Below are 144,179 nucleotides of genomic sequence, written 5' to 3' on the forward strand. Positions count from 1 at the left end.
GTAGCAGGATAATTTGAGGAAAGGTAGTGAGGAACAATACAATATGCGTTTTTCCTCCCATCCCTGCTGCCCTCTCACCTCCACAATACAAGAAATTCTGCTTACAAACACACAATTATCCTTAGAAATTGGTTATGGTCCTATCAAACCATGCTCCTACCCTCTGCCATACATCTGGATCTCACAGGCAAAACAAAGAAATAACAGTTATCTCATAGAGACTAAAACAATTCTATGATTTTGGAGTTTCTATGTTCTAAGATGATGACACCTGATTTTCCTGAGAGGTAGGGACAAGACCTCATATTTGTGGGGTTCTCCTAAATGCTGTGGACTGTGACTAGAACCTCCAACCTGCCACTTCGCACCACTCATTTGGAACCAGTGCCAAAAGTCTAATATCCAAAGAGGATAATTTTTTATTTTTATTTTTTAATTGGGAGGAGAGGCCTCTGTGAACCCATATGAATCTTGGCTCTTTCCCCATAAAAAAATGTGATTGAACTATTCCTATTGCCCTTTCAGAATTCCATTGTTCTCAAATATAACCAACCCGCTATTATATAGGCTTCATTCAACCATGATATTATCTGGATAACAGCAAGAATTGTCATATAAACTCAGCTTTTTTTTCTGTAGGGGACATAAATCATTTATTTGTATTTACCCCAATCTCCAAAGCTTTCCTGTAGATCTCTCACATTCTAACCTCCCTGGTTGACCTGATCCAGATTTTCCTTAAATTGGCTGGTTGTCTTGAGGAAATGTGACAGAGTGGTTATGCTGAAAGCCAGATTGCTGGCCGGGCGCGGTGGCTCACGCCTGTAATCTCAGCACTTTGGGAGGCCAAGGTGGGCATATCACCTGAGGTCAGGATTTCAAGACTAGCCTGGCCAACATGGCGAAACCCCGTCTCTACTAAAAATACAAAAATTAGTCGGGCATGGTGGTGGGTGCCTGTAATCCCAGCTACTTGGGAGGCTGAGACTGGAGAATCGCTTGAACCCAAGAGGCAGAGGTTGCAGTGAACCAAGATTGTGCCATTGCACTCCAGCCTGGGCAACAAGAGTGAAACTCTGTCTCAAAAATAAATAAATAAATACATACATACATAAATAAGCAAGCCAGATTGCTGGGGATGGGATCCTGGCTGGTGACTATAGGCAAGTTACTTAACCTCTTGGCTTCAGCGTCCACATCTGCAAAATGAAGATAAGAATGGTATCTGTTTCATCAGGTTGTTGGACTGTTAAGTGAATTAATACATATAAAGCATTCCATTTGGTGCCTTGCATATAGTAAGAACTTCAGATGTTAGCTAGTATATTGCCCCATACATGGGTCATACTTGCAGATGATGTGCAAGTGAACTCTGGGCTACTTTTCATTACTCTGCATTAAATAACTCCACAGAAAATAAAGACATTTGCCTCATGGTATGAAAGATGACCTGCACATCTGAAAGGGGGCAGTGATCTCTGGTCATCAGTGTGTACTTTTATCTTGCTTCCCAGAGATGCATATAAAATATAAAACCCCAATTCATTCATTTCTGTACCCATAAATTCAACTCCCCAAGGCACTGGGAAATTACCATCCTGTTGGGTGGAGAAGTCAGAACTTGACCTTTCTTTTCTACTCTGTGATTGACCTTGTGTGTTAGAGCATAAGTTGAAAGAAGAGGAGGGTGTGTCTCCTAGATGCTGGAGGTACTCTTGCACTCTTCCAAGAGTGTCTTACTCATTCAAAAATATTCATTGAGAACCTACTGTTTGCCAGGTACTGCTGTGGGTCCTGAAAATACAGCAGTAAACAAGGCAGATGAGGTCTTTGTTCTCTTGGAGCTTGCATTATCAAGATCCAACAAACTCCAGCATCCTACAAGAGTTTATTATTAATTGCCTCTTCTTCTTCAGTACAACATATTCAAATGATGACCATCAATGGCTGCAAGAGTCTAAACAGCCTTGTGAACCACCAAAGAAAAACAACATCATGGCCACTATAGTTTTGATGATATGCATATTTCGTTGTATTATAATACCTTTTTTTCTTTTCTCTTTTTTTTTGAGACTGAATCTTGTTCTGTCGCCCAGGCTGGAGTGCAGTGGTGCAATCTTGGCTCACTGCAACCTCCGCCTCCTGGGTTCAAGTGATTCTCCTGCCTCAGCCTCCCAAGTAGCTGGGATTACAGGTGTGTGCCACCATGCCTGGCTAACTTTGTATTTTCAGTAGAGATGGTGTTTCACCACATTGGCCAGGCTGGTCTTGAACTCCTAGCCTCAAATGATCTGCCCACCTTGGCCTCCGAAAGTGCTGGGATTATGGGCATAAGCCACTGCGCCCAGCCTTTTTTTCTTTTTGGAATTGGGGTCTTGCTATGTTGCCCAGGCTGGCCTCAAACTCCTGGGCTCAAGTGATTTTCCTGCCTCAGCCTCCCAAGTAGCTAGGACTAAAGCACGTGCCACTGCAACCCACTCTGTAATACTTTTTTGAAAACAGATAGTCCGTATAACACATCTATAGCCTCCATAAATGTTTAATTAAACTGAAAGGCCTGTTCCCAGACCATACTGAAAAATAAACATGCTTCCTCTACATGGTTTATTTGCACAGTGTGATTGGTTTTCATTTGTTTGTATGTTTTCCTTGTATGTGTCCTTCAGTCTCTCTCCAAGTGTGTCTTTCTTAACTCTCTGGATTTTGAGCTTCATCAGGGAGGAACCTTTCTAAGCCTATGCACACCCCACTGATGTCATTGCCTGACCCACAGCCAGCCCCAGGGTGGGAGGGCCAGATTAAGTTGAAGGAAAAAAAGATCTTGTCTGCTGCCTCATAATATGTCCAAGCCTTCTCATGAGGCCTTAATGTGGGTGCTGTCCTCTGATAGTCAAAGGACACTGTCAGGGCAATGAGGTCTTAACACCCCTCTCCTGTGTGTGGCTTTCCCAGCCTCTGTGAAATGACCAGATGAAGTGGAGCTCTCCAAACTGCCCCAGCACCCATTGTCTCTGCTTCTAGGATTCCTGGGCAGAATCCTTGGGAGAGCCTGGGGCCTGAAGGACTCTGTCTGCTAGGATGCCAAGAAGAGGCCAGGAGTTTACTGCAGATTCACACACAGGCACACAGAAGGGAACTTCCCTGCCTGCCCTGCCCCATCCGTGCCCTCAAAGGAGAAATGAAAACGTGCTTGATTTCTTGTGATGGGGGAGAATCTAGGGATGGAGCAGACACAGGGAGAAAGAAGGCTGTTTACACCACAGAGGGAGGATAGGGAAGAGGAAGAAAAACTCGCATATGGAAAGGGACACTAATGGTAGGGAAAGAAGTTTTATTTTCAAGCTTTTAAGAGAATATTACAAACAACAGAGAGTTTTAAAAAACCCTAAAAACTAGTTTAAAAAAGTACTTGACAGTGTCCTTTTAATACCCATGGATGACGCGGCCATTGTGCAGTGACAACCAGAAACTTTGCAGGTGAACACCCAGTGGCCTTCCCTGGCAGGGTCTCCAGAGTGAGCAGAAGGGGTCCAGGGGTAGTGCTCCCTGCCAGTGCACCCTTGGGCCCACCTGGCTGCACGGGAAGGAGCAGGGAGCACGAAGCACTGAGCATCAGCCTGACTGCCTCTTTGGGGAGGGTTCCAAGCAGCAAGGAATACTTAGATTGGGCTCTACTCCACTCCTTGGGGCACGCTGGCCAAGCTCCTCCCAACCACTGCAGCTGCTCACTTGGAAGCCCCTATGTCGGGGGTGCCCTACCGTGAGGGGACTGGGTCTGTGCATGTGCCAAGACAAGAAGGGGCTGGCATTGCACATGTCCTGGCCATGGTGGGGTTGGGTAGTTGGGAAAGTTGCTCCGGGATTGACAGCTTCCAAAGCTGAAGCCACAGCAGCAGAACTGTGCTTGAAATATCCACTGGAATCTGTACTTTTCTCTAGGGGTGTGTGTGTGTGTGTGTGTGTGTGTGTGTGTGTGTGTGTGTGTGTCCTGTAAACATCTTTGAACCAAATCACTATAAAATAAATTAACAAGGGCACAGAAAGACACCCTTTTCCAAACCTAAGCCCTCTTTTAGCCCACCGGAAATCGGGAGTTCCATTTGGAAGTCCCTTCAGGAAGGAGACACACCTCTCCCTCTGGCTGCTCACACCAGCATCTCCCTCCCTGCGCATCCCTCCCTGACCATCCACCCCACCATCCCCACAGCCATTTGTCGCGAATCTTGCCCATCCAAATGAGCCCAGGAGCCCCAAAGGCAGTGTGACCCTGCCAGCTCACCCGTGCCTCCCCCTTTCCTGGCTGCCTGCAGAACACAGCCCCAGGAGAAACAAAACCAAAGAGGGCGAGAGCAGAGCAGACCACAGATGCTTTTCCTCTTGGCCCCCTTGGCCTCCAGCACTGCCACCAGTCACACAGGCTTTGCCTGCCCTCAGCCTCTGCTTCTTCATGTACCTTGCCTGCAGGCGCATTGGGGCAGGGTTTTTCTGTTGGGCCAGGTTCAGCCTGTATTGCACTTTGTTGTTGAGTTGGTGTTGGTTTTCACTGCTGTTGTGGAGAGTGGCATTGACTGATTGGAAATAGCAGAACTGCTCCTGCACCAGCCTCACTCCCGCTCTGACCCTACCCCAGGGCTCCTGCCAGGCCCCCCACCCTCTGCTTGCTCCCTCTGTTGGCTCCGGGGGTGCCACTGCACCTCCCCACCCTGCTCCGGGCTCTCAGTGGTGGTCATGGCCTTCCTCCCGGACCTCTGCTCTCACACTGTCGTGACTCTCATGACCAGCTCTCGGCTGCTGCCTGGGGGACTTCGCTGTTCATGAGGTCTCAAGTGACTCAGGATGTGCAGGATGGTATAAGCACAGTGGTGATGGGACAGAGGGCCTGAGGGGTGGCCGGCAGCCTGGGCAGGGCCCTGCTCAGGGGCAGGGGTTCCTGCGGTCTCCTCTTCCGAGGAGGGGATATTGGCCTGGGTGGATGAGGAGGTCCGGGGGTTGGTCCTGCCTCCTGCCTTTTGATCCTCCAGGTCTTTTGTCTTGTCATAGTTCAGCACTTTCCACTGCTGGTTGACGGCCTGCCACCGTTTAAAGATGCGGTACACCGAGGGTCCTTCATGGATGATGAGACCTGAGGCAGCAGGGAGAGGAGAAACAGAGACCAAATGAGAGGAAGTGGGTCACTGCCAGGAGACCACAGTCTCTCTGAATCTATGCAAGGTATGGGCAATGGCTCCAGTGCTGAGCCATGGGAGGACCATCCCTAGATTCCCAAGCTCAGCGAGTTCCAGTAGGCAGAAGGTGGAGGGGCCACCAGGCCGAGTCCATGAAATAGTTGAGCACCTTCAGGCAGTGCCTTTGCCCACTTCTACTCCACCCCACCCCCTTCCTGCCTCGACAAAATCCAAATTCATCCACTAAGGCATAATATAAATATCTTTTCCTCCCTCTATTATGTATCCATGGCACCCAGTCCTTAGCAGATGTTGAATGAATTGTGTGCTTTTAAAGCACCACAAAAGAAAACCCATGGTTTCTCCACACCTGCTAAAGGTTGCTAGAAACCCCACTAGTTAACTCTTTGCATGGATACCCCAGTACTACTGAGATACAAACAGCCCTTTGATGAAGTTATAGCTGCCAGAGGCAGTGATAGAGTTGGAAACAAGCTACACCAGGCAGTAAGGCAAATAAATAATCATTGTGTGCCTACTGTGTGCCAAGCACTGGGATACTGCAGTCAGCAGGACAACCTCTGAGAGCTTACATCTTTACGGAGACACACAATAGACGTGTAAACAAACCAATGCGACAATTTCAGGTGCTGACAATTGCCTTAAGGAAGATAGCTGGGGTTAAATAGCCACTGGCTGCAGGCACTGAGATCCTGTTGTAGCAAGGGTGGTGGGAAAGGCCTTTTGGAGGAGATCATATCTGAGTTGAGACTTAAGTGATGAACAGGAGAGATCCATGCAAAAATCTGGAGAGAGAGCACTCCGGTGGTAGGAACTCCAAGTGCAAAGGCCAGGAGGTGGGAATGGAATGAACAAGGTCAGAGGGAAGGTCAGTGTGACCAATACAGTGCAGCAGTGAGGAAGTGGAGGGAGGTAAGTTGAGCAGAAGCCAATGGATGGTAGAGCCTTATAGGCCATGGCTAGGGATTTGCATTGTATCCTGAGTATAATGGGAAGCCATTGATGGTTTCAGTAGGGGGAATGACATGATCTGATTCACCCTTCATAAAGCCACCTGTGGCACCTGTGAAGAGGGCCGAGAGAAGGAGTGGAAAGCCAAGCAGGGAGCAGTGATGTCATGCTGGTTGGAAATGGTGATAGCATTGACTAGGGTCATGGCAGTGGAGCAGTGAGAAACTGCTGGAGTCAGGCCGTGTGCTGGAAGTAGAGCTGAAGACTTGCTGACTGGCAAGGTGGGAGTGAAGAGAAAGATCTGGACAACTGCGAAGCTCTTGGCCTCAGCAGCTGCATGAATGGGGAGCCATTTCCTGAGAAGTGGAGGGCACCAGGGGCAGGCTATGGGTTTGTGTGGTGGCTGCGGTGACCGGATTCATTTCCTATTGCTGCAGTGACAAAATACCACACATCTGGTAGCTTAAAATGGGACGCATGTTTCTCTTACAGTTCTGGAGATCAGAAGTCTAAAATCAGTCCCACTGGGCTGACGTGAAAGTGTCAGCAGGGCACCTTCTGGTTCTTTCTGGAGGCTTTGAGGGGGAAGAATCTGTCTCCTTGCCTTTTTTCAGCTTCTAGAAATTGCAATTTCTGCCTCGTTCTTGCATCGCTCCAACCTCTTTCTTCTGTTCTCACCTCTCCTACTACTCTTCTGTCATCAGATCTCCCTCTCCTTCTTGTAAGAACACTTGTGGCTACATTTAGGGCCCACCTGAATAATCCAGGATACTGTCCCCATTTAAATATCCTTAAATTAATCACATTGGCAAAGTCCTTTTCCATATAAGGTAACATTGACAGGTTCAGGGATTAGGACCTGGATGTCTTTGGGGCCCATGATTCAAGCCTATCAGAATGATTACTAGCTACATTTTGGTCATGGTTAGTTTAAGGTGTCTGATAGAAATCTAACTAGAAGGGTCAGATGGGCAACTGGACATATGAGTCTGAAGCTTAGGGAGAGGTCTGGCCTGGAGATAGACGCCATCATTGTAGAGGTAGAACTTGAAGACTTGGAAATGGCTGAGACCTCTTAGGGGAGAGAAGAAGGCCAAAGACAGAGCCCTGGGCTTCAGGTGTTTAGAGGCTTGGTGGAGGCTTTGGTGGAGATAGGGCCAATGAATGAGGCTCAAAAGAAGCAACCAATGGGGTAGAAGCAAGACCAGCAAGTGTGGAGACCCAAAAGCCTAGGGAAGGATTCAGAAAGAGTGCAGTGACTCTTTACAATGTTATCAAGAGGTCAGCTTGAGTAAAATGAGAAATGACCACCAGTCCCATGGGCACAGAAGGAGGGAGAATGATAGAAATGACAGCAAGAAAATCAGGTAGTTCTCATCCAAGTACACATATTTTTTTTTTCCCCATGAAGTCATCAGCTAAGATAGAAAAGATAAGAGAGGAAGTGTTAAAGATTTGTGGAGAGAGGAGAAGGTGGGAAATAATTATCTTGGAAAGTAGGAGTGTGAATTTACAAGGGAGATGTGGTAGAATTAGCTCACTGTGTTAAGTGTCCATTTGAGATTTGTAGCCACAAATCTGAAGTGAATCTAGTTACCGGTTGTGTGATTTTCTCCACCCCTTCAAACTGCTTGCTCAGGTGCACATGTGGAAGAAGAAGAAGCCTGGGTTTAACCAGGGTAAACAGTTTCCCTGGGCAAGCAGACATGAGAATTATATGTACTTGCAAGACAGTGGTTATTATGCTGGACCATGGAGCCCAGGCTGGGGATGAGAATATGAAAGGTATAAGGAATAATGAAAAGTGAAAAGTGAGAGAGTCAAGGCCAAGTCTTTATGAGGTTAGAGGATTATTGGAGTCAGTGAATGGGGGGTGATGGTCGGAGAGTGGGATGTTTAAATCCAGATTTTGGAAGTGGTGTGGTTACTAGCAATTATGAATCTAGGATGTGACTATTTGATTGGGGCTGGAGTGCGCTGGAGAAAAAGATCTTTGGAGCAGGGAATTGGAAAGACTATCTGCATCAGCCATCCTCAATGCTATCACACCAAACATCCCGTTTTTATAACAAATATATTTTAACATCACCATTCCTATTCTGAAATGAAATTCATAGCTACTATGTCTTTTAAATTAATATAATGCCCTAACAGATAATATAAAATAAAAATAATAAAGGGAAATCTTTTATAACAAAACAATATATATTTCAGTGCAAATGCTACAGTACAACAAGTGCGTGAGGGTATCTGAGGACTGAGTAGGTGGCCAGCAGCCAACAGCATCCAGAAGGGAAAATGGGTGGTAAAGAAAGATGCACTTTGGCTAGGTGCAGTGGCTCATGCCTGAAATCCCAGCACTTTGGGAGGCTGCAGCAGGTGGATCACCTGAGGTCAGGAATTCAAGACCAGTCAGGCCAACATGGTGAAACCCCATCTCTACTAAAAATTCAAAAATTAGCCAGGTATGATGACACACGCCTGTAATCCCAACTATTCAGGAGGCTGAGACAGGAAAGTTGCTTGAACCCAGGAGGTGAAGGTTGCAGTGAGCCGAGATCATGCCACTGCACTCCAGCCTGGGTGACAAAAGCAGGACTCTGCCTGAAAGAGAAAGAGAGAGAGAGAGAGAGAGACAGAAAGAGAAAGAAAGAAGGAAGAAAGAAAGAAAGAAAGAAAGAAAGAGAAAGAAAGAAAGAAAGAAAGAAAGAAAGAAAGAAAGAAAGACTTCGAAGGGGCTGAGGCTTCTGAAGCATGAAGGAAGAGAAGTAGTTGCGAGTGGTGATGGAAATCAAGGACATGGGCCCCACCTCCAGACCCCACAAGACACAGTGTATGGGGGAAAGAACAGCCGCCATCAGTGTGAGGGAAACAGTGTTCTCAGGACACAGCCATGCTTCAGGTAGGAAAGATGGAGGGAACACACAGAGAGGAGGTTGCTAATGATGGAACATGAAGTTCAGGGGGACACGGTGAAGGGCTGGGAAGACGGGCTCAGATGTAGGGATGAGCTGAGCAGGAAAGGGATGCTGGTGCAGACAGTGAGGCTGCCAGGAGCTGGGCCCTGTGATGGTGGGTAAGATGATCACTTGGTGGGCTTCATCCCACAGCTACTGAGGATCCAGGGGAGCAGCCGGCTTAGAGCAAACAGCAATGAGTCACCCCAGCCTCCTGGTGCAAAACCTCAGAGCCTCTTCAGTCTCCAACAGGTTGCAATTCTCGGAGACCAGAGCCACCCACAAGGCCACTTTCTCCTCCAGTGTTCAAACTGTGTCTGAAATCATGCCTCGCTCAACAAGTCTTCAAGGTTCATCGAAAAAGAGGTAATCTCAGGGGTTTCTAGCCCTTTGTTTGGATCACACCCCTTTGAGGAGCTAATGAAGGGAAGGACCATCTCTCTGGAGGGGAAAGAAAACAGACACTCAAATTGTCCCTGTACTAAATCTCCTGAAGATCACTGGTGGACCCTCTGCTCTGGCCTGATAGATGCTCAACAAAGAGATTTCCTTGCTGTCCCACTCTCTCACCCTCTCCCAATTGTACCAACTCCCATCATCTCTGCCAATCTTTTGAATGTGTACTTACGCACCCTTGGCACTGAAGCCATTCATCTGTCCATTTATCCCACAAATCTTGTTTGAACATTGCTATGCTCTTTTCTCCAGACTGTAAGCCCCTTGAGGACAGAGCCAGGTCTGGTTAATCTCTGGCAGCTAACACAGCACCAGGAGTGTAATGGTACAGTGGAAGAGATGGGGTCTAGAGAGAGAGAAGTGGGATCTTCTGAAGCCCCAAATTCACTCTTTCCAGTAAGGGACAGTACATTTGATTCTTAATTAGCTTCTTGATCAGACAATTTTGTCCTGATTGAAGAGTGTGACTTAAATTTCTGGTGTGAATGCTGCCTTCCAATTATCTAACTGTCTAGTGTTCAGGAAGTAGTTAAACCATTTTAATGGATAGTTGGCTGAAGGTGAGGAAGGTGGACCTGTTTTTCTAGATAATGCTCGTTTGGCAAAAGAGGGAAAAGCACAAACTACCTCATTCAAATCCACTCTTCACAGCCCTTCCTCTGCTCCCTGCTCTACAAATTTCTTATTGATTTCTTGGGTGGCAGCGTACCGAAGAAACAGGGGAAGATGACTGGGGCTCATCTGATAGGAGCAGGTGACGTGGCCAAGGTTGAAGAGGTGGGAAAAAGGGAAGGGGGATGGGAAATGGCAGTGGATAGAGAAATAAACTGGATTCGATTAGGAAGAAAGGCTGCTGGTGAACAGACGCAGAAAAGTCATAGGAGGAGAAAATGGGAAATGAGGGGGCATAGTAACATCAGAAACCCAACAAGTTTTGATTAAGTCCTTTCTGGTTTTTAAATACTTAATTTAATGGTTTTCTAGTGATCACCTACAATGTACCCAACCCTGGGCTGTATCTGTGGGAAATCCAGTTCTAGAAGAATTGTCTCCTTCATCTTTCCAATGTCTCTCCACCTTCCGGGGCTCCTCTTCCTCATAAAGCTGCAAGCTCCACGGGTCATCAGAATCCCACCCCTACTCCACGTCCTGCTAGTGGCCTGGGTTAAGTGACATGAAAGTTACTGACAACTCTAGAACAGTGCTTTTCACACTATTTTTTTTTTTTTTTTTTGACAGGATCTCTCTCTGTTGCCCAGGCTGGAGTGCAGTGGTGTGATCATGGCTCACTACAGCCTCGACCTCCTGGTTCAAGCGATTCTCCCGCCTCAGCCTCCCAAGTAGCTGGGACTTCAGGCACACACCACCATGCCTGGCTAATTTCTGTATTTTTTATAGATACAGGGTTTTGCCATGTTGCAGACTGGTCTCAACTCCTGAACTCAAGCGATCCTCTTGCCTCAGCTTCCCAAACTGCTGGGATTACAGGAATGAGCCACTGAGCCCAGCTGCCTTTCACACTCTACTGTGCATCAGAATCACCCAAAGAGCTTGTTAAGACAGATTCCCAGGCTGCAATCTTGGAGGCCTACTGGCTTAGTAGCTCTGGGCTGAGGCCTGAGAATATGCATTCCTAAGAAACCTCAGGTGAGGCTGATGCTGCCTGTGTGTGGACTGCTAGGCTAGGACATGGTTTTTATCCCTCACAGAAGGTTCTAAATTTTGATCACAAAAATTGTTATAAGTAATTTTAAAAAGTAATCTACTTCCAGATGTCATAGACATGGAAATGGGAAGATACTGAAGAAATAAATGCTTCCTCTCCTAGACCCAAAGACCTTTGTGCCCCACAACTAAGAGTTGACTTACCAGTGAGTATGTATTAATATTAAGCTTTCAGAGTGTTTGCCACTTACTCACCTTGCGGCTTTAGGTAAGGGACTTCCTCTCTCTGAGACTCAGTTTTCTCATCAGTAAACCCTTCCTCATAGGGTTGTTATGAGATTAAATAAAGTAGTAAGTCCTGCGTGCCAATACCTGGTACTGTGCCTGGGACACATGTAACACTCAATGCCACATGATATTGATTATTGTGGGGGAGATTACAGGACACAAGAAAAGCCCACTCATCTCTCCTTCTTCTTCTTCATTGGCAACCTTGTCCCCAACACAAGTACCTGCTCTCTCATCTCCTGACTCTCCAACCCTCAGTCAAGTCATTGTTTGTATATGAATGACATGCCAGAGGTAAAAAGCACTCTAGAGACCAACTGATTCTCATACCGGTGCCTCCTCTCCAACCACAGAGAGGCACTCTCCTTCCCCGCAGAATTCCCCACTGTCAGACAGCTAAGGGGTGAGGCTTAGTAGCGTCTCACTCTGAAGCCCTACCATTGCCAACCACCCATCTTCCAGATTCCACTCTTCTGGTGCCCAGCCCTGTTAAGAACCTGTACCAAAGCACATATCAGGCAAGGGTTGAAAGAAATGAATATAACCAGCTATTTTGGGTGAGTTCAGGGGGTACTGCTGGGAGAGGCCAGGTTGACAACATCACTGCCTGCCCAGTATTCTCCAGGGTGCAGCTTTATACTGGACACAGGTATGGCCAGGCTACACGTCACATGAGCTATTATAAAATTACAAAACTTATTATAAAGTTACCATAAAGTTACAAAAGTAGTTTATTTAAGTAAACATGCCAACATCTTTCTATATCGAATCAGAGTTTTGTCTTTTAAAATCCCAAGGATTGCCCTTTGGAAATAGGGTATTTACTCCTATTGGGCTATCCCAGTTCAGAACATTTCTGGAAATTGCTCAGTGGGGTTGGTCTTCTGTGACAGAGATGGCTAATGGTCCACTAAAATCCACACTCCCTTTCCTTGGTATAAAGTTGCCACTGAGAAGTTACATTTTCTAGCTTTTTGCACCAAGGTGAGACCAGGTGACTAGTACTGAATGTGACCACAAGCCAGGCCAGCATTTAAGAAATGGGTCTAGGGAACACTCATTCCATTTGATTTTATAGAATGAGGTTTGCCCAATAAAAATAAAAACAAAGAAAAAAGAAATGGCTACTGAGGGAAAACGTGTGCAAGGCTGGGGCAGAAGATGACTTACTCATGTTCTCTTTAATTTTCTATTAGCTGGAGGCAAAAGACTCAGCAGCCCAAGGGGCCTGTGGAGCCCAGAGATGGAAGGAGCTTGGGACTCCAGATTGCTGTGTGGAAGAGAATCTCCTACTGCTCAGGGACTTCTATTGGGTTAAACCACTGACACATAGGGGCTTATTTTTTTGTATCTGCTGAAGGTACTCTAACTAACATACCTACAGCTCTAGGTTAGGGGCCACACAAGAAAAGAAGTTTGTGGCTTGATGGCATGTTTCATATTGTCCCCAAAATGTATTAGCTGGCTTGAGCATCCACCTTATGTATCAAATTGGGGCTATTTCTAGTCACAAACCCACTGCCAACAGACAGGCCACTCCTGAATCTGTTCTGTGCCAAAGACAGTTCCCAAGAGATATTCCTAAAATATGTTGAGCTTTGTCAGCACAACTGGGATAAATGAAGTGCCTCTCGAGGGGTCTCCTTCGAAAAGGACAGTGCATCTGCTTCTAAATCACTCATCTTCATCTCTAAGCAACCAGCCACTTGGCTGTGGAGATTGGTGGCCATCACAGGAGGCCCCAGGAGGGTGGGAAGGAATTAACACGGAATCTAGAAAACCAGATAAGCTACATGCAAGTAACAGAATGTGGATGGGCATCATCTCACCAGTTTCTACAGCTGCTGCTTCTCATGTCAGTTTTGTGGCCCAGCCCAACAGTGCTGGGGATGCCCCATGGCCACAAGTGTCAGCCTTTGCAAGCCCTGGCATCTCAGTGTGGAGGTGACATCAAAATCCTGGGATGTCAGACCTGGAAGGAACCTGGAAGTTGTCGGGTTCACCCCTCTCATTTTATAGATGAGGAACTAGTTGTAGAGAGAGGGAGTAACTTGTCCAAGGCCATAGAGGTGATTAGTAGCTGATATGGTTTGGCTCTGTGTTCCCACCCAAGTCTCATCTTGAATTGTAATCCCCATGTGTCAAGAAAGGGACCTGTAATCCCTACATGTCAAGGGAGGGAGGTGATTGGATCATGGAAGTGGTTTCCCCCATGCTGTTCTTGTGATAGTGAGTGAATTCTCACAAGATCTGTAAGTGTTTGGAAGTTCCTCCTTCATTCTTCTCTCTCCTGCTGCCTTGTGAAGAAGGTGCCTCCTTCCACTTCCGCCATGATTGTAAGTTTCCTGGGGCCTCCCAAGCCATGTGGAACTGAGTCAATTAAATCTCTTTCCTTTATAAATTACCCAGTATCAGGGAAGTTCTTTATAGAAGTGTGAAAATGGACTAATATAGTGGCTATTCTGCTCTTCAGGCCTAGATCTGCTTCCTAGTTTCTTGTACTGCACTGGGCTGCCTCCAACAAATGTTCCAAGTTTCCTAATCAGGAAATTAAAAGGTTTTACAGGTAGAGTCATTTCTAGCTAGGAGGAGAGGAAGTAATTTTTGTGGCATATATATGTTTTGTAGTTAACGTGGATTAAAATTAGGTTTAAAAGAAAAATGTTTGTACAATCCTGCTGCCCCCATCCTCTGCCTATTTGCTATAAAGTGAGATTTAAATTCCTTCATCTCAGAGGACAGGGGCCAGGCATCTTTAAATCACTGAAAAGAACCTTAGGGGACCACACACAGAGGAAGCTTAAAAAAAACAAAACTTTCTATAATTTTGCTGATTACCATATTCTACTGTTTTAAAGCTTTGGAAATAATCTCAGGAACATTCCTTTCCTTCCTTCCCCTGACCCCATTTCAATCACAAGTTAAAAACAAACATGATGAAGAAGAGAGCCTCATTTTTGCAGAGTTGACTATTTGATGTCCAATCTTTTACGTTTGTAGAGTTAAAAAAAAATGTTTTTTTGGTGCCAAAGCCCTTAATTAATTTGCTCTTGTTAAATCCTAATAACTTGACCCACTGGAGCAGAGAATGCCCAATTTGTTTGCTGGGAGGCTCTGTCAGCTTCTCCGCAGCAGAGGACAGCGTCATTAGAGATGACAGAAGAAGAAGCAGGTGGAACGAGGACATTAGATGTAATCAGATCTTCTCATTGAGGGGACATGGGCGAGGGAATCAAGAACCTTCAAGAAAAAGCACTACTCCAAATAAGAGCAGACTTTTAATGACGTGAGGACGCAGGTTCAGGCGATCTCTATATCTAGGCTGTGGCTGCATTCTGATTATAACAGTTTTGGCAAAACTTTCTTGAGTGTTCCCTCTGAGGGGAATCCACCCTGATCAAGCGCTTCCTACCTGGTCCCTGATAATTACAAGGACACACTCCTTTACATTTGCCATAGCGCTCAAACCTCTGAACCGCCCTCTGATGATGGTGTTATTATCCTATTTCATAGACAAGGAAAGGGAAGCAGAGAGAAGTGCCAATTCCTCAAGGTCACAAGGTTAGTAAGAAGCTGAGCCCTGGGCCATTCTGTAGTATGGCTGCCACTTGGGAAACCCACCACTGTGGCCTTTGTGACTCAGTCCTTCCTATTATTTTCTCATTCTCTATCTTCAACCGTCCCTTACTTGGTTAGTGTCCCCTAGTCCTCTGTCCTCAGCCACCTACTCTCTGAACACTGCATTTTCTCATCAAAACCCACAGCTTCAAACACCTTTTACTGTTCACTTCCAAATCTGTCTTCAAGCCTCATTATCCAATTGCCTACAGAAACCTAGGCATCCACCAGAAATTTTTTTTTTTGAGACAGATTTCACTTTGTCACCCAGGCTGGAGTGCAGTGGCATAATCATAGCTCACTATAACCTCAAACTCCTGGGCTCAAGTGATCCTCCTTCTCAGCCTCCTGAGTAACTGGGATTGCAGGTGTGCACCACCGTGCCTGGCTAATTTTTTAAATTTTTGTAGAGATGAGGACTCGCTATGTTGCCTAGGCTGGTCTTGAACTCCTTGTTTCAAGTGATCCTCCTGCCTTAGCCTCCCAAAATGCTGGGATTATAGGCGTTAGCCACCATGTCTGGCCTACCAGAGATTTTTAACCCTCTTTTATCACCAGCCCCAACCCCATCAGTCACCAACCCTTGTCAGAACAGGACCAAGGCCCTCAACATCTTCCTCTATGTCACAGGAGGGGACCACCTGTGTGCTATAAAAGGCCTCTCCCTCTTTCTACCCTGACAAAGAAACCTCTTCTTGGTACTGCCTTCTCCTCCTTGTATTCCATAATGTACTCCATGTGTCTTGTTTATCTTCTACTACAAACTTGGCTTAGAGAGGCTCTTGCCTCTCTGCCTGGATTTTAGGCTTAAGATAGTCCTTTTGTTTTGGTGCCTTTGCCAAGGACATACCCTTTTGTTGTCCTTTGTTTTATCCATTGCTCATCCCATTCTCAGGCTCCACTATGGTGCCCATTCCCCACTCAAGCCACACCCTGGGACTCTCACTCTCCTGAGAGGGACCCAAACAACCCTATCAAATCTACATCCTAAGTACCTCTCAAGGTCATCCCTACACTTCTTCCCTACTGCCACTGTGTTGAATCTCTTTATTTCTTGCTTAGCCTATTATAAGCATTTTCCAACGAAGTCCTTACCTTCCCTATTCTGTCCACCTCTGACCCATTCTCTCCATAGTTGCTAGAGTTCAATTTAAAATGCACATCTGTTCATATTTCCCCATTTGAACTAGAGTTCAATTTAAAATGCAAATCTGATCATATTTCCCCATTTGAAATTTTATCAATGCCTCTCCACCATGAGTGGGGTCAAATCTGAGTGGCTTAGCACATGACCCATGACTCTGTGGGATTTGGCTTGGCCAACTTCTCCAAGCCCCTTGCCCATCACCGACCTCCCAGCCTGACTATTTGCATTGAGCCATACAGACTCCCCAATATTTCCTAAGCATACCTGGCTCACTCATGTCTCTGCACCTCCATACGATGCTAGTTCCTTTGCCTGAAATACTCTTTCCCCCTCTTCTGGATGAACTTTGATTTGTCTTTGGAAACTAGCTCAAGGATAGGGTTCCTTCCTTCAACAAGCCTTCCTGGACTCCCCCAAGAGAGTCAATTGCTGTCTGCTCTGCTCTACCTTCCTCTGTACCATGTACAGCCCATCCTGGATTGTGACTTACTTGTAGACTATGAGCTCCTTGAGGGCAAGGAATTGTGTCTTATTCATCTCTTTGTGAATGTTCCCTAGTTTTGGGAACAAAACAAGGCAGCCAACAAAAGCTACTGAAGGAATGGATGTGACCCGCTCTGACTCAAGTTCCTCTTTCCTGGGCTCACACTGATTCTTATGTTCAGACCTCAGTCCCAGCTCTTATTATATGGGGTTCAGTGATTACCTTGTCTGCCTCCCCGACTAGAAGAAAGATTCTTGAAAGCAGGTGACTCTCTCATTTGAGTGTATATACCCAGGTTCCTCTGAATATTTCTTTCTTTTTTTTTTTTTGAGACATGGTCTTACCATGTCACCCAGACTGGAGTACAGTGGCACCATCATAACTCACTGCAGCCTTGACCTCCTGTGCTCAAGTGATCCTCCTATCTAAGCCTCCCAAGTAGCTGGGACTACAGGTGCACACCACCACACCTGGCTAATTTTTTTTTTTTTTTTTTTTAGACATCTCTGGTAGGCCAGACATGGTGGCTAATGCCTGTAATCCCAGCATTTTGGGAGGCTTAGAGATCTCAAATAAAACTCCCTGTGTTGCCTAGGCTGTATCAAGCAATCCTCCCAGTTTGGCCTCCCAAAGTGCCAAGATTACAGGTGTGAGCTACTGTGTCTGGCCTGAATAAATATTTTTAAATTAATGAATAAATGGATTCCCAAGTTCATGTTAACTAGATTTAGCTTCTCTCACCTGAAGAAACTTTCACCAGAGTATCTTATAGGGAGATACACCATAAAATTTCATCTCAATTTCTCAGGCTTCTCTCTCAATTGATGTCAAAATAGCACAATCAAAAAGGAGATGCAACAATGGCTAACCTCCCAAACCCTGAATATAGGACAGGAGCAGCTGGGGCTCACTGAATTTCTGATTATTACCAGCAGTTATCATAAGGGTCAAAATATTACTGGACTAATTTCCCCTACAACGTGTCTCCCCAACCAAGCTCTGCATTTGCAATTTTGCAGAGCAATCAGAGAAGAAATAGATAGTAGAAAGAGCCCTGGAATTAGAGCCAGAGGTTCTTGGTCCAATCCTCCGCTCCACCATTTTCTTAGCTGTGTGACTTGGAGCACAGTTGCTTTAAGCCTTTCCTCACCTGTTAAATATGCATCCTAATACTTATCCTGCTTATCTTTTGTGGCTAATCAGTTTCTCTCTGTTCTTGCAGGGATGTCACAGTTTGTTCCATCCAAAGCAACTTACGTTTGGCTTTCACAGTGGCATGTATTAGTCTAGAAAGTTAGGACCCTAAGCTAAGAGATGCTTCGTCTGTCGAGGCAGCTTGTGTCAGTAATTGTACAACCCTCTGGTATAACCAAGTCTAAAGACATCATCCTCAACTCTGGAGCTGTGCTGTATCAAATAGGGAGCTCAGACTTTCCTGGCAGTCATTTCAGGCAAAATCCTTTGGTAAGCACTGAGGCATTCTCTGAGAGTCACTGATCTGGAGTCTTCTCATTGACCACTAAAAGCCAGTTGGATGGATACAGCTGTGGATGGGGTTGAAGCAGCTCCATGAGCAGCAAGCAGGCAGTGTCCTACACAGCATCCTCCTGGGTTCCTGGCAGGGCATATCTGCAGAGCTTCTGTTGGCTTTCGTGAAGTTTCTCCTTGGAGTCCCTCCCACTTTCATGAGCTGTCCTTCAGCACACCGCTCCAAAAGGAAAGGTAAATACATTGTTAACGATTTGTTAAAACCATCCATTTTATGTTTACTCATATTCTTTACTATCTGTGGCCATTTAACAGTCTTAGGGAATAAACAAATTGTCCTTGGTATCTGAAATACAAAGAAAGTCTAGAGACTCATCGTAGCAGATGGTTTTGTTCCTCTTCTCTTACTTGGCTTTTTGAGCCAACACAGGGCCAGACTCATTTTCTTTTCTCCTGATGATAACATTTTTATCTCAGGTGCTGAATTGCTCCACCCATCCAAGGAGCTTGGGCCTATGGATATTGATGCTTTTTTGTCAACGTTTTCCTCAACCAGCATTTCTTGAGAAGATGCCCCTCTGCTGAAATCCCTTCCACCCACTCTCTGCCAGGGAGCCTCCTCTTCCTCTTCCCATTCACATTATCTTCTTCCACTCTCTCAGGACTTCTGGAAGGGAAGCTTCCCCCTTTTTCATGGAAGCAAACTAACTTATCAGGTTTTGAAACTGTCGAAGCCTCAAATGGAAGATAGATGCCTCCCGTGGCTCCTGCCTTTGTTTCCGCCTTCGTGCAGCAAGAAGACCACGCTGTGCCTCCTTCTGACAGTCCCAGCCAGGTCTCTGTTCCCTGTTCTAGCTTCTCTGTCTCTCATTGGTTCAGTAAATCAGGTTTGGGTGGCCAGAGGTCCAGGTTCATGGGTGGAGGCAGGAGGTGGTGGGAGAGGGGCGATGGGGACATTTTCTCCTTCTCTCAAAGCAAACTGCACCCTGGGTTGGCATTCTGGAAATTTGGTGAAGTTGGAGTGTCGGTTGTGTTACAGCATCACTTGAGTTGGGGGCAACCCCTGGTTGATGGGTGCTTTACTGGGAATGCCTGCTGGGAGCCTGTGGCTTTGGACTTCCCCGAGCACAGTGACCTGAACTGAGTATGACTTCTGCGGGAACCCTGGAAATGATGCTCAGGTGGACCCTATACCCATGGTTGTGGGTCTCATCTTCTTGCTCCTGAGCTACTGTTTGGGAGCCAAGAGAATAACCGGGGACTAGGATGTAGAGTGCGGTCAGGACTCCCTGCAGAGGTAAGCCCGACTTGCCATCCCAGAGGCTGTGGTTCCTGTCCTACATTGCCCTGAGTGAATCTAATGCCAAGTGTGCTCTCTGGAAGTCCCCATGAGTCAGAATGTCTAGTTGAGCCTAAAAATAAAGATATCCCTGGCAGGCATTGCAGGCTCTACCCGATTCTCCCTCCAGAGAGCCCTTAAAAAGCAGATATTTTTGCACCAAATTGTGCAGTGTGATGCGTTTTCCCTCTACTGGACAAAATACTGCACAGAAGGAGAAGTTGAATTTTACCCTCAAACCACCATTATCACTACTGGTTATCATCATTTTACCATCATTAAAATCCCCATCATTGCAACCCCAAGAATCTGTTTGTGGATTCCCACAATTGCCTTGCACCTCCCACTCTCTTGCAAGATCACATATTACTCCTTTTTATTTCTTCTCCTAGCATTTTCCCCTGTGGACAACCTCTCCTATGAAAACACTGAACTGAGAGTTCTACTCTGCTGTGGGAGTCAGCCTAAGACAAATGCTTCTGTCTCAGAATTTCACAATCTGAAAAATGGGAAGACGAATCCTTGCCCCTGCAGTCATGCTCTGAAATGGTATAGGTTCTTATTATAATCAATACAATGATAGAGCTGTCTGAACTCCTTAAAGGTGAGATGGTCTAAATGTCAATAGATCTCCACTTTTGGACGACACTGAAAGCAATTAGGGTCCCTCTGCATTCCCTCTCCCACCCCATAGCTGTCTCCAAGCAGTCACTGGCTTGTCAGCATAGAATGGAGAAATTATGGTGTGCTTTTGCATCTTGGGCTATTATGTTTTCCGAAGAAAGGAAAACAATGAAAACTGTCAATATTCAGCCCACTCTGCTTCTCCCAATAAATTGAAGGATTGAGTGCCACATGTGTATAAGAAAAAGAATTAGAGAGATAGAAGTGTGCCAGGGAAAAGGCAGGCAGCTAGAAAAAAGCCAAGAAACAGGAGGAGGAGGAGAGATGGCACAGAGCCCTACTCAGAGAGAAACACCATGAGAAGGAGAGACCAGAGCACCAGGCCAGGCTGAGCGGGAGCGCTGGGAGGCTCAGAGCCATGGGGAACAGATCTGTGTGTGACAGCCCCCTTGTGAGTGGGCCCAGGTGCACTCAAAGTCACAGGTGGCATCTGTAGGTTTTCCATAGGTCACACCATGGGACTCCTGCTCTCTGGTGCAAGACAGCTAATGGAATGAGCACTGGGTTGTGAGTCAGGAGACCTCGCTTTTAATCCCAGATAAGAACCTTGAGCAGATTATTTCCTCTCTCTGAGCCTCAGTTCTCTCAGCTGCAAAGCAAGCAAGCCAGACTGGTCGATGACATGGTCTCTTCTATATTCAATTCGGTCTTCAAATCTGTAGAGCCACTGGTGGTAGTGGGCATTTATGCTTCTCTCTTTTGTCTGTGCTCCCTCCAGGGAAGGAACTTATTTCCTTACCCTGTTACCCTATTGATGTTGGGCTTACTGATTACTTGTGTTAGCCAATAGGCTGTGGGCAGAAGGGACAGTGCACTAGTTCTGAGCAGGCGTTTTGAGATGCATTGCAAGTTTCCACCAAGCCCCCTTGTGCTCCTGCATTCATCTAGGAAAATAGCACACCCAGTAGTCCCTGCTCCTTTAGCCTGGGTCCCAGCATGAGGAGACACTCAGAGCAGGCCTGAACCCAATGCACAACCAGAAGTTAAGTCCAGCCAACCTCAGCAGAACCAAAGCCATCTCCCAAACCCCTGAATGGGAAATAAATGTTTGTTGTAAGGCACTGCGATTTGTGGAATTGTTTGTTACTGTAGCCAATGCTGACTAGCTGACTAATACATCATGTGACAGGAAAGCATGTCTTATAGGACACATCAGAGACTGATCTAAAGCCTGCCTGAAGGAGAATGAAGGGCAGCTAGAGGGGCCCCTCCACTGTTTCCCCCTTCCATGCCAGAGCTGCTATAAACCTCCATATGGAGACACACCTGGCTTTTGGCATCAATAATCCAGGGCTCAGCAGGAGTAGGAGGGGAGTTTGGTGGGAGGCGGAAAGAAATTAGAATGCATCAATGTCAAATTGTTCCCCGTTCATAGTCCTCCAAACCTGGGCTGTCTGCTTCTCTCACTGCCTAGGTGCTATAATTAAAAGACTCTTGAACTTGGAGTTGATATATTGGTTTAGCTAAGGTGGAGAGACAGCAAGATGGCTTAGAGAAGTTTACAAGTTCCAGCATCCCTGGTCTCTGGCTGCTGCAACCAGTATGTAAGTCTCCAGGCTTTTCTGATCCCTAATATTAAAGAACTCCAAAGAAATTCACACAAACATCATCCCAGCCAAATTCTAGCTAATAGATATTTTTCTGCCAAACAGAGAAGTGTAGCATATTTAATACAATATACATACTAATAACACCCAGAGAGGATAACTGTGGAACTCTAATGCTCCCAGGACTGTGACTTAGGGGATAACCTGAGAGTTCTAGGGTGGGATGTCTGACCAGCGCTTCCCCACCTCCTTAGCTGCTTGGACCACATCTTCAGAGTCAACAGCCACAGTCATCTGTTGGGGGAGGGAGGGGAAAGACCCAGCCCTCAACCACCCAAACTATATGGTGGAAGAAAGGAAGAACATAAACTTGGGGGTGGGGTCAGGGAAGGAGCAGGATCTAAAGCAGTGGATTCCAATTTTTTTTTTTCTAAAACACTGAAACCTTTTAAACAAAACCTTATCTGGAACAGAAACACATGTAAATAGATAAAAGAACGGAAGCCATGATGAAACAGGAGTGAGGATTTGAAGCCTCTCTGTGCAGCATTCCTTTTCCATTCCCTGGTGGGATGGGGGAGCCTGGAGCTGTGTGTGAGGCCCCAGTACTGCACAAAGCTGGAAAACCACTGGACTAGAGAAACCCAGGGCATTGAAACAGGCTTAGAGAAAGCTGGAATAAGGCAAGGAGTGGGGGCAGATTCAACCATGGCTGTCTCTAGGCGGTTTGCTGTGAAGAGAATGGAATGAAATGGGCAGGCATCCCTTGTCATGCTTGGCAGTGTAGGGTGCACAGTGGAGAGGAGGCCATGCACATCCTGCTTGAGGTACATAGATTAACAATTTTTCTCAAATCCTCCTAGAGGCAGGCCTCATCTTTATCTTCAACTGTGCAAGACAGGTTTGTTTGGGAAAGATCTAGATCTTCCTTCTTTTCCCTGCCTCCTCCCCCTTTCCATCCACCCCTTGAATCCAAGCCTCTGGCCTCTCCTGAGCTCCCAGGTCTCAAGCCTGGGGCCATATCTGCTTCAGCCTCCCACAGTGGGGAATCCTGAGGGATCTGTCCATCCCACGAGCACATGGTTCCCTACTTCCCATGGACACAAACCCTCAGACCCACCTATGCACACCACGTCCATGAAGCCATACATCCCGTAGCAGATCTGGAAGAGAAGGTCTTGGCGCTGCCATCTTGCCGAGGGACTGAAAGTTGACCAGATGAGCCAAGAAATACTGGCGATGAGGAAGAGGGAGCCCAGGATGGCGGCTGCAACCTGAACCTTCTCAATGACCGTCAGAGAGATGGCCTGCCACTGCAGGGGAGAGAAAGGCCAGTTAGCAGTTGCTTGGATGCCCTTATCCCATTCCCACCCCTCTTCTGTCTGCTGCTCCAACAGCTCACCTCTGATTTAGGATTTAATCCAGGGCTTTCCAACCTGTGGTACAATGCGCATTTTGCAGGTTTCTGAATTTCACATTGAACTTTTGATGCAGAGGAAATCTCTGTCACACCAAATGATGACAGTTCATTGTAAGGAGGGGGCTCTAGGTGGGCATGGCTGGAAAGGAAGACCCTTAGACTTGATTATGATATACACAGAGAAATGGAGGGAACAATGAAAATGCAGAGCTAGTGAAGGTGGTGTTCTAGGCCCCCAGATGATTCTTTTATTTATTTATTTATTTATTTATTTATTTATTTATTTTGAGATGGAGTCTTTGCTCTGTCGCCCAGGCTGGAGTGCAGTGGCACGATCTCGGCTCATTGCAAGCTCCACCTCCCGGATTCACACCATTCTCCCGCCTCAGCCTCCCGAGTAGCTGGGACTACAGGCACCTGCCACCATGCGCGGCTAATTTTTTTGTATTTTTTAGTAGAGACAGGGTTTCACTGTGTTAGCCAGGATGGTCTCGATCTCCTGATCTCGTGATCCGCCTACCTTGGCCTCCCAAAGTGCTGGGATTACAGGTGTGAGCCACCGTGCCCGGCCTGCCACCAGATGATTCTTTCCAGAGAAACACAGTCTATTTTCTCACTAATAGGTGCTGAGAGTGCACAGGCTTTTTTGTTTTTGATTTTTTTTTTTCTTGCTTTCCACAACATCATCTTGCATGCCTCTTAATTTATATGCTAGAGATTACCAGTTCAGTAGATGAGAGAATGAGATGTGGGGAGAGAGAAGAAAAACAGCTTATAATTTACTGAATGTATACCAACACTATTATTTCATTTTTTAACAGAAAAAGCCCTGTGCTTATAGCAGTATTGACAGACGGGTTAAAGGCTAGGGTGTGGGTGAGTTTCGACTCTGAAATTCTATGATTCTATGGCTGGTCCAGGCAGTACAGGTCTGAAGGAGCCAGGAGTTAGATTTTTAACTTGGGGTTTATTCATGCACTTACTCAAGGAATATATATCGAGTATTTTCTATGTGCTGGCTACCATGCTGGGTGTTGGCAATGAAGCCCTAGGCGAGAACAGACAAGGTGCCTGCCCCTGTGGAGCTTATGGTCTAGGGAACTTAGCAATATAATTATTTGAACATGAAATTCATCAAGGGTAAGTCAGGGAGGAACATGGCACAGTGACAGCCGGTGATAGGGGGATTCGACTTCCCAGAGGAAGCAATGCTTGAGCTGACTAAGCGGTTACTAGGCAAAGAAAGGAGGGAAGACTGCTCCTGGCAGAGAGAAGAGCATGTGGAAAGGCCTGTGCCAGAAGAAAGCATGGGAAGGATAAAAGCCTGGGAGAAGATAAGAGTGGGTGGAGTGGAGGCAGCAAAAGAGCTTGTGGGGTGAGACAACTGGAAAAGGAAGAATGAGAGATCACACAGAACCTTGTAGAATATGCAGAGACTTTCTGCTTTGTCCTAAGTGTAGATGTGATGATATGAATGGTTTTAAGCAGAGGACTGACAGGATCAAATTTGGGAAGGTAGGGGGAAGGACATCTTTCGACTGGACAGATTTGCATAACACTCTGCAAAGAACACCCCCAGAAAGCATTTCACTCTGAACTCTGAGGAAAGGCAGACTACTTTCCCTCTGCCAACAGGGAGACCCAGATGGAAGCATTTGATTCGTTCTGGCTGCAGCTGGGATTGGCCTGACCAGTGGCCTCCAGGGAATTTTAACTGTTAGGAAACATTTCACTTGCTGGTGCAGACGTAGGACATCAGCCTCTACGTTTAATTAAACAGATAGCCTCCATTACAGGTAATTGAGCCTTTACATTTTCCGCTGTTTCCCCTCGCCTAGGGTTACACATAATGAAAGGATTTTCCAGAAGATGACTTCGTCATACAGATTTCTTTCATGCACAACAAATGCTTTTTCCAGGGCCTGCCCTGCTGCCTGGAAAGAGGGCTTCTGGCTGAGTTTTTGTTTCTACCATTGAGGCATCCATCATCCTCACTTTCTCCTGCTCCTCTAGACTTCAAAAATGCCAAATATAGAGGCACAGAAAGCTTCTCTTCATCCCTAAAGCCCCTTCTACCAGCTCTGAAGCCAGCTGTGGAACTAAATGGGGCTCCTGACTCAGTGTGAAGCGTGACGAAGGAGCAGGGTGGGGTGCTATGGACAAGGCACTCTCCTCCTGTCTGTCCCATATGAGGCTCCACAGAGATGAGGGAGAAAGCAGAGAGTGAGCAAGCTCTGAAAAAATCACAGGAGGGCTGAGAGGGGGAGATGGGCACCCGGGGTACTAGGCTGTCACCAGATCCCCACTCTGATCTCAGTATCATGAGGTTTCTCCATACCCTGAACTCCCAACCTGCAGCACCAATGAATGGAGAGACAAGGGGAAGAGCACAGAAACTGGATGTTGTGTGTCTTAGAACAGGAAGGGGCACCGACTGAGGGATCAGATGACCCGATCCTGATTGGGCTCCGCTCCTACGCACTGAGTGTGACCTAGGAGGAGTCAAGCAATCATGAGGACCCTCAACTTTCCTTTCTGTAAAATAGAAATAATTGGTCTTTCCTGCTTCCTAGAGTGTTATGTTAAACGAAATCACTCTTAAACCAGTGCTTTGAAGGGCGTTCTTAATGATGTTTCAGCAAAAATACAGATCAGCATGTCAAGGCGGGGATATTCCCAAATGTGCCTGTGCAGAAGTTAAGACCTGGACCCAGGAGTCAGACCCCCACATCCACTCCACCACTCGGTAGCTGTGTCATCCTGGGCACGTTGCTAAACCCTTCTGTGCCTCCATTGTCTCATCTGTAGGTTAGGAAAAATAATAGTGCCCACTTCACTGGGCTGTTTCCAGGACTAAATTATACAATATATGTGAATATTTAGAACACTGACTGGCCCCTAATAAGCACTAACTAAATGTTCATTAATAATTGCAATTCACATATAACAAAGAGAGGGTAGGAAGCGGCCATGAAGCCTTTAGACTCTCAGGGTCATGCTGTGCCTCCTTCCTCAGTGGTTCTTCTGGCTGGAAATATTGCTTCTGGAGGGTTGCTGAGATGATGCCCCACGGGACACAGGAAGCAGTGTATTATTTCTCACAATCTTTTTTTTTTTTTTTTTTTTTTTGAGACAGGATCTCGTTCTGCCACCCAGGCTGGAGTGGTGCAGTGGCATAATCATAGCTCACTACAACCTAGACCTCTTGTGCTCAAATAATCCTCCCACCTCAGCCTCCCGAGTAGCTGGGACTACAGTCATGGACTACTACTCCCAGTTAATTTCTTTTGTAGAGACAGGGTCTCATTATGTTGCCCAGGCTGGTGTTGAACTCCTGGCCTCAAGTGATCTTCCAGCCTCAGCCTCCCATCAGTGCTGGGATCACAAGTGTGAGCCACCATGCCTGGCCTACTTCTCATGACTCTGGCTGGGGCATGAACCAAGAGGTAAGAGAACCAGGAGACCTGGAAGGAGCTTCCCCTCTCTGATAGCAGAGGCAGGCCTGGGATTCCCATCCATTGCTCCGCCCACTTGTGGTGGGGCCTGCCAGCTCCATCCTACACTGCAAATGATCCAGCTGGGCTGGGGCATAGTAGCCCAGAAGTTGCCCACTGTACTGAGCAGGCAGCTCACATGTTGCTGGGCCTGAGGAGCGCAGGACATACAATTGGGACAATTTGGACCACAACCACACAAAATTGCTTCTAATCCAAACTACTTCCTTCTTCCAGTGCTATCCAGAAGTGAGATGGCATTTACTGAGCACACACCATTGCATTTCCAGGAGCAACAGAATCAGAGGGAGCCCCCAGCAGTGAGTGTCAAGAAACTCACAGTGGAAGACAGGGTAGGGACTCAGGAATAGATCCATATGGATCCTTATAGATCCATATTGCTAACACTGCCACTTGCTTACCTGACTTGGGAGATTAGAATAACCTTTTCATTTTTTTACCCCCAGGAAAAAGTTATCCCTAAATGCATTTTCACTTTATGAGCCAAGGGTGGAGCCAAGGAAATGTGCTTTGGGGTGGGCTCATGAGTTTGGAATCTGATCCTTTCTTGAGGCTTGAGCTGGCTGAAAAGGAAGGGGAGGGTTAATGCATTCAGACCCCTGCTGGAACCCAGAGGACATGGAGTCAGCTGTCTCGCGACACTGCTATTTTAAGACACTTTGAGATTTTGAAATGAATTGAAGATGGAACCAGCAGCAGGGAAAGGCACCTCTTTATGACCCCTTGGTATACTACTAAGAGGGCTAAGGTGCCTGGGGCTTTTAGTGCCACCTTCCAGAAATGCCCTGCAACCCCAGCACACTTGTGTGTGTGCAACACACACACACACACTCATTCCTGGGATTGCCCCATGTAAAACTCCATGGGGTGTAAAATAAAACACCCTGGACATCATAGCTGTGGGTGCTTCCAGCTGCTCCTCCATGCAAAGACCCCACCGCCACCATCCCTCCCAACCCCCATTACCCCTCCTGGGCTTTCAGGACTCCCCCCTCCACCACCACCCCAGAGAGGAGGAGTGAGACTGTGCCAGGAGCTGAAGTCCCCATCCTCACTCTCGTGCTCACTAATTGATTATGTGGCAGCTTAACTGGCTGGCTGATCATGCATATGTGGAGGTATTTTCAGAAGCAAAATGCTCTTTGTATGTGTGTGCTCCTCAAAGGAGAGCTGCTTGATTTGGGGCATTTGTGAGGGCGGCACAGGCCTGCCAGCTCCCCTGGGGACAATGGATGTGTCAGGGCAGGGATAGAGTGGTGGGGGCAGGCAGAGGATCCCTAAGTTCTGTCTGAATCTGTGTGGCAGGCCCTCATTCCACTCTGGCCCTGCCTGCCTTTCCACAGTAGCTTTTTAATATTCTCTCGCCTTCTTCTATTTCTTATTGCTCTTATTCCCATTTTTCTCTGCCTCCCTCTCCTGTTTCTTCTCTGTTTTTCCCTCTGTCCGTTGCCGTTGGAAGTGTGGTCTCTGAACCAGAAGCATCAACAAATGCTCCAAACCTACCGAATACAACATCCCTGCTCCATACCTACTGAATAGCCTGCATTTTGAGAAGACTGCAGATCAATTACATGCACATTGATGTGTGAGAAGTGCCATTGCGTCTATTCTTCTTATTTCTTCTTTACCAGCCCATAGCTTGATCTCAGTCCTTCTCCTCACCCCTCCCACCTTCTGTCTTTTTGTTTCCTGTTCTCTTCTGCCCTCTGGCCTTTCTCTTTTTTTCTTCTTCTTCCCTCCCTCCTTCATTTCTTCCTTTCCTTTCCTTCTTTCTTCTTCTCCTTTCTGCATTAATTTATTCATCCTTTCACTTACTTATTCTCCCTTTTCCCTCTGATTCTCCACACTTCTTTCCTTCTGTGTCTATTTCCCTCTCTTTGCCCCATCTCTTCCTCTTCTTCTTGCTGAAGCTTAAGAGAAAACACAAATGTCCTTTCATCTCCTCCTGCCCCGCGCCGCCCACCGCGCTTGCCCATCCAGCCCATCTCCTTCCTTTTCCTCAAACTGCCCTGAATCTAAGGTGAAGTAAACCTCCTGCTGAAGCAGGTGGTGTGGAAGCCCCAGGCCCAGCAACCCCACCAGGCAGTCCTGGGTTGTACCTGCAGAGGATTTTTTGTGCTTATGGCGATGACGTGGTACTTGTAGTAGCACAGCTCACAGCTCCAGCAGCCCCGCTCGCTGATCCACTTGATGAGGCAAGGCTGATGTGTGCACTTGACCGAGCCATCACAGCGGCACGGGCTCAGCAGCTCCCCCTGCAGGGAGAGAGCACAGGGTGATGAGGCTGAGACCTACAGTGGCTGGTGGGTGAGTGATGGGCGGGAGGGTGGCAGCTGCAGCCTGGTTTGGGCCACCCAAGTAGGCCACAGGCTTTGTTTGGGGGCACCAGACTCCACGGAGGAGGCCTGGGCTCCCACACTCCCACCATGAGAGCCAAGCCATGTTGGTCAGCACAACTAACGGCTCTGAGCCCCTGCTCCTACTTGATACAGCACAGTACTATTAATTACTAGGGTTCTACAAAGATGAGTGGGCTGGTTTCTGCGGAAGCCTCTGCTGTTCACAGTGGGGTGTCAGGCTGCAGAAGTGTCTCTGTAAAGGCTCAGCCAAGGGTTGCAAACTCAAATGCCCTCAAGGACAGACAGGCAACACAGATAACAAAAGCTAGCTAGTGGAGACTGAATTGGAAGGCTCAGACCCAAGCTAAAGGGAAAGCCACCATCAGCTCTAGCCAGTGTAGATGTGAGGATCTAGGAGGTTGGACAAATGCCCTCACTGAAGGCTTGGGTCCCTCCAGCCACCCTTGGTCCTGGCTGGGGGTAGCTGGGAAGCCCAGTTTGGAGGAGTTGGAATCAGAGAGGCAGAGGACTCAACTGAGCAAGATGGTGTCAGGATTTGAAACTTCCTTTGAGTGGACGGCAGCATTGGGCACACTCTCCAGAATTCCCATGACCATATGTCAGATGGCCGTGGCTGAAACCTGTGTTTTTTGTTTGTTTGTTTGTTGTTTTTGGAACAGGATCTCACTCTGCTGCCCAGGCTGGAGTGCAGTGGCACGATCGCGGCTAACTGCAACCTTGATCTTCTGAGCTCAAGTGATCCTCTGGCCTCAGCCTCCCAAGTAGCTGAAACTACAGGCATGCACCACCATGCCCGGCTAATTTTTTATTTTTTTGTAGAGATGGGGTCTCATCCTGTTGCCCAGGCTGGTCTTGAAATTACAGATTTTCATCTGCCTCTGTAATCATGCACTTGGCTGCAGACTGTAGAATCAGCTCTTCCTTCTAAGATTCCTGGAATCGTATTTCTTTTCCATTTCAACTCCTGTCGCTCAAGGATCTCACTGTGGCCTGGCTGAGGTTTGGAATGTCCTTTTATACCTGGTCTACCTGCCAGCTGTTACTGTCTTCAAGATGATTCGAATGCCGCCTCCTACTGGGAGTGGTCCCTGACTTCTCCAGGTTGAGCACAGTGCTTTGAGCTCTGAATGCCTTATGCTGAGTGACTTGGGCACATCCCTGTTAGCACACTTGGCACATCATTATGAGGATCTATGCATATCCCTGTCTACCCACCAGAGGAGCCCCAGAAGGCAGGATGAGGTATTCATCTTTGTACCCCTTTCCTCCAGTGCCAAGCCCTAAATAAGTTTTCATGTTTGAATAAGTACATGAAAAAATAAATCAAGTGTCTTCTCAGGTTGCCTGCACTGCCTTGAGGAACAGGAATGAGAATGCCCACTCCGTGAAAATGGGAACCACATCCATTTTGTTAACTCTGGGAATAAACATCTTGCTCAGTGCCTGGCACTCTGTATTTATGCAATGAATGAACTTGGCAGAAATGCTCAGGTGCTCATCCCCATGAAACCCTCCTTGGTTCCCCACTCTGCTCCTCCAATATCAACAGGCCCTCTTTGCTGTGGCTCTAGGTCCTTCCCATACCCTCTGTTATAGCACGCCCCCATTTGCCCCTCACAGGGACAATATCTTATCCATCTTTACAGCCCTAACATCTAGTAAAGGGCCTGGTAAAGTTTGATACTCAATCCAACTTTGAGAGCTGAATGCATGCATATCTGTTTTATGAACGAGAAGTTTTGCTTCTCTAGGACATGGCCCGCCTTTGACTACACGTAAGCAGCCACCTCCTGGAGAGGAGAAGAGGCTGGAGATGCCCACGTTGCTGGGCATTCGGCACACCCATCAAGGCCTAAGGGCCCTTGTACTGAGGAGCTGCTATATGGCTCTGAAAAGGAAACAGGATGGGGTGAGTGGAGAGACATGCTGGGGGAGGGGCGGAATTCCTCATTATTCGTGGCAGCATTTCCTAGGCTCATTAATTCTAACAGGATGAGCTGGGTTTGATTAATCGGGTTGTTAAGCAGCCATGTCAAATTGCCCATCAGGTAAGAGACATTACTTCTGGTCCCTGGCAACGGTGCTGAGCGACAGTGAAGTCTCCACGCCTTGCTTCCCAAGCAGCAGCCAAGAGACAAGGCAGAAAGAGCTGCTGCCTGGGGCACAGCTGATAACAAGACCTGGGCTCTGGTTGTGGGACCATCGGGGCTCATGGGAGCCCCGCGAGCCTCAGCATGCTAATCTGGGTGGAGAAAGGAGGAGCGTGACCTGGCCTAATCCCAGTGCCTGGCTAAGGGACAAGAGGCCAGGACTATGCTGCTTCCCCTCCAGCGAATCATTCATTTTCCTTTAGGGAGAAGAAAACCCCAAAAGGCAGCATAGGGACTTGCTTCTGGGATTACAAATATTAGAAAGCAAGGATGGTCCAGGTGCGGTGGCTCACGCCTGTAATGCCACACTTTGGGAGGCCGAGGCAGGTGGATCACTTGAGGTCAGGGGTTCAAGACCAGCCTGGCCAACATGGCGAAACCCCGTCTCTATAAAAAATTCAAAAATTAGCTGGCCATGGTGGCATGCTCCTAAAATGCCAGCTACTCGGGAGGCTGAGGCAGGAGAATTGCTTGAACCCAGGAGGCAGAGGCAGAGGTTGCAGTGCCAGCCTGGGAGACAGAGTGCAACTCCATCTAAAAAAAAAAAAAAAGAAGAAGAAGAAAATAAAGCAAGGACAACAAACTGTTAGAAAAGTTTAACTTTGGTAAAGGAAAAAAGGAAGTGATGATTGGGTATTTGCTGTGGGGGTTGGGTGGAATCCAGAGAAACAAGCTATTTTAACTCTGGCATTCAGGCAAATTTTGTAGGTTATGATTTAGTGTATTTCTATATACATTTCGGGGAAAGCCCATCATCTTTTTTAGTGTTTAGGGCTTCTAAAAAGCTTTAACAGGGACTCTTTGCCAACTACTGGTCAGACCTGTATGTCTCTAAGAACAACAGAAGTGGAAATGAGCCAGATGGATTCAAGCTAAACTTAGGAAGACGCTCTTTGCAGTAAGCTCTGTTAAAAGCTACGTGGACACTGAGATGAATTCTCGCCCCCTCTACCCTAGTAAAATTCTCTCAATATAAGAGACATCCCTGATTGAGGAGAAAGGTTAAATGACTCACTCAAGGTCACATGGGTGTCAGACTCTGAGCTTCACCACCCGCTCTGCTCATCCGCCTTCCATCCTCTGGATCCTGCTGCCCCACCTGCACCTGTGCCTGTAAGTCTCCCCTTCTCCAGGTCCCACCCCAATTCCTGGCCCAGCTCAGACCCTCAGCCAAGTCTCCCATCATCACCCACAGTTTGGCACTTCACCATTTTCAAATGCTCTGGGATTAGAGCTGCTCCTACATACCCCCTAGAACTGAGCACATCAGCAATGTACAATTAAGGTGTGCTTACTAATTGAACAGGCCCCAGGGTATGGGAAAGGAAAAGCCCCTCTGGCCCAGCTACTGAGGCTCCAGCATTTGGGCTGGGAGGATTACTGTGATCTTGTTTGCAGAGCTCAGCAAACTCCACAGATCAAAGGGACTCATTAAATGCAAAGGGCACCAGACACTTCCTCAATGATCTGCTCAGAGTGCTGGGGCCAGAGACTGCCCTGGGAATGACTAAAACAAGAAAAATGGGATCTTCTCTAATCATCTGGCCCCCAAGGGACACACTGTGGGGGAGTGGTTAAGAACATGGTTTCATTGTTCAATTCCCAATGAAAACACATGGACACAGGAAGGGGAACATCACACACCGGGGACTGTTGTGGGGTGGGGGGAGCGGGGAGGGATAGCATTAGAGTTAATGGGTGCAGCACACCAACATGGCACATGTATACATATGTAACAAACCTGCACGTTGTGCACAGGTACCCTAAAACTTAAAGTATAATAATAATAAAATTAAAAAAAAAAAGAACACGGTTTTGGGAAACAGTCTCTTCGTTTTTGAGTGTCTGTTCACCAGCTGTGCAAATTTAGCCAAGTCTCTTAACCTCTCTGAGGCTCCATTTCTTCATCTTTCCGTTGCAAGTAACTCTTACCTCCTCAAGGGTAATTGTAAGGATTTTTTTTCCTTTGAGACACGATTTCACTCTGTTGCACAGGCTGGGGTGCAGAGTGGCATGATCATGGCTCACTGCAGCCTTGAGCTCCCCAGGCTCAAGTGATCCTTCCACCTCAGCCTCTTGAGTAGCTGGGACTACAGGCACATGCCACCATGCCCAGCAACATGTATTGTATTTTTTGTAGAGATGAGATTTCACCATGTAGCCCAGGCTGATCTCAAACTCCTAGGCTCAAATGATCCTCCTGCCTCAGCCTCCCAAAGTGTAGGGATTACAGGCGTGAGCCATTGTGCCTGGCCTGTAAGGATTAAATGAGATCATGCATGCAAGAGGTTGACACAGTGCATGGCACAAGTAAGTCCTCCTGTTAAACTATTACAATTCTAACTCACATTTCTGTAAGAACTTTAATTTCATAGTTTTTTCTTCTACAACTCTATTTCCTGCTGTCACTCTAAGACAGGTGAAACAGATAAGGAACGGAACGACTGCCTAAAGAAAAGAGTCAATTGAGTCACCAAGAGCAGTAAAGATTAAAGAATTTTCTAAGAGACTCTGCCCTTCTGGGATGGATAAGGGACCCTGACTTCTAGCCCAAGATTGTTCCTTGTGTTAGACACTGGGAGCATCTGGGGAACCTTCTTTTCAGGGGATGCCAAACAGAAGACGAGTGCAGGCCTCTTGTATGAGTTAAGTGGGGTCGTGCTGGAGGCAGGAGTCAGGAGGTGACCCTTTTAGCCTTGGTTGTGATGGAGCTGGTGGGAGGGAGAACAGATGTATTCCGCTCACCGCAGTGGGAGACCATAATATGCCTCCCCAAAATACGAAGGGGTGTTGAGCTAAGACAATTAAGAAGCAGCAGATTTAGGAGAGCTCTCTGCTTTTTCTCTATTTGCATAAAAGCAGGACATAGATTTACAAAGACAAAAGTTATCCTGCCTCCGCCTCTCCATCAGGAGAACAAAGGTAAACACTGAAGACAGCTTTAGACCCTCATCAGCCTCCAGATGACACCAGAGGAATTTATATATATCTATATATAAATATATATAAAAATTTATATATATATAAACTTTTATATATATATATATATATATATACTTTTTTTTTTTTTTTTTTTTTTTGGAGACGGAGTCTCGCTCTGTCACCCAGGCTGGAGTGCAGTGGCACGATCTCAGCTCACTGCAAGGCTTACTGCAATAGAGGAATTTATATTAACAAGCTTTACTCACTGAAGTTCTTCTGCCCTTTGTTTTCTTTCCCCCCCGACCGAGTTGCTGCCCATAGAGACTCAAAGTCCTTTTCCTTTGTCTTGCCACTTCTCTAAAAATATATTGTTTATGTCGAAGATGCTATATTAGCCAGAGTTCTAAGCCAGTGAATTACCTTTCATTGAAGTTTCTCCCACATGATACACACTGCATACCCTAATAAACTTGCTCGTTTTTCTCTTGTTTATCTGTCTTTTGTTACAAGGGTCTGTCCCAACTAGAAACTTGTGATGGTTGAGGAGAAATTGTTTCCCTCCCAACACTGCCAACAACACAGCAAGCTGCAGATGCCGGTCTCCAGTTGTTTCTCCATTTATAGATTTCTTTCTGTTTATTTTGAGCTTGTTTCGTTTTTCACCTCTTTCAGTCTGAAGGTCTCGCTTCTGGAGTCCCTAGGTTACCTGGTTGCCATGGTAGTGACAGGTAAACCAAAGACTTCCTTTTCTGCCCACACAGGTGTCAGGCATCCCTGCCACTGAGTAGAAAGAAATAAATACAGTCTAGTATAGCAAAGGCAGTCCTGTACCATGCTGTAGTTTGGAAATCGGAGAGAACAGAACGAGGAGACAATAGGAACACCAGCCTTGGGGTGCAGTTTAGGGACATATTCCTTTAATAAGACTAATATGGTGGTGAAAAGCTTGGGCTCTAATCTCAGGAAGACTTGGGTATATCCAAGCTGTTACAATCTGTGTGACCCTAGGCAAGTTGCTTAACATCTCTGGGCCTTGCTCAATTATCATTTATTCATTAAATATTTATCTACTATGTTCCAGGTTTTGTTTTAGGTGATAAGGATACTGCAGTGAATGGAACTGACTAAAATTCTCTAGTCAAGACAGACAATAAATATGATTAAAAAGTAAAGCATATGTACCTAAGAGGCTGTTATGTGCTATGGAGAAAAATAAACAGGGAAAAGGGAAATGGAATAGAAAGGAGGGGGTGAGTTGAAATCCTACATAGGGTGACTGTGTATGAAGGCTTCACTCAATGGAGGTATTTGAGTGAAGAGCTAAGGAAAGTACGGGAGCAAGCCATACAGTTATTTGGGGGCTGAGCATTCCAGGCAGAGGGAACATCAAGTACAAAGGCCCTGAGGCAGAAACATGCCTGGTATGTTCTAGGGGAACCAAAGAGGCTGGTGTCTCTGGGGTAGAGTAGTTTCGAAGAAGAAGAGCCGAAAATGAAGTTAGAGATATAACAGGGATCAAGAGTCAGGGGACAGATCAGACCAGGCTTGTGAATCATTTTAAGGACTTGGCATTTGTGAGTGAGATGGGCAATCATGAGTGTTTTGAGCAGAGGAGAGTGGCATGATCTGATCATGTTTGACAGGATCACTGGCTGCTCTATTGTTAACAGACTGGAGGGAAATAAGGGCTGGTGTTGTGTTCATCCAGGTGAGTCACGATGGTGTTTTGGACCACTATGGTAGCAGAGGAAGTCCTGAGAAATGGTCAGTTTCAGGATACATTTTGAGGATGTAGATGTTAAGATTTGCTGATGCACTGGATGTGGTAAGGAGAGAAGCAGAAAAGTCAAGAATGATGCTAATTTTGACCTGCACAATGAGAAGGATAGGGAGTTGCCTTTAATTGAGATGAGAAAGACTGAAGGAGTTGCAGGTTTGGAGGGAAGATTGGGAGCTCAGTTTCAAAGTGTCAACTTTGAGATGCCTGTTAGATATCCAGGAGGCGATGTCACGTAAGTACTGAGAGGTATGTTAGTCTGGAGTTTAGGGGAAGGTCCAGTCTCAAGATATAAATTTGAGAGTCATTTGGTGTATAGATGGCGTTAAAAGCTGAGTCTGAATGAGACTACCAAAGCAGTGAGTATAGGTAGGAAAAGGAAGGGGTACAGAGGTGATCGCTAGAGGATGCCAATGTTTAGAGGTCAGGAGATGTAGAAGAACCAGCAGAAGAGACTGAGAAGGGAAGCTCAATAAGATGGCAAGAGGACATTTTTCCAAAAGCCAAGAAGACGACACTGTTTCAAGAAAAGAGGGAGTAATGGACCTTGTCAAATGCTGCTGATGGGAACCAAGCATTAACCATGGACTTGGCAAGTTTTCTTTCTGGCTTCTTCTATTTTCTTAGTGCAATATGAAGAAAAGGTATAGGCTGAGAGTGAAGATTGGCTGGGGAGGTCCTGGATGTCTGAGGACTGGTATAAAATAGTCATCCAGGAGAGTTCTAGGGTGATTAGACTAGAGAAATAAAGTATTCTTATGGGCAGCATGAAGTGTCCTTTCTATTAAAATAAAATGGCTCATCTGTGAAACTGAGGGAGGAGGGTAGTAAGAGACTCTGTTTAGCTCCATGCCTGGCACACAGTAAGCTCTCAGTAAATGCTGGCTAATAGGTAAGAGTTTATAGCAGACCTCCTCACCTCTAAGCCTACCTTCTCACCCACTTCAAATGTCGATCAATTTTCTGGCTTCCTTTCTTTCTCCTCTCTGTAACATTTTCTTATTAATAATTCTATTCTTATAAATATTTCACAGTTCTACATACAAACACTTTCACAGACATTATACCACCTACTACCTCAATAGCTAAATGAAGCTAATAACAATTTCCTTCACTTTATAGATGAAGATAGAGAGGTTGTTACTTGCTCAAGAAAATGGAAAAGGAGGGCTCTGGAACCCGTCTGTCCATCAAATTTACCCATATCCTCTCTGCCCATTGCAGTAACTCCTGCCTTCTGTCTCTTCTCCCACCCACTGCAGCCTGTCCATCAGACCCTTACCTTCTTTGTCTCGATGTAAGAGATGGCCTTGCTGGCTCCCCTGTTATCATATTAACACCAAGACAAAAACCATATTGTGCTTTCCCCTGAGTCCCTTTCCTCTAAACCAGTTCCTGGTAGGTAGTATTTATTGGGGATTAATTGATGTGTGTTTATGTTAGGGGGTGGGACAACATGGGGTTTTGCTTCCCCTTCACACTTTATTTACAACCCCACCCTTGGTGAGGGGGAGATACCTGTTAAGACAAAGTTAAGGGACAGAGGTTTTTGGAAGCATAGCAACCCATTAAAATTTGCTCTGAGATGGAGTCCACATTAGTAGGAAATGTCCAGTTGCCTTGTAGTTGTTCCACTGTGAAGACTCAGAGAATCTAAAGCCTTAAAATCAGAATTTCCCCTCCAGGGTGGAGGTGGAGCCCATGTGTATTGGTGTGGGGAGGAATGGGTATAGGAGTAGAAAAATTCACTGGATTTGTGGAGAAGAATAAGGAGAGATGACAGAGAAAGTAGGAATTCTCCAGTGTCCATATTAGATCGTCTCTATGATGATAGACTTGAGAGAGAAAGCACTGTTTTGTAACACTTCTTGGACTCCTATATTTGAGGAACCAGCTAACAATAAGGCTTGTCAATAATACACACACAACCAACTTTATTGGCACAACCGAACTGTGTGTGATATTGACCAACCATTTGTGTCTGTGATCTGGGTTGGTGGAAAGGGTTCGGCAGGGGAGGAGACAAAAGAGGATCACCAATGGGGCCAGCGAATAGAAATAAGCTAGGAGAAACCAGAAGATTCCAGTGTCTTCTTCCTTCAGGACACCAGGCAGTAATTTCTTCGCTCTACAGACCTGTGGGAGGTCAACGTATCCTGGTATCAGGATCAAGAAAAAATGACCTATCATGAAGACCTTCTTTCCAACAAAGATTGTGGAAGAGAGACGAATGGAGAAGAGTTTGACTCCTGCTGCCCAAGAGAATGATTAAGTGAGTTTCCCCCTTATCTGTGGGAGACAGGCTGATTGGCAAGATGACCTTCAAAGATCCTCTGTGGCCCTAGAATCCATTGCTGTTCACAGAGCAGCCAATCTGAATTCTCCTCATGTGGTGTCTGATAGTGTGTGAGCAGCTCTTTGTTTTCTGGCTGGAGTCCGTCCCAGCCAATCCTTTAGCTGCACCACCCGTCCATGGCATTTCACATGCTCCCTTGCCAGCCAGCTCATGCTGGGCTTCTCGCTTCCCTCCTGATGGCACCAAGGCCAAGTCTTGGCTTCAGGAGACTAACAGTGTGTTGACACTGGCAAGAGGAAATAAGGCATTGTTGCAAGATAATTTGATTAAAAAAAGAAAGAACTCTATTACTAGGGAAAAAAGATTTAAGGCCTTAATGAGCTGTAGTTATCTACACTAAATCCAATTAACCACATAATTATTTCTAGTTCTACTCTCCTACCAGCAGCTTACTTTCACACAAACACACACACACACACACGTTTAATCTGCTTCCGTCTCCATGGAATATTTTCCAGCCTTTCTGCTCATCATTTCAATGTGAAAAAAAAAAAAAAACAATTTAAAGAGACAAGGAAAACAAACAGATCCAAGCCAAACCTTCCAAACTATGTTTTTCATTTTCACAATAATTATTTTGTTCCTACAGTGCTTTTCTCCCTATAATTTTACTGGTATAAGACAAATGTACCTATTCCCTCTAACTGCCTCTAAATTTACTCAACTGGTACTAGAAAGAAGAACTTAGCCTCACAATAATTGAATTTAAATAATATCCAATTCTATGAAGTCAAACATGATCTGCATAATAAACAAACCAAGCTATATGGGGGCTGGCGGAAAAAAAAGGTCACGTTTAATATGTATATTTATAATCATATCTGTATTTCTAACGACCTAAACATGTAATATACTGTCCGTTTGTCTTTCTGCATAACTAATCATTACCATCACCATTGTTACCAAACAGCTACAATTAAAGACTGACCTGCTCTCAGTTCTCCCCCTGGCTAAATAGAAAAACATAATTTAGATAAATCTTGCATGACCAGAATTGGGCTATTTGCATATGGTGGGCTGGGCCTGTTTTCAAGGTCCAGACCACTACCCTGAAATTTCAGGGATGCCAGGTCACCATGTTCTCTTTCTTTCCCAGAAATCAAGCCAAGGCAAAGGCACAGTCCCCCTGGCAAGTTAAGTGGCAAATACTCTTGCCTCTTACGAGCAGCCTTCCATACACAAGCAGAGGGATCCCAGCCTCAGCTGTGCAAAACCATCATGGTGTTCTTTGTAGGAGCTATGGTGAAATTCTTCAAAAATTAATTTTCAGTCACTGTAATTAATATTCAGTGTATTCAGGGGAAACAGCAGATGTTGCAAGTGCAAATGAGCTGTGATGACAAGTTACACTTCACTAATGTTCCGGATCATGGCCCCAGGCACTTAGAAACACTTCTGTGTATCACTGACTCTTACAAAGCAAGAAAAGCAAGATCTTGCCTAAGAATCAATTCCAGCTCTGCCACCCTCTCAGGCTGGCAGCCATGGGCTTAAGCAATCTAAGCCCTGATTTCTTGGTTCTCAGAGTTTAGCATGTGTAAGAATCACCTGGGAGGCTTGTTACGCATTCAGAAGCTCAGGCTTCACTCCAGAGATTCTGATTCCATGAAGACCCTCTCTTCTTCTCTTGAAGTAAGTTTGGCTGAGACTCATTTTGTGAAGCGCCAGACCAGATACTCTTCAGCAAACCTTGTCTCCTACATTACTTTAAGACTCTTATGTATACAAAGATAAAAATAAATACTAATAGCTGAAACTTACTGAGCACTTATCAGGTGCCCAACCCTGTATGCACCTGATAAGTGCTGGGTTCAAATCCCAGTTCTTCCACTTGCTTGGTGAGGGATGTTGTGCAAGGTACTTACCCACTCCAAACCCCATCCACACCATCTGCAGCTATATCGCTTTGCCAGTGCTTCTGCTATTGTTGCAGCCTCTCTTGGTAGCTCACGCCTTTGAACATGTACTAGAGGCTAGGTATTGTCCTGAGCACCCGATATGCATGGGGTGATACAGCATGGTTAGCGGGGCCTGCAGACCGAGGCTGGCTGGGTTGAATCCTTGCTGACCCGGAGTGAGTTTTCTCAGGGGTAAAGTGGGACCAAAGATACTTCCTGCCTCCCAGGTGCTCATGAGGGTTCAGTGGGATAATATAAGGTGAGGGTTTTTGGTTTTTGTTTTTTGTTTTGTTTTGTTTTTTGAGACAGGGTCTTGCCCTGTCACCCAGGCTGGAGTGTAGTGGTGTGATCTCAACTTACTTCAGCCCTCAACTTTCTGGGCTTAAGCGATCCTCCCACCTCAGCCTCCTGAGTTGCTGGGATTACAGGCATGCACCACCATGCCCTAATTCTGTTTATTTTTTGTAGAGATGGGGTCTTGCCATGTTGCCATGCTGGGATTACAGGCATGAGCCAGTGCTCCTGGCTGTGAGGTGTTCTTAGGACCCTGTCTGAAACCTAGGGAGTGTTTATTGTGGTGTCCTTGTTGGCTTTCATGTGCCCACCTATCCATACTTTATCTCTTCACATCCTAACAAAGAGGTAGGGAGAGGACACTGCTCTCTTTGCTTGTGGACAAGGGGTGCCTTACGTGTATGGCCTTCCCAGGCACCTCATTTTACTGCCTTGTAAATGAAGTTCATCAGTCTGAAACCTGAGAGTGTGTAGTTGCCTGGGAGCCTAGATCATGTGTGTGGGTAATAACTATGCTGAAAGCCAGCTGTCTCCAGGTGTGGCTAATGGCCCTGTTGTGTCAAGGGGAGGAGAGAACAAAACAGATACCCCATGGCTGGGCGTGGGGGTTCTCGCCTGTAATTCCAGCACTTTGGGAGGCCGAGGCAGGTGGATCAGGTGGTTAGGAGTTCCAGACCAGCCTGGCAAAAATGGCGAAACCCTGTTTCTACTAATTAGCCGGGTGTGGTGGCACATGCCTGTAATCCCAGCTACTAGGGGGGTTGAGGCAGGAGGATCGATTGAACCTGGGAGGTGGAGGTTGCAGTGAGCCGAGATCATGCTATTGCACTCCAGCCTGGGCAACAAAGCAAGACTCCATCTCAATAAATAAGCAAACAAAAATAAATAAAAATAAAAGTACAAAAAAATTACTCGAGCCTGGTGGCATGTGCCCGTAGTCCCAGCTACTTGGGAGGCTGAAGCAGGAGAATCACTTGCACCCGGGAGGCAGAGGTTGCAGTGGGCTGAGATCATGCCACTGCACTCCAGCCTGGGCGACAGAGCGAGACTCCGTCTCAAAAAAAAAAAAAACAAAAAAAAAAAACCCAGATACCCCAGCCCTTTCTGCACCTGCCGGCCTCCATGTCTCTTCCTAAGGACTCGCCCCTCCCCAAGCCTTCTTCCTGCACATGTGTGTGTTTCTACCTCCTGTGACCGGAGGAAACAAACAGCATCTCCTCTCCTTACTTCCCGGCTTTCAGGTAGGGCTGTGAGCTTGTGTGTTTCTAGGAGCAACTGGGGGTTTTGTTTTGCTTACAGAAAGTAAAAGCAGGGCCCAGAGGGTAAAATGATCTGCATTTTAAGAGCTTAGCAAGGAAAGGGGAACAGGAGAAAGAAAAAGAAATCTCTGCCCTATCATTTTCTCTGCCCACTTTATAAAGACATTGCAGTAAACATTTAAATTGTTTTTCAATTCTTTCTATATGTGGGACTTGTATTTCTTCTTCATTATCAGCTTCATCATTATACTCAATTTAAACTGAAAAACCTGCCACCCAGAGAGGTCACTGGCCTTTCTGAGGGTGGCACAATGGGGCAGCACTGAACTAGGAAAAAATTGAAGACCAAACCCTGCTCTGGGCTCAGAGCGCCAAAGGGTGGGTCCCGCGCCCCTGGGAGATTGATGCCTCGTCGTTCTCACCAGGTGATAGCCATGCCAGAGTCTGCCGAAAACCTGGCCCAGTTCTTTTCACACCTCTCAAGGAAACGTACTATTCCTGAAATCTTGGCTCCAGTTCCCTGTCAGGAATAAGCATGCTAAGTAGAATCTGAATTACTATGGCGTGTGAATAGACTTCGGTCTGTTGACTCCAAGCTTCTACTAAGCTGCTCCAAGTGGCTGTAGCTTCTGTCATCTTGGCAATTTTATTTTCTGTTTCAAAGAATTCTACATTCCTTACTTCTAGAGCTGGGAAGGGCCTGGTCATCAAAGGTCCTCCTCGCCTCCCCCAGCATCTGGTCAGACTGCCTACCCCCAGTCCTGGCAGATGGAAGGGAGCTCTGGGGTCTTCCTTGATCACCAGTGCCTTCCAGTTTTCCCATTCCGATCCATATATGAAAACCAACATGAGACAGGGTCAAAGCTCATAGAATAGCCCACACCTCTGCACTCAGGGATCAGGGGGATATTTATGGACCAGCACTGTTTCCGTCCAAAGGAGAGAGTCCATAGCCCATGGTCTTCTTCTTGTTTTTATGCTTTGTTTTGTTTTTTGAGATGGCGTTTCCCTCTTGTCGCCCAGGCTGGAGTGCAGTGGCACAATCTCAGCTCACCGCAACATCCGCCTCCCCTGGGTTCAAGCAATTCTTTTGCCTCAGCCTCCCGAGTAGCTGGGATTACAGGCATGTGCCACCATGCCCGCCTAATGTTTTTGTATTTTTAGTACAGACAGGGTTTCTCCATGTTGGTCAGGCTGATCTCGAACTCTCCACCTCAGGTGATACACTTGGCTCGGCCTCCCAAAGTGAGCCACCACACCCCTCCCCCATGGTCTTCTTTTAGGAGCCATTCAGCGGCATTTGTTGAGCACTGACTCTTAACCCTGGTGTTGAGAACTCAAGAGGGCACCTGCCCAAGAGACAGTCTCAAACGAGGACACACTCTCTCAAATCCAGATGGATTCTCAGCTTTTGCCATGCTTTTTAGGCCTGTATTTCACTTAATTAGTAGCTGGTATAAAACATATTACCTTTTTTATTTCAGATGACTAGATAGTTAAACAAGCAATCAAGACCTGCTGTTCTCAGTTATTTTCTGGGATTTGGTGACCCAAGCTCATGTTCCCCATCCTCTTATGCTTCACAATTATTTAATCTTCATTCATCTTCTGCTCAATCATCATCCATCCACTCTGAAAAGTTCTATTTTTAAATTCTATTCTCATGTCATTGATCATTTCTTTTTTTTTTTTTTTTTTTTTTGTCATTGATCATTTCAACAACCACTTTTTTTCCAGACTACTTTTACCAGTCTTTTAGTTTTTTTTTTTTTTTTTTTTTTTTTTTTTACAGGGTCTGACTCTGATGTCCAGACTGGAGAGTACAGTGGCACAGTATGGCTCACTGCAGCCTTGACCTCTCAGGCTCAAGTGATTCTCCCACCTCAGCCTCCTGGGTAGCTGGGACTACAGGTGTGTGCCACCACACTCAGCTAATTTTTGTATTTTTTGTAGAGATGGGGTTTCACCATGTTTCCCAGGCTGGTCTCAAACTCCTGGGCTCAAGAGATTCACCTGCTTTGGCCTCCCCAGAGTGCTGGGATTACAGGTGTGAGCCACTATGCACAGCCTCTGTTAGGTTTTTAAGGTATGTTTTCCTGCTACATTCGAGATAGCCATGGATGTATGTGCCCAGAGGCTGGGAAGGAAAAATTATTCCCATCTTAAAATATCTTAAAAATATGTACAGATTTATTATAAATCAAAATTTTCCTCATAACTACAACCCCTTCCCACACATAAAATTCCCCCTAAATCAGGAACATAATGTACAGCCTGTTTTTAACTTGTATTTTTCCATTCACACTATGTCACAAAAAAATTCTCATGGTGATTGATGATTTCACAGGTCCCGTCCATGAGTTTCCTGAGAAGACAGTCCTGGAATGGAATTACTAATTCAAAGGGCATTTTTAAGGCTGTTACACATACTGCCAAATCGGTCTTCAGGAGGATGACACAAATTTCCATCTATATCATCTGAGCATGTCACTATCTGCTGCTATTGCCCCATGTTTGAGGTCTTGTCCTTTCTCCTCATTCTCATGGGCAACTGTCAACATCACTACCACCGTGATCCTGAAAAGAAAGGCTCAGAAGACATAGACAGTCTGAGGTTTTTTTTTTTTTTTTTTTTTTTTTCCCCTACCTTTCTTTGCACTATAGGGAAGGAGTGGGATGTGGCTGCAGAATTGGGGAAGAGCTAAGTCAGAAATGAGCAGCAGTGCAACTGTGGCAATCTTGAAGCGGGGGTCTCAGCCATGAAAGAGAACCAGGGGGTGCCTTGCCAGCTGGAGGCTGCAGAATCTTAGCTTGGGCGTTTTGCCTTCTCCGTGGAACTGACGGATGACAGGAATGACTTGGAGTGTTCTTATCAAGCGTCTCAGCATAGTCAGTCTCTGAGATGGCAAACTTTAGGGCAAAGACACCTGGGCTGAAAGGTCCCGCATTTAAAACCTGTCAGTCAGATAACTGCCCAACACCGCCCTCTGTAAGATACCTAGATATGGGAACCCCACACTCTTCCCCAATAAGACTCTTGTGTGACTAAAAGACTTTGTGGTTAAAAACATATCTTAATCTAACCTGTATTTTCCCTGCTGCAATTTCAGCCTTTTCCTATCTTTTCATGCTGAATGAACACCACACAGGCTTTCAGATCAGACAACTTCTGGCTCCGTCATTTACTAGCTGTATCAGTTAACACCAGCTGCTGACTTCACTTCTGCATATGCATTCCAAAATTAGTGTCTTAAAATAACAACTACTTATTACTTTTCACAAGCCTACAAGTTGGCTGAATGGTTCTGCTGATCTGACTTGGTTGATCTTGGCTGGGCTCACTCATGCATCTGTGCATTGGCTGGACACTGTCTGATTCAGCATAGGTTGACTGTCCTCTGCCTCATGTCTCTTATCATCCAGTAGAATTGCCCAGGCTTGCTTGCCTGAAGGCAGAAGAGTTCCCACCAGCAGGAGAAGGCAAGCACTTTTCAATGCACAAGCACCTTTCAAGCCTCTATTTGCATCAAGTTTGCTAATGTCCCACTGACAAAAGCAAATCATGTGGCTTACTTCAGAGTCAGTGTGGGTAGGCATTACCCGAAGAAAGTGGCTATAGGGAAGCAGGAAGACCTAGAGCCATTAGTACAATCAATCTACCACATTAACTTTGTGACCTTGGGCAATTTCCTTAGCCTCTCTGAGCTTTAACTCTATAATCTATAAAACTGCAGAGTTTTTTTGGGATTCTTTGCTATAATGTATGTAAAATGTCTGCTACACAATAAACATGCCATATTTATTAACTTTCTTTTCTCCTCCTTTTCCATCATTTGAATTTTTTCTTAAATGCATATATATATGTGTGTGTGTGTGTGTGTGTATATATATATATATATATCCATCTCAAGATATATATATATATATATGACTTACTCTGTCATCCAGGTGAGAGTGCAGTGGCATGATCACAGCTCACTGCAACCTCAACCTCCCAGGCTCAAGTGATCGTCCCACCTCAGCCTCCCAGGTAGCTGGAACTACAGATGTGTGCCACCACACTCAGCTAAATTTTTTTGTGTATTTTATAGAGAAGGGTTTCATTATGTTGCTGAGGCTGGTCTTTAACTCCTGGGCTCAAGCAATCCACCCACCTTGACCTCCCAAAGTATTGGGATTACAGGCGTGAGCTACCATGCCTGGCCCTTAAATGCATCATTCTTATGCATTACTTTATACATACAAAGCTTGAAGATAATAATAATAAACATTATTCCCATGGCTTCTGTTGAATCCCCAACTCCTAGCCTGTGCCTAATCAAATGTGCCCTCAATTCATTCCAATGGTCTGGAATTTGGAGACTAAAGGAATCAAAGAGTATCTCTTCCCTTTGTTCCTGGGACCATCAAGTTGTGAAATGACCTCTTGGCTTTCTGATCTGGGTCCACTACCACAAATGAAATAGAAAGGAGTTAACACATTTGCATTAACTGATGATTCTTAATAGAGGCAATAAAATGAGAAACCCCCATTTCCTAATTTAAATGTGGCTTTGGGGATAGGATAAGTATCCTGGCCGCTCCTCAGCTAATCAGGCTCCAGAAGGGACATTAATTGCAGCCAGCCCATCCTGCTGGGGAGACCCAAGGCTGCCAGCTCCCTTGCTGAGAATAGAATAGAATTTTAATTGGCTGTGAAAGCATCATAGCAGGAGGTACAGGGAAGAGTTGGTCTGCTCCCCCAAAGCAGGTAAGGGAAGCTCCAAGGGAAAGGACTCAAACAGGTGCATGGCAGCAAGAACCTCCCATGCTCAGGGGCTTTCCTGGCTGCAACACCACAGTTCCAATTCCAGGGCTGGACTCCAGCCTAGGTGAAGGACCTTCTCACACTTGGGCGATTAGTACTGGAGCATGGAGCCTGTGAATCTTCTCATCTCTGTGCTTCCCCCAACTTCCATGAGAGAAGCACCACATAGTTACTGTCATTTGTATTGTCAATCTTCGACTTCAGAGAGGTCTCCAAATATAAGCTCAACTCCCCAGTGTACTGTGTGTGTGCCATTTGTCCATTTGTATGGTTTGAAGCAATGGCACAGCATTCCTGTACTGTTGTTTCAGAGCAATGTGAATTTATTTCACTCAAATAAATTAATCTAACTATGCTTAGGGAAAACTTGTTCTCGTGGCAATGAGTATGTCCTTTCTGCCATGGCAATTTCTGGAACACAAATATAGAAAAGAATGACATGTGAAGGTCAATAGATGTGACTATGAAAAACAAGACAATGTAGCTTTTTAGCATAAATGTACAATGATGCATGTGGTTTTTGGAGAATGTTGGACAAATTACTTAACCTCTTGGTGCCTTAGTTTTCTAATTATTAAAATGAGGGCAATAGTATTGCTGATCTAATAAGGCTTTTGGAAAGAATAATGAGTTGTAAAGAGCTTAGAATAGTGCAGTCTTAATAAACATGTCTTCGTGATTCCTTCTAGTGAAGTGACATAGAGAAGTGGGACCAGTAATTGACCCACCCACGCTCTGTCGACCTAGTGGTATAATAAATCTGTTGGCAAAAAGCAAAGCAGAACAACAACAACAAAAAAAACGCAAACAAAATCATTGCTTTCAGGAAACTATTTTGTGAGACAGAAGCTTGATAAAAATTCAGAATTTGCAGTAAACTCTACTTCATTAATACTTTAAAACTCACAGCAATAAACCGTCACTTAGAACAAGTAAGCAGTTTTGTTTTTATTGTGCATTTTGATATTTATTTTCAAAAATTTTTTTTTGAGACGGAGTCTCGCTCTGTCTCCCAGGCTGGAGTGCAGTGGTGTGATCTCAGCTCACTGCAAGCTCTGCCTCCTGGGTTCACTCCATTCTCCTGCCTCAGCCTTCTGAGTAGCTGGGACTATAGGCACCTGCCACCACTCCCAGCTAATTTTTTTTTGTGTGTGTGTTTTTAGTAAAGACAGGGTTTCACCATGTTAGCCAGGATGGTCTTGATCTCCTGACCTCATGATCCACCCGCCTTCGCCTCCCAAAGTGCTGGGATTGCAGGAGTGAGCCACTGTGCCTGGCTATTTTCAAATTTTTATTGAAAGTTCATCACAAACTCAGTAAGGAAGGTGAGCAATACATTGAAGAGGACCATTGAAAATGGAATTTTAGGCCGGGTGTGGTGGCTTATGCCTGTAATCTCAACAATTTATTAGGCTGAGGTGGGCGGATCACTTGAGGTCAGGCATTCAAGACCAGCCTGTCCAACACGGTGAAACCCCGTCTCCACTAAAAACACAAAAATTAACCAGGTGTGGTGGTGGGCGCCTGTAATCCTAGCTACTTGAGAGGCTGTGGCAGGAGAATCGCTTGAACCTGGGAGGTGGGGGTTGCAGTGAGCCAAGATAGCACCACTGCACTCCAGCCTGGGTGACAGGGTGAGACTCCGTATCAAAAAAAAAAAAGAAAAAAGAAAATGGCATTTTGTAATTATAAAGATGTATTTATAAGGATATAAAGGATCCTAATTTGTATTCCCCCCAAAATCACACCTCAATTCCATTTCTTCTCTCACAGCTTTCTCCATTCATACTTCCTGTCTCTTCATTGAGGAATAAAACATTCTGGTTTAAGCTCAGAACATAGGAATGAAAATAGGGAAGAAAACATGTGAACAATGCACAGCGTTCTCTCCGAAATGGCAAGAACTTCATCTCCCAGAAAAAGCAGTCAGAAGTCCTTGGCCTTTGGGAGAAAAGAGCTTGAGGAAGATGACATTAGTTCATGTCCTTAAAAGGCATAACAGGCCTCCCACTATTGAAAACAGCTCATTCCCTTCCACACCTGGTCCTCAGATCATGCCTGGGTGCCCAGGCTCCTGTGCTTAATCTTTCTTAACTGGATGATCAGTGCTTGGGAAGTGGGCAGGATAACCATTTAAAGAGATAATTGACTGCACAAATCAGCTCACCCCTTCAAGGGATAAATTTTCTCACACTTTCTGGTTCTGTAATAGGTCAGGGGGTTGTTGGAGACAGAGCTGGCTTTTTCCCTGATGTCCAGGGTCCTGAAATGAAGTATGGCTGGGCCACTTGACTGGGAGTGCAGTTACAGAAGCCAATGCTAGTGCTGCAGAGAGCGCCGATGCCCAAAGTGGGTGCATCTCTGATGGTGTAAAGGATGAAGAACAAGCTCTGAGAAAGGTTAGGTAAGTTCCTGGCTTTCAGTCTGTCCCCTTCACCTGCCAAGTGAGCAAGTCTGTTCCTCTTGCCAAGTGAGCTGCTGTTTTTCTCATTGGTTAAATGGGATGTTGGATAAATCGTCTCTACTAGTCTGACAGTTTTTTATATTTAAAGATTTTATAAATTATACAAAGGTTCTGTAGATGAAAAGCAACACCAGATTCCAGGAATTGCGTAAAGGTGACGTAGGCCAAAGGCATAGAAACAGGAGTTCTTTGTAAAGGAAGGGAGTAGCACACTTCATGGGCAGGTCAAGAGGTCACCTGGAAATGGCACCACCAGCTACTGGAAACCTCCTACCCACCCCAGGACCCTGAAACAGGGAACTTGGAAAGAGAAATTTAGGGTTGTGTGTCTGCAGCACAACAGAGGGTGAGACATGTCATGGGGGTACTCAGGTTACTGGAAAGATTTGCTGCCTGGAGTAGAAAAAGGTAGATTTCTATTGCTCACCCAAAATCATGTGTAAAGAGCTTCTGATTCACTTCCTCATGCTTCTTAGCTTTTACTTGCCTTCTCATATATACATATAGATTCTAGAATGAGTTTCCTTGACATGGGGACATAAGCATTCTAGGTATTGAAAAGGAGCATCTTCAATTGTAGCTATAAATCATCTTTCTGGTCTCTATCTTGATTTCTTATTAGTTTTCTTGGCTTGAATTATGACTTTATAGGATACGAATACCTAGGGATAAAGGGCCACTAAATCAAGGTGCCAGACTTGCAAAACTGACACCTAGATCCCTTAGTAGAGGAAAGAGAAGCTGTTTGTAATGACCGAGGACAAATAGAATGGTTTCTCTCAGGCCAAAATTTCTCTTAAGGTTGATCACCTCTTCACTTCTTGTCCTAATTCTCCTTGCACTCTCATCCAAATAGGAGACTCATCATTCCTGAAATGTATATAAGGCCAACATAATGTATTTTTGTTTTTGTTCCATTTTTGTTTTTGCTCTATAAATCTCCATCAGTCAAGTCTGTCTGAGACTCTAGGGCAGTGTAGAAAACATTCATAGGGAGGCCGAAGTGGGCGGATCACCTGAGGTCTGGAGTTCGAGACCAGCCTGGCTAACATGGAGAAACCCCATCGCTACTGAAAATACAAAAATGATCCAGGCATGGTGGCATGTGCTTGTAGTCCCAGCTACTCAGGAGGCTGAGGAAGGAGAATCGCTTGAACCCAGGAGGTGGAGGTTGCAGTGAGCCGAGATCACACCATTGTACTCCAGTCTGGGCAACAGAGTGAGACTCTGTCTCAAAAAAAAAAAAAAAAAGAAAACATTCATAGACTGTGTGGAAGTCATTCAATTCAGCATGCAAGCATCCCATGCATCCTGTTCCTAATCATTCACTAGCCTGTCAGTGACAGGGAGCTTACTACCTCACAAGGGTACCCACTGCATTAAAAAAAATTGTTCCAATCAACAAATGCTTGCTGGAGAAATGAATAAATATTAAATTACAAGCTGCAGGAGGGCAGGACTATGTGTAAGGCATGGCAAAGAGGCATTATTAAAGATGTGAAGATAATCAGGATATCTGGTGATGTGTGTCTGTACTGATGAGTCCAGTATGCATGTGGAGCCAGGAAAGGAGATAGGCAGGTATAAGTTCAAGGTTATAAGATATAGTTCAAGGTTCAAGTGTACCAGGTCTGTCTGAATGTGCATATAGTAATGGTCTATAGTTTGAATGCTCTTTCGCAGCTATTTCCTCCATCACCTGTCCCACCTCTGTCTTCTGGGATAAATCCTTATTCCTTTTCACCTTAAGTATCACCTTTCTTGCTCTGGCTCTAACGCTAAGACAAAAATGCCAGAGGCAAGAAGAATGGAAGAGAGGAAGAGAAGAAGAGAACATGAGACAAAAGAGCCAGCCTGGGGTGCTAAGGAGCTGCCAAAAGACTCAAAGCAGCAGAATGGGTGGGCAGGCCCTCACTGCCTGAGCCAAGCCAGCACCCGTTCACACCCACAGACTCAGACTCTGTGGCCAAGAGCACTGAATCCATGTTTTTGACCTTCCACTAATCAGACTGGTTTTATCATAGGCCCATGTGGAGATGGAGCAACTTGCATCATCCTGGTCACATAAAAGAAATCAAGGGCTGATTGTTCTTGCCAATCATCTCCCTGTACTCAGCCCATCGGAGGAATGACATCACATAAATCCTCAAACATAAAGAGGCAGAAGGACCGCACACATCTTGCCTTGGCATCCCATGTATCTAATCTAAACATTCTCTGTTCTTGCCAGGACATCCCAACACATTACCTAACCACACCCCACCCCTCCTGCACCAAAACATTTTTTTATAATAGTTGTCATTATCATTATTATCATCATCATTACCATAATTATCATCATTGTAGAAACTGTCTGAGTTCACCGTTTCAACTCCAAGGACATTTTGATTCTGTATTTATACATGCAAAGTTTTAATTGAAATTATACATGCAAAGTTTTAATTGAAATTTTATCTGCATTGATAAACTCTCATTGACAATCTATTCTCCAAAGAGAATTCTCTTTAGCCAATGTAATTTTTGATCAATCTTTTAAAATATAGAGCAGTTAAATTGTTTCCATTTTTTTCCCATTTCTAATTCAATGTTATTGAAACTTTCCTCAGGATCAATCATTTTATAAGTAAAATAGGCATTAACCACTTGATAAGTTGATCAGTTTTGGATACATATCAAAATTTACTAATTATAGTTCTGTCAATGAAGACTTTATTGTGTGGCTTTATAATCTTTCCAAATCTATTTTTTTCTAGATCAAAGTTTGCAGATCTGAATTTTGTCAAGAAGTTGTAATCTTCTGCCAGATTTTAATAAATCATACGTTTAATTGAGGGTGGTTTTGATCACTATCAGTTTTATCTTACATTGAATATTTCTAAATATCATCAGAGTGAAGGTATCCTGCCATATTATAGCAAGGGTACGTTACTAACTGCTTAGTATATGTGGGCATCAAGTAAACATTATCTCATTTAATCCTACAGCAGTGTTGAGGGGTGGATATTATTATCCCCATTTTATAGATAAGCGAACTGAGGCTAGAAATGAGGTTACTTGCCCAATCTCATACAGAGACTCTGTGATACACCTGGGAATTAAAAACCAGGACTTTGGGTGTTAAAAAAAAAAAAAAAAAGGAGTTTTTTTTCCCCTACTGTACTGTTTTTTCCAGTGTCTCTCAATTCATTCATAAGTATACTGTGTTCACTGGCTGTACACGCATCTCATAACACATTTTCCCTTGTTTTTGCCTACCTCCTGTTCTCTGACTCTCTCTCTGTCTCTCTCTCACATACACACACACACACACACACACACACACACACACACACACATCCCCTGTGTGCTCCCAATAAAGCACAACAGACTGCCACTGTGCTCCAGGCCTCACCCTGGAAGCAGCACGACTTCCTCTCTCCTCCCTCCCTGGTAGGTGAGTCCCACAGGCGGCCCCAGGAACCACTTTGAAGGAGCTCCCATGGACAGCACGTTAGGTGGGCCCTCACAGGTGTGCCTCTGAGTTCCAACTGGGAAACCTGAAGGAGGCAGCCCCGCAGGGACTCACAGGGGCTCAACCGCTGGCTGAGGGAGTCCATGGGTGTTGTTTTATTTAGGAAGGAAGAGCATGGTTTCTCAGTGGAGCACATCCAGACAGTTTCCTTTTTTACAACAAATTACAAGGGGGGTGGGAAGGAAAGGAAACGGAGGAATAGAGGGAAGGAGAGCGGTTTCTATTTTTAAACCCTTGCTAGGCATTAGTTCTGTGGAAGTTTCTGTGAGGAAGGAAGAAGGAAGAAAAGATGGGAGTGAGCAAGGGGTAACGGGTGGGAGGGATAAGGTCTAGGGAAGCGATTTTCAAATCTACTTTTTTTTTTGGAACTGGAATCTTTTCTCCAAAGGTATCCTATGAAGAAATGCCAATATGAAAAATAAATAAAAGGGGAGCTGTTTATCTCCATGGACATAGGCAGCTTCCTGAGCCCTGCCCGCTTGGCTTCTCCCGGAATACGTGGAGGCCCCCATGATAGCTCGACTGAAAACAGGTTGAAACCGCTTGTTGAGCAGGGTAAGGCAAAAGGATCACATTTCCATGTATTCATTCATTTGTTCATGAAATACTTATTGACGCCTAGGTGCTGAGGTGGGAAGACTGCTTGAGGCCAGGATTTTGAGACTAGCCTGGGCAACATGGCAAGACACCTATCTCTACGAAAAAATTTAAAATTGAAAAAACTTAGCTAGGCATGGTGGCATGCATCTACAGTCCCAGCTGTCCAGAAGGCTGATATGGGAGGATTGCTTGAGCCCAGGAGTTCAAGGCTGCAGTGAGCTATGATTGAGCCACTGCACTCCAGCCTGAGTGACAAAGTGAGACCCTATCTCAAGAAAACAAAAACAAAGAAAACCCTCACAGTTGGGGAAAATATGTGTTTAGACAAGACAAAAAGGCTGAGTGTGGTGGTTCATGCCTGTAATCCCAACACTTTGGGAGGCTGAGGCAGGCAGATCGCTTGAGCTCAGGAGTTTGAGAGCATCCTGGGTAACATGGTGAAAACCTGTCTCTAACCCTCAAAAATACAAAAATTAGCTGGGGTTGGTGGTATATGACTATAGTCCCAGCTACTTGGGAAGCTGATCAGAGGATGGCTTGAGCCAAGGAGGCAGAGTTTCCAGTGAGCTATGATGGTGCCACTGCACTCCAGCCTGGGCAACAGAGCCAGACCCTGCCTCAAAAAAAGAAAAGAAAAAAAGTCAGGCACATGGAGCTCTATCCTGAACTCCAGGCCTTACTCCCTAGAATCTGTTTCCTGTATCACCCACACTGAATGCTGATGATAGGCTTGTGCAATCCATATAGGCAGATGGCACAGAAGAGCCCTACAGTGTGCCTGGTACTGCCTAAGGTGTGGCTTGTGAGCCAGGCCTGCACTCTGCTTCCGGAACTCTGAGTTGTGATCCTCCCACTAACTTACTTGTGCTTCCCAGCATTTGCCCCTGAGAGTCCTCAGAAAGAGATCTTGCAAACTGATACAGGAACCCAGACTATGATGTATGCGTGCTGCCCAGACAGTTATATATCATTCATAGCTCATTAACCTGAGCTAAAAATAGAAAGCCACTGCCATAGCCAGCTGCGAATCCTCCAGGGTCCGATCCTGGTTTGATTCTAATTATACAACCTGCTGAGCAACTCCTGGTCCCCTGTTCCCATTTTTTTTCCTATTCTTTTCGAAGAAAGGTGTGGATATTCAAACCTATTCATGGTTTTCATGTTTGCTCCTTGTGAACTGCAGAAGCAAAGTACTTGGAGAGGGAAGAGAATGGTTATCATGGTCAAAATGAAGTCTTGGGACCAGCTATAGATTTCCATCTCCTTGCCTTTTGGTCAATCTTCACCCCAACCACCAATCCCCTATAAGCATAAAAACTGGAGAACTGATTCTAATGGCAACGTATCTTCACAAAGCATTTGGTTCTGAAGATCCCATGACACTTTAAAAATGGTTTCTGGAAAAACCTAATTAATCCTCACAGTGTGTCTTTCAGGGAAGAGGTTTTGATCTGCATCTACCCTGAAGCTGGAACAGAATAAGACAGGTGAAAATTATAGCAGGAGAAATTCAAGCTAGAAGAGAGGTAGAATTACCAGATGGTATGGACATGAAATAGATTACCATGGCAGCTGGTATAACTCTTTTTCCAAAATATTTTTAACACAGGCACGATCTCCCTATAGTGGACATAGGACACTTTCCTTTGCTTATCCTGTTCAACTCACGTGGTCCACGTGAAGCTAAATTGCACCTACCACATCCAAGTTCCTAGGGTGTGCATATAACCCCAGCCTAACTAATCAGAAGACTCCTACCCTGGGACACAGTGATTGGTTTAGAAATGGGTTACATGACCCAAACTATCTGAGGAGGGCTTCCCAGGGATTTTACTTAAGCTTTAATGGAAAAAACTATTTTAGTCTGAGCTGAGTTTATGAGCTATAAGTACAAGATAAACTCGGAAACCATCTTGCTTCCACATGGAGAGACCTGAGCTAGACCCAGCTACACAGACCAAGGGATGAAAATAGAAAGAGAGGCCTCGGCTGTAACCGCATGCAGCCATTCACTTCAGCTTCCCTGTTTTCGTATAATTCCTTTTTTTTTTAATTATTATTTTGCATGATGTAGTTCCACTTGGCTTTCTGCCCCTTTCAACCAAAAGAGCTCTAACTGATATAGCTCCATTTCCCTGATTCCGAAGCCCAATCCCATCCTAGCTACAAACACACACCACCTATCTAGAATGGCTTTGGTGCCTTCTGGCTTGAAACTGAGGAGCTGGCAAGAAGAGGGGATGATGACAAACTAGTATCTCTAGGATTATCCTTCCCATTTTATGATAGGCAAAGTATAGAACCACTGACCTAGATGAGACCCTGGAGGGCACCTACCCAGTGCAATCACTCAAATGGTGCCAGGCGCCTCTCAACTGTGCTACCAAGTGGTCACCTAGCCTTGACTCCAGTGGTGAGTCTCCATCCTTGCTGAGGCTGCTCTTTCACTTTGGGGCAGTACTAATCATTAGATAGTTCTTTCTTTTCTTTTCTTTTTTTGAGGTACGGTCTCATTCTGTCGCCCAGGCTGGAGTGCAGTGGCATGATCATAGCTCACCGCAGCCTCAACCTTCTGGGCTCAAGCAATCCTCCCACCTCAGCCTCCTGAGTAGCTGGGACTACAGGTGCATGATACGAAGCCCAGCTAATTTTTCTAAATTATTTATACAGACATTCTCCTTATGTTGCCTGGACTGGCCTTGAGCTCCTGGGCTCAATCGATCCTCCTGCCTCAGCCTCTGAAAGTGTTAAGATTATAGGTTTGAGCCATCACACCCAGCCAGTTCTTTCTTAAACTGAATCAAAATCTAGTTGTCTGTTATTTCTAGCCACTGGCCCTCTCTTCTGGGGTGACGCAGGGTAAGCTTGCTCTCTGCTGCATGATAACCTTCAAAGTACTGGTGGGCAGCCAGTCTGGCTTCCTGGTCCTGCCATGTATTCCAGCTACTCTTCATGTCACATGGTTTTAAGTCTCTTCTTACAGTCACCTTTTTATTAATCTACTTCTGGGGGCATGTGACATTCGGGGCTTCATCCTGCACAAGACAGGTGTTAGGCTGACAAAATAGGAGTATGGGAGGTCTCTTACTCCCCTTTCCTGGATTCCATACTTCAGTGAGGATAGACTAGGACCACAATAACATCACCAAGTGATGGGAAGGAGTGGGGGAAGGATTATTTTAAATTAAATAGTAATATATTGGATTATAAAGAAGTCAAATATATTAAGAAGGAAGCCAAATATTACCTACAATCCTACCATCTAGAGGTAAGCACTGCTAGCACCTTATTATCTCTCCTCTAATCTTTTCTCTATACAAATATAAACATAATTTTCAAATAAATTTTAGAATCAAATTCTGAATACTTATTAGATTCAGGAGCATATCCCATGCCATTAAGTAATTCATGGAAATATTATTGGCGATGGCTCCATAATAGTCCATGTCTGAATTTTTAAATCACGTCTTTTTTTTTGGGTGGGGGGGATCTCACTTTGTCAGAGTCTCACTCTGTCATCCAGGCTGGAGTGTAGTGGCGCCATCTCGGCTCACTGCAACCTCCACCTCCCAAGTTCAAGTGATTCTCCTGCTTCATCCTCCTAAGTAGCTGGGATTACAGGCATGTGTCACCACACCTGGCTAATTTTTGTGTTTTTAGTAGAGATGGGGTTTCACCATGTTGGGCAGGCTGGTCTCAAACTCATGGCCTCAAGTGACCCACCTGCCTTGTCCTCCCAAAGTGCTGGGATTACAGGCGTGAGCCACTGCACTCGGCCATAAATCATGTCTTTACTGTTAAACACTTAGGTTTTCTTACATTTTTGCTTTAATAGACAACCACAGTTTGAACATTTTTAGTAAAAATTTATAGAAATAAGATTAGAAATCAGTAGGGTAAGAACCTTTTTTTTTAAATTATTATTTTAAATTACCAGACCATGGGCTTGCATAAGAGTAAGGACTTCTGTAAGGTTCTTGCATCTTCTTAGCAAATTCCAGCCCAGAAACGACTTAGCCATTTATTCTCCCATCCATAGTGTATGAAGCACTTTCTTATCACTTTCTGCTCAGGATTAGGTATTATAATTTTTATATTGTAATCAATGTATGAGGAGCGAATGATATCCAATTGCTGTTTTAAGTTGTATCCATTGATTATTTATAAGGTTGATTTGCTTTTAGTTTTGATGAAATAATTTTTTATTAAATTTTATTTTAACTTAGATTCAAGAATACATATGCATGTTTGTTACATTGGTATATTGTGTACTGGTGGGGATTGAGTTTCTAGCATACCTGTTTCCCAAATAGTGAATATTGTGTCCATCAGATAATTTTTCAACCCTTACCCACCTTCTGGAGTCCCCAGTGCTTATTATTTCCACCTTTATGTCCACGTGTGTCCATTGTTTAGCTCCCATTTATAATTGAGAACATGTAGTTTTCTGTGTCTGGGTTCCTTTACTTAGGATAATGGCTTCCGGCTTCATCCATGTTGTTACAAAGAACATGATTTCATTCTTTTTATGGCTATGTAGTATTCCAAGCTGTATATATACAACATTTTCTTTACCCAGTCAGCTGCTGTTGGTCACTTAGGTTGGTTCTATGACTCTGACATTGTGAATAGTGCTGTGATGAACAAACAAGTAAAGTTGTCTTTTTTAACATAATGATTTATTTTCCTTTGGGTAGATACACAGTGTGGAGGTTGAACTAACTTCGTTCTCACCAACAGTGTATAAGCATTCCCTTTTCTCCATATCCATGCCATCTGTTATTTTCTGACTTTTTAATAATAGCCATTCTGACTAGTATGATATCTCATTGTGGTTTTAATTTGCATTCCTCTGATGGTTAATGATGTTGAGCATTTTTTCATGTGTTGGTTAGCTGCTTGGATGTCTTCTTTCGAGAAATGTCTATTCATGCCCTTTGCCCAGTTTTTAATGGAGTTGTTTCTTTTTGAGTTATTTGAGTTCCTTATAGGTTCTGGATATTAGTCATTTGTCAGAGGCATAATTTGCAATTATTTTTTCCCATTCTATAGGTTGTCTGTTTACTCTGTTGATTATTTTCTTTTGCTGTGCAGAAGCTTTTTTGGTTTAACTAAGTCCCATTTGTCTGTTTTTGGTTTTGTTGCATTTGCTTTTAGGATCTTCATTGTAAATTCTCTGCCTAGACCAATGTCCAGGGAGTTTTTTCTTGGCTTTCTTCTAGGATTTTTATAGTTTCAAGTCTCACATTTAGTCTTTAATCCACCTTGAGTTAATTTTTGTGTATGGTGAGAGAGAGGGGTCCAGTTTCATTCTTCTGTACCTTGTTAGCCAGTTATCCCAGCACCATTAACTGAATAGGGTGTCCTTTCCCCATTGTTTATTTTTGTCAAGTTTGTGAAAGGTCAATTTGTTGTAGGTATGTGGCTTTTTTTCTGGGTTCTCTATTCTGTTCCATTGATCTATGTTGATAAAACAATTTTTAAATTGAATAAATTTGGTTCCTCTATGTGACTTCCATTGATTTTAGAGGCAAATGGCATCTAATTTCTCTTTCAAGTTGCATTCCTTTGATTATTAGAAAGTTGAACATTTTTAGTTCATTAAAACAGGTTTCAAATGGAGTAAAATAGATTCTTTTACTATTTTATTCCTAGTGTGTTACTTTCATAAATTAGAAAAAATTACTGATATTAAATTCTAAAGACTAAAAGTTACGGCTTCCCTAGGCCTGACTGTAAAGCTCCCATACCTACTTCACAGGTCAGTTTTGAAGGAGCAAATGGCATGTAACATGAGGTGGCACTTGAAACTTTACTATCACATGTAAGCAAGTGTCCCTATCTTCCTCTTTCTGTCTCTGACAGCTCTCCATCTCTTTCATCCTTGTTCACAACTATTAGACATGATCCCTAGACAAGGAAAGGGTGTAGAGAGATCTACTTTCTCAGGATTGTGAAGGGAGCATAGATTTTTTCAGGGCTTTCAAAGGCTGATGTGAATATTGTATGAAACACATCAAAGATATCTGATTCTCCTGCCATTTAAATGATTTGAGCCAGCCAGTAAATACCATTAATTAAGGATCCACTCTAGGCTAAGCCCTGAAATAAGCATTATGGGAAGCACTTAGGGCTAAGGCAATAATGGAGAAAGGGAAGTCACTGCAGAGAGAAGAGACAGTAGGGCTGGAGAACAGCAATAACAAGAGCCATTGATTCTATTTCCCTCTTGCATCCTCGGTCTAATTTCTTGGTGCCAGGTGAAAGGGGATTATAAGACAGCTAGTCTGCATTGTAGTTGTGTGTTATAATCACAAGATGCTGTTTGGAAAAACTTAAATTAGATCTCTAGTTTACCCCATACCAGAATAAATTCTAGATGGATTTAGCATGCAATGACTTTTAACAAATGTCTTTTGTATATCTACTGTGTACCAGTTGCTAGGTTAGGTTCTTAAAATGCAAAACAGATATGGTTTCTGCCCTCCATAGAGTTTACAATCCAGTTAGGGGTGCATATATTAAATAAGTAGACAAATGATATAACTACTCACTGCAACCTCTGCCTCTAGGGTTCAAGCAATTCTCCCACTGCAGTCTCCTGAGTAGGTGGGATTACAGGCACACGCCACCACGCCCAGCTAATTTTTGTATTTTTGGTAGAGATGGGTTTTCACCATGTTAGCCAGGCTGGTCCTGAACTCCTGGCCTCAAGTGATCCACCCACCTCAGCCTCCCAAAGTGTTGGGGTTACAGGCAAGAGCCACCGTGCTCGGCCTGTAACTACAATTATTGATAAAAGTTAAAAAGGAAAATAATAGGATGCTAAAAGAAAGAAGACCAGGGTTAGGGAAACCTCCTTTAGGTTATGTAACCAGGAAAGACTTCTCTAAGCAGATGGTATTTAATTTGAGATTTGAGGAATAAGAAGGAGCCACTCGGTTGAAGAGTAAAGGAAGATCATTCCAGGCAGAGAGGGCAAGTGGTAAGAAGATCATGAGAGGTGACAGAGCTAGAAAGAAAACACAGATAAATATTTTTACAACCATGGAACAGAGAAGCCCTTTCTAAATGTGACTCCAAAAAAAGCTGGAACCACAGTAGTCAGACGACATCAGAATTTTAAAATTCTTCATGGCAGAGACCACATAAAGCTAAAGACAAATGGTAAACTGGTAAAAATTATTATAACTTGAATGTCAATATATTATTGTCCTTACTAGATTGAAAATACTTAAAACTAAATATCAGAAAATTTAATACTCCCAAAGAAGGGGAAAAAGGTCAAGCAAATTCACAAAACAAGAAACACAAATAATCAATAAATATTGGAAATCTTCTTTAGTAAATAGAGACATAAACCTTAAAACAATAATGACATGCTATTGCTTACTCCTGAGAGTGGCAGAGATTTAAAAGAATGGTAATTCATGGAATCAAGGAGAGTATGGAGAAGCAAGTATTCTATTCTATGCTAGTCGGTGGGAATGTGCATTGGTATAACCCTTTCTAGAAAACAGAGAGTAAAGGCTTTAAAAATACACATATTCTTCAACTCAGCAAGTCTGCTGCTAGGAATTTGTTGTAAGGAAGAACCCTCAGTTCTGCAGAAAAATTTAACTATCAGGATGTTCATTATACTATATTCTATTATGATTTAAAATCAGAGACAACCTCAGGAGACTATATTCATACAATGGAATACAGTGAGGTTATTAAGAAGAATTTTGTTAAATTTATATTTTACTGACATGAAAATACCTTCAAGATGTTGAGAAGAAAATTGCAGCTTACAAAACAGCACTTTCAATAGGACTGTATTTTGTTTAAAATACGATATATATGCATAGAAATGTCCGTAAAATGTTAACAATGGATTTCTCTAAGCGATGAGATTACATGTAACTTTTACCTTTTATATCTTTATATTTTATATGACCTTTTTAGAATGAGTGTGCATTACTGTTTATACTAAGAAAAAATTAAGCTGTTTTCTTACTGAGATGGGTAAAAAGTGAGTCATCCCAGTCGCCTTAGGCCAGAAGGAACTGGAAGAGGATCCCACCGATTTCGCTTCCTGGGAGCAGGTCTGTTTGATCCTCATCACTGGAGCCCTCCAGAGCAGAGCTAATCCCTAAGGGAGGTGACATCCTCCACCAGGGCCTTTCTATCCCTGGTTTAGACACAGTCACCGTCCACATAAGCCCTCTGCTCAATGTTTTCTCTTTTCCCAGGGAAACAAAGCCCTTTGCTGCTCTGATTCATCGCCTGGTTGGAGGCCGAGTCACCACAGCTCAGACGCAGGTGTCTGGGGGTGACACAGTACGACACTGCGCCTCCGGAATAAGGGCAGTCCTTCCGCCTTCAAGGCTGTGAAATGTCAGGCATGATTAGAAAGGTTACTTGTCCTGACAGCTCTCTGTGCTTCCCGGAGAGCAGCCTTCCTGCTGAGAACATTCTTAATTGTGCTTCCTGCTGTGGGGTCCCTGCCTGCTCACGCCCCTTTCTAAAACCGAAGCCCTATCTTCCTCCTAGTCCCTCTTGAACATGTGGGAAAATTGCTGAGGACTGCAAAATCTTGCAAAAACAGGGCAGCTCTCTGATTCAAGGAAAGAGATGAAAGGCAAATTTCTAGAATGGGGTATTGCATAGTGGAAGAAGGAAACTTCATTCTTGAAGAAATGAAATAGGTCCACAGTCCTGGGAAATGGGGGGCGGGAGAGGGGTGTGGGGACAGGGTCAGAAGAACAGAGGCACAAAAAAAAAGACACACCCCCAAATCCCAAAATTATACCAGTAGAGCCAGGAACTAAGAGTAGTGTCAAGGTACTAAGTAAAAACTGAACACTGAGACAGAAGTTCCTAAATTGCTATGTACTTCTTGCCCCACCCCCAGAACTTCTGATTCTGCAGGTCCAAGGTGTTGTCCAGAAATCTGCATTTTGAAAAAGGCACCCCAGGTCATTCAGGAGCAGGTGATCTGTGCACTTTACTTTGAGAATCCTGGCGTAAGGGATGAGGAGAGACTAGTCACGGGGCACATCAGAGGACTCCAAGGGGGAATTCCTTACATTTTGCTCAACAGGAGTGGCTAGGGACGTCTGAGGAATCTAAGCATGACCAGCATGGGATGAGGTGGGAGAGGGGGACTGCCTGCAAGGGAGGGAAAGGATGAGCACTCTGCAACCTTCTCCAACCTTCTAACCTCTTCAGCCCAAGCTGGTCTGGAAGGGGCTTCTGAACCTGTCAAGTCCAAGCCTGATATGAGTGCCCCCACCCCCCAAAGCCATACTCTTTCATTGGCATCTTTATAGAGGACCTGCTCTCCAGTGATACATTGCTGGACAATTATCTTATGGCAGAGCCATTGGTTGTTAGTGTTATTTTCTTATCTCATAGAAGTTTCTGGGGTAATGGGAATATTTTTATGTGTATTTAGCTTTTATCATATCTTGTCAGGGAAATACAGCAGGAAGGTTGGGCTCTAAAACATTAAATCCAACTAAACCCCCTCTCCTCCCATGAGGAATCAATTTGGGTGCCCATATGCAACATCAGCTTCCTAATCCTTCTTTGTTTTTTTAGTAACAGGGTCTCGCTCTATTGCCCAGGCTGGAGTGCAGTGGTGTGATCTTGGCTCACTGCAACCTTCCACCTCCTAGGTTCAAGTGATCTCATGTCTCAGCCTCTCAAGCAGCTGAGATTACAGGTACAAGCCACAACGCCTGGCTAATTTTTGTATTTTTAGTAGAGATGGGGGTTTCGCCATGTTGGCCACACTGGTCTCGAACTCCTGACCTCAAGTGATCCACCCACCTTGGCCTCCCAAGTGCTGGGATTACAGGCATGAGCCACCATGCCCGGCCCCTAATCCTTTTAAAGCAAGCTTTTTTTACACCTCTCTATAAGCGGGTAAAGTAGAGAAAGCATATGATCGGGTTGTGTTGTGATGGCGTGAAGGATATGAATGGAAGAGTAAACAGTGGACACATTGACTATCAGAGAATTCTGCAATTCCAGGACAGTTTGTGCTGATGGAGGACAATAGAAAGATCTCAGCCATTGTGCCAGCTGTCTGACACTGAGAAGGTAAAGGGAGTAGGTGTGAAGATTACTAGGAAAACAAGAGTTCTTCCAAGCAAATGCAACCAGCGTTTCCGAGGCTGATCTTAGATACAAGCTGTGGAAATGAAAGCGTGTTGCTCATTGCAGAATCTTTCCTTCTTACAGCAGGAAGCTGGATTCAAGTCACCAGCAGAAAACAGGGTGGCCTTCATGTCTTTACTCTCAAGTTTCTGCAGGTTAGTGCCTCGATCTAAGTTTTCCTTACCTTGGCACAGGTCATCCTTAAATGAATGTTACAGCAACGGAAGCAGGCAGTTCCTCACCACCTCTGTTGAACAAAATGTAAGAGAAAGGGAGCTGAAGCAGAAAGCATCCTTGAGCGGGCAAATGAGCACCCCTTCCGGGCCAGCCAACTGCTGTAGGGGATGAGGATGTAGCAGTGAACAAATCAAACAAAGCTCTTGCTCTCAGGGGACTCATTCCAGCAGGACAAGATAGACTTTAATAAACAGGTAATTTCAAAATATATATGGGAGTGGGTCATAAGTGCTATGAAGATAATTAAACCTCAGTAAAGGGATGGAGAGCAATGGAAAGTACCAGAGGGGTTCAGGGAAAGCCTTAGGTGATGAAATTTGAGCAGAGACTGGAAGAAAGTGAGGGAGTGAACTGTGTGAATATCAGAGGGAAGACCAGACAGAGGAGGGCAAGTTCACAGGCCCTGAGGTAGGAGCAGGCTGATGTGAGAAAAGGGGCTGCCCTGAATGAGGAGAATGGCAGGAAATGAAATCAGAGAGGTGCCAGGGGCTCCACTGCCCAGGGCCTTGCTGTCATGATGGGCCTTTGGGTTAACACACAGAAAGTGCTTACGGCTAAAGAGATTTTCCCCACCCCCAAACTTTAATGATGTGACTAAGAAAAAATCATCAAAGCTACTTCTTTAGGGGATTTTAAAGACAAAGATTTCAGAAAAGGGACTCACAAAAATGAAAGCAGTCTATGTAGGGGAGGTAGGATTATGGATTTTCTTTCCTTTTTTCAAAAAAGAAAAGAATTTGTGATTGCTGAAATACTTCTGGAATATGAAATATATTTACCTTAAAACAAATCTACCTGTCGGGTCCGGTGGCTCACATCTGTAATGCCAGCACTTTGCAGGGCTGAGGCAGGCAGATCACTTGAGGTCAGGAGTTCAAAACCGGCCTGGCCAACACGGTGAAACCCTGTTTCTACTAAAAATACAAAAATTAGCCCAGCGTGGTGGTGGGTACCTGTAATCTCAGCTATTCGGAAGGATGAGGCAGGAGAATCACTTAAACCCAAGAAGTAGAGCTTGCAGTGAGCCGAAATCATGCCACTGCACTCCAGCCTGGGCAACAGAGTGAGATTCCATCTAAAAAAAAAAAACCAAAAAACAAAAAACACAAATCTACCACCACAGGGGCAATGGATAGGGGGGTGGTTCTATATCCCCAGTGCTTGGAATTGTACCCAGTGCACGGCAGACCCTGATAAATGCTCGTGGAATCAATGAAATGAACCTCTTGAGATGGGTTACATGTCCCGTCTAGAGCAAGAGAATAAGAAACTATCCAGGCCCTACCTGAAGCAGGTCAATATAATCCTGATTTCTTTACCCACTCTTAAGAGTTTTGCAATTTTCAAATTATTCATGCCCTATAGAGAGTTTGATAATTAAAGAAATACTATGATTTTGAGCGCAGAAGCTATAGAACTTTCATTGGTCTCTTGGGAAACATAATAAGCCTCTTTTTTGACTTCAGGCTCTGGACTTTCTGCTGAAACTGGTAATGGGAGAAACAAGATTGAATAAGGAAATCTACACTAGATGCTGGGATTTAAGTCCCCAGCCCATCACTCACACTGCCTCCTTCCACAAGGACTGAGATGCCAACCTTCCCAGGCTCACTACTCTCAGGATAATGGAACTAATACCCCCAATTGCTTGGCCTACCCTCACAAACAGCACTTGCCATTGTCATCTAGAAAGCCACATTCCTCACCAGAGCCTTCACTTGCCGCCTGGCTGGTCCTTGACATGCTCTTCCAATCTGGCTGCTTCTATGAGTTTAGAAGCTGAATCATTAGTCAATGCCTTGGTTGAGTTTTTCTTCCTCTCCCCAGTGTGATGGGTGGTGTCAAAGGAAAAGTAAAAAATCTGCCACAGAACTAAGATTACTGTAAGACACAAAGATATATTTAGGGAACATAACGGACTCATTATTAAACAAACCAATAAACTATATCACCTGTTAAGGTATTCCTCCTTCCACATTTTCTGAGAAGCAAATAAGAAAGGAGGATGCCATGTATTAACTCTTTTTGACCCAGTTCCTATGGGTGCTTTATTCCCTGCCTCTCTTATGAGGATCCAGTTTAGTGAATAATAAACGCTTCCAGTGATTGAGTCCTTACTAAAGGCCAGGTTCTCTAATAAGCATTTCACATTGCTTAACTCATTCAGTCCTTTGGGGAAGATATTATTATCCCCATTTACAGATTGAAGCAACTGAGGCTTCGAGGCATGAAATCATTTACTTAAAATCACACAGCCAGCAAATGGGCAACCCAGGTTTAAAACCAAGGTCTACCCAATTCCAAGGCCCATGTTTTAAGCCACTACCCTATTATGCAGCCTCTCATAGCAGATAAGGATGTAGAGTCGTAGCCTCTTTTTCTTTCTTTCTTTCTTCTTTTTTTTTTTTTTTTGAGTTGGAGTCCCACTCTGTCACCCAGGCTGGAGTGCAATGGCGCAATCTCGGCTCACTGCAACCTCCACCTCCCAGGTTCAAATGATTCTCCTGCCTCAGCCTCCTGAGTAGCTGGGATTACAGGCGTGCACTGCCACGCCTGGCTAATTTTTTTTTTTTGTATTTTTAGTAGAGACAGGGTTTCACCATGTTGGTCAGGCTGGTCTCGAACTCTTGACCTCGTGATACTCCTGCCTTGGCATCCCAAAGTGCTGGGATTACAGGTGTGAGCCACTGCACCGAGATGCCTCTTTTTCTTTAAGTAAGATTTTGCAAAATTTCTCTGAAGTTGAGTAAGAGTGAAGAATAATGATGTTGGAATGCCAGAGCTATAATACACAGTTCAAAACTAGAACTTTGGAGCGAGACAAGAAGGTCTTTTAGCCCAGAAAATAGGCTTCCTACTGTCTGTAGGAAACTCTTAACTCTTCAGTCAAGACTCCAAGGCTTCTCACAATCTGGACTAATTACCTCCCATCCATTCATTCAGTCAAACAAATATTAAATTAGATACCAACTATGTGCCAGGCAATAGGAATGCAATGGTAAATACAAATAGAATGGCCCCCACTCTCATGAAGCACATCGTTTTGAGGTGTATGGATATATACACAATTAATATATATATATCCATAATATCTAAAATAACATGAAATTGCAATGGTGGTTAAGTTCAATGCAAGAGAGAAATGTGGTGCTGTAAGAGGGGATTGGTCTGTCCTTGAAGGAATGATGCTTGAGCCAAGATATGAATGATGGCTAGGAACTGAGTTGGCAAAAAGGGGAGGGAAAATGCTAATGGAATCATCCACCCATTCTGTCCTTTCTCCTTCTCAGCTTGCCATAGCGGAAACCTGAATCTTGTGAAATGGAGATGGGCAATACAGGCAATGGATCCTTCAGGTCTCCTTCTTCCAAGCAAATGTAGCCCTGGGAACACTTTCATTGAAAAGAAAGAAGAGACAAGGTGACTGGTGACTGGTGACTTGTGATACAAAATCAGAATAGGGATATTGGTATTTTATCCTCTGATATGTCAGTCTTCCGGACTCTTTGGTGATACTACTAATCAGGCGGGACTGCTGTTGTCCCATATACTGCATTTGTATGATTCAGAAAAAGATGCCCATTCCTCCAGGAAGAATCAGCCTTGGGCATCTAGCTTGAGGAGGAGAGCATAGGCTCAATTTCTATTGCAGTGACTAGCTCCTCCAACCCAAACCAGCTACTCTTCTCCAATGAACAGCCTGAACATCCACACATGGTGGACCTGTGAATAGACCTTTGTTTTACAAGTCGCTGTGACTGAAATGGCTGTGAAATGAGGACTAAACTGATGGCAAGCATTGTGCACAATGAGGTATACTTAAGGGTGTGTGTGTGTGTGTGTGTGTGTGTGTGTCCTGGTAAATAACTGTGAATTACCAAAGATGTCTACAGAAGTCCAAGTCTGATAACAAGAATGAGAACCAACAAAGGCAGCATCTCCTAAAATGTGTTTACCAGGACCAACTTACCAGGAGATAATGAAAAAGCAAGAGGTGGACCTCAAGTCATTAGGGGAGAAGAAAATTAAAACCAGATGATTAGCCCACTGGTGATAAGTTGCCTGGAATAATCAGAGAATTTGAAGGCTGGTTTGGTTATCCCTGGAATCTGGCCCAATTCTGGTTTACAGCAAATATTGTTAACTAGGGAGTCCATCAGTGACCTTCAGGGGACCTCTGAACCTCCTGAAATTACAGTATTATTTTGCATATATGTGTGCATACACACTTTTGCTGTGGAGGGTCTTAGCAGTCATCAGATTATTGGATTAAGAACTGGTCTCGGCCAGGCACGGTGGCTCATGCCTGTAATCCCAACACTTTGGGAGGCCGAGGTACGTGGATCACCTGAGGTCAGGAGTTCGAAACCAGCCTGCCCAACATGGCGAAACCCCGTCTCTACTAAAAATACAAAAATTAGCCGGGTGCGGTGGTGGGTGCCTGTAGTCCCAGCTACTTGGGAGGCTGAGGCGGGAGAATTGTTTGAACCCAGGAGGTGGAGGTTGCAGTGAGCCAAGATCCTGCCATTGCACTCCTGTCACCTGGGCAACAGAGTGAGACTCCGTCTCAAAAAAAAGAACCAGTCTCAAGATACACAGATGACCCAGCTGGGTGGGTCAGAGTGCATTTTGTTGAAGATGGAAACATTATACCATAAGATGTCCTGTCAGAAAACAAAGCTATTTACTATTAAGGCCAAGAAAGTTGTAATTTTTCTTGGAAAGAAGCTACTAATGCCTCAGAAGAACCTTTTTCCTCTTGTACGGAGTTTGATCACCTTGCCCATAAAAATCCAATGGTAATTCTCTGAGAGGCTTGGGTTTTCTGAATGAGTGCACCTAATATTGAATAAGCAAAGTGTGTTCCTCATTAGATGTTCAAACTGATACCCTAGTAAGTTATATTTACATTCTCTCAACCTCCTTAAGCTTATAGTAATTAATTTTCTCCTTTTTTGCAATCATCCAAATGAGTGGGTAAGAATCTGGGCCCTGGAGTCCTTCAATCTGAAATGCAAGATATGGCTCTTCCAGATACCAGTTGGAGAGGTTTGTATGTAATTTTATCACCCCGAATTTCAGTTTCAGCATGTGGTAAAATGGAGATAATAATAGTATCTACCCTATAAGGTACTGTAAGGATAAAATAATCCAATTAATCCATGTTAGTCACAGTGTTTGGCATATACTAAATGCCTGATACAGGTTAGAATGAGACTTTACTCCCTGCCTCCCTTTTTAAATTTTGTTTTTACTTTGTATTTTTTTTAAATTGAGATATAATTTACACACAGTGAAATTCACAGATTTTAACTGGACAGTTCAATACGTTTTGACAAATCCATGCCTCTTTTTGATAAAAGCCTCATGCCCTTTCTATTCCCTATAAAGTTTTTTGTTTTCCAAATGCTGAATTATATTACAATATATAATCTATCCATGAAAAATCTTCACCCCCCCACCACTAGCATACAGATTCTATTTTTTTCTTTCTTTTTTTTCCCCTCATCTTAGGGTCTGCTTCTATAGGTTCTAAAATAGCTCCTCCCCACCCCCAGCCAAATTTAAAACCTAGAAGGACCTTGGTACAGTCATTTTGCCACTTTCCTGCATCCTGGAAAGTCTATAGATAAAAACCAATTGGTTTTATTTTTAGATCTCCAGGGAAAGCTTTTCTGCAACCTCTCTCAGTCACCTGTTTCAGCACTTAGCAACACTTAACATTAGAAAGCTCTGTCTCTGTGTGTCCCTGGCTTTTAAATAGGTAATAACCATTAATGTTGATATAATGCTTTAGCAAGAGCCATGAAATGAGATAACAAAGGAGGCAGAGTGGAGTCAACCTGGCCACATAAATGAGTGCATGTTTGTGCTTGTTGAGAATGGCAGGATTTGACTCAACTGAGATTGTGCCCAGGCAGAGGGTAAGCACTATTCAGCCCTACCTCATTGTTCTACAGGTGTGAAACCAGATCTACAGGTTTTCTACAGTCACCAGATCTTCAGATTTTCCTTCCAGGGAAAAAGGCAGAAATTTGTATTTTTACGTGAAATTTTTTTTTTTTTAACATTAGCTTGCAAAAAAAAACGAAAAGAAAAAGAAAAAGAAAGAAAGCTCTCTGTAGGTCAAGAAAACATGTCTGCTGCCGGCACATAGCCCATAGATCAGTTTATAATCCCTGTTGTAGTTCATACAGTGCTTTTACATCTACTACCTCATTTAATCTTGAATATACCTGCAAGACAGGAAAGGCAAGGGGGTGTACAATCCTGATTTGTTTTTCTTTTTTCTTTTTTTTTTTTGAGATGGAGTCTTGCTCTGTTGCCAGGCTAGAGTGCAATGGCGCGATCTTGGCTCACTGCAACCTCCGCCTCCCGGGTTCAAGTGATTCTCCTGCCTCTCCCAAGTAGCTGGGATTACAAGTGTGCACCACCATGCCCGGCTAATTTTTGTTTTAGTAGAGACGGGGTTTCACCATGTTGGCCAGAGTGGTCTTGATCTCCTGTCCTCGTGATCCGCCCAACAATCCTGATTTTAAGAGAAGAAACTGAGGCTTAGAAATATGAAATAAGTTGTTCAAACCACACATCTGGCAGAACCTAGGACTTACGGTTCTGTTTCACTGTGACTCCTGCTACATCCCAGCTTTGCCCTCCAGGGGCCGTTAGAGCCCTTGTTCACTTCTTAGTGAATGGAGACATCACCCAGAGTTTACTAGTTGTTTGTGGAAAATGCAGGAAAAAATGAAGGGCAACTCAAAGAGTAAATTTGGTATAAACACAATAGAATATTGGTTGCAAAGAGCAATAACAATGATGTCTTATGGAGGATTAAATATTTGTAGAATTAAAAGCTATGATAGGCCGGGTGCAGAGGCTCACACCTGTAATCCCAGCACTTTGGGAGGCTGAGGCAGTTGGATCACCTGAGGTCAGGAGTTTGAGACAGCCTGGCCAGCAAGGTGAAACCCTGTCTCTACTGAAAATACAAAAATTAGCCAGGCATGGTGGTGGGTGCCTGTAATCCCAGCTACTCTGGAGGCTGAGGCACAAGAATCACTTGAACCGGTGAGGTGGAGGTTGCGGTGAGCCGAGATTTTGCCTGAGCAACAAGAACGAAATTCTGTCTCAGAAAAACAACAAACAAGAAAACAAAATAAAAATAAACAAATAAATAAAAGCTATGATAAAAATAAAAACACCCGGCTGGGCGCAGTGGCTCACGCCTGTAATCCCAGCACTTTGGGAGGCCAAGGTGGGTGGATCACGAGGTCAGGAGATCGAGACCATCCCGGCTAACACGGTGAAACCCCGTCTCTACTAAAAATACAAAGAAATTAGCCAGGTGTGGTGGCGTGCACCTGTAGTCCCAGCTACTCGGGAGGCTGAGGCAGGAGAATGGCGTGAACCCGGGAGGAGGAGCTTGCAGTGAGCCGAGATGGTGCCACTGGACTCCAGCCTGGGCGACAGAGTGAGACTCAGTCTCAAAAAACAAACAAACAAACAAAAACACCCTGAGGTAGTTGACAGGTATAAACTTTCTAAGGTCTTTGGATTATTTCAGAAATGGGAAAAATATCAACTTATATTGGACCATAGTAAGCAAGAGTGGCCACTATAAGAAGAATAGAAGAACATATAACTAAGAAGCTAATATAGGGAAAAATACTGGATTAATATAAAAGAAGGCAAGAAAGGAGAGAAAATGACATAAAACAGGCAGGACAAATAAAAAAATCAGAAAACAAATAGAAGGATAGTAAATATTAACCTAACTATATCAGTTATTACATTAAATGTAAATGGACTACTTCAATGAAAATATGAATATGGTCATGCTAGATAAAAAATAAAAACCCAACTGTATGTCCCTTAAGTATAAGGACACAAAAGGTAGAAAGAAAAGGGCTGGGTCGAGTGGCTCACACCTGTAATCCCAGCACTTTGGGAGGCCAAGGTGGGAGGATCGCTTGGGGCCAGGAGTTTGAGACCAGCCTGGGTAGCATTGTGACACCCATTTGTACAAAAATAAAACATTAGCTGGTGTGGTGATGCACACCTGTCATCCTAGCTACTTGGGAGGCTGAGGCAAGAGGATTCCTTGCCTCAAATTCCTGCAGCCCAGGAGTTTGAGGCTGCAGTGAGCTATGATCACTGTACTCTAGCCTGGGCAAAAGAATGAGAGTCTACCTCATTTAAAAAAAAAAAATGCCTAGTATACACTAATCAAAAGAAGACTGTGTAGCTATACTGATACCAGACGAAGTAGATTTATAGCATGAAGCACTACCAGAGAGATTAATGCTGTAATGAATTAATATGGTCATCCATGTTATAATGATAGTGTGATAGTGTGGTCAATTTTTTCATTGATAATGATTTTATAATGACATTATGGTCAATGTGTCAGGAAAATATAACAATTATTGGCTTATATATAACTTTCATATCACGAAAAGTATATAAAACAAAGATGAACAGAACTAAAAGGAGAAACAGATAAAGCCACAGTCACGGAAACTTTACCACGTCTCTCTTGATAACTGACAGAATGATCAGACAAAAAAATTAACGAAGATATGAAAGATCTGAAAAACAAAATTGACACAAACTTGACCTACAGATACATACAAAATACTGTTCACAATGATGACAGAAAGCATTAATACATTCTTCCCAAGTCTACATGAAATGTTTCTAAAATTTGAACATATATTGTGCCAAAAACCAAGTTCTAAGAAAATCCCAAGAACTGAAATCAGTCAGAATTTTCTGAGTATGTTAACTTAAACTAGAAATCAGTAACAAAAAAACCCTAAAATATCACCAAATATTAATAAGATTCTAAATAATCCATGGGTTAAAGATGAAATCACAGTGGAAAAATTTCATCCTTAATAATAAAATATGACAAATCAAAAATGTGTGATGCAATTAAAGCTTTACTTATAGTTTTATACATTTATATTAGGAAAGAACAAGGCTGAAATTCAAGAATCTAAGTATTCACTGAATAATGTTTTAAAAGAATGGCAAATTAAACTCAAAGTGAGTAGAAGGAAGGGAATCATAAAAATAAGATCAGAAATTAATGAAATAGAAAACAAAACAAAACAACAAAAAAAGAAAGTAATGAAATAGAGAACAAATGCACCTTAGAGAAAGTCAACAACGCCAAATTTTGGTCTTTGAAAAGACTAATAAAAATGAATTGCTCTCTAACAAGTCTCGTCAAGACAAAAAGAGGAAAAGCACAAATTACCTATATCAGAAATTAAATTCACCACAAACCTTTCAGGCACTAAGAAGTTAATAGACTATTACACATCCTTATGCCAAACATTTTAGAAAATTTAGGTAAATGGAAAAATTTCTAGAAAAGCACAATTTTAAAAAAACAATTAAAAAAATAAAAATCTGAATAGCTGTGTATCTACTAAATCAATTAAATATATAATTAAAAATCTTCACACAAAGAAAACTCTAGGCACAAATGGCTTCACTGATGAATTATCCCAAATATTTCGGAAATAAATAATATCAATACTGTGCAAACTCAAAACATAGAGAATATTACGTTCTATGAAGCCAATATAATTTGGATATCAAAATCTGACATACACATGAAAAGGAAAGAAGATTTTGGCCAATCTCTTCCAAGAATGTAGCACAAAACTTATAAACAAAATATCAGCAAATTGAATCCAATGATACATAAAATAGACAATATATCAAGACTAAGTGGATTTGTTCAAAAACACAAGAATTATCTAACAAATGAAAACCAATCAACGTAGTTCATGCCATAATCAGAATAACTGAGAAAAATCATATGGTCATCTAAATAAATGAGAAAAAGGTTTAATATTTTAACATCCATGAATGAAAAAGTTATTAGTGAACTAAGACTAAAAGAGAATTTCTAACTCTTTTAGAGTATCCACAAAACCCTTAAGGTAAAAATAATACTTGAGAAATAGTGAAAATTTTCCCATGAAATCAGAAATGAAAAGATGCTCAGCACACATCACAATTTCTATTCGTATTATACTAGGAGTCTTAAGCCACTTCAATAAAACAATAAAAACAAATATGTAACTTGTTACAAGAATTGGAAAGAAAAGAATAAAACTTGCATTATTTGTAGTCAGTACATTATATACATAGAAAAAAATAATCTACAAATTGTGATTAAAAACTGAATTTGGGGCCAGGCACAGTGGCTCATGCCTGTAATCCCAGCACTTTGGGAGGTCAAGGCGAAAGGATCGCTTGAGCCCAGGAGTTAGAGATCAGCCTGGGCAACATGGCAAAACCCTGTCTCTATTAAAAATACAAAGAATTAGCTGGGCATGGTGGCATACACCTGTAATCCCAGCTACCCAGGACGCTGAGGCACAAGAATTGCTTGAACTCGGGAGGTGGAGGTTGCAGTGTGCCGATATTGAGCCGCTGCACTCCAGCCTGACTGACAGAGCAAGGCTCTGTCTAAAAGAAAAAAAAAAAGAAAGAAAGAAAGGAAAAGAAAAAAGAAAAAAACTAAAAACCCAAAACCCCAAAATTTGGCAAGATTTATTGATTTTAAGGCCAATATAAAAATCATTGCTCTGTATATGTGCCAGTGCAAAAAAAAAAAAAAAAAAAAAAAAGGTCAATTTATATTATCAGTGCAAACAGAAAGGAAAAAAATTTAAATAATTTCATTTACATTTACAATAGCATCAAAACTTTAAAATACTTAAAACTAGGTGTTATAAAAGATGTGCAAGACCTTTATACTGAAAACTATAAAACTTTGCTGAGAGAAATTTAATAAAATATAAAGACGGTCATCTCCCCAAATGCATCTATGGATTAACAAAGCTGTCTGAACTACCAGATATTAAGACTAATGATATAGCCATAGTAATTAATTCAGTGTGGTACTGAATTAAATTGAAGGAGATTAGTGGAATAGAGGAGGGTACGGACATAGATACACATACACGGATACACAATTACTTGATTTATGACAAGTGTAAAATGGTAGGGTGGTGAGGGAAAGCTAGTCTTCTTAATAAATAGCTGCTGTGTAAATTGCATATCCATACCAAAAATAAGTGCATCTTGAACCCACCCAATCCCATACACAAAAACCAGTTCTAGATGGATTAAATGTGACAGGAAAATCCATAACTTTTCTAGAAGAAAACAAAGAAGAATATTTTCATGATCTTTGGGATAGGCAAAATTTTCTTACATAACACACAAATACCATTAATCATATAAGGGGAAAAATTGGTAAAATTAAGAACATTAGCTCAGCCAAAGATTTAATTTAGAGAGTAAAGGGGCAAGCCCCAGAATAGAAGAAGATATTTGCAAAACGCATATATGACAAAGAACTGAAATTCAAAACATATAAAGAACTCTTAGAAACCAAAAAGAAATAGCTAACCCTGCAGAAAAAATGAGTAAAAGGCTTGAACAGGTACTTCACAAAAGAAGATGGCCAAAGGGCCCATAAATTTATGAAAAAGTGTTCAGCTTCAGTGCTCGTAAAAAATGAATTTAAAACCAAAATGAGATGCCATATGACCCCACTGGATTGACTCACATTAAAATGATGGAAAATACCATTGTTGCAGAAGCTGTGGAGACTCTTCATTGCTAGTGGGAATGTAAATTGCACAACATATATGGAAATCTACGTGGTAGGTGCCACGATAGTCGCACATGCATGCCCCATGTCCCAGCAGCTGCAGTACGAGAATCATAAAATCAGCTCCTCACTTGCTCCAGGTTTACTTATGTCTCCCCACACTAAAATAATCTCTTTTGAGCCCATTTTCTCTTAAAATCTTCCAAGTTTCTTCTCACCTTTTCTCCCTCAGGAGCATGACGAGGGCTTCCATCCTCCTATATTTAGCAGCCCCTGGAAAGACACCTGTCCCTAGGACACATCTCAACACCCTTAGGAACTGACCACAGCCTGGAGCCACTGCCGTGTAGAATGTGGGGGAAACTTTTGTGACATGGTGCCAAAGCAATCACTGGGCCTCCTATGTCACTCTCCTAAATCGAGGCCTGAAACAGCCTGGCTGAAGTAATTTTTTTTTTTAACAATAATACCTAATGTTGGCTTGATAGGCAGAATAGAACATGACCCCCCAAAGATGTCCATATCCTAAACCATGGAACTTGTGAATATGTTACACTGCATGACAAAGGGGAACTAAGGTTGCTAATCAACTGAGTGTAGGAAGAGTGTCCTAGATCATCCAGGTGGATCTGATCTAACGACACAGGCCCTTAAAAGTGGAAGAAGGCAGGAGAGTAGATCAGAAAGATGTGATGTGAGGAGGACTGACTGCTCTTGCTGGATTTGAAGATGGAGCAAGAAGGCCTTGAGCCAAGGAATGTGGTAGCTGCTAGCCAGCAAGAAAACAGAGACTTCATCCTTCAGTCACAATGAATTAAGTTCTGCCAGCAACCCAAATGAGCAAAACACGAATTTTTCCCTAGGGCCTCCAGAAAGTAAGGTGATATGCTAACACCTTTTTTTTTTTTTTTTTTGGTCTTGCTCTGTTGCCCAGGGTGGAGTGCAGTGATATAATCACAGCTCACTGTAGCCTCCAACTCCTGAACTCAAGTGATCCTCCCGCCTTAGCCTCCCACGTAGCTAAGACTACAGTTGCAGGCCACCATGTCCAGCTAGTTTTTAAATTTTTTGTAGAGATGAGGTCTTGCTCCCTTGCCGAGGCTGGTCTCAAATTCCTGGCCTCAAGCAATCCTCCCACCTCAGCCTCCCAAAGCACTGGGATTTCAGGCATGAGCCACCAGTGCACCTGGCCTAAAGCTGCCTAGTTTATAGCTATTTATAATAGTACAGCAGCAATGGAAAACTGAGATAGTTGTCAAGGAGGCAAGAAACCAGGACTTTCATAAGAAAGCAGGCTGTTTTATCAGAATTCACTAAAACGTGGATTCTCCAAATAGCCCATTAGTGGAATAAGTCAATAAAGGTACCAAATTTACTGATTTACGACAACACTGAAAGTAGCCTGTGGATTCTGGAGTACTGTGAGGGATGATGTAGGAAGGGAACCTTCAGAACTACTCCCACCGTTCAAATGGCTATGTGCTATTTCCAGTAACCATAGATGATTTATATGTTGTAAAAAAAATAATAATATCAACTTGGTAGCAATTTTCAGAAAATCTATATAGCTCACAATCAAGACAAAACTGGTCAAAATATAAAAAAGAAGGTATCAGTGACAGACTAGAATCACCAAATCTGGATGTAGATTCACTATAAATATGAAATTAACTAAGACAGTCAAACACTAATTGGCTCCAAATAGTAACCCAGAAGATGGGCCAAGCAAGAAAAGGGCAGAAACCATCAGAAGGATTTAAAATAGAAGCTGATATGCCATTGAGAAATTGATAAAAGAAAGCCCCAATTGACTAAAGATGGGAATGATAGAAAATGTCACGCGGGAGTCCAAAACAATCCTGTGAATTCTTTACAGGAGAAATGATAAAAATTTAACAATTTAATGGCTAGAAATGCATTGAGGTTAACACACAATCTGAGGAATTAGCAAATGAATGCTAAAAATGCATGTAATTGAATAAATGTAAGAGACATTCACCAGCATACTAAAGAGATCGGAGGAAACAATCCCATCTAATATGAAATTCTGACATTTTGATGTCTAGCAAGGAATACTTGGGATCTGAGGACTTAGTAGCAGTTTGCCGAAGAGTTGACAAAAAAGAGTAAACTGTTCCAGGCAGCCGAAAAGGAGTACAGAAATCTAGGAGAGATTATTTTAATGAGCAGTACAATGAGTGCCTTGAATACGACAGACATTAATGATCAATATACAATAGAAATATATAAAATACAAAAATATTAAGGAAGGCCAAGCACAGTGGCTCATGCCTGTAATCCCAGCACTTTGGGAGGCCGAGGCAGGTGGATCACTTGAGGTCAGGAGTTCAAGACCAGCCTGGCCAACATGTTGAAACCCCATCTCTACTAAAAATACAAAAATTAGCTGGGCATGGTGGCACACACCTGTAATTCCAGCTACTTAGGAGGCTGAGGCAGGAGAATCACTTGAACTGGTGAGGCGGAGGTTGCAGTGAACCGAGATTGCACCACTGCACTCTAGCCTGAGTGACAGAGTGAGACTCTGTCTTAAAAAAAAAAAAAAAAAAGGTATTAGGGAAAGATAACAAGTCAATTGGTTACTAATCCAAAAAATGCTAGGCAATTGCTAAGCTGAGAAACTACGGAGAAAGTAGATGAACACTCATAAAAATTTTAAGTGTGGCGACAGAAAATGACATTAAAAAAGAATTCAAAACAAATCAGTAAAAACCGAAAGATTCCTGTTTAAAATGACATTCTGGTGTCTAATGAGGAAATACACTTTTTGAATATTAAAGATACCCACACACAAAGCCCCATCATTTCAACAAACTGAGTAATCCGTAATGCCTGCTATAAGAACAAAATGAAAACCCATCCACTCAGACATGTTGGTGATCTCCAAAAACCACATGAAAACCTTCCTGCGCAGTAGAAATTGCTTTACAACTATGTTAATCTGTACATTTGTTAAATTATTTATACTGTTAATTGGTAGTTTGAAGAATTGGCTTTGGCTTGTTCTGTCTGTTCTGTCTGTCTGTCTTTGGCTTGTTCTATCCATCTGTCTGTCACTCTATCTTCCTAACTGGCTATTTTGTGAATTGGTTATTTGATAAATTGGTTTTTGGCAAAATGGCTTTAGCTCGATTCAGTGTTGGTAAATTTACCCAAAACCACTTCCTCCATGGCAAATGGGAAAGGCAAATAGATTAAAAAGAAAAAAAAAATCTTTCTGGAAAGCAATTTGGCAACTCTTGTTAGAAACTGTAAAAATGTGAATGGGATTCATTGACCAACAATTCCACTTCAAAGAAATTATTTTTAAAACAGAGGCCGGGCACGATGGCTCACACCTGTAATCCCAGCATTTTGGGAGGCTAAGGCAGGCAGATCACCTGAGGTCAAGAGTTTGAGACCAGCCTGGCCAACAAGGTGAAACCCCATCTCTACTAAAAATACAAAAATTAGCCAGGTATGGTAGTGCATGCCTGTAGTCCCAGCTACTCAGGAGGCTGAGGCAGGAGAATCGGTGGAACCTGGGAGACGGAGGTTGCAGTGAGCCGAGATCATGCCACTGCACTTCAGCCTTGGTGACAGAGCAAGACTCCCTCTTGAAAAAAAAAAAGAAAGGTTAAAAAAGAATGAATGACAATGTGCAAAAAGATCAGGCTACATGGATTTTGTACTAGAATTATTTAATACAGTAAAATATTAAAGACAAGTAAAATTTTCAATAACAGGTGTTGGTTAAATGGATCAGTGGACTGTCATGAAGCTTTAAAATTTGTGCCGTGAAAGCATATTTGATTTCTTGAAAAGTTCTTCAAGCATCATTGTTTTTAAAAAGCTGTGAAACAGACTGATACTTCTTTAGTAAACACACAAAAAAATGCCATATGCATGTAACTGAGTGGATAAACTCCTAAATATTTAGTTATTTTGGGGTTGGCATTATGGATAATTTTTATTTTCTTCTTTTTGTTTACCTGAATTTTCTAAAATTTCCACACTGAAAATATGTTATTCTTTATAAAAAGAAAAAAGAGTTTTTAATCACTCATTAGCTTAGAAGCCAGGACACCCTTCCAATGTACACGGACTTAAATAAACCACTGTGCCTCTCTCCAAGTCTTCTTATTTCTCATTTTCCTTGACCTTCACATCTTTTTCGTGGTCTTTCCCTTCCCCTCTTTAAATGTGGTTAGTGACTTACTACTTCTAGAAATTCGTACCCCACGAACTACAGCATTGCTTGGAGACTGTTTTTTAACAGTTACATGTTGTATGCTGACATACAGGGTTTGCATCCTCTAACTGTTGAGTGGCAGGCACTCAAGGAGCAAAGGACACCAAAAGGAGGAAGACACTCCTAGAAGTTCAGACTCTAGTGGAAGAGACAGATATTTGATCAGAAATGGCACTGCAATATGGAAAAACACACTCATAAAAGTATGAGCAAAGTGGTCTAAGATCACAGAGGTCAGCAGTGACTTCTTGAAGAGGTAAGACTGGAGTTGGATCCCGGAGGAGGGAACATGATGAGCCCACAGTTATTGGCTATGACCAGGCCCTGTGGTATAGACTTTACATGCCTTATGTCATATAATTCTCCCGGCAATCATACCAAGCATCCTCTCCCCTTCCCAACTTTTTCTTAAGCAGTTTAGAACACTGAAGTGCAAGAGGGTAAGTAACTTGCCCAGGTGCTGTGTGGTCACTCCTTGCCTTGTCCTCTTCTGCTGTCTCTCCCAGAGCACTGACCCCTGCATTCTACACTACCTAGACACCATTGCCAACTGGTTCAGCCAAGTGGGAGGCTGGAGGATGGGAGTTAGGGAGAAACCACAGAAGTTTCTGCCGGCTTCCTCCCAGCTCCAGGTAGCAACTGCAGGTAGTAGCTTCAACAGTGGCTGTTTGCCTCCTTGGTTCCAGCCCCCATAAACCTTGACAGCCCTTCCTCAATGGTCACAGTTCCCGTCAACCCTGGATTCCCAGGTTCTAGTAACCTACCTCCTCCTTTTGTCCCTCCAGCTTAGGCACTGCCTTCCTACATTCCATCTCTGCTCCGCCTCAGCCTCCTCTCCCACATGGACTTACAGCTCCACTGCCACCTCTATAACTAGTTCCTGATGTTAAAATCCCCACATGAACCATCTAGCGTGGCCTGTGTTCCTGAACAGATCCTGACCCATATAGTCACACAGCTAATCAGTGGCTGAACTAGGATACTCATAGCCCTTGGACCCCAAAGTCTTCAAAGATGGTAGCCCATAGTCATCGAATAGTTACTAAGTGTCAAGGTCTTCAAACGGATCATCTCATTTAATCCTCACCACAACCCTACCAAGTGAGTGCTTTTATTATCTCCCATTTACAAGAGAAAAAGCTGAAGCCAAGAAACTTTCCCAAAAGGCAGAGCAAGCAAGTTGGAGAAGGAAGAGTGAGACCCAGGCTGTTTGAATCCAGGACCTGTGTTCCTACCTCTTGGCTGTCCCAGGTTGGACAGGAAGGCGTGGGGAGATGGGAGAGATTCCTAAGAGAGGTGAGAGTTAGAAAAAAGGCAAGGGGAGCCTTGGACCAGTCTTTGACCTCAGGATTGCTGTTCCTGATCTGTAGTTTGAGAGGACAGACCTAGTCACCAATCCCCCCTTTCCTGGCGCCCAACAGCAGTCTCGTCATTCTAGGCATCTATGGGAGAAGACAGTAAAGGAAATATGCCAAGAAATCCAAGGTGCAGTGTTCAGTGGCCGTGCCCTTCTCTGCACCTCCCTCTGCTCCTCATCTCCACCCTCCTACTTCCCATGGTCCTCTCTCCTCCATTGGGAAAAAGCCCATAATCCCCTTGGGAAATCCACCCATCCTTCAGGCTCCCGCTGCCTTGGCATTTGCACATCGCAGGGAGTGCAGGTTGCTCTGACTCTAATTAGCAGGTGCTGAGCAGTTTCCACATTTTTTAGTAAATATGTCAAAACACAAAATCCATTCATTCTTTCCTCTCCTCTATCCTTCCCCTCCTCTTGTAAAACACGCTTTTCTCTCTTGGCTGCTCAGTGGAGAAGTGTTTTTCTTCAGCAAGAGTGAAAGTGGCATTAACACAGGGAGTCTGGCAGTTTTACAATCCTTTTCAAATCCTCATCTGCCCTCCTGGTCATTCATCCATCTGTTCATTCGTTCATTCATGTGCCTTCTATGGGGCAGGCACTGACTTAGGGCTTTGGGTTTTATTGGGGCGTCTCAAGTATAAGGCTGGCATCAGCAAGGATCCCATAGAGACCCTCCAGGAGATCCCATTATCACTCAGGACCCAGCCAGGGCAATAACGTACCATGGAGCCTCAGAGGACTTAAGCACTTAATTTCCACCATCTCTCTGGGCCTCCTGCTGGGGTGACTGGAAAACAACTCCTTAAATCAAGTAGCAGCTGGCTCCCTCCCTGCTGGGCTCTCCTCCCCAGCACCCACCCCCTTTGCCTCAAGTCTGCTGGGTTGGAGAAGCTGAATTTCCAGTCGTTATCTGCCTCTCCCTTTCCCAAACCTCCCCTGCAGCCTTTCTTCCCAAGCCCTCGCCCCAAACAAAAGAAACAGGAAGTTGAGAGGGTGGGGCTGCTGTTCAGACCCATCCAATCCCTGGAGCTTTTCCACAAAGCCTGCTGCCAGATTCCTTTTACAGCCTGGGCGCTTGGAACCAGGCTTAGCTCTCCTGGCCAGAATGAGGGACCTCGGAGTGGGCTGGGAGGGAGTGGGGGTGGAATTCCCCATCTGAGTGTTGTTTGTTGTTTAATTTAGGGTGACACAAGAATATAAACCCCATAATGATTTTGAAGGGCTGGCAGTTCGGTTTCACCAGGAATTCACACAGGCCTCCCTGGCTCTCCTCCTGCAGCCTTCTGAGGCTATCTTTAGAGAAGGGAGAGGAAGAGGCCTGGGGGGTTCCAGGCTTGAGTCAACAAACCCCATCCAAATCCAGTCAAGCCAGCAATTTTGCCTAATTCCACCAACACCTACTCTTCCTTTGGCCTTTGTCAGTAGCCCCCCAGGGCTGCCGCCTGCAACAGTCTTAGCCTACCCTTGGTCCAGCCTCCCAGGGTTGACTGAGCATCTCCCACACCCCTAGGACCTCATGGACAAAAAGGGAAAGGAAGTGGTCCCTACCCTTGAGGAGGAGCTCCTGGCTGTAGGAGACAGAGCTGACTATGAGCCAAGTATTTCAACAGAGAAAATACAGTGTTGGGGTAGGGACAAGGGAAGTATCGTATATAAAACAATATGTGGGGGCCACAGAATAGAGGCTGGCAGGGCCTTGGATGCTGCACTACCCCAGTCTACTCAGTGATATGAAAACTGAGGCCCAGAGAAGTGAGGCGCCTTGTCCAAGGTCACACAGCCGCTCAGGGGCAGCACAAGACTCACACTGAAGCCCCCTGGCTTGGAAAGTTAAATGTCCAGGTTGTGAACTACACCCAGTTGTCAGTCAGTTCCTCTTCCTCCTCCTCCCCTCACTCTCCTCAGATCTTCCAGCGTTTACCCTCCCTGAGTGGCCGGGCCCGGGAAAGCAGTCGCTGGAACTATTCGGAGGAGGCAGTAAGCAGTGCCAGCAGAATCATTTCCATTAATTTATACCATTTTGCAGCTCCTCCAATCTGCCTGCTCCCTGCTGGTCCTTCCATGTCCTGACTGAGATGGCTGTTCTGTTTGTTTCCATTGTCTGAGAAATAAAATGGTTTTGATTACACCCACGGTCTCTCGTGAATGACTGTACTTTGGCTACCCACAAGGCAAAAGGCACCAGCTGCATCCCTCAACCATGGCTCCTGGAAGAGGCCTGCTTGCCTATTCCACAGGGGCTTGAGCCTGAGCCAAGGGAGCCGCCCAGACCCCACCCACGTTCACTGCTGATGCGGACTGAGCCTGGGGAGAGGCAGAGCTGTGCAAAGGGAGGCATCTGGGAGGGCCGTCTTCTGTTAGCCTCAAAGGAAGGGGACGGCAAGGCCAAGGAGAGGAAACTAATGGTTTTAAGGGCATAAGGCAAAACTCAGACCACAAAGTCAAAGTCTTAGTAGGCTTAGTACCTACTGTGCACCAGATCCTGTTCTCAAAGCTGAGGACTGAAGCAGTGAATGGAGGACAGCAACTCCGGTGCCTCCCGGTGGGAATGTTACTCTAAATCTTTAACAACTGGACCTGCATAGACACCAGTTCATCAGCCACCAAGTAGCACAGTCCCAGGGGCTCCCTCAATGGGCTGGGAATTAACCCTTTAGGTGCTGAATCCTAATGAGGTCTTGGGGGTCCCAGGGAGGGACTGGAGCAGCCAGGATGGTGGAGTCCCAGACAGCAGCTGCTCACCAACCAGCACAGAAGGATTGCAATATTACAGCAATATTAAATATCAGCCATATGCCCAGAGGGTCAGATAAGAAGGTTGGAGATGACTGTGGCAAACTCATCATTAGGGGCAACCACTATTCAGCAGTGGCCCATAATTGCCTCGCGGGAGGAAGCAGCCCATTGATTCTGGATCTTCCCATTTTTCAAGAGGAGTCCGATCTGAAGTGTGTATGTGTGTGTAGAACTTTTTATTTTAAAACATTTGTTTACATAGCCAGACTAGGCCAAAGAAAATGTATCTTTGCCCATATGCCCTCTGAGAGCCCCCAGTTTGAGCCCTCTGGCCTTAGGGTACCAGGAACTGTGCTGAACTTTAACTGCAGTTAATTCCTCACAACCACCCACCAGGTTCTTGTTATTCTCTCCACTTGAAAGAGGAGAAAACTGAAAATCAGTTTTCTATGGGGTGATGGGAGCCAACAGGAGAACTCATCTGGAACAAGAGAAGGCAGCTGGTTGAACCCAAATCTGCCTGTCTCCAAGGAGGAGAAAAGACCCTCTTGGGTGCAAAAATGTTTCTGTGCTCCAGTCAGCATGTGTCCTGTTGATGGTTGGGCTGGGACTGAGGACAGGTCTGCAGAGGGACTGGCAAGGTTGCTAGGGGTGGCTGCGATGGGCCTAGGATGCCTGCAGGAATGGTGGGAAGGGGTATGAACCTGCATGGAGAAGTGGGAATGGGGTAGGTATGTTAGAGAGATTCTGGAGTTCATTCTTGTGGGAGGAATGAGCGGACTTGGGTCTTAGTGAGGACTCAGAGACCCCCTAGGAGGGGCTGAGGTTTTGTTTTCTATGATCCTGCGGAAAGGCCCACATGACACCTTCTCTGCCCTGGCCCAGGGAACTGATTGCCAAGTGTGGCCGCACGGTACACTCTCCCTTCCAAGATGCCTGCTGCTCCTAGGTTCCAGTCCAGTTCCTTTCCAGGTCCTGGGTGGGGCCACCAGCTGGTAGGTGGGCTCTTGTGATCACCTTCAGCAAGACTGTGCTGTAGTGACCAGCATGAGAGCAAGGTGGGGCTGTGGGGAGGGTGGGGCAGGCAGAAAGGACTGCCTGAGGAAGAAGCGTGGGGACAGGAGCACACATGTCTGTAGGAAGAATGGTGAACTGTCCCCCTGTCCCAAAGGACTGGGACTGGTGGAAAGTGAAGGCTTAAATGGCAGGCTGTGACCAAGTTGAGGGATTCTTAAAGGACAAGGACCAGAGTTGAGATATTTCATTCAGCAGGCAATAGAGAGCCATGGAAGCTTTGCTAGTGGGGTATCTGTCTTAGTTTGGGCTGCTATAACAAAATATCATAGACTGAGTGGCCTAAATAACAGATATTTATTTCTCCCAGTTCTGGAGGCTGGGAAATCTGAGATCAGGGTGCCAGCATGATTGGGTTCTGGTGAGACCTCTCTTTCTAGCTTGCAGACAGCTTCCCTCTTGCTGTATTCTTACATGGCTGAGAGAGCTTTAGTCTCTTCCTCTTCTCATAAGGACACTAATCCCATCATGGAGAATTTACTCACATGACCTCATCTAAACTCAATTACCTCCTAAAGTCCCCACCTTTCCTAATACCTTCACATCGGAGGTTAGGATTTCAGCATATGATCCAGGTGTTGGGGGTGGTGCACAAACATTTAGTCCATAATAGCGTCAGACACATTGTGAGGCTGGAAGCTAATATCTGAGCTCCTAACTTGTGCTAGCCCCTTTGTGTATCCTTTATCCAGCTTTATATATGTATATATATTTATCTCCATATTCCTCTAATTCTGAGAACAGCTCTGTGAGAAAAATATTAAATAGTTTCACTTTGCCTGTAGGGATATTGAAGCTCAGAAATGTCCAACAACATTCCTGAGGTCATATAGCAGCTGGTAAATGACAGATCAGGATTGTAACTGAAGTCAGGGGACTTTGTGAAACTAGAGGTCGGAAGAGTAGCTAGAAGTACTATCTGGATATGAATAGTAATATCTGTAACTGCAATTGAGGCAGGAGCATCACGAAAGGGAATGAATGCTGGAGATCTCAGAGTGGTACCTAGTGATAATTGATCTGGTATGGATGGGGCCAGAGGAAGAAGCCACAGAGGATGGGGCAGGGGAGGGGGAACTGATGGGAACCCTGGCAAAACCATTAGCAATGTAGAGAATTTGGGAGAGAGCTCAGTTTTCAGAAGATAGTATTACTATGATTTTGGAAATGTTGTGTTAGTTATAGAGGAATGGGAAGTGTCATTTTTACTTCCCAGCTTGGCAGTACAGAAAGACAAACTAAAACAGAAACTTCCCAACTTTTTAACTCATCCACAGCAAAACAAACAAACAAAAAAAACCATGTAACAATACTTGCTCTTCCTCTACATAATGTACTCTGACTTTTCCTATCCTATTCTACTCAATTTCATGGTGGGGGCGCAGGTGGAGAAGGAGAACGCTGGCTGCCTCTCATAGAATTGATTTCATGACTCACAAATGGGGAAGGGCCCAAAGTTTGGCTAAGACTTCACCAGAAGCAGGGTGGAGTGGAGCAGCCAGTCCTCATGGTCACCATACATGGACTTTATGAAAGACAGAACCAAGAGAGGAATTGATATTGGCAAGAATGGGAAATTGAGAATACTTAATGTGCAGAGGAATCAAAGAGGGCAGGGCTTCTAAAAGACCCCTTATTTTTACAATGAGGGCATCAGGGACCTTCCAAGGAACCGTTTCAGTCAGTGGGGAAGTGGAAACAAGACTGGAAAATAGGAGTAGGCATAAGGAGATGAAAGAGGGAGGGGTGTTAAAGGCTTCCCTGCATGCAGAGGGGAGGGAGCCAGCAAAGAGGAAGTGATTGAAGGTGTCCCACAGTGAGCTGTGTGGGTGCGAGCAGAGGTGGTAATGGATGGAGCCAAATCCACATGGAGATGGAAAATCCTGGAATGAGCTGGGACAAAGAGCACTTTGGGAAGGAGGCAGGGTGCTTCTTTCTCTCAGATAGGGAAGGGGAGAGTCTAGGTAAGAATAGATATTTACAGGAGTGAAGAAGCAGTGATGGCAAGTAGAAGGGGAAAGATGTTGGAATGTGAACGGCTGACCCCAATTTTCTCAGCAATGTAGAAGGCAAGGTCATCTGCTGAGAATGAGGATGGCAACTTCATGTGAATAAGAAATGTTGGAAACAGCTGCTAGGAAACATTAACAAGTAAAGAAAAAAAAAAGAAAGGCTGAATAGTGGGAGGTCCAGTGTAGATCCCTTGGTCTGTGAAACCTGTGGTTTGCTGGTTTGGAGGGCCTCTGCTTTCTCCCCACAAATACTGTAAAAGCACGGCCCCTTCTTCTCCCCAAGGTTACGCATTGAGCAAGGGTTCAGGGAATGTTGTTGATTCCCTGCTAAAAGGCCAAAGAACACAAACTATTATACCCTGATTTTTTTTTTTTAAGAATCTTGCCTCGAGGCTTTCCAAAATAAGCTACTTCTTTTAGATTTCTGATTCTACTTCCAATAAATCTCTTGACAGCACAGCCTAGCCCATCTGGACCAATCAATCAGCCTTTATCATCAAGCTACATTTTTCTCCACTTCCCCCTTCCTGGGATTTTCAACCCTGTCTGCACATTGAAATAACCTAGGGAAAGTTAAAAATACCAATGCCTGGTCCCACCCCTAGGGACTGACTTAATTGGTCTGGTTTTGTGGCTGGGCATTGGGAAAGCCCTCCCAGATAATTCTAATATGCCAGCTAAGAATGAGAACCACTGACCCCTTTGCTGCTCAAAGTGTGATCTGTGAATTAGAAGTACCTGCATGAGCCTGGATTCCTGTTTGAAATGCAGAATTTCAGGCTCTACCCCAGATCTGAGAAATCAGAATCTGCAATTCAACAAGGACTCCAGCCTTGTTCTCCACTGAAGCCCGAGAAGCTCTATGCTAGAGAACTAACCTCTTAAATCCACCCACCCCATGTAAAATCAAATAGGAGGGTCTCCGAGATCACACCTCCTTATCTCTGAGCAGCCTGGCAAAGAGCTGATGTCTGCTTTTCCGTAGAGTGTGAAAACAGGCACCTATCAACCAATCATGAACAAGTGCTTCCTGACATCTCAGTAAGCAGACACTCAGTATTTGAGTGTTGTCTCTCAGGCTTAACAGTCTACAGTGTAGTTAGCTGGAGCATTCTTGTAAGATGACCAACTGTCCTGGTTTGTCAGGGACTGTCCCAATTTTAGCATTGTAAGTCTCACATCTTGGGAAATCTGTCAGTTCTGGGCAAACTAGAATAGTTGGTCATTCTATGTCAAGCAACATTTTGAACCGATTTTAAGCCCTCCACCCCCACCCACCCACACATGCACAGATACCCCATCAAAGGCAAGCTCTGCTTCTTTGGTACCCACTACCCCCTCATGAACACACATAGCTAGGAACTTGGGTGTTTTTGTGCATATAGTTAATGCTTTAAAATGTTGGTTCATTCATTCAACAAAAATTCATTGAGTGTCCTCAGTATGCCAGCCTCTGCAAAATACCGAAGTAGACACAACACCTGCCCTCATGGGAATTACAGTTTAGAGGGGAATACAGAGTGATGATATGCAGTGGAGTGAGTGCTGTGATCACTGTCTGAATGTAGGGATCTGCAGAAGCTTATAGGAGGAGCACCACACATGTGTGCCAGAAAGGTCTGAAGGATGGGAGAAATTAACCAGGTGGGGGCAAAGGGCATAAGTAAGGAGATGAAAGCTTCTAAGCAGAGGGAATAGTGGTCCATAGGTTGGGGCAAAAGAGAGCATGGCTCCTTTGAACCTGAAAGAAGTTCAATATGCCTAAGGAAGATATAATGAGAGGTGGGAGGTAAGGGTAGGCCATGAGTTTAGAGAGGTAGGCAGAGGGCAGTTGATAGTGTTTGAGTCTGCGTCCCCATTCAAATCTCATGTCAAATTGTAATCCCCAGTGTTAGAGGTGGGAACTGGTGGGAGGTGATTAGATCATGGGGGTGGATTTCCCCTTTGGTGCAGCTCTCATGGTAGTGAGTGAGTTATTGCGGGATCTGGTTGTTTAAAAGTGTATAGCACCTCCCCCTTTTCTCTCTTCCTCCTGTTCTGGCCATGTAAGGATGTGCCTGCTTCCCCTTCACCTTCTGCCATGATTGTAAGTTTCCTGAGGCCTCCCCAGCCACGTTTCCTGCACAGCCTGTGGAACCATGAGCCAACTAAACCTATTTTCTTTGTGAATTACCCAGTCTCAGGTATTTCTTGATAGCAGCGTAAGAACAGTCTAATACAGTAGCCTATGAATGACCCTGTAAAACAAGTCAAAAGAACTGTGGCATCATTCTAAGAGAAGGGGATCCACAGAAGAATTTAAAGCCAATTTTGAGAGGCAGATTTGGGTGAAAAATGATCAATCACTCTGCAATTCTGTAGAAAATAGAATGGAGAAAATAAAAATGAAAGCAGGAAGTCAAAACAAAGGCTTAGTAATCCAGGAGCAAGAGAGGAGGGTAGCTTGAACTGAGATGGTGGCAGTATAAACATCTCTTGAATCCATCCGTTTCTCTTTATCCAGAGAGTAGAAGCCATAGAAGAACACAGTGTTTGAAAAATGCTGACCAGCCTGGTGAAAATGATGAAACCCCGTCTCTACTAAAAATACAAAAATTAGCCGGGCGTGGTGGTGGGCACCTGTAATCCCAGCTACTCAGGAGGCTGAGGCAGGGAATTGCTTAAAGCCAGGAGGCGGAAGTTGCAGTGAGCTGAGATGGTGCCACTGCACTCCAACCTGGGCAACAGAGCAAGACTCTGTCTCAAAAAAAAAAGGAAAAAAAAAAAAAAGAAAAATGCCCTTGACGGAGATGGGGTGATGGTAAAGACAGAGAAGAATTGGGGATTAGGCACAGGGTTCTTTTTTTTTTTTTTAACTTTTTATTTTGAGCTACTTCTAGACTTACCAAAAAGTTGCAAAAATACAGTTTTCATACATCCCTCATTGAGTCTTTCCTAATGTTAATGTCAGAGGCATTTTAACCAGAGCAACTCCATCTTGAATAGGAGCCGGGTAAAATGAGGCTGAGACTCACTGGGCTGCGTTCTCAGGAGGTTAAGGCATTTTTTTTAGACAGAGTTTCGCTTTTGTTGCCCAGGCTGGAGTGCAATGGGGCAATCTCGGCTCACCGAAACCTCTGCCTCCCCGGTTCAAGTGATTCTCCTGCCTCAGCCTCCCGAGTAGCTGGGATTAGAAGCATGCACCACCACACCCGGCTAATTTTGTATTTTTAGTAGAAACAGGGTTTCTCCATGTTGGTCAGGCTGGTTTCGAACTCCTGACATCAGGTGATCCACCCTTTGATCGGCCTCTCAAAGTGCTGGGATTACAGGCACGAGCCACCGTGCCTGGCCGGTTAAGGCATTCTTAGTAACATAATGAGATAGGGGGTCAGCACAAGATACAGGTCATAAAGACCTTGCTGATAAAATAAGTTGCAGTAAAGAAGCTGGCCAAAACCCACCAAAACCAAGACGGTGACGAGAGTGACCTCTGGTTGTCCTCACTGCTACACTACTACCAGTGCCATGACAGTTTACAGATGCCATGTGATGTCAGGAAGTCCCCCTATGTGGTCTAAAAAGGGGAGGCATGAATAATCCACCCCCTGTTTAGTACATCATCAAGAAATAACCATAAAAATGGGCAACCAGCAGCCCTTGGGGCTGCTCTATGGAGTAGCCATTCTTTATTCTTTTACTTTCCTAATAAACTTGCTTTCACTTTACTCTATGGACTTGCCCTGAATTATTTCTTGCTAGAAATCCAAGAACCCTCTTTTGGGGTCTGGATCAGGACCCTTTTCCTGTAACATTAACATTAGACATATTCACTGTGCAATGATCAGAATCAGGAAATTATGGTACACACTAAAGACTCCATTCAAACTTGATCAATTTTCCACTAACATCCTATTTTTTTGTTTTTGGTTCCAGAATTCCACATTGCACTTCATTTTTGTTTATCCTTGGCCTGCTGCCATCTATCACAGTCCTTCAGTCTTTCTTGTCTTTCAGGATTTTGACACCGAGAAGACATCAGTGATTTTGCCAGCTGTCGGTCAGTTTGGGCTGGTCTGGTGTCTTTGGGTTTCTGTATCTGAGAGCAAGAAGGTAAGCTCCGTGAGAGCAAGGATCTTGTCTCATTGTTCAGTGACTAATTCCCAGTGTGGGGAGCAGCAACGAATTCAGTGTACATGCGCAATGTGCTGAAGAAAGGGCTGAGAGATTGATGTGCTAACCACAAGATGGTTAAAAACGTAAGTTTCAGGGATCTCTCCTCTCCTGTCTTAGCAGAAAGGGGAGAATACTGGTTAGGAAAACAAAAACAAGTTTTTCTTCAGTGGATCCATGAAAGTATCTAAATGCCTAATTGGCTTCCATTGCGGTAATTACATTACCTTTCTGAGCCTCTGCGATTGCTAAGCACAAGGTTCTGTATAAAGGTGAACTAGACACATGGAACAAGCTCCCTTGAGATCATCGTTCACCTGGGAGAAGGAAATGGAGGTTTCATAGGTACATAGTGATAACAGGGCAGGTGGCCTGCACTGTATGCTGCAGAAGCACAGCTGGGGATGATGTGAAGTGCAGGAAGGAGGCTTTATGGAGAAGGTGACATGTGACAGGCTAGGGCTTGGAGGAGGCTGGGCTTGGACTGGTGATGGAAGAGAGGACTCAGGGGGGAAGAACGTCTTTGAATGGAAATGAAAGGCAGAGAGCTATGGAGTCTATTTGGAGATGCAGGCAGTGGGGATTAGCCAGAGTATCTGGTGGGAGGTTAAAGTGACGAGGCTGGAGGCTTGACCAAAATGTTAGGGTTGGACCTCAGGAGTGCCTGGTCGTCACTGGGCATTTAACATTTTTCTCGACAGTGAGAAGCAGCAGAGTGAACTGCTCAAAATCTTTATTATGTAGGGTCACTGGGTCAGGTGGTGGCCTGATGCTTTCCTCCCAATCTCACTGCAAGGGACAGCTGGGTGGAGGCAAAAAACTAACATGCTCAGGGGCCTCTGGGCCTTGCCCTCCTGTCTTCTGACACTCATCAAGTGGATTTCTTTCACCTGCCACATCACCTTGCTTTGCCACACCATAATGTGATACAACATGACCTCACTATGCCACAACACAACCATGCTATGCCACACGATGCCACACCATGCCACACCACCACCACCATGCTATGCCATGGCATTACACTGTGCCACAACACAACCATGCTACGCCACTGTCTCATCATGCCACACCCCCTCACTATGCTACTCCCCCTCACTCTGCCATTCCCCCTCACTCTGCCATACCCCCTCACTGTGCAACACCCCCTCACTGTGCCACACACCTCACCATGCCTCACCCCTCACCGTGCCTCACCCCCTCACCATGCCACACTCCTTCATTATGCCATGCTCCCTCACTATGCCACACCCATCACCATGCCACAACCCCTCACCATGCCACACCCCCTCACTATGCCAGAACTGCACACTATGCCACACCACCTTGCTTACCCATACCATCATGTGAGCCACACAACCTCATCATGCCACACCATCACCACTGTGCCACACCACCACACTGTGCCACACCACCTCACTGTGCTACACCACCACAGTACAGCATATTGTGCCATACTACCTCACTGTGCCACACCACCACACTGTGACACCAGACCACCTCACTGTGCTACACCACCACAGTACAGCATACAGTGCCATACTACGTTACTGTGCTACACCACCACACTGTGACACCAGACCACCTTGTTTGACAGGTGCCTGTGGGCCCCTTCTCCTCCACCTCTCTGGTCTGCTGTTGCACAAGCTCCTACCACCAGCTAGAGGTTCTGTTGTCTAGGAAGCCACTGGCCTCTGACTCACGCAATCTAAGCATGCCCCTCCCTTGTTTTCTGCCCCTGATGTTATTGGAACATCTCATCATCATGGTTTTTTATGACAATCATTTGCTCACACACTTATCTCTCTTGTTAAACCGAAGAGTTATTGAGACAGGGAACCGTATTTCTTTGTTGAGTTCCTAGGGCTAGCACCATGCTTGGCACATCACAGGTACTTGAAAAATAGCTGCTAAATTTAATTATGCTTGATTAAACAGTAGAAAGAGCATTGAACTTGGAGCCAGGCACCCAGAATCCAAACCCCAGTCTTACAACAAACAAACAAGTTACCCAACCCTCCAAGTCTGCCTCTCATCCATAGGAGGGGAAAGGGATAATAATCTCAATTTCATAGTTTTCTCCTGAAGGACCCTATTATATTTCTGGAGCATAATAGCTGTACTTCTGCCCATTGCACTTACCTCAACTGTAATTGTTTATTCAGAGTGAATAGTTTCTAGAGTGGAAACATGCAAAGAACAGACATTACTGCCACTGGGAGTCCCACTGCATGCCAGGCATCACCACGCGCAAAGAAAAGGACATCTTGGATATCTGAAGCAGAAATGTAGTGGAGAAAGGACATGAAAGTTGATCAAGAAATTGACAACCCTTTACAAGAGGCTGAAGGCTTATCAGCAGAGGGAATGCAAGAGCTGCAAGCAGAACTATGCCAAGAAGCTTGGCTGGTCCAAGTGCAGTGGTATTTACAAATAACTGATCACAACCAGTTACAAATTTCTTTGTTCCTTTTCCACCCCCACTGCTTCACTTGACTAGCCTTTAAAAAATAAATAAATAAAATAAATTTTAAAATAATAAAAAGAAGAAGCTGTTGCAGTTCAGCCAAGGGGCCAAGGCCATCAGGACCACTATCATGAGCCGAGGACCCACAGTTCTGCTGGACTTCACTTCTAGGCTGTAAGCTCCATGAGAGTGGAGGCCTTGTCTGTTTTGTTTATGACGATATGGCTATGGCTATGGCTAGCACAGCATCTGTGCATGACAGTAACACAAACACCTTACTTAACCTCTCTAGACTTTGACTGACTCATCTCAAGGATGAAGGAAAGTCCCTTTCTAAAAGTGCATTATTCTATAAATAACAGAACCTGTTAACCCTTTCCAGCATGAGGGTAGGTAGTAATAATGCTGATGGCACCTGGGGATTAATTTTAAAAGGACAAAAAAAAGGCAAATATAGTACCTTGGTTGTGCATCTACCAGATCCCTACAGGTACGAGCAAACGCAGAATAATGGGAAGGACTAGATAATTCTGAGTGCTGAGAAAACTATGGGGTATGTGCTGCATTTCTGACATTTTTTTTGGCTCTCTGTCCAGAAAATGGCCTCTAGGTAAAAGATCTGGAATAAAAGTATGCATGAGCCTTGAAAGAGATCCGACTTGCCAACCACACTGGAGGGACCTTGGCATGTCCAGGGGTTTGGAGCTTCTGTACTCCCCTTTGTCCACCTGTTTCAGTCCCCAGCAACCTGACGTGATTGTTACCATAGTGATCACCCCAAATGGAGGGACTCCTGTGTCTCCCTTCCTCAAGTGGGCTAAGTAAGGCAGCCTCCTGGTGGAAGCCAGGCTGGGTTAGGCCAGGGCCTGCACAGATGGAGCTCCCAAGTCAAGGGAAACTCAACTGCCCCAGCAGATGCTCCAGGGAGGCTGACACAATTCTACTGCCCAGGGTGAGTGTGCAGAGAAAGGAGGATGAGTGAGTGCTTGTGTATGGAAGCAAAGTGGGCCTTTCCCTTCCTCCCAGGGGTGACATTTCTTTCCTCCCTCTGAGCTTTTGCTTTTGTTGTTGTTTTTTTAATAGAGACAGGTCCCACTATGTTGCCCTAGGCTGGTCCTGAACTCCTGGGCTCAAGCCAGCCTCCCACCTTGACCTCCCAAAGTACTAGGATTACAGACATAAACCTCCATGCCCGGCCCCTCTGTGCTTTTGGAAAAGCTCCTCCTTCGACCTGGAGTGCGTTCCACTCTCTTTTCTTGGCTAAATTCAGGTCTGCCATAGATACCTCATCTTGTAAGAAGCCATCCCTGACCCTCCTCAAGCCTGCCCTCCCACAGCATCTTGAGCAGTCCTCAGTCCTTACCATACTGTATCTTAATTCCAGCCCTGCAGTCACAAGACTGGCAAAGCACCAAGAAGACAGGAACTGTGTTCCAATTCACCATGGTACCCAGAATCCTCATGCAGTTCTGGCACAAAGCAGCTGCTCAATAAATATTTGCAGAATGGATGAACTAGAGATTTTATTCCCCTTGTGTGGGAGAAAGATAAAACAAGTTGATATCACAGTTTAAATAAAAGCCACCCACCAGCTTCTGCAAGATATCCTGTGGTCTGTGAAGCTAGAACTTCATTTCCTGTGCCTTTTCTAACCACGGAGCCTAACTTCAAACGACAACACTTCGACATAAAAAAAAAAAAATTGAGGCGATGTTCAAATGCACTGCCAAGTAGCCTCACATTTTATAAAGACTTTCAACAATAAAACTGAAATAAAACTTATAGGGGTTAGCCCCAAATTCACTAGAAAATCAAATTAACCATAAACTCCCACCCATTCTCTTTGATCTCTTCCATTCTCTAAACATTCTGGCAAATTAATCCTTTACTACAATATATTAATATGTAGGAAGTGAATAGATGAATAGCTCTGAGGCTGGAAAGGGGGTGAAAAAAGGAAGAATTTGTTTCTCCTGAAAGGTGCAGATGTATTCACTGATATTTTCTAGTCTGAGAATAGGAAATATCAGCTTAGGGATTTGCCTTCCACCTTGAACATGTCCCCTCACCTCTCTGGGTCCTAGTTTCTTCTTCTTTTTCTTCTTCCTCTTTTTTTCTGAGATGGAGTCTTACTCTGTTGCCCAGGCTGGAGTGCAGTGGCGCGATCTCAGCTCACTGCAACCTCCACCTCCCAGGTTCAAACGATTCTCTTGCCTCAGCCCCCTGAGTAGCTGGGATTACAGGTGCCTGCCACCACACCCAGCTAATTATTGTATTTTTAGTAGAGACAGGGTTTTGCCATGTTGGCCAGGCAGGTCTCAAACTCCTGACCTCAAGTGATGTGCCCACCTCAGCCTCCCAAAGTGCTGGTATTACAGGCATGAGCGACCGTGCCTGGCCTCCCGTTTCTCACTTCTAAAGATCAGGAAAACAATGCCTACTCTTCCCTCCCACCATAGAAACATGAGCTAGTGGCTCTGCATGTGTTGGAAAATAAGGAAGCTTCTGAACCCACAAGGTTTCTTCCAGACCCTCTGATGGCTTCCAGAGAAAAACTCCATTCAATCAACCAAGATGGCTGTTGTGGAGTTCCTGTTCCCAGGCAGGCGCCTCCAAGCACATCCAGACTTCTAGACTGCTATTACAGAAAGGTCATTAGGACCAACCACAGAAAGGCTGGGCTTAAGAGGACTAGTTGCTAAAGAGGAGTAAGCACATCTCTCCCATCTCTGCACCCTACCCCGCATTCTGGGTCTTAAAGCACAGAGGGCAATTTGAAATGCAGTGAGAGAGAGACAGGATTAGGCTGAATAGGAAGGAATACATTTCTGATGAAGAGAATCAGGGTTAGTCTTTTATTGCCATATTTTGGCATGCATTTCCACCTGGAGAATTCCCTTAACTGCCTTGACTCCACCTACTCATTCTTACTCAACCACTCAAGGGCAAGCCCACGTGGGGTCCTTCTCCAGCTTTCCCAGGCATCACTAGTTACCCCTCCTGTGTGGTTTTGTAGCACAACATATGCAACCCTGGTCCACGGCACTCATTATGTCTTGTGGTTGTTCTCAGCACACCAGTCTCTTGCACTAGACTCTGAGCTCCCCATCTTATCTCTGCATTCCTGGGGCCTGACACCCAGTGGTGTTCACTCAACCTCTACTGAGTGAATGGTCACTGATCCTTTTGCTGCCACTAGACCAGGGGGACTAGAAAGGAAATGGATGACAGGACATTTTCATCTCTAAATCATGACCTTGGGGGATGGAGGATCCCTTAAGAGGTCATCAAGTTGATTCCCCTCACTGAGCAAGACTGGTGAATACCTGGTGGGACTCACTCAGGTCCTCTCTGTCTTCGACTCTGGTCCTCAGCATAATTGTGCCCAAAGCTGTCTTGTCTACTCTCAGCTAATTCCACCTGCCTGTTTGTGAAACTTATTTAATAATTGTTTTTTTGTTTTTTGGTTTTTTTGTTTTTTTTTCTGAGACGGAGTCTAACTTTGTCACCCAGGCTAGAGTGCAGTGGCGCGATCTTGGCTCACTGCAACCTCCACCTCCCAGGTTCAAGTGATTCTCCTGCCTCAGACTCCCGAGTAGTTGGGATTACAGTCATGTGCCACTACACCCGGCTCATTTTTGTATTTTATAGTAGAGACTATGTTGGTCAGGCTAGTCTTGAACTCCTGACCTCAAGTGATCCACTCGCCTCGGCCTCCCAAAGTGCTGGGATTACAGATGTGAGCCACTGCGCCCGGCCCTAACACTTGTATTTTTATAATCTTCTTATTAACCAAACAATATGGAAACTTTCAAGCACATATAAAAGTAGAGAGAAAATTAGAATAAACCCCCCATGTACCCAGCACCCACCTTCAGCAAGGACACGCAAAATCAGTCTTGTTTTACTTATAGTCACTGGATTATTTTGAAGCAAATTCCAGCCTCATGTCAAAGACACACTTTTTTACTTGACTTGCATTTGTAGAAAGAATAAAAATTAATTTAAATTGGGAGGAACCTCTCTCTAGGGTCACTTCCCAATAAGTGGATTTTTTTTTGTTTTTTGGTCTTTGGTTGGGGGTGGAAAGTCCTTGAAATCACATCACGTACTCTTTCTGATACTCAAACTGATTTTTTATTTTTTTGCAGGCAAATGCGTAATGGATGTCAAAAAGCCAGAAATAAGGCAGCAAGTATTGCACAGAATGTCTGCATTGACTTTTCAAAGACCAGACCCTCTGGGTTCTCCCTGGAACAAAGATGCACAAAAGGCTAGAGCAGCCAAATGGGCCAACCCCTGGAGTGCCTTTTTTCTTTTGTGTTAAAAAGTTGCATTTCATGCAGACCCAGCCTACTCCCCCAACCCCTCAATCTTCTCCCTCCCTCCTACCCACAAGCACACATACAACAGAAGGGACACCTCTGCACCCTCACCGGCTGCCTACACTCATTCACCTGCCGCTGGCTGGTTTTGGCACTTGTTTTCCAAACCAGTCGAAGAACTGACAGCCCCAGGACTAGAAAGCTCTTTTTGCTCCACAGAGGCTTAAATCTGTGGCTCCTAGAGGGATCACCACGGGATAAATCAAAATATACAACCCACATTCCTTCAATATGTGAAGAAGGCACTTTTTTGGTGGTGTCAGGTTAAGAAGTGTTCAAGAACACTGCACAATGGCCAATGCTGTTTGTGCTGATGATCATTAACTCTGTTTAGATGCTGAAGGGCCCATATTGGGGAAACTTTCCTGCCCACTCAACACTGCACTGCTCAGGTGTCCCTCCTGTCAATCTCAAAGCATGCAGTATACTTATACCTGAGGAACTGCCTGAAGCATGTTTATCATCTGCTTTGGACAGACGGGGAAGGAAAGACCAGAAAGGGAACTAATACTTCTCAGGAGCCCATTTCATGCACTGTGCTACATATTGTCTTCTTAAATTCCACACTATTCTATGAGATATTTATTTTCATTAGCTCCCTGTGACAGATAGAGAACACTGAAGTTCGGAGGATTTAATTGATTTGCCTAAAGCCACACAGCTAGTAAATGCTAGAGCCTGGATTCTAATACAGGTTTTTCTAACCAGCAGATCTATGCTCTTTTTGCTATACTGGTAACTCGCAATTATTCCAAGTCTGAAAAGCCTCTTCCCTTTTATTTTTATTTTTTAACTTTTCATTTTGAAATAACATTAAACTTATTTTTAAAATTATAAAAATAGGCCGGGCGTAGTGGCTCACGTCTGTAATCCCAGCACTTTGGGAGGCCGAGGTAGGTGGATCACTTGAGGTCAGGAGTTTGAGACCAGCCTGGCCAACATGGTGAAACCCCGTCTCTACTAAAAATATAAAAATTAGCTGGGCGTGGTGGTGGGCCCCTGTAATCCCAACTACTAGGGAGGCTGACGCAGGAGAATTACTTAAACCTGGGAGGCGGAGGTTGCAGTGAGCTGAGATCGTGCCACTGCACTCCAGCCTGGGCAACAAAGCAAGATTCTGTCTCAAAAAAAAAAGAAAATTATAAAGATAGCACAAAGATTTCTCACATGACTTTCACCCAAGTTCCCCAAAGGTTAAATCTCATATAACCATAGAACAATGACCCAAACTAGGAACTTAACATTGATACAAGACTATTAACTAATCTACAGATCTTATTTGAATTTCACTGAGGGTCCCACTAATGTCCTTTATGTGGTCCAGAATCCAATCCAGATTATACATTGTATTTAATTGTTATATCACCTTAGACTCTTCCAATCTGAGATAGTTCCCCATCATTCTGTATGTACACTTTTATACACACACACACACACACACACACACACTTTTTTGACATGGTCTTGCTCTGTCACCCAGGCTGGAGTGCAGTAGTGCATCATGGCTCCCTGCAGCCTCTGCCTCTGGGTTCAAGCAATCCTCCCACCTCAGTCCCCTGAGTATCTGGGACCACAGGCTTGTACCACCATGCTTGGTTAATTTTTAAATTTTTTGTAGAAACAAAGTTTCACTATATTGCCTAGTCTGGTCACAAACTCCTGGGCTCAAGCAATCTTCCCGCCTTAGTCAGTCAAAGTGCTGGGATTAAAGGCATGAGCCACCATGCCCGGCCTTCATTTTATATCTTTCACGATGTTGAGACTTTGGAAAGTACTGGCCAGTTATTTTATAAAATCTCTCTAATTAGACTCTTTTTAACATTCAAAAAGTATCACAAACAAATGACTGTAGTTATACTTGAAGTATCTCTTTGAGAATATATTTATTGACAAGCTACAGTAAATTGAAGGATGCTTTTGAGTTTGTTCCATATATCTTTGAAAAATAGTAAGTATATCTGTGAGATCATTTTATTTAGCTACAGGCAATGGTTGGGTATATTTAGTTTCATCTACTCCTGACAGATAATATTATGGCAGCTCCTCCTGAGGTCAGCAGCCCGCAATCAGACACAGTCCAAGGCAGAAATTTTCAAAGTTTGAAGAAAACAATAGAGAGCTTGTGAGGTCAGACAAAAACACCAAGCACTAATGTTTAATGTATGTTTGTGATTTTATTGTATGTTTCTATTCTGCACTATGCTAAGATTTTTGCATTCATTATATCAGTTAACCTCACAACCACCTCTGGAACAGGTACTATTATTATCATTGCCATTCTACAGTGGAGGAAATTAAGATTCTGAGTCTATAAGTGACTTGCCCAAAGACACACATCTACTACACGGTAACAATGGGATCTGAAAGCAGTTCTGCCTGACTCTACAAGCCTGTGTTCTTATCAACCTTGCTAATTTTCTCCAAAAGCATCTCTGACTCCTTGCTTTCATTGTCCTTATGCCAGGAACAGTCTTCATTTTCTATTTCCCAAATTCTTTTCCCTTTTCAGCCTTTAATGTCCAGTTTTTAGACCGTTCTTCTAGGGAGCCATCTGCTATAGATGGAAGGAGGAATTGGATTTATATCAGTCCCAGGTGTGACTGGGGCATGATAAGGCATAAACGAGGACAGCAGAACTAGAAGCAGCGCGGATATTCCAGAGCACAACCTCCTCTTTTTATAAAAGAGCAAATAAGAACAATAACTAGGAATACTTATTGCATGCTTAATGTGGGTCAAGTGGTGTTCTAAAAGCTTGTCATGTGTTTTCTCATTCATTCACTCCCTCTACCTTTATTGAGGTAGAGACTTCTAGAACTCACCCACCTCTGGAAAAAAAGCCTTCATCTTTTTGCTGGTACCCAGAAGGATTATACTCCCCACCCCTATTGCTGTTAGGCAGAGCCATGTTCCTAGATCCAGCCAGGCAGTTGTAGGCAAAAGTGATATGTCATTCCTGAGCGGAAACACTTCATTGTTGGGACTTAGTGAGCTGTGAGGGATGGAGCTGTGTAACATCTGTTGCCCTGCTCTGGGACCTAGGGTAAGGAAACCAAATGGGGAGAAATGGGAAGCAAGCCCCAGATTTGGCTTCACTCAAGAATACCCTCAGAACATAATTCAGGAGTGGGAATTTATGGTTGTATTAGTCAGGGAAATTAATATTAGCTGGGTAACAGACAAACCCCCAAGCTTCAGTGTCTTAACACAATCAAAGTTAGCATTTCCTTCATGTCAGAGCCCATGTCGGTCAGACTTTTCCATCTTGCAGCTATCCCATCTAGGATTTATAGTTCTCAGATCCCTGAGGCAGGGGAGAAGACAGATGTAAGAGGCATCCCTTCCTACCTCTGCCATGGGTGACACATGCCTCTTCTTTCCTAGTCACATAGTCCTGTTGTAGCCAAGTACCCCCATTTTTCTACAAAAAAGAGAATGAATTATTATTTTTATTATTTTTTCCTCTTCTTTTTTCTCTGTTTCCCCCTATTCCCCACTTCCTACTTAGTCCTTTAGAAAGGCAATTACAGCTTTTTACCTCCTCTTCATCAGGCTTTCCCTACAGGGCAAGTTCACCTAACTATGTGTTAAGAAGCTTGAGTGGAACTCACCCACCAGGAGGTTGCCTCAAGAGACAACAGTCAATCTACAACCCCAAGTATGCCCACTACAAAACTCTCTCCCACCTGGAAAGCTTCAGTCACATTTTCAGTCTAGTTCTGCTCATGAAGGTGCCAGCAGTCACCAGCTTGACCACCCAGTAGGTAAGGCACTGAAATGAGTTATGCAGACCTCTACCTGCTTGCTTCCTCCACTATGTGCCTTTCACGCTGAGACCCCTTCTAAAAGCACCTGCTTTCTGCTCTAAAAATGAAGTAGTACCCTTAAAGCAAGAAACCTGTACTTCTTCCCCTAAGCTAGCTTTGGAATAGAAAGTCACTTTCTTCATAGCAGATCTTGCTCTTATTAATTGAACTCTGCCAGCGCTGAATGACTGAACTTGCATTTTTGATTATATCATACCCTCCCAACTAACTCTCCTCTCCTCCTCCAGGGCCCACACCTCTGTTCCTTGTTCCAGAACCTCAGGTCTGGTGGACACATTTCTTCTCCCCACTTGATTTCCTACTAATACACGGTATTCCTGAAGTAATCACCTACTTTGGAATTCTCAAAGTCAGAGATTGAAAATGCAGATCCCAGGGCACTACCCTGGGATCACAGCCTGGGACTCCACGTATCATTCCCTTCCTGAAGCACTTCTTGATGTCCACAGATATTTCAAAACTACTTTAAATTGTAGCCAGGTCAGAATAACTTCAGTCACTTATACTTTTTGATGTATTCATGTACCATTTATACTATTATTTTCTTCAAACTTAACATTTGCCTTTAAATGTCTCACATTTCTATTTCAATAAATTTATTTCTAAGGGAGACTTTTTGTCACTGCCATAAATGAAAAAACTGGTACCATTTGCCATAAAAAGAATAGACAAACTCTGGGACATCCATGTGATGGAATATTATTCAGCGCTAAGAAGAAATGTGCTATCAACCACAAAAAGACACTGAGACATGGAGGAAGTTTAAATGCATATTACTAAGTGAAAAAGCCAATCTGAAAAGGCTACACACTGTATGATTCCAACTATATGACATCCTGGAAAAGGCCAAATATTTTGCCGGGAGATCGGGAGTGGAAGCAGGGGGATGAATAGGTGGTGCAGCACAGTGGGTTTTTAGGGCAGTAAAACCGTTCTGTATGATACCATAATGGTGGATACATGTCACTATATATTGGCCAAAACCCTTAGAATGTACGATACCAACAGTGAACCCTCAGGTAATCTATGGACTTTGGGTGATAATGATGTGTCAATGTAGGGTCAGTTGTAACAAATGTTCCACCCTGGTGGAATTTTTTTTGCTTTTGTTTTGTTTTGTAGAGATGCAGTCTTACTATGTTGCCCAGGCTGGTCTCAAATTCCAGGGCTCGTCTCAAATTCCAGGGCTCAAATGATCCTCCCACTTCAGCCTCCCAAAGTGCTGGGATTACAGGCATGAGCCACTGTGCCTGGCCAAAGTATGGGATGTTGATGGTGGTGTTGCAGGGAGTACATGGGAACTCTCTGTACTTTCTGTTCAATTTTGCTGTGAACCTAAAGCTGCTCTAAAAAAATGAAGCCCATTAAAAAAAAGAATAGACACATACAAATATAAACAAAACAAGGTGAGATATTCTAGCTAAAATAGTGCATGTCCAGACTCTGAGATTAATGCCTTCTTTCTTTGTTTATAAAGCAGACTGACACCACTAGAAGGGTGTTAAAGACATATTATCACTATGGTGAGATTTTCTCCTAGACATAATCATGAAGCATAAGAGCAGACTGAAAAGGGAACAACATTCTTACCTGGGGATCAACGTTATTTAACATCATGTCTGTCTGGGGCTGTCCATCCCATCCCAGGCTTTCAGAAACACTAGTCCAAGGAGGACCCTCAATGCAAATCCCTTGCTGTTACATATTGGGCAAGTGTTTCCTCTGCAACTTCTGCATGCTTGTCTGAATGCATGGTCTGCCCCTGACCTCTGGGGACTCAAAGTCCAGGAAAGTGTCTTTCTACATAGTTCCTGCCAAGCAGAGAGTGCTGCTTAATAAAGATCTGTCAGGGACCTGGTGATGATGGAGATGGATAAAGACAACTATGTTGGGAGTGAGGGATCCAAGGAAGAGAGGACAGAGTTCAGCTGAATCAGACAACACAGAGGCAGAAAATGTGCTAAACAGAGGCTGGTCCAAAACATGCATCCCTGATTGTCAGTCACAAAAACAGCTTGGGGTTTACTGTGATGGAAGCATAGCCTTAGACATCTGACTTTTCAAAGACTCCAGTGAGAGAGGGTAGTAGGAAAAGCAACAGTGTGATCTGGGGACTCCATTCCAGGTCTCTGAGACACACTGGTGGGATGGGGTAAATATCACTCTCATTCAATTAGCAGCTGTTATGTGCCTAGATCTTTAATGCATCATGTCAATTCCTTACAAGTGTTCAAACTCAGTATTTTATCTCTGTTTTATAAACAATAAAATCTAGGTCCAGGGAGGTTAAATAAGTTGCCCAAGACCACTCAGCTGGGAAGGGTCCCAAATGGGAATGAAATCCATGTCTTTTGGACTTCAAAGCCCATGTTCTTCCCATCATTCTGCAATAGAATAAGGAAATGCATGCTGGCCAAATAGTCTCAAGCCAAGATAATGATCACTATGATTACCAGGACAAGAATCATTGCTATTTGTCATTATAGAAACAGAAAATGAGGTTGGATGAGATTGCAAGGGTTCATCCATACCCCCGTTGCTTGGCCTTTTCGTTTATACACACACACAAATATGTCTTCTACCACACATATACTAGGAACCAAAGATAGCACTATTAATCTGGAATGAACATGTGCGAGTAGCAGGGGGAAAGGATTAGCAAATAATGAGTCCCTACTGTATGCAGAGCCCTATGCTAGCCACTGGGGTGGCTTCAAGAGGGTTCTTTCAGACACTGATGTTGATTCTATTCAACCACATCCAAAACAATCTTTCCATAAAGGAGAAAAATAATTTGATCTGTCCTTCTCAACATCTCTATGGACAGGTCCTGAAAAAATCCTCATGAGTACAATTCTCTGGGTTCAGGACTGGGGCCCTTGTTTCCCCCTTGTGGGGCATGAGGTCATTCTTGGATCACAGATTTGGATAGAACCTATATTTGGAAACTTGGAAACTCCCCCCTTTCTTTCCCTGACAATTTGCATCTACCTGGATTTTAAATTGTAACTTACTCAATTTTGCTATTTCGTCATGAGACAGTCAGCCCTGGGTACACCTCACCTTTGCTTTTACCATACACTGAAGGAGGTATCAAATGTGTACTATATGCACATGTAAACTCTGGCTTATATATGATGCATCTCAGGAGGGGGATGGTATGCAGCTTGGGCCATACAGTATTTTCTTGCCAGCTCCTTTACATCCAGGCTCACTTCCAACTTGGCTTCCTTCCCAGCAAACAAGCAGCAGCTCGCTCATTCCCACACTCCTTTAAGTGTCTCCTCTCCCTCCAGCCTCCTCTCCCTCCCCCATCTCACAGGCCACAGCTGGGCTTTTCCAGCATACCAGCTGGAAAAAGGGGCAGAAAGAGAGGAGAAAGAGAGAGTCCCAGTATCTCTCCTTTTTCTCTCCCAGCCTCTCCTGAAATCCATATTTCATAACTTCCTGCCCTGCTAGCCTTAAGTAACTTTCTCAATAGGGGCCTCAGCTAGAAGCCACATCCAATAAACTGGTCAACTCACCCCAAGCTGATGCTGGTAAGTGAAGGTTTACTACGAACTGAACACTGTGTAGAGAATCTTACAAACAATTGATTAGAGAACTGCTTCACAACTGTCAAGACATAAGCATCTCCCCTCCTCTCATTCCCAGTTCTGCCTGTGAAAGTGAGACAGATGCATTCGATGTTGTATTCGTGCTTGTGCGTGAGCAAGTGTGTGCATGTAAGATAGCTGTATCTGTGAAATAGCCTGTAACCCTGTGGTGGGGTTTTAACATCCTTACCTTATCTCCCAATAGAGAATTAGAGCTTTGGTAAGAGCCTTGAGTGAAGAAAAGGTTCTTGGAGCTTCCAATTTAAGTAGGATCAGGACTGACAGAAGTAGGAACTGAAAGCTCACAACTCTTGGAGGTAAATAGGCTCACCCTTTCCCAGGATGGGTTTGTATCCTTGGGTCCATAATGGTGTCTGTTGCCTATTGGCCACGAAGGGCTTGCTCTCCCATCATGGTGTGTGCATGGCGAAAATTTACAATTGCAGCAACGATGTGGCTGGCAACACCTTAGGATTTCTATGAACACAGGACAGAGACTGTTCTCTCCAATCTTTGCTGAAGATATATTTGTATATGCCATGTAACATGTTTACTGGGCCTAGATGTCCTGATATGAGATGACCCCTTGAATTGGAGAGGGTGAGGGGATCATCTCTTTTTGCTTAGATTAAAAATCTCCCGGACCCCAAAATGATCTTATTTATGAATTCCAACTCCCAAGCTCAGAAGGGATCTTGAGGATTATCTAGTCCCAAGTCCTCATAAGATCCTCCTTCTAAGGCAGCCTATAAGATCTTGGGACAACTTTGATAGAAAGTTTGTATAATAGTGAAACCCAAGTTTACTTCCCTGGAAATTCTATCACTATCGAAGGCACTGCCCTGTGGACCCTTTCTTCTGCAGAGCACACCTTTGGCATTTGACACCGCTTTTTTCCTAAATGTTCTCTTTTCCCCAGTTCTCCTACCTATGAAGCTGCCCACTAGATGAGCTCCAGAGGTTGGTCCTTTCAAGAAATACTCATAGAGCATGAAGCAAGTGCCAGGTACTGGGATGAGAGCCGATGATCCAACAATGAATGAACACACATAGTTCACTTCCTCCAGGGATCTTATAGTCTCTTTGCAGTGCCCCCTTAGACCCAGGCAAGAGAACCCCTAGCTCTAGAGGACCCCACTCTTCTTCCCCTTCAGCTGCACCTCTCCCCACAGTGTGAGGAGTCTGCAGGGTCAAGGAACCTCACCTCTCTCCTGGAATATGCTCCAATTACCCAGAACCCTAGAATTCCTGTCCAGACAGCCATGAACTTGCTCCCAGGACCTGCAGGACTCTTCTTTGGATCCATAAACTGTTCCCTCCTTGGCCCAAGGGCAGGGATTGGGGCAAGGCACCACTGTTTTGGGGATGATATGGACAGAGCTTGGACAAGCCAGCAGGACTGTCCATACACGTGGGTCCAAGGCTCATTAGTACAGGCTAGAGTCAGCATTGGAAAGAGAATCAGAATGTCCTGTAGACCAAAGGACAGTTATCCCCATGTGGCTAGTACAGAATCCAGAGACATCTAAAAGTTCTAAATTCAAACCTGTCTTCCAGGTTGTTTTGAAGGAGTATTTTTCAGGAAAGGAAGATAAAATATATTTTGTTTAACAGTTTGTTAGCTGGATTTACTACTTTTAAATATTTTGGCACACGGTATGTGAGCTTCCATTTAGACTCCTGCCCTAGGGCCTGTAAATGTTTGGGATGGGCCTCTTCTTTGTGGAAGACAGATACTAAATAACCACACAAAGAAATGTAAAATCAAACCATAGCACTAAGACGAGTAAGTACACCATTTAACTCTCTTCTAAAATGCTCTACTTGAGCTCCATTCCCAGGTTCTTATTGCATCTTAGGATCTCCAGATTCCCCAAGCCCTGAAAAGCCATAGCTTATTCCCAACTAACCAAAACACTGACTAGACCATTCTATACAATTATTGCCCCTTCTGAATGCAGAACTCCAGGGAAGCCAACCCCAGAAAGAATAAAAAGGCAGATAAAGCCTGCTAAACTTTTCCAGATACATGTCCTACTTTCCATCAGGGCCAGAACAGGTGGCCTCCCACCCTAGCTTCTGACTGCCGTGGTGGATTTCGTCTTTGTACCCACTGCTAGGCACTCCACAGCTGCCTAGCTGGGAGGCGGATTCACCTCTTTTCAAGGTATCCATGTGTGGAGTGCCTGGAGGTTGCTCCACAAAGATAAAATCCACCGTGGCAGTCAGGTGTGGGGGTGGGGGACACATCTCTTCTGCTTCCATCTGTCTAACCTCAGCCTTACAGCCTAAATCTATTTCTTCTCACTTGGTCTTCAGCAGCAATAGAGAAGCCTTCTCTAACTAACTGTAGATAAAGTGGCAAATTCCCCGACTTGTCTTTTTGAATAGGCACCCCACCCACTAGCTGCTTTTAAACATGCATCTGTTTCTTGTACCTGATATTACTATAATTCACTCAGCCTCACTGTCTGTGTGTTCTTGATCTCTATCAGCCCCTGTGATGTCTGGGTTAGATTGTGACACTCCCAGAGGGCAGGACTACATCTACCCTATGTCTCTGGACCTTGTCCAGCAGAACAGCAGGCAAAAGGTAGGTGCTTAATAAAGACTTTGATGATGGAAACAGACAAGCTCCGCTCTGTGCCTAGAGCATTATAAATCTGCAAGAAACAGTCCACATCCATGCCACAATCATAGTGGCTTCCTGACAGCCTGTGGGCTGGGGCACACTTTTCCTTTTAAACAAGGCAGGAACAGCACTCTCTTGCATCTGAGATAGTAATAACAATAACAAAATGCTATGACGGCACTGCTCTTATAGTATTGACTGATTTGATGCTCAGAATAATCGTACGACATGGGGACTATTATTATTATTCCATCTTTACAAATGAGGCATCCAAGACACAGACAGGCTATATAACTTGTTCAGGCCTCCAACTGGGGCCATCTGGCTTCAGAGAGTTCAGATTACTCACAATGGTACATTGTCCCGCAAAGTGGGCTAGTGCAGCTTCAACCAAAAAGGGAGAGTGAGGAGGTTGTGAGCTGGACTCTGGTTCTACAGTCTCATGGGTCCTGACTCCTGCTCAACATGAATGAATGGTGGAGAGGAGAGAGGCTACTCAGTAGCTTTCTAGCATGGAGCCAAGTAGGTTCTCAAAGCAAGTGTTCATACCTATCTCTCTCTCTCTTCCTGTCTTCTCTTCTGTTTTTCCAACATGCTAAACTCGTTCACATTCATGCTTTTGAACATGCTATTTCCTTCACCTGAAATGCTCTTCCCCTAGACCTATGCATTGCTGGGCCCTTCTCATCATTTAGGTGTCAGCTCAGATGACACATTCTTAGGAAGGCTTTTCCTGATTACCCTATCTAATGTGGTGGTACCTTTCCCACTGCCTCCCTTTCATTCCTTTCTAACTCATTTTCCTTTTTAAATTTCACACGGAACTCAAATCACCTTATTTACTTACTAGTTTACTTGTCTATTTCTGTGTCTCTGCTAGAATGTCAGCTTCAGGAGAGCAGAAATCTCATCTGTTTTGTTCACTCCTGAATACTCATGCCTGGAACAGCAACAGGCACACTGTAGGTGCCCTGAAAAATTTGTCAAATAAATGCATACACCAATGAATGGATGCAAAGTCCTTTGTAGATAGGTACAAAGGTGAAACTAGCTGGATTCTCTTGCTGTTCCTCACCACAAATATTGTAAGCTCTTGGCAGGAAAAGATCAAATATTCATTTTTTGGCAGTCCTTTAGCCCCTATAGCAGTAGCAAATGATTGGGGTGATGGGGAGCAGGGAGGTGGGGGTCTGCTTAATTCCTTTGTTTGGGCAGAGATAATACCAAGATATTCAGCTACTAAGATTGCAGCCCACATTTCCTCCAGGGCCATGTGTAGACAATTGCTGGACAGCTCTCTCCCTGAACAGAAACTAAAACACAGAAATTTTAGCATGTCTCTCTCTCTCTCTCTCTCTCCCCTTTCCTCCTTCTCCTCCTTCTCTCTCTATCCCTCTCTTTCTCCCTCCCCTCCACTGCTGTTGCCCCTCTATCTCTCTCTTCCTTTTCTAGAGTTTCCCTTATCTCCTCTCCTTTGTCTCCTTCATAGAAATGCTGTGAAAAAAAAAAATGAGAAGAAACTGGGAAACTGTGTTCTCCACATCTAATGCAGTACTCACATTGCTGTTATTACTACTATAACACAATCCCATTAAAGCCTCTTGGCTCCTGCACAGATAAGGTAAACCCCCAAAACATAATAATCATATGCAGGAAGTGCTTAATTTGATCCAGTCTTAATGCAGACATGGCCCCCTAATCCTCCCACATAATAGAGCCCATTCCTTTACTGGTGTTAGCTTTTTTATTCAATGCTTTATTTACGACACACCATCAAAATAATGAACAAGAAAGGAAAGCTTCTAACCTCTGACCAGATCTTGTATCACATGAGGGTATTTCACAATATTGCCAATGATTTTTTTCTTTTTCTTTTTTCAATAAAATACAGCCTTCTGTTATCAAAATACATGCTCATTATATATAAATTCCTTCCAAGATATTTTTACACTTGTTTTCTCCTGGATTCTCCCAACACACCTCTGAGGAAAGGAGATGGGGCAGGGGGAGACATGAAAAGTTGTCTCCAAATCATGTAACTTGGAAAAGCAGCCCAGAGGCATAAAGCTATTTGGAAAAGTTCACACAGTGGGGGAAATATTATCCCACGGCACCTCCAAGTCCTGCTGTTTTCTAGAGACAAGAGTGCTCTTGCCAGAAGCCAACTCTCAGAAGCCCCTGTGACATGCAGACCTGAGCCCATATGGGAGACAAAAGAAATGCCTTAGGAATTTAGGAAGCTAAATAATTCTTTCTTTTGGAAAGTATGAAGTACTTGATGGTGGCAAGATCCTGATATCAAAGTGAGGCACCCTCATATTGTCAGCCGAGCCACTCTACCCCATAGCTCTGCCAGAGCCTGGTGCTGGAAGTAGAGAGAAAGACTGAAGGGAAGGCACTCTGGAGGATTTTTCCTAACAGGAGTTTTCAACTCTGGACAACACTTTATTGGATACTTAGGTAATCTTAAGGTGGAAGAACCCAGCTCCCAGCCTCTCAGAGACATTTATTCACACTGAGATCTATATCACTTCCCCTCATAATTCCAAGCTGTAGCTCCAGGGATCACTGGTCCCTAAAGTTCTTTGTCCATTGAGAGCAAAGCAAGAAAAATGAATGAAAATGCCAGCTAAGCCTGCATCTTACAGAGCACACCCTCAGCAAGAACCAGAGCCAGTCAAAGCCTGGCATGGCATCCTACTCCACTGCCACTTCCTCGAGGAGTATCCAGAAGTCTTCCCCACACTTCAGGAAACTATTGAAGAAGTGGCTGATACGAACACATAACCTTGCCCACCTTGCAATTGAATGCTCCTTCTCCAGCATCACTGACTGTGTGAGCCTTTCTATCTGGGATTCTTTGGAGAGTGTTGCCACATTCTATGGTTCTTGAAGAATGTACACATGCTATCCAGCATTGCCAATACTAGATTGTAGGTGAACTTGGGAGAGGTGTCTGTGAAAATCTGAATGAATAGGGTAGGGAAAACCTGCCAGACTTGGGAAAGCTCTGGTCCATGTGACAGTTGGCATCCCTATCCTGGTTGGGGAGCATTTAAGGGATTTTCTAAGTCAATACACTTTTTAGGTCTGAAAAGGGAAATAGCAAGATACCTTATTGCCTACACCAGTCTCTTAAACTCACTCTCATTCCCATTTACCTGCCTGTTTTCAACATAGAAAAATTTGAGTCTGCCAAGAAGTGTCTCAGCAAACCATATAGTCTTGGACCTAGAATCCCTCTCCATTTCCTCCTCAGTTGCTAGAACATAATGCTGAGGATGTCAATGTGATATGAAAGGAAGTTGTCCAAAGTAAAAGAACAAGCTTACTGGATTTCAACCTATAAGAATAGGAAAAGAGAACAAGATCTTGGCATACTCTCAGAGCAGGAAGAAGTTGGGATATGGGACTGAAGATGGGCTAGACGAAATGTTACTAACAACAAGTTAGATAAAAGGATATCTTGGCAACCAGTGTGAATGTACCACCAAGTTTCTTCAGTCCGTTGTTTCTAGAACTTCTATTCTGAGGATGTTTGTGAAATTTGGAGTTGGAATTGGAGACAGTAGCATTGGAAGGAAAATGCAAAATCTAGAACACAAACAAACCACCAAACAGGCTCCACCAGGAACCAGACACTCATTGGGCAAACTTAACCACAAGAAACATCAATGAGGGCTCTTAAACATAGAGTCCTCATACTAAAGACAACATAACCATTCCCCAGGGCAAGCAGGCGAGTAGCAATCTGCAAGACCTGAAAATACCACAGGAAGCAGGAGAAGAGAAAAGGGGACTCACCTGTTCTGGCCCCTGGAAGCAGATGCGGCAGAGTGGGGTCCTCATACCACTGTCCAAGCTGCTGCCCAGTGAGTAGCGATCCTCGGTCTTCTCCTTACAGAAGTCATCTGAGGAGGCACTGCTGAGCAGCGAGGCAGGTGGCTCTGTGGCTGGGCCACCCCAGTCATCTTCCACAGAAGAAGGTGGCAAGGGGGGTGGAGGTGGCACAGGAGGGGGCTCCCTGCCCACCACTTCTCGGGGGCCCCTCCAGCCTGCCCACCCCCCGGCGCCCAGAGCCGGAAGGGTGTTGTTGGCCGCCAAACCGGGGGGCTGGGGGTCGCCGTGCATGGGCAGGGGCGCTTGAGGAGGGCGCCGCAGTAAGAAAACCTTCAGGTCATTGAAGAGCATGCGGCAGCGGCACTTGAGGAGACCCTGGTGGCGCAACATCTGGGGGGCTGGGGCGCACAATCCACAGCAGTACCAGCCGCAGCAGCAGCACCACCACCACCAGAGCAGCCCACACAGGGGCATCAGCATGTGCCCCGTGGAAGTAGAGAGCCCAAGAGGGGTGGCTGGAGTCTTAAAAGAGGGGAACAGGACAGGTTTGGGGGTCCACAGTGGATCTGTGTTGTGGGGGGGAGTCTGCTTTCTCACTGGCTTTTCTTACAACCCCTCCAAGTAGCAAATAAATTGCTCCCAGGACTGAGAAGTGTGAGTCACTGGTTCTGAACTCCACCTGGAAAGCCCAATAACAAAAAAAGGTTTTCTTGCCCTCACACACCCACCCCAACCTCCAACTTTGTTCAGTGTGTCTCCTTTCTGCCTTTGACCTGAGGACACTGGTAGGAGCAGAGGGATTGAAGAAGCGTGGTGGAGGGGCCACTAGAGCCTTAAAATCAATGTCGAATTGTTTAAAAGTTCCCCAGGAAAGGATTATTGGGTTCTTCTCAAATTCCTACGCAGTGAGAAATCTTTCTTTTATGTAAAAGGATGGGGACAATTGTAAATCAAATCTGGAGTGAATTGAGCTGGGCTTAGAGAAAACTAGCTCAATGAAGAATTGAGGACTGCATGTGTGAGAGAGAAAAGATCGTTTTTCTCAGGTGGTAGGGGTTGGGGGAGTCAAGGTAGGGGAGGAGAGAAGATTGGGAGAAGTTTTAATTCTCCTGGGCAGAAAACTGGGGCAATTAACCCCCAGAAGCACCAGAGTTGCTTTTAAGAGAGCAGTTGGATGGGGGAGGGCTGTTGCAGGTGAAACTGGGCTAGGGGTTTGTGCTTTGCCTCTGCAGCCAAAGGCTACGCCGAAGAAGGGAAAGCCGATTAGGAGAAGGGAGGTAAAATAGAGGTTTGGGAAGGAAAAAGGATGGGAGAAAAAGAAAAGATCGTTTAACCCTTGCAGAGGCGCCTCCTTCCTGAGCTTGAAGATCCTGGCTAGAGGAAGGGTGTGTGTACCGGGGTGAGAGGGCGGTGGAGCAGAGAATAGGGGTAGAGGAGAGGGGAGTGTGGGAGAGAACAGGAGAAAGGAGTGGTTACATTATCGCAGCCCCCAGCCCACCCCTGCTGCAGTCGGCAAATCCGTGGCCCCCTCCCCTCGGTTCCATCAAAGGTCCCTTCGGGAGAGGGGCAAGAGCCGAGAGAAAGGCAGGTCCGGGCGGGCGAGTGGCCTCGCCTTCTCCTCCTCTTCCTCCTCTGGGTCGCGGTCGCCCTCCTCCTCCGGCTCCGGGTCGGCCCGCGCCCGCAGCTGCTGCTGCGGCGACGGAGGCGACTGCTGTTCGGCGTCCGGGTGTCTCCGGGGCGGGGGCTGCTCCGGCTCGTCCTCTGGCTGCTGCCCGCCGTCCGGCGCGGTCGCGACTCCGGCCTTCATGTTCCTCCTCCTCCTCCCCCTTCCCTGGGGGCCAGCCCTGAGCCCCCGCGCCCGGGCAGCGCTGCCATGCAACCAGAGGCGAGGCCGGCGTGGGGGTGGGGGCGGCTGGGGAGTGAGGAGGGGGGGTAATAAAAAATGAAATAATACTAGTGGAATAATTCGGTTCTCAGTCAGGCAAGAGTGCTTCTGGAGGGTGGGGGCGGAGGAGGGCGGCTGCCGGGTCTGCTCGGCAGCTCTACCCCCGCTACCCCCACCAAGGGCGGCCTCGGCCCGCTCTCTGCCCCCCCAACCCGCCCCTTCCTCCTCTCCGCCGCCTCTGGCTGGCTGGGCTCGCTGTTGCTACCTCTCCTCGCAGATGCAACGAGGTAAGGCTTGTTTGCGGTGCCAGCTGAAGGTGGGGAGGGGGGAGCGAAGCAGTGTGGCCGAGGTGGGAGGCAGCCGGCACTTGGCTCCAGCTTGGTCCTCGCGACTCCCCAAAACCGTATATAAATATATCTCTTATAAAAGCCGAGAGGAAGCAAATCAGATTCCAGGCGGCTGCCAGGTGTTGCCTCGTCTTCCGCCGTTGCTCAGCACCCGCCGCTGCCCCCACTGGCTCGGTTCCCAAAGGGGTGGTGCTGGAAGGGAGGTGGCGGGGCCGCGAGCTGACCGTCCGAGAACTGGAAACAAGGTTCTTGCAGCGAGGGAGTCTCTCAGCTATCTCCGCCGCCGGCGCCGCGGCCGCCGCTGCTGCATTCAGCACCCCGGGCGAGTGGACAGCTCCCACCCAGACCCCCGCGCGTCACGCTCGTGGGGGCCTGACGCAGACGCCGCGGAGGGATGGAGGAGGGAAAGGGGATGAGAGGAAAAGAAGCTGGAGGGAGAGGGAGCAAGAGGAGGAGAGAACTGTGCGAGGGAAGGGGATGGGGAGGGACCAAGGGAAAGGGAGGTAACCAGGAGAGGGAGGGATTTAGGAAGGGAAGGAGGAGGGAGCGAAGTGAAGAGTAAAAGAAAGAAGGAGAAAGGCCACTGGGAGGGAGGGGAGCGATTCAGGCACTAACTCTTGCATTTCACCTCAGCAGGAACGTGTCAGTGTGGAAGGTCTGGTTGTAGACTCTCTGCCCACTGTCCACTATCACAGCTCCCCTCATTGCACATACAAGACACAGACACCTCTCAACCAGAGACCGTTTCTCTGTTCACATCAACATTTAAAGTAGATCTCAGTCTGCAAGCTTTCGAAGAGATAAAGTTTTGTGACTTCCACAATGAAACTGGGACTTGATGGAGATTAAATCGCTCATGACTAAGGAAATGCTTGAGACATGAGACATGAGAAGGAAATGCTTCATTGAGGCTTGAGACATGAGAAGGAAATGCTTCAAATTTTCAAACAGGGAGGAGGATGCTAGTACCATTTTTTTTGTCAGCTTCTTCGCCTAGAATTTAAGTTCCAATTGACAGAGATAATTTTTTTAATCCGTTTGATCCCGTGTGCCTAAGTCAGTGACGCCATGTAGTAAATGTTCAATGCATATTTGTTGAATGGCTTGTGGCCACCATTACCACAGTCATCATTACTATAAGTCACAGTCCTCTTTCCATTGTGAATCATAAGAATCCAGAGCAATATTTCAGCTTCGTCTTCACCAACATCCCCAGCCTCCTCCCTATTCAAGCCTTTCACTGAGCCGCTGACAAGAGGTAATTTGAAATGGATTTTAATTTCCTCTCCTATTTCTGCTACTGACTCATGTCACCCTACCCTATTTTTCTCAAGGAGTTTCTTGAGCAGCAAAGTGCCCCTAAATGTGAAGAGCAAGAAAAAGAAGGAAACTTAAAGTGGTCTATATAAAACCTCAGTGTTTGCAGCTGTAGACTTTGGTCATTGAAAACTTAGGATTGCTTTTTTTGCCTTTCCTTATAAACCTCTCTCTCTCTCTCTCTCTCTCTCTCTCTCTCACACACACACACACACACACACATACACACACACCCCTCCAGGGCCATAGGGAAGATATGCCAGTGATTCATCCAAACAGCCATGGTAATGCCTTTACAAATATTGGAGCCATAGACAGAGTAGCATGCAAAATTTCTGCAGCAAAATATCATTGGAATGGAGTTCAGTCCAATGAGTCATAAGAAAACTACCTCTTTGCTGCCATCTCTATGAAATGATTCATTCCTACAAGCTCTAAGGAGAAAGGACCTACATCTCAGTCTCGGTTAACCCAGCATGGCTACTTGTCTGAATCATGCCCCAAGACTCACCATGGATGCTGAGACCCAGCCCAAGGTGCTCGTTTAAAGATGATGCTAATATTTTTAATAACTACCAAATAATATTTATTGATTAATATCAGCACAAATACTGTGCAGCAACAGAAAACCTCTTTATTTTAAAAATTCTATTTGTTCTTCAAGAAAATATTTTGTGTTCCACATCACTCTGTATCTGTTCCTGGTATTGCAGAAATCATAGTCTATATAATAATTATCTCACCATACATTCATCTCCCTTTGTATGACTCAGAGCTACTTTAAGGCTGGGATCAGTATTTATATTTGTATCACCAGCACATAAAGCAGCACCTGAAGTTTAGTTGGTGTTCAAGAAAATGGACTCTGAATAAATAAATGGCTTTTTTATTTCAGTGAAGCTACCATATTTCTCCCCTTCAGCCTAGACACATACATGTGAGTGCTCCCACATATGACTGAGTATCTGCTTTACCTAAAATTGAGTTTTAGGGTTTTGTGCTCATTAAATTCTAGCTCGAAGTGTGTTGTGCAAGTAAATTAGGGCAGGAGATAGAAATGCCATATGAGACCTATATCCAGAGTCATAGAAATGGATGATGTCCGGCCAGGCATGGTGGCTCATGCGTGTAATCTCAGCACTTTGGGAGGCTGAGGTGGGTGGATCACCTGAGATTGGGAGTTCAAGACCACCCTGACTAACATGGAGAAACCCCATCTCTACTAAAAATACAAAATTAACTGGGTGAGGTGGCACATGCCTGTAATCCCAGCTACTCGGGAGGCTGAGGTAGGAGAATCGCTTGAACCTGGGAGGAGGAGGTTGCCATGAGCCAACATTGATTACACTCCAGCCTGGGCAACAAGAGCAAAACTCTGTCAAAAAAAAAAAAAAAAAGAGAAAAAGAAAGAAAGAAAGAAAGGAAGGAAGGAAGGGATGACGTCCATAACAAGACTACCTTTCCCAACCCTTCCATTGAAAGTGAAAAGATTTCTAGACACAGAAAACTGCTAAGGACAGGAAGCAACAACAGAACTGCCTTTAGAAAGACTGAGAAGTGGCTGGGAGTGGTGGCTCACACCTGTAATCCCAGCACTTTGGGAGGCCTAGGCAGGTGGATTGCCAGAGGTCAGGAGTTCGAGACTGGCCTGGCCAACATGGTGAGACCCCGTCTCTACTAAAAATATTAAAAAATTAGCCAGGCATGGTGGTGTGCACCTGTAATCCCAGCTACTCAGGAGGCTGACGCAGGGGAATTGCTTGAACCAGGGAGATGCATGTTGCAGTGAGCTGAGATTGCACCACTGCACTCCAGCCTGGGTGACAGAGCGAGACTCCATCTCAAAAAAAAAAAAAAAAGAAGAAGATTGAGAAGCCTAAGAGGCCTGTTTTGAATATAATGTAAATCTTGTAAAACACTTCACTGAGTTAGATTCTTCTTACATAATTGTCTAATCATGAGCCCAAAAGTAAAAACCCCATTATTGTCTAATGAGCTCCAGAGTAAAAACAACCATAAAGACCATATTAAATCAATGGGTTCCTATTTAGACATTCAAAAAATATTTACTGAACACCCATCACAGGTAAGGCACTGAATTGTGTTGAAAGATGAGGAGAGCACAAACTGGTTGGAATTGCATCCTCAAGGGTCTAGTACTATAAATATATATGTAATCATAATATAAAGCATAGTGTTACAAAAGCATACAAAGTTTAGGGAGTGTTCAAAATAGGGAGATAATGCTTACAGCTTGGTAGCAATTAGGAGAGGTGGGAAGAGGGGGGAGGTGGAGATAGTTGCCACAGCTCTGGGAAAGCCTTGAAAGGCTTTTTCAAGAAGTGACATTTGAACTGAGTTAAAATATGTGGAATTTAGAGGAGGGAGGCATATTCCTGGCAGTGGGAGCACTGAATACTTTAGCTTTTCCATTAGGCTATAGTGGAAGTTACTCAAAGGTAAGTAGCTAGAGGAAATGTCAGAAAGGTAGGCTGCAGCCATATTACAGAAGACCCTGAATGTCACTCTGGGAGAAGATTTATTCATTGACCAGGTACTTGTTTTAATGGTTTTAAAGATTTGGAGCTGAAAGTGAAGGGCAAAAATAAACTTTATCTCTGAGCAGGTTAATTAACTGGACGGGATTTCATTGCTAACAGGTGGGAAGCAATCAATGTTTTTCATTTCACGCCAGAAAGTTCTCAGCTCCTTAATAGATTTATTCTTTTAAACGAGGTTGTTTTCAGATATATTTCATTACATACAGGGATGCTGAGGTCATAAGAATTAGAAGAGGAATAGAGGAATGAAAGGCACCAAAAAATAGCCTTCAGGAAGAAATATTAGAAGACCCAGAGATTCAGAAGAGATGCATTATGGAGGCCATTGTACTTGTTTCTCCAACAAAGAGAGCTCTAAAGGGACTCCATGCTAGTTGTTATTATTTCTTCTTTACCTAGACAGACAGTAACCCAGGCTAGAGGAGATTTTACAGACCCTTTAAACAGAGAGGTTTAGAAAAATTGGATAGCTCTGTGACTAAGATCTCATTGCACAGTAAGTGTCAGATAGAGGCCAGAACTCACATATCTTCTCTTCTAATCCTCAATACAATTTGCTTTCTACTATATCACATTTGACTTTCTTCAAACATACAGCTCCTCAAGAATAGGTGTAGAATTATGGTTAATAGGCAAATTAACAGCTACCATGTGCTTTTCTTATGTACTTAGAAGCACCTGGACACTTATTAAAAATATAAATTCTTAGGTGCCACTGCAAGTCTACTGAATAAGAATTTCTTGAGAAACAACCTGGAAATCCACTTTTTGACAAGTGCCTTACCCAAGTGATTTTTTAAACCTCAAAATGCCTTAGATGATAGGTGCTATTTTTCACATTTTTGGGGTAAGAAAACTGAGTCTTGGGGAAACTAAGTCTAAGGTCATGCAGTTGGTAAATACTAAAGCTGAGATTCTAACAAAGGCCTCTCTGAACCTGAAGTCTATGCCCTTCTTACTATGAAATACTGCCTTTTTAATTAGATCTCCAGGTGCCACATGGAATCCCCACATAGTTATCTGTCTGCCACACATGTCCCATGTCAAAAGATAGTTCAAATTCAAGGTAAGTTGTGGTAGGGAGCTTCTTAAATGGCCCCAGTGATCCCTGTCTCCTGGCAACCATGCCTTACTTGATTCTAATAATTAGAATACAGTGAAAGTGATGGGATGTCACTTCAGAGATCGGGATACAAAAGACTGTGACTTGGCTGGGTGCGGTGGCTTACACTTGTAATCCCAGCACTTTGGGAGGCCAAAGAAGACAGATCACTTGAAGTCAGGAGTTCAAGACCAGCCTTGCCAACATGGTGAAAATAAAAAATACAACTAAAAATACAAAAATTAGCGAGGTATTGTGGTGTGCACCTGTAGTCCCAGCAATTTAGGAGGCTGAGGCTTGAGAATCACTTGAATCCAGGAGGTGGAGGTTAGAGTGAGCTGAGACTGTGCCACAGCACTGTAGCCTGGGTGACAGAGTGAGACCCTGTCTCAAAAATAGAAGAAGAAGAAGAAGAAGAAGAAGAGGAAGAGGAAGAGGAAGAAGAAGAAGAAGAAGAAGAAGAAGAAGAAGAAGAAGAAGAAGAAGAAGAAGAAGAAGAAGAAGGAGAAGAAGAAGAGGAGGAGGAGGAGGGGGGAGGGGGAGGAGGAGGGGAGGGGGGAAGGGGAGGGGGAGAGCTGTGACTTGCACCCTGCTTGCCCTTGCTCTCTCTGGCTCTTCTCACTTGTTCACTGTGATGGAGACCAGGTGCCATAGTGTGAGCTGTCCTATGGAGGCTCTCCCATGTGGTGAGGAACTGAGAACAGACTCCAGCCAACAGCCAGCAAGGAACCAAGGCCCTTAGTTCAACAGCCCATGAGGAACTAAATCTTGCCAACAGCCCTGTGAGTGAGCTTGGAAGTGGATCCTTCCCCAGTTGAGCCTTGAGATGACTGCAGTGTTGGCTGACACCTTGATTGCAGCCTTATGAAAGTCCTGAGCCAGGGGTCCCAGAAAAGCTGTGCCTGAATTCCTAACTGACAGAAACTATTAGATAGATGTGGTTGTCTTAAGCCCTCTATATGTGATCACAGCTGCCACCTCCAAAACATGTACACAGAGATAACTGCCTGTCAACAAGAGTCCGCTTCCCTGCATAAAAACATTTTGGACAGATATCAGTCTGCAAGCCTTGGAAGAGATAAAGTTTTCAGAATCCCTCGTTGAACTTCGGAACACAGTGTAGATATCAAGTGACCATGGCATGTGGTGAGATGCGAACTAGAGACTTAGTTACTTGGTGTAGACCAAGTCTCTAATGACTAAGAACTCAAGAATGAAATGTTCCAAACATGGAAGGGGAATCCCAGCACCATCTTCTGTTTCCTCTTCTGAAATTTAGACTCCATGGGGGCAAGTATTCTAGAGGGGATCCATTTTGATCCCATGTGCCTACATCAGTGATGGGACATAGCAGGCACTCAGTAAAAATGTGTTGAATGGGTTGTGTCCATCATCACTGTAGTCAGCATAATTCTAAGCCTAGTTCTCTTTGACTTATAGATCATAAGAATCCAGAGCAATATTGCAGCCTCATCTTCACCAATATCCCCAGCCTCTTATCCAAGCCTTTCACTAAACCATTGACAAGGGGGTAATTTGAAATGGATTTTAATTTCCTCTCCTATTTCTGCTCCTGACCTATGTTACCCTGCTCCATACTTCTCAAGGAGTTTCTGGTGAGCAAAAGATTGTCCCTAAATGAGAGGAGTACACTAAGTCTTGGGGTAATTTGTTACACAGCAATTGATAACCCATACATAAGGGCACTTAGAACACCGACCACTATGCCCATACTTCCTGTATCTCAAGGTATCCTACCCTAACCTCAGACAGAGTTTGATTATTCATAAGGCATTGAAAGTATAAATGTGAGAGCTCATGGGGGTGGGGAGGGGGAAGTATTTTGATATGCTTAATTGGTGAACATGAATTCATGACCTAAGATTATCTTAAGGATCACCTGTGGTGCTCATTAAAGGGGCAGATTCCTTGGTAGACTCTCGCCTCCAGAGATTCCAATTTAGTACAGTGTAGGATTTAGGTTATGCACTTTGGATTAGTTCCTTGGGCAAGTCTGAGACAGGTGATCCTTGAGCTCCCTTGTGAAGAACACTGACTTAAAAGGTAAAGCCCAGAGCCAGGACCCCACCCTTCAGTTATCAGCTACTGTGAGAGCTGAGCTAGCCACTGCCTGCCATGAGTTAATATTACTCTGTAGACACGAGTGAGTAAAGAGCAATTTCTGGATCAATGTCAAAAAGAAGCAACATAGTGAAACAGAAAAGATGCTAAACAGAGATTTGATCATTCGGCACTGGAGCCCTAGACTCTCCCAGTGATAGGTGTACAGTAGGGAGCAAGACAGATCGTGTCCATGCCCTCACAAAGTTAGCCTAGTGTGAAAGACAGATAAGTAAGCAAATAAAATAAGTTAATTTCCTGTGTTGATAAGTGCTATAAGGAGACTAAACACAGTAATGTGATAGAGAATGACCCACTAGAATGTGTGTTGATGAGAGGAAAATAGATGGTAAGGGCTGCGATGGCTTCCCTGAATTTAGACCTCAAAGAGAAGGAACTAATGATGTGAAGATCTGAGGCTGTTTTCAATCAGAGAAGTCAGCAAGCACAGAGCCTGAGGTGAGACTGATGTGGCACATTAGGGGAACAGAAAAAAGGCCAGTCGGAGGCAAAGGAACAAGAGGCGGGGTAATGGAAGATGAAATGAGAGAGGAGGGCAGGAATCATGTTATGTAGGCTCCTGTAACAATGGGAAAAGAGATTGCATTTAATTCTAACTGAGCTAGAAAGCCACTGAAAGATTTTAAGTAATGGCTTTTTATTTTGTAAAACATCCCTTTGGTTGCTGAGTAGGGAGTGGACTGGAAGTAGGCAAGAGTAGAAACAGCTTGGCCACTAATCAGCTGTATGACTCCAGAGATTGAGTACACTTGGGGCCTCAGTTTCCCAATCAGTAAAATGTTTGCTTGGCACCAAGGGAGCAGTATGGTTCCTTCTAGCTTCACTATTCCATGAATACACTGTGGTAGCCTGAATCGGAGCCAAGCTCTTATATGTGAGTGGAAAATAAGTCTCTGGTTTCCATCTCACTGCGTGGCATGGTCACTTGATATCAGCTCAGCACTTTCTCTTCCTCTCCAAGGCTCCTGACTAGTGCCTGAAACCACACAGATGGCCTCCTTGCCTGTTGCATCCCAGCCCAGAGCCATCTGCCGGGGTTTCCAGTTTGGGGATGCTCCTGGGGGGAAATGACTGGCCAGCCTGCTCTGTATCATCACCGGCCCTGCTACCCACCTCCAGCACCACCCTGCTGCCTACCGCCAGCCTGTGCAGGCTTCTTTGAGCTCTTTTTCTGGGAAGGCAAATGGCATTATTAAATATTCAATACGCCTGCAAAGAGGCAGTGGACATGATAGACGGAACCTGCTTTTCAATTGTGCTGAGAGGGCAGCTGCCTACTCAGACTGAGGCTGGGACAAAGGAGGTGTGGTCTCAGCCCATGCTTCCCAGGGCTTCTCTGACGCATCCACCCTACATGTGGTCCCAGACATGAGGGCTTTTACCCTTCATGGGGACAAGTCCCTCCACAGACCATTTCTCATTGGTTACATATCATCTTGTTGAAGTGACTTGTGACAATATATGGAATTATAGGTGTCTGAGATGTATGTGTATACATACATAGTTCTAAACAGAAATGTAATCTGCATTTACCTCAAATTCCCCCAGCTCATATGTGTACAGTGATACCCACATTCTGCAAACATTAGCCGTGTACACGTAACCCATTTTAACACAGGGCCCACTTAAAGCAATGTGGCTTTAAAAACAGCCTGTTTTAAATGGCTGCCCAATGGGCACATGTAGCTTGATAGTCAGACAAATAGAAATATTGATTTTTAGATACAGACATAGCAACAATAAAACCTTTAATTTATACACGTCCTTCTCCTGGGGAATGTGCAGGATGTGTCACTTCTCCCCTATGTGGAGAGTCTAAAAGTTTATCTATGCATGAGATGTGAAGCAGAATTAATATAAACACAGAGAAAGTCCTGTAACATTCTACTTAATGCTACCTATGCACCACATGCACCCTAAGCATCTGAATTCACACACCATCCAAAATATAAATTATAACAAGAATTTGTATATAATACCATACACATACACGCTATGTGTAACATTGGCTGGAGATTAAAAAAAACTTTGTAAGTGCATTTTCATTTCTGCCTTTTCAGATTAGGTATAGTTATTGAAATAGAACACTATTACATGATTAGATAATTGGGTAAAAATCCATTAAGTAATTCACTTAAGATTCGTGCAATTTGCTATATATAGGTAAATACCTCAATATTAAAAAGTGAGAAAAAACAAAGTTGCCTCTTGAAATCCAGGATGCTGTCTCACAACCTGGGGCCAGGGTAATAAAGAGCACAGGCACACCTCGTTTTATTATATGTCGCTGTATTGCACTTCACAGATCTTGCATTTCTTACAAATTGAAGGTCTGTGGCAACCCTACATGGAGCAAGTCTATCGGTGACATTTTCACAATAACCTGTGCTCATTTCATGTCCCTATGTCCCATTCTGGTAATTCTCACAATACTTCAAACTTTTTCATTATTATTATATCTGTTATAGGGATCTGTAATGAGTGGTCTTAGATGTTACTATAGTAATTGTTTTGAGATGTCATGAACCATGCCCATATAAAACAATAAATTTAATTGATAAATATTGTGTATGTCTTGATTTCTCCACTGACCGGCCATTCCCACGTCTCTCTCCTGCTTCTCAGGCCTTCCTATTCCCTGAGACCAAACCATATTGTAATTAGGTCAATTAATAACACTACAATGACCTCTAAGTGTGCAAGCGAAAAGCAGAGTTGCATGTCTCTTATGTTAAATTGGAAACTAGAAATGATTATGCTTAGTGAGGAAGCCATTTTGCAAGTAGAGATAGGCCAAAAGCTAGACCTCTTGAGCCAAACAGCAAAGTTATGAATACAGAGAAAAAGTTCTTGAAGGAATTTAAAAGTACTACAGTGAACACACAAATGATAAGAAAGCAAAACTGCCTCATTACTGATATGGAGAAAGTTTTAGTGGTCTGAATGGAAGGTCAAACCAGACACAACAGTCTTTTAAGCCAAAGACTAATCCAGAGCAAGGACCTAACTCTCTTCAGTTCTATGAAGGCTGAGAGAGGTGAGGAAGCCGCACAAGAAAAGCTGGAAGCTAGCAAAGGTTGGTTCATGATCCTGTCTTCATAACATGAAAATACAAGGCGAAGCAGCAAGTGCTGGTGGAGAAGGGGCAGCAAGTTAGCCAGAAGATCTAGCTAAGACAATTAATGAAGGTGGCCACACTAAATAACACATTTTCAGTGTAGACAAAACAGACTTATATTGGAAGAAGATGCCATCTAGGACTTTCACAGCTAGAGAAGTAATTGCCTGGCTTTGATGCTTTAAAGGACAGGCTGACTGTCTTGTCAGAAGCTAATGCAGCTGATGACTTTAAGTTGAGACTAATACTCACTGACCATTCCAAAAATCCTGGGGCCCTTAAGAATTATGCTAAATCTACTCTGCCTGTGCACTATAAATGGAACAACAAAGCCTGGATGACAAGACATTTGTTTATAGCAAGGTTTACTGAATATTTGATGTATATATATACACACACACATATACACATATATATGTGTATATATCTATACGTATATGTGTATATGTATACATATATGTGTATATATGTATACATTATTTGTCATTGTCTTAGCTAGATACACACACATATATACATATATATACATATATATGTGTACATGTATATATATACATACACATATGTATATATACATACAAATATATATACCTATATATGTATACATATATATAAACATACACACACACACACACATATATATATATTTTTTTTTTTTGAGAAAGAGTCTTACTCTGTTGCCCAGGCTGGAGTGCAGTGGTGTGATCTCAGCTCACTGCAACCTCTGCCTCCCGGGGTCAAGTGATTCTCCTGCCTCAACCTCCTGAGTAGCTGGGACTACAGGTGCCTACCACCACACCTGGCTAATTTTTTTTTTTTAAGTACAGACGGGGTTTCACCATGTTGGCCAGCCTAGTCTTGAACTCCTGACCTCAGGTGATCTGCCCACTTTGGCCTCCCAAAGTGCTGGGATTACAGGCATGAGTCACCATACCTGGCTGGTTTACTGAATATTTTAAGTCCACTGTTGAGAATTACTGCTAAGAAAAAAAGATTCCTTTCAAAATATTACTGCTCATTAACAATGCATCTGGCCATCCAAGAGCTCTGATGGAGATGCACCAGGAGATTAATGCTGTTTTCCTGCCCTATTAACCCAACGTCCATTCCATAGCCCATGGATCAAGGAGTCATTTTAACTTTCCTGTCTTGTTGTTTAAGAAATACATTTTGTAAGGCTTTGGCAGCCATACATAGTGATTCTTCTGATGGATCTGGGTAAAGTACATTGAAAACCTTCTGGAAAACATTCATCATTCTAGATGTCATTAAGCACATTTGTGTTTCAAGGGAGGAAGTCAAAATATCAACTTTAAACATGAGTTTGGAAGAAGTTGATTTCAACCCTAATGGATGACTTTAAGGGGTTCAAGACTTCAGGGGAGGAGGTCACTGCAGATGTGGTGGAAATAGCAAGATAATCATAATTAGAAATTACAGCCTAAAGATGTTACTGAATTGCTGTAATTTGATGATAAAACTTTAATGAATGAGGAGTTGCTTCTTATGGATGAGCAAAGAAAGTAATTTCTTGAGATGGAATCTACTCCTGGTGAAGATGCTGTGAACATTGTTGAAATGACAACAAAGGATTTAGAACATTCCATACACTTAGTTGATCAAGCAGCTGCAGGGCTTAAGAGGAGTGACTCCATTTTGAAAGAAGTTCTACTGTGGGTGATATGCTATCAAACAGCATCACATGCTACAGAGAAATCTTTCTTAAAAGAGCCAATTGGGCCAGGAACGGTGGCTTGTGCCTGTAATCCCAGCACTTTGGGAGGCCGAGGCAGGCAAATCCCTTGAGGTCAGGAGTTTGAGACCAGCCTGGCCAACATGGTAAAACCCCATCTCTACTAAAAATATAAAAATTAGCCGGGCATGGTGGTGGGTGTCTGCAATCCCAGCTACTCTGGAGGCTGAGGCAGGAGAATCAACCTGGGAGGGAGAGGCTGCAGTGAGCTGATATCATGCCACCACACTTCAGCCTGGCAACAGAGCAAAACTCTGTCTCAAAAAACAAACAAACATAAAAGAGTCAATCAATGCAGCAAACTTCTTTGTTGTCTTATTTTAATAAATAACCACATGCCAGGTGCGTGACTCATGCCTGTAATCCCAACACTTTGGGAGGCTGAGGATTGCTTGAGCCCAGGAGTTCAAGACCAGCCTGGGCAACATAGCAAGATCTTGTCTCTACAAATAATTTTTAAAAACTAGCCAGGTGTGGTGGCACGTGCCTGGTGTCCCAGCTACTTGAAAGGCTGCAGTGAGCTGTGATTGCACTGCTGCACTACAACCTAGGTGTGTGACAGAGTAAGACCCTGTCTCAAGGAAAACAAAAACAAAAACAAAACCCACTGCCACTCCAACCTTCAACAACCACCAGCCTGACCCCCCAGCCACTGTCAACATAGAGACAAGACCTTCCACCAGCAATAAGATTATGACTAGCTGAAGGCTCAGATGATCACTTGCATTTTTGGCAATAAAATATTTTTAGTTAAGATGTGTACATTGTTTTTTAGACACAATGTTATTGCACACTTAGACTACAAGATAATGTAAACATAACTTCTAATGCATTGGGAAACCAAAAGTGTGTGTAACTTGCTTTGTTGCAATATTCATTTTACTACGGTGGCCTAAAACTGAATCCGCAACATCTCAGAGGGATGCTGGAACTTACTACATGGGGCACTTCTCAGAACTCCGTTAGTTCAGATAAGGTGGAGCATTGAGTCTGGATTCTGATAATTCATGGTCATGTCACCTTGGCCACTTTACGCCTTGTGCTTGCTTTCTCATCCACAAACAAAATAGATCAAACCTCATAGAGCTGCAGAAAAATCAAATGGAAAAATTAACGTAAAGCACTTTGCATGGTGTCTGGCACATAGTAACTCTCAGCAACAGTGGGCTCTTTCCAAGATGATCATGACCACCCCTTACTCCTCACGCTGACAGAGCCAGAAGACACTCAATGCATAGCACTATTTATGGGACACAACCTCTGCCCTGCAGAATCTGTGAAAGCAAAAAAGAATTACACATAATCAGAGACCTAATGATTCTTAATGTCCTGGTTGTCCAATTCCATCCACAACAGTTGATCTCCCAATTCCTCGAAGAGTCATCATGTTTTCTAACTTCCTCAGCAAACAGCACAACCTTGTTCCATCACCAACTTCCCCATCTTAACACTTTGCCACACCTCTGCTTGCCTTTCCTAACCTAGAGACTCTACCTCCCCGCCCTGTCCTTCCCAGCAATTCCCCTTCTTATACAACCCTGCAGTTACATACACCAGAAAAATTAGCCCAATCAGTGTTATCTTGTAATTCATTTATGTGGGGTGCAAGAGCATGAGTGGGCAGAGTGTGTATGCATGTGCGCGCGCGCGCGCGCGTGTATGTGTAATAGATATCAGGTGCGTCCCTCAGTGCAAGTCTCCTGACCTCTCAGACCCTTGGTTTCGTCATCTAGAAAATGAGGATATTCACTTCCACACTGAAGGGTTGTTGTGAGGATGGAATGAAAACACACATATCAAGTAAATGCCTAGCACAATGCCTGGCATTAACACTACTGAAAATAAACACGTTCATGCTAAATAAGAAGGAGCTTGCTGCAAATTCCTTACTTAGGAGAAGATTTGCAGTTCTATTGGGCAGGATAACTCCTTATTAGCTAAAATTAAATCCCCATACCTCCTTGAGAATTACCTCTCTGAGCATTTTCACTCTGAGTTGGTCCCAGCTAGAGCTGGCAGGATTTGTGCAATGTACATATACTTGTGAAATTCAAGCACACTATCTCTTGCTGACAGAGCATAATGACTGTAATAAACAGGGAAACCTCTGTTCTAATAAACAAGTAATTACTGTTGACAATAAATGTGTAAACACGATGCTAATTAGCAAATTGTCTCATAGCTGCCTCCAGTTTGGGGACACGTGTACACATGCCCTGGAATATGGATAAGATGGGTCACCATTCTATGTTCTCATCCATAGGTATATAAAGATGTGGGCAATAAGTACCACCTTCTTTGTCAAATCTTTTTTTTTTTTTCCTTTCTATAGAAAGTATTATCTTTTTCACACCAGAAAAAGAGGTCATTTTAGCATCTTGGTTTCCTATGTAATCCCTTTAAACTCAGGTTTTCTAGTAAACTTGGGGGACTGTGATTTATTATACAAAGTGCCTTTAGATCCATGAACACTGGCCTCATTACCTGGGTTCTTTCCAAACTTAGATACAAAGACACAGCCTGTCGATCCTTGGGATTTGAGAGCAGTAGATGCTGGAGGGCTGAAAGGAGGAGGTGGTTAAGATTAATAAACAGTGTTAAACCAGCAAATTGTCTTTATTGAACCAAAAAAAGAGATAAACCACACAGGGAGACAATGACCCGAATGGAGTTTCTGTCCTGCTTTCAGGCAAAGGGGCTGTTGCTTGAAGCTTCTCTTCTTTTATTTTATTTTATTATTATTATACTTTAAGTTTTAAGGTACATGTGCACAATGTGCAGGTTAGTTACATATGTATACATGTGCCATGCTGGTGTGCTGCACCCATTAACTCGTCATTTACATTAGGTATATCTCCTAATGCTATCCCTCCCCCCTACCCCCACTTCACAACAGTCCCCAGAGTGTGATGTTCCCCTTCCTGTGTCCATGTGTTCTCATTGTTCAATTCCCACCTATGAGTGAGAACATGCGGTGTTTGGTTTTTTGTCCTTGCGATAGTTTACTGAGAATGATGATTTCCAATTTCATCCATGTCCCTACAAAGGACATGAACTCATCATTTTTTATGCTTCTAAAGCAGACAGAATTTCCACTTTGACTTCCCTAGAGATGGGCTGAAAGTTATTTTCAGTAAGAAGCAGCCACAATTAATTCCCTGGCCAAGAGCAAAAATCCTGGAGGCCTTATGTATAAACATTTTTCTAAAGATTCCTCTCTTTTATTTTCTTTAATTTTTTTATTGACATGGGGAGTAAAGGAAAGAAAAACATGATTTTTTGCTAATCCCTTTTCTAAGATTTTTATTCCTTCAATAACAGTCCTCATAAGTATCACTTTCTTTTATTTTGTCCCCTTTCACTCATCCTTCCAAAACCATAACTTCCAAGAAATTTCCATGGATTAAGAGGCAGGGAGAAGAAGTATTATCCAGTGGTTAAAGACACTGACTTTTGATTTGATCTTGCCTCCTTCACTGTTTCAGTCAGGATAGGTTAGGTTATGCTGCAGTAACCAGCAGCACCAAATTTTCAGTTTCTGAACACAATAAAAGTTTATTTTACATTTATACCAAGCCAGTGCAGGTCCAAGTGACTCTGTAGGGCAATTGCCTTCATGCAGTGGGTCAGCAATCTACATCTCTTCAATCTTTGGCAACTCCATTTCAACAAATGCCTCCATGACTGCTGGAGCAGAGGAATAAAACATTAAAGCCCACGTGAGAGCTCTTACATGTGTCAGCCTAGAAGTACCTTATCACTCAAAGTCACAACACATTGGCAAAACTAGTCACAAGACCCTACCCCATTGCCAAGAAAGATGGAAAACAAAGTTTTCCATGTATCTAGGAAGAGGAAGAGAATTGAAAATATTGGTGACCACTGGTATTAGCTACGACAGCCACTTACCAGCTGTTTGATCTTGGGCAAGACTTAATTCTCTGAGCCTCAGTTCCCTGAACTGTAAAATGTGAAAAACAAGAGTATCTAACATATAAGTTGTTGTGAAGATTAAATGAAGTAAAGCATCTTAAGTGCTTACCACAGTGTCTGGCACATAATATGTTCAAGAAATGGGAGGCATCTTCATCAAATGTATCATGGTTAGTATACTTTTTACTTGCTTAGAAAATAGGGAGAAGAGGTTGGCAGAGATTGGAAGGAGAGAGAGAGAATAACCTGCAAATCCATCATTTTAACTACTAGGCTTCTCAAGAAGGCTAGGTCCTAAAAACAGGTATGAGTAGATGTTCTTTAGGCTCACAGAGCACTGAGTGTGATCAAAGCATGTGGTACCCAGGCACAACAGTCTGGCACGAGAGGCTCTTGTGCCGCCCAACTGCCTGTTAGTCAGGATCCTTATAGGAACCAGACAACACACTCAGAGACTTTCTAATGAAGGTACTATTTACAGATGTATAAGTAGAATTAAGAAAACCAATACTGACTCATCTAGGAAGGTACCATCAGTAATGTAATGTCACCTTTAGACCTAAAGGAGCAAAGGGAGGATGTGGTGTTATGGGGAACCACCCAAAAGAAGCATTAGTCAAAGTGGGATGTAGCGACTGCCAGAACTGTGACAAGTAGAGGAGGAAACAGGAGGAACAAATATCCCAATCTCTCATTCCTCCTCCCTTTCATCCCCTGATAATGCCACCCATTGACCAAACCCAACTGAAAGCCACAAGAGAGGGAAGCCTGGGTTTCTGGGTCATAGAGATGGCCCCCAGCCCAGAGAAGTCATCTGGGGTTGGGGACAAACAGCATACCTGAGCTCCAACTCTCCCTCTCTCTGCACTCTTCTTAGCTGTTGCCTCCTCCTCTCCTTCTTCCTTCTCTGCTCCTCCCACTTTCACTTTGCTAGGTTGACTGAGCATCTCCTCAGGTGAAAAGTACTTCCTGGATGGTGATAATTAAAGTCAGCACTTCTATCTCCCATGCGGAGTGAGAAATTCTTGGAGTCAGCCCAGAGAGTTCCTGGACAGTCCCATTAGCCTGCTGTTGCTGCTTATGCTGCTGCTATTCAAGTCAAAGTATATGCACAATTTTTGCCCACAATTTCTCAGTAAGAGGACTGGGGTAGTGGACATCTGGAGTTTTGTTTGTTTGTTCGTGTTTGTTTATTGGTGCTCATCATATATTCATCTTATCTTGATGACATTCTTGCTTCTCTCTAGGGTATCATCCTTTCCTCCCCAAGTCTCAGCTCATGTGTTTCAGGTACAGTTGACTTGAGCCTGGCTCAGAGGTGGAACATGTGACCTAGGCTTAATCCAATCAATGCGTCCCATTTTCCTATACACAGAAATTGTTTCAGGGGTGGATATGTGATGCAGTCAGAGCCAATAAAATGTCGTGAAATTTTGCTAGAAATTCTGGAACAAAGACTTCTCCTAGAGCAGACACTGCAGAAGACATTATGGCTGCTTGACTTTCCACCAGCCATTCCACCCTAGGTGATCGTCTAAGCCAGGATTCTCAACATTACGCTATTGACACTTTGGACAAGAGAGTTTTCTGTTGTAGAAGAATTGTCTTGTGCAATCTGGAACATTTAGCAGCATTTCTGTCATCTACCCACTAGATTGCGGGAGCACCCCACCCCACCCCACTCAGTGACAACACAAAATGACTCCAGACTTTGTCAAATGGCCCCAATGGGGCAACATCTCCCCTGATTGAGAACCACTAGTCTAAGCTAACCATGAACATTTTATCCTACTTATCAGTGGCTGGGTGAGGAATGGGCATGTGATACAATTCTGTCCCATAAGATGTAAAAAGCCTTCTAGGAGATTCTGGGAAACATTTCCTTTTTCTGACAAAAGAGCAGAAGGAAGAGGTAGTTTCACTTCTTTTTCTGCACATTGCAGTGTCTGAATATGACACTTAAAAATTTAACAGCCATTGTGTAACCATGAGGGAAGCCATCCTGAGAGAATTGACACTGAAAATGAAGGGGTGGGAAAAACTTGGCATCTCAGCTACATTGTTGAGGCGCTTAATCAACCATTCCGGATCTCACCACATCTTTATATTTCTTGTGTGCAGAGAAAAATCTCTTGGCTGGGCGCGGTGGTTCACGCCTGTAATCTCAGCACTTTGGGAGGCCAAGGCGAGCGGATCACAAGGTCAGGAGATCGAGACCATCCTGGCTAACACGGTGAAACCCCGTCTCTACTAAAAATACAAAAAATTAGCCAGGCATGGTGGCAGGCGCCTGTAGTCCCAGCTACTCTGGAGGCTGAGGCAGGAGAATGGTGTGAACCTGGGAGGCAGAGCTTGCAGTGAGCCGAGATTGCGCCACTGGACTCCAGCCTGGGCGACAAAGCGAGACTCCGTCTCAAAAAAAAAAAAAAAAAAAGGAAAAATTGCTTTATCATCTAAGCTACTTTGGGGTCAGATTTTCTCCTGTTTACAGCTCAAATTATCCTAACTGACATAGACTTCAATAAGGACATATGTGGCCCTGGGAGTTACTGGAAGTTCTCTCTTTTTTTTTGCTTTTTGAGAAGGAGTCTTGCTCTGTAGCCCAGGCTGGAGTGCAGTGGCACCATCTTGGCTCACTGTAACCTCGGTCTCCCGTGTCTCGGTTCAAGCAATTCTCCTGCCTCAGCATTCCGAGTAGCTGGGATTACAGGCACGTGCCACCAGGCCCAGCTAATTTTTGTATTTTTAGTAGAGACGGGGTTTCACCGTGTTAGCCAGGCTGGTCTTGAACTCCTGACCTGGTGATCTGCCCACCTCGGCCTCCCAAAGTGCTGGGATTACAGGCATGAGCCACCGTGCCCGGCCTGGAAGTTTTCTTCTAATCATGAAGAAAGGCCCTATCTAAGACTCGAGGATGCAGAGCTGAGGACAGGGAAGAAGTGGATCTTAGTGACAAATGGTTTAGATTTATGAGACAATACATTTTCTTTGCTTGGCTTCAGTCCATTAGGGTTGGGGTTTCTGTTGCTTGCAACAAAGTGATTTAACTGATACAGATGGAACAGGAATAGAGTTCCCAGTACCCAAAAGTCACCCCAGTGCAGACAACAGATAGAAGTATTCTCAAATTAATCTGAACCCAGCAAATAAATCTAATCTATACCAACAAATAAAGTAGAATGAAGCACTACCCAGCCTCCTCCCACCCCGTACCTTTCCCAAATATAACTAAATACTTCTGCTTAAAATATTAATAAAATTAAGGAAAGTACGGGCCTCAAGTTTGGACACTTGTCACAATTTCAAATGCCACTGAATCATTGCAGGTATTGCCTGGATGCTTCATACAGATATTTGGTCATAAGAATCATATTAAATCCATAAAAAGGAAGAGTTAAAAGGAAATAGATACAACCTATCCAGCCTTCTCATTTTACAGAGGAGGAAATGGAGGCCCAAAGAAGGAAATAATCACTAAGGTCACTCAGTTACTGAGAGGCAGAGTCAGGACCAGAAGCCACATCTCCTCACTATTCTACCTCAGCTCATTTTCCCTCACCAACTCTATCTGATACTGGGTCCCATTTTCTGAAATGATCCATGTAGAGATTGAGGATTTGGCCTGAAGTGCTAGAAGTCACTAGCCCTGCAACCCAATCTCAGTCGGTGGCACCTATGAGAAAACATGCTTTCAAATCTCTCATGGCCGGATATGGTGGCTCATGCCCATAATCCCAGCACTTTGGAAGGCAGAGGAGGGCAGATCACCTGAAGCCAGAAGTTTAAGACCAGCCTGGCCAACATGGCGAAACCCCCTTCTACTAAAAATACAAAAATTAGGCTGGGCATGGTGGTACACGCCTGTAGTCCCACCTACACAGGAGGCTGGGGCACAAGAATTGCTTGAGCCCAGGAGGCAGAGGCTGCAGTGAGCCAGGAGTGGAAATCGCGCCGCTGCACTCCAGCCTGGGCAACAGAGTGAGACGCTGTCTCAAAATAAATAAATTAATTAATTAAAATAAAATAAAGTATTCTTCTTGGAGCAGTTGTATCAGCAGCCCTGGGAGGCCTTGGGATAGGTGGGACTGCCACCCTCCTCTGGGACAGATGGCCAGTCTAGCAAGGCTGGTCTGGCAGCCTGCTGTCTTTCAAGCTGAGTGGAGCCAGCTGGGTGCTGGGGTCAGCGGGGAGGAGAAGGATGGAACATCCAGAGATGGCAGGGTGGGAGAATGGGCCCTCCCAGTGGCAGGAGGCATAGACTCTTTTGTGCCACCAAAAATACCATCCAAATTTAAAGCTGACAACACAGGTGGAGTGGGCGGGCCGCTGTGATTTGATGGGTTCTCAGAGGCTCTGCCTGCCTAAAAATATCTCCTCTACCCACCTGCCTGGGACACCGTCCCTTCTTATCGAGCCTGAAATTCCTACCATTAGAGTTGCTAAGGGTTTAGATGACAAAGAACGGGGCATGTTTCCCAGCAGGTCACCATTAAAGCAGGCTTCCTGGGAGTGGAAGGGAGGCCCTTGAGTCTGCTCCTTTTAGCACAAAGAGCTAATACGGCCAGAAGCTCAGAGGAGGCAGGAGTGGCCTACTTTACAATTTTGCCTCCTACTGAGATGCCAGTCACTTAATTCATTCATGCCCATATGACCAGGGCCCTGAAGAAATTAGGAAGCAGGCTGTAAAGAAAATAAGACAATGGGCCCACAAGTAAAGCATCATATTCTGCTTCTCCTTTGCAGTTCCACTTATGTTTTGCAATTTCTCCTCACAGGAATCTGGGTCCAAGTTGGAGAACTTTTTTATGTGCTTGGGGCAGCCAGGCATTAAGGTGCACCCAAAGCCCCAGAGGACCCCCCCAGAGATGTTGTTCTCCCTAAGTTCTTCCCCACTTCCTCTCATCACCACTTCCCCTTGGCTAATTCCAGGAAAAAATTAAAAATCCAAGTATGGGCCGGGCACAATAGCTAACTCCTTTAATCTCAGCACTTTGGGAGGCCAAGGTGGGCGGGTTGCTTGAGCCCAGGAGTTCCAGACAAGCCTGGACAACATGGCGAAACCCTGTCCCTACAAAAAAATACAAAAATTAGCTGGGTGTGGTGGAGCACACTTGTAGTCCCAGCTACTAAGGAGGCTAGGGTGGGAGGATCGCTTGAGCCTGGGAGGTCGAGGCTGCAGTGAGCTGAGATCGCACCGACGCACTCCTGCCTGGGCAAAAGGGTGAGACCCCTTCTCAAAGGAAAAAAAAATCTGAATGTGTCAGGTCATGGCATGCTATTGAGAAGTAGAGGAATGAAAGGGTGGGAGGCAGAGTGGGCAGTAGGGGAGATTCGCACCCCTGTTGATTGGTTTTGCCCATTCCATTCTGACAGGTGTGAGCCTCAGCTCTGCTGTCAGAGGCTGAGGCAAGGGAGGGGGATTGACAGGACAGGTCAGAGGGGACCATGGCTGACAGAAAGGGCCTGGTGGTGGCAGAGTGATTAATGATCCTCGGCTTGGAGAACTGACGACAGCCAGAGGAGGGGAAGATAGTGTTGATCCGTGCTGGAGGTTGTACTGGGAATTTATAAGCTCTGGTGTGAAGAGGAAGCTGTCTGAATACTTAAGAAGATGCTTGGCGTAGGCCTTGTTGGTTGGAATTAGGGTGGGTACCTTGATTTAGGTCACATCATTCATTGCTTCATCAATAAGGTGCATATGAATAAGACTAGCGAACCCAAGTGAAGAAATTCATTAATGTCAGGCCATTCTGTGGTTGTCTTATCTAGGCCAGACACACCCTGGTGGAGGGATGGGGAGGGCTTGCCCTTGAAGCTAATGGATGCTCTCATTGTCCGTTATCCTGGCAAGAATTTGATTTGATGCTGGCTATAAGGATATAAAGAGGAGAGACAGAGAGTGGAAAGAAAAAAAGTGTTCATTTTCCCCAGAGCGGGGAGTATGTCTTTATCTGGTGTCCCAAGAGAGGAGTGGGATATTCCCAGTGAGTGCATTTTGGGGCAGAAGGAAGGCTGCCCTTTGCCAAATGTAGGCAGCCCAGGAGCCAAACAAGGAAACAGATCCTAGGGAAGAACCTGATATCAAGCAAGAGTTTTGGTAATTTTCAGTTTTTGTATTTCCTTCCATTAGTCTCCGACTTAGAGAAAAGTCTCTTTAAGATTTACAGCCTGGTCTCAGTGATGCTGTAGAGGCTGAGGGAAGAGTCTGGTACCCATTTGGGACCAAACAGCAGAGCAGTGGGCAGTGTCCCCTCTCTTGAGACCAGAGAAGTTGAATCAGTGGTAGTAGCAGGGCAATCGTATCCAGTTGAAACACGGTGAAGGTCAATGAAGGAGGCAGTGGCTCAGGGATAAGGCAACAGGAATCATCTCCTGGATTTCTTTCCAGACACATGCAAGGCAGCACTCTGGGAAACTCTCAGAAATGGTTTGGGGGTCTCAGAGGACTGGGGCTTCAGCTCAGCCACTGTCATTTGAGGGGTTTTATCTTAGACATCAAACATGTCCTGCAAGACCCAGCATTGTGTTGAGCTCTAGGGATACAGGGATGAAGTCAACATGACCTTCCCACTTATGCGACTTTACCCTGTCCCTCCAGGTGCCCGGAACCAGAAGCCCTCTATAGGAAAAGGCACCCTGAGTCCTGGCTAAACACGACCACTCGTTTTCCTGTACATTGTCCATATTGCCAGGCCAATGGCTCAGGTTTAGGGACCACAGGTTTTTAAGATCTTAAAGAGAGGTTTGAGAGTATCTGCCCCAAGTCTCCATTTTGGCAGATGTTGAGACATTTATATAATATGATCTGTTGGGGAAAAGGGCATCTAGACCTGTCCTTTTTGCAAGCTGATATCAGAGCATCACCCTCACTCAGAAGCAGAGAAAATGAGGTGAGTCCTGCAGCCATTGTAAGTCGGGGAGCGTTTGTGTTTCAGTGTGACCATCGTGGGGTCTATGCTGAAGCCCTAACCCCCAATTCCAGAGAATGTGACTTCATTTGGAAATAAGGTCTTTGTGGATGATTAACGTAAGAAGAGGTCATTAGGGTACACCATAATCCAGTATGACTAGTGTCCTTATAAAAAGCGGAAATTTTGAAACAAAGAGATAGACAGAAGGGGAATGTCATGTGAAGATGAAGGCAGAGATCACATGATGCAGTGGAAGGCAGAAAATGCTAATGATTTGCAGCAAACCACCAGAAGCTGACGAGAGGCATGGAGCAGATGCTCCCTCACAGCCCTGAGAAGGAACCAACCCGCCAACCCCTTAATCTCAGATTTCTGGCCTCCAGAACCGCGAGACAGCAGATTTCCATTACTTGAGCCGCCCGGTTTGTAGTACTTCATTATGGCAGCTCCAGCAAACAAATACAGATTTATGACCTCGTCTACCTGAAGAGGATGCCTGGCCCAAGCTGGCATACTAAGAGTTTTCTTGGAACTTGGGAATTGGGACGAAGACGGACTAAGCCAGCAAGACCGAAAAGCGTGGCAGTCCCAGGACAGCCATGAAAATCACATGTGAATTAGTGAGTCAGCAGATTGGAGCAGGTGAGGAGAGGAAGCAGAGATGCCACGGGAGGGAGGTCCTAAGGTCCCACAAGCCAGAGAGAGCAGCATGTTGGTTGGAGTTTTGGTTCTCTTAATCCCCAGAGGTGCCTTGTGCCTTGTCCGTTTCCCTAGAGTCCTCTGCAGCCTTTAATTTGTCTGGGTTAGCCAGAGTGGATTTCCATTCCTTGCAAATCTAAGGGCATGAATGAGAGCAGACAAGAAGAATATCTAGAAAAATGTTAGTATTGGATATTTCCAGGTGGTGGTTCTTATTTCATTCCTAAGGGTTATCATAGTTTCTAATTTTCCTACAAGGAACGCCTATAATGCGTTTAATATTTTAAGCTAACTAGATTAATTCATTTATTCATTCACTTAGCAATAATTACTGGAGCTTCGTGCATGCAAAGCATTGTTTTGGACCATAAGGACACCATGTACAAAATGCACTTAAATCCTTGCCCTCCTGGAGCTGATAATAAAGAAGACAGACAAGTAAAACATATGGGATGTGAAATGGCGATAAGAGTGATGGAGAAAATAAAACAGGAGAGGAGAGTGGAATTGCCAGGTAAGGAGAAAGATTTTCATTTTAAATATGGTGACCAGGGAAGGCATCACTGAGAAGGTGAGATTTAAACCAAGTGTTGAAGGAGGCGGGGGGAACGAGTCACTTAAGTATCTGGGAGAAGGGTGGTTCGGGCAGAGAGGCCCACAAATACGAAGAGTGTGAGGCAGATGTGTGCCAGGCAAGTTCCAAGAAAAGCAGGTGACCATGGTATCTGAAGCAGAATGAGATAGAGGGAGAGGACCAGAAGATAGGGTCAAAGATGTAGTTGGGGGAGGAAAATACAAAAGCAATTGAAAAGAAAAGAAAAGAAAAGAAAAAAATAAAGATGTAGCAGGGAAAGGCCAGGTGTGGTGGCTCATGCCTGTAATCCCAGTACTTTGGGAGCCTAAGGTGGGTGGATCACCTGAAGTCAGGAGTTCAAGACCAACCCAGGCAACATGGAGAAACCCCATTTCTACTAAAAATACAAAAATTAGCCAGGCATGATGGTGTGCATCTGTAGTCCTATTTACTTGGGAGGCTGAGGCAGGAGAATCGCTTGAACCCAGGAGGCAGAGGTTGCAGTGAACTGAGATCATGTCACCGTACTCCAGCCTGGGCTGCAAAGTGAGACTTGGTCTCAAAAAAAAAAAAAAAATGTAGCTTGGGAAAGAAAGTGGGAAGGCCACCTACGGTTTGTGAGGAGTTTGATTTGATTTTTGGGCTAAGTAGCTATTGGAATATAACAAAACTTAAAACACAGTGGCTTAAAGCAACAGCAAACATTGATTACCTCACAGTTTCAGTGGCTCAGGGACACTCGTGAGATTGTAATCAAGATGGTCGCCATGTACTGTATTCATCTGTAGGCTCTTGACCGTGGCTGGAGGACCCTCTTCCAAGGTGGCTCACACACTCACAAGGCTGGCAAGTGGATGCTGACTGCTGGCAGGAGGCTGAGTTCCTCACCACATGGCTGTCTCCACGGGGTCCTCATGACATGGGGAATAGCTTCCTCCCTAGTGAGTGATCCAAGAGACAAAGCGGAAGCCTCCATTTTTTATGACTCCACACATAATATTTCACAGTATTTTATTGCTTGCACAGGTCAGCCTTATTCCGTGCAGGAGGGGACTAAACAAGAATGTGAATACCAAGCAACAAACAACACTGCGGGCCCTTTTGGAAACTGGCCATCACAGCTATTCTACTTAAATGAGAATTTCCAATATATCCAGAGACAGATGATTTGCCAAGTTCAACTGCATCCCCCTTTGTAGTGTTTATCTAAAGAAACAAACAAATTCAGGAACATAACAATTCTCTAATTTTGACTTCCAAAGGACCTAGTCTTAAGTAATCCATCTTTTACCTGTAAATCACCTCCCGAAATATTATTTGCCTCCAGAATGAAATAATCTTGCTAAAATTATTTAGTAATAAACAACAAGCACCAACTTTAGCTGTCTTGGACACAAATGAAGGGAATCTGGGGGGAAGATTCTGTGGTGTCTCACAGAAACCTTGGAAGGACTAGATTACTAAGCCTCAACAAGGACAGGGAACAGGGTGGCTTTAGAGACTTCAGTTCCTGCAGGACAAGGCTCTTCTCTAGGAGTTGCCACCAATGTGACTCAGTTCCCACACCCCAGACCCCCATCTCTCTTTTCAGAATGGCCAGATTCCTGTGCAAGAGCATCTGATGGGCTTCAATTGGGTCGGGGTTCTCCAGCCCCACATAGACCCATCACCTACAGACAGGGGAGTAAGTGACACAAACTCCACTACTAAGGTCCCCTTGAGTATTGTATTAAGGAAGTTCCATGAGATAAGTGAGTCTTTGGGAGCTGAGTAGCCAACCCAAGAAATACTTTCTATAAAATGCAAAGATATATTGTACTCAGATGGTCACTACTGAAATTTTATTGTGAGCCTGATTTTTTGATATGAGTATATGCATGTTTGAATGTGTTTTTATGTAAAACCATTTCATTATTGCTATGATTTGAATGTGTCACCCAAAGTTGGTGTGTTGGAAACTTACTCACCAAGGCAAAAGTGTTGGGAGGCACAGCCTAATAAGAGATGATTAGGTCAGGAGGCTCTGCCCTCAAGAATGGATTAAAATCATTATTGCAGACGTGGTTAGTTGTCTCCAGGGTGGGACAGTTATAAAAGCAAGTCCAGCCCCCTCTTGCTCTCTTGCTCTGGAGAGGTTTCTCACCATGTGATGCCCTCTGCCAGGTTACGACACAGCAAGAAGGCCCTCGCCAGATGCATCTCCTCCATGTTGGACTTCCCAGCCTCCAGATCCCTAAGCCAGATAAATTTCTATGGTTTACAAATTACCTAGTTTGTGGTAGTCTGTTACAGCAATACAAATGGACTAAGACAATTATCATATCTAACAAAACAAAAATTCTTTCATATCATCAGGTATCCATTCAAATTCAAAATTTCTTGATTGTGTCGAAGTAAGGTTTTTTTAACATTAATTGAGTTTGATTCACATTTCAATTTTTAGTCTAGCACAGGATCACCCACTAGGGAGCATTTTGAAAAAGTGTGGAGTGTTTTTGGTTGCCCCAATGATGGGTAAGGGGCTCACTCCTGGCAAGTAGAGGCTGGGACCCCAGGCAGCTCAATCTTTTACTATCTGTGAGACAATCTCACCATCTCACATAAACTTACCCTATGCTCCACACAATTTTCAAATGTTCTACTAGATATTTACAGAGTTGTTTATAACTTGTTTATAACTGTCTGAGCTTTAAAAAGTAACTTAATTTTATATGTAAACAGACAGACTTTTTAAAAATGATTTTTAATATGCACTAAGTATATGCTAAGAATGAAACTACTCTGTAAATTAAGGGAAGATTAGAGTTTGTGTTGTTAATTTCTTTACCAGAGTTGCTCACTCTTTTGGAAAAATCACATCACTGACTGCCACACCACTCATGGTAATTGAGTCTCCAATATGCCTGTATTAGTTTTCATTCATAGCTGTCATAACTGTGATGTTTTGTTTTTAGGAAGTAGTGCCTGACTATCTTATTATGTATCCCAGCATAGTCCTCTCTGAGTTGTTGGCTATTGAAATACACCCCTATGTGTGATTCCTTAGCTTCTTCCTACTCTAAGTGTTGCTCAGTCCTTCCCATCGTGCCTGAACCAGATACTGTGGTCTCCAGCTGTCTTTCTCTTAGAATAATGTCCCAGCATTTAGGTTTGGTTGGGGATGGGAGCAAGGGGTGGGCATGAATTTCCTGAGCTTCCCTGACATTTTCAGGGAGACAGCAAGGGAATACCTCTGTGGGTCACAACAGAGGGAGAGCCAGCTGGGCTTGCAGAATGGAAACATTTAGTAGGCTCCCTCCAGCCATCACTGTCTCCACTACTGCTGATGCCACCATCCATAACAAAGCTTCCAATTTGCAGGCTTCAGATTCAGCTTCTGTTTCCTGAGTGTTTCCACTATACCAGCTATTGGGCCAGGCATCCAGAAGTCCTGAGGTAGACCTCATCATCCCTGTTCTACAGGAGAGTAAAACCAAGACTTGGCTTCTACAGTATAGAAAGGGTGTGGAAAAGTCCTCCTAGAGCCCTTACCCTGCTTCCAGGAGGAGCTGGACAATCCCTTCCAAGTCCAGGCAGAAAGGAGTCTCCTCCTTTTCCATTCTCTTTGTTACTTTATGTGCCTGTGCAGGCTTGGTTGAGGAAGAAGGGGGGCCAGAAGGAAGGCCGGCCAGATGGCAGGGTAATAAATGACTCTGATTTAATAATTTGTTGCTCTCCTCTTAATTAAAAGGCTTTTCCCTAAATGATTTGCTGATCACACAAACAGCACACACTGGTTGGGCGAGGACTGAGGGCCCAGGGAAATCTAAACTGAGAGGAGAAGGCATTGGAATAAAGAGGTGGCAGATGGCAGAAGAAGCCCACCCTCCATGTGCCAGGGTGGGCCCAGCTTCAGGAGCTCCCACCTCCTCAGGTCTGAAACAATTCAATCCAATGATAGAGCTTTGGGGGACTGGTTCTTCTTTCAGGCCTCAGCTTGTCTGGAAGCTGACTTTGCCAGGAGGCTTTTTAATTTCTGGGATGGAGATATAAGCTTTATTTTATCTAACATGTGGCTTTGCACTCAGTTTCCTCAAAGGCCCATGTGGCCTTGGGGGGTGATCAGGTGGCCTTTGGACCATTTTGCATATAAACTGTCACTTATATACTTGATCTACTGGGGTGGTGGTCATAGAGGGGAACAGGGCACCCATTGTTCCAAGCAGCATCCTGTCAATATCTGCAGTTGCAATCAAATGACACTAAATAGTGTCAATGGATAAGCTCTCTATTTCTTCTTTACAACTGCAATTTATAAGTTCCCGGGATTAAAATCTGCTTTCCAGCAATTATCACACAGAGGTATATTTTCAAAGCCTCACATGTAATTAGAACATGCTGTTGATAAAGTGCTAGCTAAAGATTTAGACTTTGAGTCTGTTCATGAGGGATCGGTTTTGTTAATATTGATAATGTTTTCCCCCTTTAATGCAGTTAGGAGTTAGATTGAGATGCCAAATTCAATCAAAATGCACATCTTATCCCCCACCAAGGGACTTCTGGCTCTCTTTTACTTGTTCAGACTTGTAGAAAGGACCCCAGAGATCATGTCATATAGGAAAACATCCTGCCAATCTATAACTCTATGTTAAAGAATAAACTCTTCTACACATTATTTTGGTTAACTAGATTTTTCTTAGCATTTGTGCTTCTGTCAGATTGGATCATCCTTGCCATAACCACCATCTTCCTATTATTGTTGGACTCCAAATTTCTACTTAGCCAGTTCAGACACCACTTCATCCACTTAACCTTCCTGATTCTGTATTCCTGTGTCTCCATTGTCAGAGCTCCTCACTAAACCCCCAAGGCCATTTATCTGTGATTGATTGATTGATTTCTTTTTACAGACGGAGTCTCACTATGTTTCCCAGGCTAGAGCACAGTGTCTATTCATAGGCATAATCATAGCCCACTAAGGCCTTGAATTCCTGGGCTCAAGCAACCCTCTTGACTCAGCCTCCTAAGCAGCTGGGACTACAGGCACACACCAGTGCACTGATCTTATCCACAATTCTTTTTGTATTATATTTTCACACACATATTCGCTCTTCCCCTAGTCTTTAAGTTCTTTGAGACAAACTTTATTTTTAGTGTTTGTATTTCATCTGTTGGCAATGGTATCTTGCACACAAATCATAAAGACCAAGTTGAAGAGGCTTCTTACTTTGTTTCATCAGTCTGCTAATATGTTATCAATACCACACTAGTTTTATTATTGTAGCTTTGTAGTATATTTTAAACATTAATAGAATAATAACTTACATTTATTGATTACTTAATGTATGCCAGACAATGAGCTAAGTGCTTTACATGATCTCAGGTAATCCTAACAGGAAGTCTATGGGATAGTTACAATTATTTCCATATTACAGATGGAAAAAACAAAATTTAAGGAGATGAATTTACTCCAAGACAAATGCAAAAAGTGCAGAACAGTGTATATAGCACACTGCCATTTGTATGAAAGGGAAGGGAAGATAAATGTTTTTACTTAAATGTGCATAGAATATATCCAGAAAAATATGCAAGAAGTTGATTATGTAATTGAAATATAATAATTATATCCATGATTATTATAAGTCAATTAAAAATAAACAATTTTTTAAAAAAAGAAATGGATGACATTGGCTGCCTGCTGGGAAGGGAATGGGATGCAGGAGTTAAGAATGGAAGAAGAGCAGAATCAAGTTTTGGGTGCGCTGAAGCTCATACAATTTGGGGGGAGCACTTTTACCAAACAAGTATAAAATTAGATACAGAGCCTTAGAAGGGATATATGCAAATGAGGATCCCTGATGCCATAGGTTACTTTTTAAATCTTCCCTCAGCAGGAAGGAGACATTCCACTATATATACTTTTGTATATATTAAATACATGGAGCTTTAATCATGTAAATGCATTGTCTATTCAAAAAGATAGTTTTTTAAAAATTTATATTTTTTGTTTTGCCAGGCACAGTGGCTCACGCCTGTAATCCAAGCACTTTAGGAGGTTGAGGCCGACAGATAACTTGAGGTCAGCAGTTCAAGACCAGCTTGGCCAACATGGTGAAAGCTTGTCTCTACTAAAAATACAAAAAATAGCTGGGCATGGTGGCACACGCCTTAAGCCCAGCTACTCAGGAAGCTGAGGCAGGAGAATCGCTTGAACCTGGGGGGGCAGAGGTTGCAGTGAGCCAAGATCATGCCATTGCACTCCAGCCTGGGCGACACAGTGAGACTCTGTCTCAAAAATAATAATAATAATATTTTTAAAAGCCAGTTCTCCAACTGACTGCATAAAACAGGACTTTTACAT

The 144,179-nt window shown here is 44.3% G+C and overlaps 1 protein-coding gene across 1 annotated transcript; it reads right to left on the reverse strand.

Moving 5' to 3' along the window:
- Positions 1-3,314: 3,314 nt before the first annotated feature.
- On the reverse strand, positions 3,315-113,779 carry MARCHF4 (membrane associated ring-CH-type finger 4). Its single transcript, XM_054478949.2, has 4 exons — positions 111,462-113,779; positions 28,845-29,000; positions 22,931-23,123; positions 3,315-5,122 (listed from the first exon to the last, which is right to left on the reverse strand). The coding sequence occupies exons 1-4, from the start codon at positions 111,975-111,977 to the stop codon at positions 4,755-4,757; spliced, it is 1,233 nt and encodes a 410-aa protein (XP_054334924.1). The 5' UTR covers positions 111,978-113,779; the 3' UTR covers positions 3,315-4,754.
- Between the last annotated feature and the right edge of the window lie 30,400 nt (positions 113,780-144,179).

This window comes from Pongo pygmaeus, chromosome 11, assembly GCF_028885625.2.
Source record: "Pongo pygmaeus isolate AG05252 chromosome 11, NHGRI_mPonPyg2-v2.0_pri, whole genome shotgun sequence".
NCBI lineage: Eukaryota > Metazoa > Chordata > Mammalia > Primates > Hominidae > Pongo > Pongo pygmaeus.

Coding starts and splice junctions, on each gene's coding strand:
- MARCHF4 (XM_054478949.2), bottom strand. CDS start 111,977: ATGCTGATGCCCCTGTGTGGGCTGCTCTGGTGGTGGTGGTGCTGCTGC. Junction 23,124..28,844: donor GCACAAAAAATCCTCTGCAG/GTACAACCCAGG, acceptor TCTCCCCTGCAG/TGGCAGGCCATCTCTCTGAC. Junction 5,123..22,930: donor CATGGACGTGGTGTGCATAG/GTGGGTCTGAGG, acceptor CTGCTGCCTCAG/GTCTCATCATCCATGAAGGA.